Source organism: Mya arenaria, chromosome 12, assembly GCF_026914265.1.
Source record: "Mya arenaria isolate MELC-2E11 chromosome 12, ASM2691426v1".
Taxonomy (NCBI): domain Eukaryota; kingdom Metazoa; phylum Mollusca; class Bivalvia; order Myida; family Myidae; genus Mya; species Mya arenaria.
Window position 1 is genome coordinate 67502959 of NC_069133.1, and position 122996 is coordinate 67625954.

Consider the following 122996-nt stretch of genomic DNA (forward strand, 5'->3'; position numbering starts at 1 on the left):
TGAGGAGCAAGCTGGCTTCAGGAAAAATTATAGTACCATTGATCATGTTTTTTCTTTGAAAATCTTGATTGATTTTTATTTAATGAAAGGTAGAAAACTTTACTGTGCCTTTATTGATTATAAGAAAGCATTTGATAGTGTTAATAGAATAGCTTTGTGGCATAAACTCTTAGAAAATAATATAGATGGTAAATGTATTAAGATAATTAATAGTATGTATGATATTGCTAAGTCATGTGTTAAAGTTGGTAATTCATTATCAGAGTTTTTTAGTAGTCAAGCTGGTGTTAGGCAAGGTGAGAACCTTTCCCCGATACTATTTTCTCTGTTTCTTAATGATTTGACTCAGTTTATGTCAAGTAGGTTTGAAGGGCTTGAAACCTTTTCTAAAAGTACCTTTGAATGTTTAAGTGATGATGATGTAGATGTTTACCTACGTCTTTATATATTACTTTATGCTGATGACACAGTTATTCTCGCCGAATCTCACGCCGACTTGCAAGCGGCATTGAATGCCATGCTAGAATATTGTAATATGTGGGATTTAAAAGTTAATCCTAGTAAAACTAAAGTTATTGTTTTTTGCAAATCTAAAAGAACATTACTGAAAGAACAGGATTTCTACTATGATGGCGCTAAAGTAAATATTGTTGATGAGTTTGTGTATCTTGGTGTTATGTTTAGCTACAATGGTAAATTTACTAAAACTAAAAAACTTTTGGTAGATCAAGCTCGTAAAGCAATGTTTGCACTTATAAAGAAATCTCGTAAACTTAACTTAGCTTTCTCTTTACAATTGTATTTGTTTAATTCAATGATTGTACCAATATTATTATATGGTTCAGAGGTATGGGCTATGGAGGATCTTAAGATATTAGACCAATTTCAGTTAAAATATTGTAAACTCATTTTAAATTTAAAACAGTGTACCCCTAATTGTATGATTTATGGTGAACTTGGTTTAAAACCAATTTCTATACAAGCTAAAACTAGGCTTTTGACCTTTTGGAGTAAAATAGTAAATTCTGCTGATGTGAGCAGCAGCAAAATTAGTCATTTATTGTATAATACTGCATATTCTTTGCACAATGATGTTACCTCTGGCTTAAAGTTCCCATGGCTTTCCTTTGTTAAGAATTCTTTAAATGATTTAGGATTAAGTATGTACTTTGATTTGCAACAGGTTAATAGTGTTATTGTTTTTAAAAATATGGTTAAAAACAGATTATCTGACCAATTTATTCAAAATTGGTATAGTATTGTTTCAAATTCACCAAAATGTCAAATGTATAAAGTATACAAAAAGTTTTTGGGTTTGAAAGCTATATTGATATACTACCCAAGAATCTTTCATTGTATTTGCTTAAATTTAGAATTATGAATCACAAATTTCCTATTGAAGTAGGGCGTGGTCAAAATGTTGAGAGATTTTGTAGAACATGTCATTTGTGTAGTAGTAATAGTTTAGGTGATGAATTTCATTACTTGTTTGAATGTCAACATTTTTCAGACGATAGAAAGAAAAACATTAAATTGTACTTTTGTCGTAACCCTAATTGTATTAAGTTAGATCAATTAATGAACAGTAAAAACAAAAAAGAACTTATTAAACTGGCTATATTTTGTAAATCCCTTTTATCTAATGTCAAATAGTCATTCTCCTTTAAAAACAATACGACTTATTTGTCTTAGTATTTCCTATTATAGGAAACTGTATGTAATATATGTCCACTTTGTTTATATATATATGTTTAATTAATTGTTTGTTAAAGCGTTATTGTTCTGATCACATGGTTGTAATAACCCATGATCTAAAATAAATCTTGAAATCTTAGTAAGACGCCCGGAAAATCGTAATGTGGGGTTACGATGCGTTTACGAGTACGATTAACGCTACGACAGTTGATAATACGCTCAATGATGAATAAAATGTACTTTTCACCACTTGGCGGGGGATCGAACCTGCGATCCCTTGATTTGTAGTCCAGCGTGCTAACTAATATAGACTACGGTGCCGCTTAATGAAAAGGATTGCACCATAGATTAAATATAAACATGGCCCTGCTACTTTTGATATATTCGACCTCGACACCCACTTCAAAAGTGGGACGGGGACATTTCTTTTTATAAAAACAGGTCTTTACAGGAATAAAGTAAAAGTGGCTAAACATAAATACCCCGCACGCAATACCATTTTTGTCTCTTCAAGTAATCCGATCAAATCCATTCCTATTTTGGAGAATGCGTCCGACTGCACTGGTATTGGATGTAGAGGTAGCTCCTTTTTTGACACGAATCGCAGGTCAACACATAAGCCTGAACCTTTTTGTATAGGCATTTTGGGTAGTAGCGCTGTTTATTTTTGCTGTGTTTTGATGTAGCTGTAAAGATAAAATGTACTTTATTTCATTAATTGGTACGACGTGGTCTAAAATATTGTATATATTATATGTTGATTAAAAACAAAACTAGCCTGGAGAAGCAGAAGATATTGTGACGGTTATTTTATTACATGTTGTTTCCAACTCTTCAATCTCATTCAAAATGACCTCATATGCGGATTGAGACTTCATGGCCAGGGGGATCCAACCCACCCCAAAATGTGGACAACCAAAACATCGTAAAATCTAACTGAATTATGCAAGTAGGTTTCTAACCTATATGTTGCCAATAGTTCAGGGTGGGATGGACTCCGCAAATGTATGAAAAGCAAGTTCTTGGTACCGACAAAACTCATCATACAAAGCATGCTACAAAATTGAGCAGATTTTCGTGAACCGGTTGTACTTACCATACCCCTATGGCGAAGAGGAGAGCTAAAAACCTCGCACCATAGCGCTATGCTGATTTTACCGATCACCATTTCATAATGTATGGAAAATCCCTTTACCCGGTCATGACCACGTCACAGGGTTAAAATCCAAAACAAGAGCTGTCACATTAACAAATGCCCCCAAATCAGGTAAGTGTTAACAGTAAAGGTTGTATGTACATGAAATAAGGTGAGTAAAGGCAATATCGGGGTAAGGTGAGCATTTGACCAATGTTTCGCGAAATCCAAAAAGTTCAAGGCTGGAACCATTTACCTCTTCTGTGAGATTGTGACCTTTACCTTGAACGTCGTGCCTGGAAGGATGGTTCTGCACATTGTCGCGACGAGATTAAATTATGACCCAAGTTTTATGAATATCCTAAATAGAGTTTATTTAGTTTAATCATATTTTATTGCATATAAACAAGTTAACATAGCACATTTAATTGCAAATATTTCAGCACATATGTATAAATATACAAACGGGTTGGGCCACAAGTTATTACAACGTTAGAAATCGACCCTCCCCGTTTTGTCAGACTTATATCAACAAAAAGAAATGGCATAACAGTTTAAAATTGTCACTGTGATACAAACTGCTATGTTTAGAAAATTCTGGTGTATACAAATTATATTTATATGAGCTTAGTTCAACTATGATACGATGTTAATGAAAGAATGCAAGAGAAAAGGGGAAAAAAAGAGAAAAAGTTTGTCGCCATTACCCCCTTTTTAATTTGCTGGAATGACAGCTATAACGAAAATCGTTTAGTATTCTTTATGTATTTTTGAACTTGTATAAAAATAAACTCATTCTGTTCATCGGTTAGATTGTCGAGGCCAAACAATAGTTTGTCGACATTAAGTGGATGGAAGGCACGGGTTTCCCTAAACATTATTAAACGTTCTATTAAATGTTTTTTGCACTGGAACAGGAAGTGTTCGGCGTCTTCAATATCAGCTCCACATTCACATGAAGGAGTTTGCTTTAAGTGATTATAATGGAGGTCAGCGTTAAGATTGCTACATTTGTTTCGCATACGTGCATGGTGAACAGAAGCAAATCGTTCACAAAGAGTTTATTATATATCTAGTTTAAAATAAGTTAAAGGCTCCAACCGTATACCTTCAACTGTGACCTTGACCTTCAAACAGCGTGCCTGGTAAGTGCGTTGTGCATGTTTTCCCATTAAGTGTACATTTGACCAAAGTTTGATGAAAATCCTTCAAGGCATCTAGGTGATACGGAGCGGACACGAGTGCGGATGGACAGACGGTTTGTTTATCATAGCCCACCGATGTCCCTTCGGAGACATTTATAACTAGGTCGGTTTCAAATCAATTTGTAGTTGTCTTGGAAGATGAGAAATGGTCATAGTTAATAATTGCATGAGCATTGATCCAGTGTAGCAAGTGGTGTTGGTTCTAGACAGAACAGTCCTATTTGGTCAATCTCGTACGGACGGATGGATGATCGAACAGGGAGATCATTTTATGCCCTTCTGCATCAGAAAATGTATGCGGTATAAGAGCAACCTGTCTCTGCGACAAATGAAAACAAGCGACAACGCCATTACAAGATGAATATATGAAAATCATATTTACTTGCACTGATGTATTGTTTATACCCAAGGGTCTACACTGGGGTTGGCTGTGCACGCTATTCGACACATCATCCAGCTCCGTGTCTTCCAAAACCCTTTTGCCGTCTTTCATCGGAGTCCACTGTGTAGCCTACACACAGTCTTCTAAAGTTTCGTTTTTCATGAACATTCTTCTAACGGCTTGGATACACGAAGTCGGCCATTTTGTTGTTGTCGTTGTTAATCAATCGTGACCCTTTGTTATACTTTTGTAGAGGGACACCCATGGAAGCTTCCTGTGATGTTTCATTGAATTTGGCCAGGTAGTTTCAGAGGAGATGATTTTAAGCAATTGTTGACGGACCGACGGTAATGAAACTGTTTATTTTAATACTTTCCTCTGAGAGTATAAAACATAATCTTTAAAGTGTCCTGGTTTAGTGAAAAATGACAACACCTTTTGCACTTGTTATACATTCCTGGAAATCTAGTTCCTGGAAATGATTTTGTTAAAGGAAACGAAATCATTATTTAAACTTGATATTTAAATCAACGCAACATTATTTTGACTCCCATGTATGTTTTGTTTTTAATTGAAGTAAACAATAGCGCCATGAAATTCACGCTGTGGAATTCGTTGTTTACATGTAAAGGTCAGACAAACAAAATTGTTCTTGTAATATGATGATTTCCGTTTGCATAAAATGCAAAAATATCAATTGATGGTCACAATGAAACATGGCATAATACAAGGAAAACAATTTAAAGGCAAATACAAAACACAACATAGAAGAAACGTGTTTCAATAATATAGAGTCCAAGTATTATTGTGAATATCGGCAACCCAAGAGCGTTTGTTCATTAACAAGTATTATAAAACATAATTATTTAGAGAGATGCACACAAAATTCATTTTTATGAAGATTTAAACAGTACATACAACAATTATTCATGTTCTAATAAAACAGTAAACTTGAAGATATTTAACTAGGAAGCAACTGCATCAATGGAGACATTACGTCTCAGCATAGGATTATACCGGTATATGAATTTCGCCACACGTATTATTTGATGCCATAATCTTAACACGTTAATTCAATGTGTTCCATGATCCTGAAACATATCTGATATGTTTTGTATGTCTGTTATTCATGTCGGAAAATAGCTTATCTTTCAACCTCGAATTCCAGAAAGTGTAAACACAATCGTATTCTGGATAATACAACTCTTTATTTATCATTTATATTTATTTCGCGATATTTAGAGAGTTTAATATAAATATTTCTTAAATTGTGCTAAAAAATATCAAAACTTGGGTTGCGAATTAATTGTATCAGACCAGTGTTGTATAAACTGATCTTTGTGTTTGCCCTATATTGTCAGCCAATCAGGGGCGCTAGATTTTTAAAAGGCGACTTTTCAATGTTGAAGGCCTAGTTTAATGGCCTAGTTTAAGGAATGTTTGGCAAGATACTCCCCTGCTGGGTGTATCCTGTATCACTAATTACACTGGTGTCACAGAAGGGGCCAATTTCCTATATTTCCGTTTGTTGTCTCAGAGCCATTTAGCGTCTATTTCTATAATAAAACTTCACAGAAGGATACTCAGACTGGAAATCTGATAAGAGGGATCAATACAAGTACAAGAAAAACTGTGATACAAAGAATCACAGCGGGCCCACAAACATATCTACCATGTAAATATTTTGAAGTTGGTGATGGCTGATGTCGAGTCAAGGCCTTGAAGGAATTCAAAGAGACCTATTTTGGTAAAACATTAGTCTATGCACAACTACAGTTTATATTAAACACTTCTTCCAGGTTTCAGTACAACTATAAGTTTTACAGTTTTGTGACAGACAGACAACAGAGATCTTTATCCGATAATGATACCTTTAAAAGGCAATAAAAAGCGGCCATGTCATAATGAGATTAGTCATCTGATAACATCACGGTAGCACACTCGCCAGAAACGTTGCTAAAATCAGAAACCCGCGCGCTTTTGTCAAACGTACGAAAGACAACTCTGTAAAAAAATAGACTGTGTCTACATTATTAATGTCAAAAGTAACACCGTTTATTTAATGACGAGACAATCATTATGGTAAGAACGACAACCCTGTATTCAAGGGAAAATTTTACTGTGTCTACATTTTCAGCTCAGAAGAACTTGATTTTTTTAGAAAAAAAAGACGCATATTTTTAACCAAGTTTTTAAGTCTCCATAAACATTTTACTCACCACGGCCCGCAATAATGATCAATACACAGTGACTGTGTATTGTACACATTTTTTATTTATTTATTTTTTATTTTTATTTTATTTTTATTATTATTTTTATTTATTTATTTTTTATTTTATTTTTTTTTTTTTTTTTTGGGGGGGGGGTCACTTTAAGAAGGCTTAAACTAGACCTGTAATTAATGTTTGGTATGATAATTCCCTGCTGTGCATCTTCTGCTAATTCTTCTGGTGTAACAGTAGGGGCTAATTTACTGTGCATTCGTTTATTGGCTCTAGGCAATTTAGGGTCCATTTCTATACTTAAACCTCCAAAACTGGCAAGCAGATAAAGATCAATACACTCAGGTTGTGTGGTGTACACAGGTGTGGTTTTTTTTTGTGTGTGTGTGGTTTTTTTTTTTTGTTTTTTTTTTTTTGGGGGGGGGGGTCATTTAAAGAAGGCCTAAACTAGGCCTATAAGTAAACTGCTATAACTGGGCATATAGCCACGCCTACTGTTTGCAAAGGTGCAACTTTGAAGATGCCGTCACAATATCTTGATTTGATTGACAGGTCTTTTTGACAGGCACACGGATTAATTTTAAAGCTGATGCAATTTGAGGGGAGCTAGAACTAATTCGTTTAGAATTTATTAAGATTTTTCGCGATAAGATACCACGGTCGCTTCCCTATGCTCTGCTACCTTAGATTACATATTCATTACGAAATTACTCTAACCTATGTATAGAGACGTTACCTTAAAGAAGCCGTGTAGGTCCGCCCGAGTAGCTCAATCGGTAGAGCTTTGGTATGTGAATCGGACAACCTGGGTTTGATTCCCGGGCGGACCAGGTTACTTCTGTTGTAATTAGCTATGAAATCCTTTCTACGAATATTCGCACTCTATCTTGCCCCTGGCAAGTACAGAAGTTGCCATTTCCTTGCAGAGGTGAAGGCACCAAGTACAGGTTAACCTCCCAGGATAGGTGTGCGGTGGTATAACTGTTATCCTGGGAACCTTCAATGTGCTCACGCCGGGACCTAAAGTATAAACTACAAACACCAGCACAAAGAAGCCTTGTTATTGAATTTAAGTGCTTTGATTTTACATAGTACATACAAAGGAAAACTACCAGGTATAGCCAGTTCTGCTGCCTTAGTCGAATGGGTACGAAACTGAGATGTTTGTCAACCTCTTTCATATCATAACACCCCAGACCTCACATCCTTACATAAGGATTAGGGCAATCATTAAGTCAAACAATGACAACTCTGTCCCAACATCAATCTTTATCCTACCGAGTATTGTTGATACAATTGATTATATGCTATAATAAATATCCAGATCATACGGAAAATCGTACATACCTAAAATGACAGGATATTGGGGATTCAATATGCTAATATAATAACTTATAGTTCTAAATCATATTATTAACTATAGAATTTATAAAAATACTCAAAAAGCGGTACGTTTAATATTTATGCCAAAAAGTACAGAAACAAGCTCAATAGAAAAAAGCTTAAACATAAACCCGGTTTAGTGGCACTGGGCAAACGCTAAAGACATAGAACACAAAATCACAGACAAGAAACATAGAAGAACAGCACAAAACTAAGGCCACTGCGAGTAGATCGCGTAGTGATTTTATTTAGCAGTTAAACATTATGACTTAACTCTTGGTAACCTTAATTATGTTTGCGATAATTCACTTTACAGACAATCAATAATACGTTAAAAAAACAAGTGTCTTCGTAAGACAGCACGCTCGACTAAGCCGCTTTGACTTAGGAGTGAATACAATAACGATGTAACATTACAAAGTTATGTCTCTATATGTCAAATCTAACAAAAATTATTCGATACATAAGGTGACTTTGATGCTGCCCTCCGACCAGCCCGCCCGAACAATGACGCAAGTCATTCAAATAACTCGGATTTTCCTTTATGAAATCGTGGTTAAGAATATACAAATATGCCTTTCAAACGAATTTTAAAACAAATCAAAAAAATCAAGGGCCATACTTTGTATTTTTGGTTAAAATGGAGTTATGTTTCTTGCTGTAAGAAGGTCGTAAATAATTTTGAATTTTATTAAGTGCATTGAATGAACGGTATAGAAGTGTTTTCTTTATTATATTCCAACTTGCCTAAAACTTTAACCTAAGTCAATCAGGGGCCATAACTTGCATTTAGGATATGGAGTTATGTAACCTCAAAGGGTGATGGTCCTGAACAATTAATTGAAGTATTAAGCCAATAGAATGAAGGGTTAGAAGTAATTAATAAATATCCCAATCTGCCCTAAAACTTAAACCTAAGTTCCATAGTCAATCAGGGGCCATAATTTGTATTAAAGATAATATGGAGTTATCTTACCTCATTATGTGATGGCCCTGAACAACTGTGTGGAGTATTAAGTCAATTGAATGAAGGGTATTGGACTTAAAAGTGAAAATCCCAACTTGCCCTAAAACTTTAAACGGACGCCGACACCGACGCCGTGGCGAGTAGTATAGCCCACCTATTCTTCGAATAGTCGAGCTAATAAATACAACTCTAAAACACTACATTAAATTAATAATGATTAAAAAAAATACGAACTACTTCAACTGATTTACCGGCATACATCCATCATAAAAATGGTCGAGGGGTTCCGAATGTTCTATTGATCGCGTTTCGCGGTGAGTTACCGGATGATGCCATTGGTTAACGAAAGTCGCCTTATGCAAATTGTTTCACAAAAAAACAACATAAAAGGATTCAGGGATGTCCTAGACCCCGTACAACAGTCGAAGGAATTTTATAATAAACAAGACGAATGTTGATGCTACGCATCAAAGACGCGGCTGAATGGGTTAAATTGAATATTATACGTGAACAATATCGATACCAAATTGGCTCAATAAAGTCATGTGACAATATATACAATTGTTAACATTCCGAATAAACACGGACATAGCCGAACTAAGACGGTTTAATCAACTTTCTAGATCGTAGTTACTCGGTCGTCTCCGGCATGCATAAATTATTTACAACAACAACAACAACAACTTTTAATGCATTTGGGCAATAATGCCTTTAGCATACAAACAGTTTACGAGCAAACAGGTAAAATTTAGCGAGAAGCATAAAAATAAAATGTGAACATAAAGATAAATCATTGACAGTTAGTAATAGTGATTTTTTTTGCAATTTCAGGTAAAATGCTTGTATAAGACATATTATTTAAAATTGATAGAACAAAAATTTTAATAAGTAATTCACTAAAGTCCGAGTGTTTGTTTAACAGAAGTTAGATAGAGTAGTATTTATCTAGTCGTGTATATCTTGAGCTAACTCGTGTTTTGTATGAACTCAATGACTTGACACCCACGTGCTATTTGGTACTAAAACCAACTTTCTATTAATGAAAAGTATTTTACATTTGTGAATGACATTCTAACCGTGGATATATAGTAAACTATTTAGGCTGGTACCTTGCACTATCACCGATAAAATTATTGGTGGTGGGTCGATTCGGCCGAGATATCATTTCGGCTTGCTTTTTTCATTAATGTTTGTTTTAAATCGTGTGAATTACGCTTTGAACTTTCATTTTATATCAGTTAAATTTAAATTGTGTAAATTTCGTTATTGCGACTTGTTTTCACAGAAAGAAAAAATCTAAAATAACGAACTCGTATGACCGGCGACCAGTCAATACAAAAAAAAGAGAGAAAAACTTTTTTTAATTTCCTGTTTTAAACATGAGGCTTATTGTTTAATATGACGTTTTGTAAGTTTTACACGCATCAAAACGGTTATTGGCGACAAATTTAAAGTAAAGTTTAATAAATTACATATCGTACTTCGTTATCGGTTACTCGAAGACAAAAACTTATGTCAGTAAATAGTCTGTATAGGATACATGTAATATAGGACCGATTGTTACATGAAGAAAAAAATATCTATGTAAATTAAGGGTACTATTTTAATAATTTTAAAAAGGGCCGAAATGGACCAGGCCGATAAGTTTGCGGGGCCGAGCAGGCCCAGACCGAAAGGAAATTGGGCCAAGTAGACCTGGATTCAGGAACCGTGAAATAGTTTACCCCTTATCGGATGCGCTCTATGACCACTGGTATTGTTCTGCCGGACGTTGAGAGCTCTAGTCACATCGACGAACTTTATATTGATCTAGTGTTTAACTTGGTATGTATAATCCAATGATTATGAAAATTTGTTGCTCAGAAAAGGTGTTTCTTTTTCCTGAGGGGATTGCCTAAATAGTTCAAATTTTGCGCCTTTTTTACGTTTTGAACAGTATGTTAATTTGTTGACCAGATTTGTTATAATCTTTATATCATGCATACATCTGATCAAGGTGTAATATGATCGTTCAACAAGCTTAGTTTATTTTCTATACTCGTACATCTAAACTTTCGTGCATTTCACGACAAGTTGGACTATAAATATTCCAATGCATGGTAATTGGCACAGAATATACACTATGCAAACAACTAGTTATAGGACGAATAAAGTCACTTCATAAGCTCATGGAGTGGCAAAGAGTGAGCTAAGAATTCGCCTTTTATATGTTATATGTTCTCAGATGATTTGTTTACACTCACTGGCCTCGGTTTAAAGCTGTACTCTCACAGATCTACTGCTTTGACATTTTTTTGCCTTGAAATGAGCCAATTTGCATTAAAAAATGCAGACCAGTGATATAAGATTGCTGGCGAAAGATCAAATCGCAGATTTTCATTGGAAAAAAAAATGGCTTTTTAAACAATCATAAAATTATTTTTTTCACTTAAATATGAAAATCTGTGAACTGACTTTCTGTCAGCAGTCTACCCCTCCGAAAAAGGTTCATGAAGTTCATGAACTATTCCAAAAAATCAAGAAATTTCAAATAAGTTTATGAACTTTGAAAGAATTTTTGTGAAGCTCATGAACTTTTATAGTGATAATTTATTAGTTCACGAACTTTTGACCAGTTAACTGTAATACCACTAATACTAACACCACTGGTATCCATGCATTTTCACATAAATTGATTCCACAATAAAAAATATAAAGTTGTTCCACAATAAAAAATCTAAAGTTGTCTAAACATCCAATCTGTGTAAGCGCAGCTTTAAGCGAAATGCTTCTTAACATTGGTTAAAATAACTTTCTTCATAAAATCTTAAATGAATTGAACTAGGCTACAGCAACAATTAAAAGTCAAAAGGTAAAACCTTGAAACATTTTTTATAAAACCAGGCTGCACTATTTATCCTATAATTTCAAAATTTAAATAACATGGTTGACTAAATAAACTCTTGATAAACTTCAAATAATGGTTAATGTTGAGGCAATTCTTCAGTAAACAACTTCAGACCACTTTTTATCAAGAAACAGCATTGGGGGGAGGGGGGGAGGGACAGTAAAAACAAAGAAAATGGTAAACCGGGTTTGAAAAGTGCATCAGTCGCTGGGCTCGAACCTTACACTACCAAACGATTAGCATGGCACTTAAACAGAGCTAACTGGGCAGGGGGTTTATACAAGCACACACTATACATTCCTCTTCCATCTAAACCTTTATGGTTGAAGCAGCATCTTCTGATTTAAGGGGGGGGGGGGGGAAGTGAGCCTGGCCCAAATTTTATGAAAGCTTCTACCTAATTAACAGGCTTAAGTTGCTTGTTTCAATCCACCAAATACATACTTTAATTGAAATTTGATAACTGAAAAATATTTTATTGTGATTATCATAATAGATAATGCTTACCTAAAGTATAAAATATCTTCTAGAAGTTGATATTACACAATTTATTGAAAACCGAAAAAAAGCAGCTTAAAAAGGGACTTAAGAAGTTTCGACAAAACTGGGGCCAGGTGTTGGGCGCGGACCTGAATAACCATCAGAACAAGACCACAGGGATCTAACCAATGGTAAGAGTCACATTAGGGTCAGAGTGAAAAATTACTGGTAGTGCAATTAAAGAAACAATTTCTCTTAAAATTGTTTACTTCAGACCAAACTGAAGAAATTTATATCCAATAATGCAAACAGTCCTATATAATTTTTTAACACAAAAGTGTTATCAAATCTAAGCAAAACATCACAAAATTTGAACAAAAATTAGGCATTAAAATGTAAATCATCTACTTTTTTATCTTTTCTTATGTATAAGAAAGCAAGCACAATTTCGGTTCAAAACTGTGCTTTTTTCATGGATTTGGATGCATATCAGATTATTATAGCTTAACAATGTATGAACTTACCATGGTATTATAATAATCCCCAATAGCTTCAATTAAATGATCTGTATCAGAAAGTATTACATCAAAAATCATTTTTTGGTGCTAAATCCCCATCAATACAATCAAAATTTTATTTCCATGACACAAACAATTAATTATGATATTTCTTATGCCTAAGTCAACACTATAAACGTGACTCTCTCATGTTTTTGGACCGGTAGTGCATCAGAAAACACTTTTATTATCAATTTCAATGATATGGAAATGGCAAAATATATATCAGTTATAGCATAAAAAAGTATTTTGGTTTAAGCAGGGTTCTAAACGTAGCTGGTTTCAGTAAAACACAATAAGAAAACAGCCTGCTAGTCCACAAGACCACCACAACCTTAACAAGTGTTGGGTATGATGACCTATTAAGGATACATTTGAAAAAGGCATGTGATTCAATGTCAACAACACAGCTGTTATTATTTTCAATCATGTTGTAAACGCTTATGAAATTTGTGGACAATATTTAAGCAAATATCAACATTTGCTAATGGGTTCCAATTTTTCAATTTTTTGTTATATTACTCATTGCAACGCTTTAATTTGTTAATAAGTACACTTTACAAAGCATGAGCATGTTGCTTTAAATACTGAGGTATGATTTCAAAATCAATAAAAATTTATTCATAATGCCTGATTTTACAGAATGATGTTATAGTAAGTCCTTATGCTAGAGTAGGACAATCAACTCAGCTAATGCCTTCCCACCAACACTGGCCACATATGATACACCAATCCCATTGATAACTCATTATGCACCAGTTTTTTGTATGAGCTGAGGCCGCCTTTTGAAGACAAACTGCTGGAAAACTCCTGCCATATGCCCCGGCAGCCCAGGGTAAGGCCGATTACCAACATCAGATACACTAAGTGCTCCCCCCTGATATCCCTTGTTTACCCCTGGACCTGGGAGGCCATGCTTACATATGTCTTAGTTCAATGACAGCTCCATTTATGTTTGGGTAATTATAACTATTTGATTCATTTTCAGTCATAGTGTTTGCCCTACATTGTCAGCCAATCAGGGGTGGGTGATATTTAAAATCTTTTGGGTTATTGATTTGTGAAGAATTGTTTTAACTCTTTATGATTAATTAAATTGCTTTAACTGCACATGCCCATATTATAAGTATCTTCCATGGCCGAGAGTGTAAGATAGGTTCATTCCGACCCGAGCGTAGGGTGTTTTGCGGAAACAAGGTTTCTAGCATGGTTAATTTATTGGATCTACTTTTCAGAGGTGGGAGAAAAGTTTGTCCACTATTTGCTTCGCAAACACTGATTAAAAGACGTCACAATATACTGAACTGATGGACAAGTCTTTTTCACAGAGACACATTGCTTAATTTTTAAGCTGATGAAATTTGGAACGATAAATCACTTAATAAACTTATACAATAACCTATACTCACTATCACAAATAGCAGTCATTGATGTAGTGCCAATGATTTCAAAATTTAATGGAACTATAAGAAGATCTGAATGAAATTCAAGCAAAAATACCCCACTGATTGGAAGGTTATGATTGCAAATGGTATTTCATTATAATGTGTAATCACCTCACCAAAGTAGATATTCTTAGCTTTATTGACAAATTGGGGGTATTTATCACTTTTTTGTGAGCTCTAACGATATTTTATCTTTCAGCTGGGTTCACACTACAGTACTTGGAAAAATATATCTGAAAAAAGGGAATTGCAAAGTTTATAAAAGTTGTTTAATGTTTATATGAGTAAATTTGCAATGGAAAACACTGGTGAACATAATGTGCAAGTTGAAAAATGCATCAAATGTAAAATTATGTCAAGGTTTGGAAATAAATAACTCTGTAAGTTGTGCTCAATACCAAAAATTTATAGCAGCATTAATTCATTGTAATACTTCAAAAATACTATATTTTTCTGTAAAATAAAAAACAAAGAAACAATATTCTGCAAACTCTTCATTTCTAAAAAAAGTTCAAATGGGCAGTCTCATGTATGTTAAGATTAAGCGAAAAAAAGAAAATTGTTGAAATCTGACATAAACTTGGCACAATGTACAATGCATTGAAACTTAATAACTGAAGTACCACATAGTTAACAATTTATTTAAGTTTAGCAGTAAAAGTATTTTGTATTTTCCATTAAAAAAGATTACTGGGTATGTCTTACCAGGTAGAATTCATGTGATTAGCTAGTCGGTGTTATCACCGAGGTAGGTGTATAGCTTAATTATGTCACGTGATTAGAGTAAGCCTTCGTAGTTAGTATGTACTACAATTTTGGCAACACACTCTGGTCTCCAACACAATTTTTTTTTACATTTTGGTACTTTTTTTACAATTATGATATCAAAGCTTAACACGTTCTATTAGATAATAATATTGTCCTGAGATTCATTACAGAAAAAGACTTTTTTTTGGTGCCAATACGTGAGACAGCCCCTTTAAATATTCTTATCAATATTGAACATGAAAAAGTTACGGTACTATGATCAATAAACTAAATGTCCATTTGCTGGGCTTTTCAACTATCAGATGTAGAACACATTTTGGGGAGCCAGTTTGTCTCTAAAAACATCTTTTGATATGAAGTTCTTTTCCGATTTTTGAAAAAAAAGATGAGATGTTGTCGTCACTTGATTGTCGTCATTGTTGTTGTTGTCCAGGGCATTGGTTAAGTTTTGTGTTTGATCACTAAAATGGTTACTATCAACCAACTTTGAAACTAATAGGGAACTTAATCATATATCACCCTTTTTCACCTTGTACCCTCTATATGCTCACCTGTTTTGGGATGTAGAAAATTAATTTTGATGGATTTTGAGAATTGGACATAGCTTTAATTTTTGTTGGAATAATTTCAAATTTTTCTGCAGACAATAAATGAATAATGCCTTCAACATAACAAAAAAGGTTTTTGAGTCTCACATTTAGAATGGTAGGAGAGGGTGGTATATTTAAGTATTTTTGGACTTTGTAATTTGTTGTGCTTTGATCACTTACATGCAAACTATCAAGGATATCACTTTTAAACTTTGGAATACCTGTTAACTATCACAGACATGCCATATTTCTGAGAGGCTTTCCAAGAGATTTCGGCCTGAATTCCAGGGGATTTTGATATTTACAAGGGGATTTGATCACAGTGAAATTTAGCTTGGACTTGAAGTCATCATTATCCTTCATGGATTTTCTCATTCATAATATTATGGATGCTTTCCACTGTCAATCTTGAGCTAGATTTTTAGCTTGACTATTCAAAGTATAAGGAGAGCTATCATAGTCACCCGAGCGTCGGGGACAGCGTAACCACTTATGTTATAGTTTGCATACCACCTCAAATATTTTCAAAGTCAATTGACATATGGCTTTGAAACTTGGCACACTTGTTCACCACCATATCCCCAACCTGAACACTGGAGGATGTAACTCTATCAAGCATTTTGACAAAATTATGCCTCTTTTTCCCCTTTTTCTACTTTTCTACCAAGTTCTGACTGTGTCCTTTTGAGAATGTAGTTGGAACCTGGCCTAGCATATTGGCTGCATTAATTATTGTTATTGTCAATAGTTGTTAAAAGATGATTTTCAAACACAGTTTTAGACATAACAATATAAGTTAGTATTTGAAAGTTAAAAAGTCACAGTAAAAACATTTATAAGCAGCAACGTATGATTTAATGAGCATAGCCAACATTTCGCTTCAATACAATACTAATGTGTTGAAATGGTTACAAAATTATATTGCAGCATCCAAAATATTAATGCCACACAAAATCAAGTATGAGATAAAAAAACAACTTATTCTTATACAACTGTTATATCAAACTGTATAAGTGGTCAATTATTCAATAGGTTCAAGTATTCCAAATAGATTAATACGAAGCACAACATTTGCAAAAGCTGAGTCAGAAACGGAAAACAAAATGGCTACCTTTAAAAATAATTTCCAGCATATTTCTCATATAAGGCGAGTTTTGACAGCCAATGAAAATGGCTCATTTCACAAATCCTATATAAGGCGAGCCAATCAAAACGGAGGAAACTCATATTATTTGAGTTTTGCTGATATTGGCTGAGTTTTGTCGTTACAGAGTGAGTTCTGGCATATATTGTCTTCAATTGTCTGGTATTGGTACCACAATTGTCTCTGTATCTCGTCAAATACATAATAGTTGATTTATAAAATTTGGTACATGGGATTATCTGGATGAATTGTGCAGTTCTTGAATATCCTTGTGCTTTTTGGGTAGACATGGATTTTCTTAGGTAGTTTTTCAGCAGTCTTTGCACAGGTGTTTTGACAAGCAATGTTGTGTCCATATGTTGACTAGAATTGTCCTTTTGCAGCTTTGGAGTGTGTTGTTTTTGAATGTCCTTTGCTAGTTTTGTAGAGCTTGTGATGGTTTTCCTTGAATAGGTTACATAGTTCTGCAGTCTCTTTTAGTTTAAAAGTGTTCTTTGGCTGTTCTGGAGTTGTGTTGTCCTTGTTTAAGGGTAGCTGAGGGGGATTTGAGATGTATTGTTGTAGTCCTGAAATGTTATTGCGAAGTTTAATGTAATGGCAAGGATTTAAAAAAAAAACAATTTGACAGGGCATATATAAACATGCAGCAAACATGTAAATAAATAAGGATTATGATCAATTGTGGTTTGAATATTATCATTTCCTGCAACAGCAACAAAACTTAATTCTGTAATTAATTGTAAGGAATCATTAAATGTGTTCTACAATTAAACTTAAAATTTGCAGTAACTAAAAACAAAACTAATTAAACATGCTGGTTGCATGATGGCCACTATTTGCATACTGAATATATAAACATTTGTAATGAGGGTTATAGATCAAAAACAAAAAATAGTTATAATCAACAATGACACAAAATTCTCCCTGAAACAGCTTCCATTATTCTTCCCTAATTTTGCCACAAATTGGACGTGGAAAATCATTTGCAATTGTAGGTGTATTAGAACGGATGGCACAATTGTAATAAAAAAATCAAAAACAGAAAAAAATGAAACTTTGATATAATTTTTCACCATTTTTCACCAAATGCCACACCAACGTGGCAGTTGGTGGAGTATTGCAACGTTTGCCACCAAATGCCATGTGGCAGTTGCTGTATATTTTTTTTACAAAATGCCACCCAAACGTGGCATTTGGTGGAGTATTGGAACATTTTTAACCAATTTTCAATCAAATGCCACGCTAAGTTTTTTTTTTTTTTTTTGCGTGGCACTTGGTGGAAATAAAATCATGGGATTATGAAGTATGCATACAACAACCTAAGAACAAAAGAAAAACATTCATTCTTTGCAGTCATTTAGTTTCATATGTACCCAAAATTACAAAGGATCACAGCTAAAGGATCACAGCTGATGGTGAAGAGCTGTCTGCATTCTGAAAACAGTTTCAGTATTATTTAATTATGGAGGTGTCATTTTAGCTTAATAATCATTATTCAAATTTATTTGTAAAATTAGATGCATAAATTAAATGACAACAGAACCATATACTCTTAAATATGTTTCTTCAGCCTTCGGCCTAGCCAGATTAATACCAAGTATTACAACAAAATGATTTATGGTAACAAAAAATAAGAATCCAGCCTCATACATTGAATCACTGCAAATATGTTTTACAAGAGCACTGACCTCTGTTGTTTTTCAGCTGTGACAATTCTGATTTTTCCCCCTAATATAAACAAGATAAAAAAGTTTTAATTCAAGTACTGGTTTTGGTATTTTGAATATGGAAATGTCAATAACCTGTTTCTTTTCTTTAAGTGATGTGTCACCATGTGACTTTGTGGCTGCATATGTGTTTTTGAATTAATTATTGTTTTCAATATCATTTTATCGAATAATTTTCATACTGAATTCATTTCTCTTGAATGAAATTTCTATAATAGTTTAATTTTTAAATATTATCTAATTGATAGGTAAGAATCATAAAAATGCTTTAGGCTGGGTAATATTTCCCCATCTTATCATCATGTGTTTCTTACATATCATATGATAAGCCTATAGGGAAGTCTCTGATTGCTTATCTGTTATCCTAATATCTTAACTGTCACTTCGGAGCGATTCTCAATCAATTTGACTCCTACATTATGTATGTAAACTGACCATTTTATATTGTCAGGGAATTAAAATTAAAATGTGAAATGAAGCAGATCTCTGCATATTTTAAGGATCTCCAATAATTATTAGGTTCTTTTGGACACTTTGGAATTGTTAAGAAAACTGGGACATTTGGATTACCATCTATTGTCAGAATATTGTTTGTCTCACCATTTTTAGCACTTAACACTTTTAAATAAGTATTAAGCTAATAAAATATTGTAAGACTTAATGAGGTCAGTCAATCATTTAAAGTTATTGTAATATAATTCAAATATTATTTTGTCTTGAGGTACATTGTCATCTTTATGGTGGTAGATAATGCACTTATTTGAAAACCGTTATTACGTCATATTATAGCCGATGAATATGAGTTAGAGTTAACATCATTATATAACAGTTGTTGTAGCTATCATAAAACAATGCTTATATACTAATTATAATATACAACCAATAAAATTTCAGATAAGCAATCATTTATTAAGTTCTAAACTTTTTTTCATGGACATTCCATTTATTCAAACATTAAGTACAAAGTACGAGGGTTGTCCGGAAAGTTTTGTGACTGTGTCTATATTTCAAAACGTTTTTAATATAAATCAACAAACAATAAACAGCTGTGTATATGTATATAGACTATTCACGAGTTTCCTTTTGAAAAATAAAATTAAATAATCTCGTAATAAGGAAGGAAATGGTTGTCAAGACAACTCATCTAGCGCTTCACGGAGCACTTTGAAATTGACGTTTTCTGAAAATTGTTCACAATTCATATATACTACTCTGTATGAACAATAGACGCCAAAACGTCACGTCAAAACATATGACGACAGTATGACGTCAGCTGCATCACTGCGCAAATTGTTGACGCAATTTAACTGTAGACATGGTTGTAACGATCAGCGGAAGTAGAGAGGTATTTCGAAGATGTCGGAAAAAAATCCAACGTTGACGTCACGCAAGGAGCAGCGCGCTATGATCAAACACTGTGTTCGCAGCGGGATAACTCCTACAAATACTTATACGTTTCTACCTCGGGATAAATCAAAGCAAACATGTTCAAGGGCTTTGGTATTTCGCTGGCATGGACGTTTCAGTGACGGGTATGGAAATGTGTACGATTTAAAGCGGAGTGGCAGACCGTCAGTAGTAAGTGAAAGTGACGTAAATTCAGTGCGGGACATGTTACAAGAAGACCGGCGGAGGACAGTGAGGGAAATTGACAAATCCGTTCGGCTAAAAAGGACAGTTGTTCATAATATCATAAAAGAGTGGTACGGACAGATACTCAAGCAATGGGTTGATTGTCACCGTAAGTGTGTACGTGCAGAAGGTGCGTATTTTGAAAAACTGATAATGACGTGATGCAATGAGAATACAAAGTGCTCTGTGGCTTGTAACCTATACTTTTTGTTATGTTTGTTGTATACATTCACTTCATAGTATATTGTTGAAACTTTCAGGATTTGTTTATATTAGATACAATTGACAGCTGATAAAATTTTAAATGCATCCTAGGAGTGGTAAGTTTTTTATGATTGCAATTTCAAAACTTTCCGGACAACCCTCGTATATACAGATCAAGCAAAAGTAACATGTATATGTAAACACTTTATTATAAATTATTAGTCCTTCTATATTTTAGCGTTTTAAACGCCGAAGAAGTATCCATGATTTCAATGAAGAGGAAAAAAGGAAAGAAAATAATAAATAAAAACAAACAAAAAACACACACAAATAAACACACACACAAAAAAAAAACATGCAAGTATATCACATAAACTGCGGAAAATGGTTGAATATACGGGAAAGAACAGTCGCATACATCTTGAATATACCGGCGTGTTCTGACCTGTACACCCAACGTATACGGGATCAGTACACGAAAATGTATAGGCCTAAAAAAAAAATACATTTGGTTCGGGTTACCCGACCCTACCTACGGAAAAGGTGCCGACCCTACTGTTTTTATAGTCAGTTTGAAAAAAAAATGAATTTTTTTTTTTTAATTGCTTTTCAATATGTAGTTTAAAACCTTAAATGCTTATACAGAAGATAACTTTAACACCATTCTCCAATGATGAAAATAACATTCTTATATAAAGCCTAATAAAAAAAAATAATAAAAAAAAAAAAAAGCCTACCTACCCTACCTATTTTTGAAAAGGATGTAACCCTAACCAAACAAATTATTTTTTTAGGCCATATGGAACACCACCAGGGCTTTCGTTAAAGGAAGTTTGGAAGTATATTACTCCCTAGGAATGGGTTAAAACTTCCAAAAATGATTCCTTGGAAGTACAAAAACTTCCATAATTTTAAAGAAAACTTCCAAAGTTGAAAGCTTGGAAGTTCAAAATATCCAAAAAAATAACAAATACATGCTGTTTTTTAGCTCCACTGGCCGAAGGCCATGGAGCTTATGTCGTCACAGATTGTCCGTCGTGAGTGAGTGCGTGCGTGCGTGCGTGTGTGCGTGCGTAAACTTTTACTTTAAACGACATCTCCTCTGAAACTGATAAGCGGATTTTTACAAAACTTCACAGGAATGTTCCTTTGGTGGTCCTTTACCAAAATTGCTCAAATGGTTCCGGTCCATTGCACAATATGGCCACCAGAGCTAAAAATAGCAAAATCTTTAAACGACATCTCCTCTGAAACGGTTTGGCAGATTTTGATGAAACTTGACAGTAATGTTCCTTGGGTGGTCCTTTATTAAAACTGCTCAAATGGTTCTGGTCCATTGCACAATATGGCCGCCACAGCTAAAAATAGCAAAATCTTTAAACGACATCTCCTCTGAAACGGATAGGCAGATTTTGATGAAACTTGACAGAATTGTTCCTTGGGTGGTCCTTAACCAAAATTGCTCAAATGGTTCCGGTCCGCTGCACAACATGGCTGCCAGGGCAAAAAAATAGAAAAACCTTTAAAGAACATCTTCTCAGAAACCGATGATCAGATTTTGATGAAACTTAACAGAAATGTTCCTTGGATGGTCCTTTATCAAATTTGCTTCAATGGTTTCGGTCCACTGCACAAGATGGCCCCCAGAGGTAAAAATAGAAAAACCTTTAAACGACTTCTCCTCAGAAACCGATGATCGTATTGCAATGAAACTTGACAGAAATGTTACTTGGGTAGTCCTTAACCAAAATAGCCCAAACAGTTCTGGTCTGCTGCACAACATGGGCACCAGAGCTAAGAATAGAAAAAAACGTTAAACTACATCTTCTCAGAAACCGATTATCAGATTTTGATGAAACTTTACATAAATGTTCATCGGGATGCCCTTTAACCAAAATTGCCCAAATGGTTCCGGTCCGCTGCACAACATGGCTGCGAGAGTTAAAAATAGAAAAACCTTTAAGGACTTCTCGTCCGCAGTCTTCACGAAAAACATTTTAACCTACTAGCCAGTTGGACTAGCATAATGGCATATTTTACTAGTCCGAATGACAATTTAGTAGTCCGACTATTATGCCACATTATAAAACTGTATGCTTGAGATAAATACCTATTTCAATTGAGCAGCTTGCAGTTTGAGTAAACATTTCTTTATTATGATGCTCATGCAGTGATAGGGAGTGACATCCTTCTGTTGGGAATAGTGCTCCTTGTTTTTCAGAACCTATGGGTACTATGTAAAAACAAAAGGCATCTTGCTTGAATAGACTGTAATAATATCAACATGGTTAGAAAAGAAATGCCATGCTTTAATAGCTTTGATTACATTTTACTACTGAATTACCTCCCTTTAATAGAAAAAAAAATAATGTCTTAATTTTTCACGTATAGCATCTTTAAATAATTTTTAAACAATAATAATTTATGAGTAAACATATAAGCATAAAGTTCTCACAAAAAGATCAATTTAAAAACCTTACATTTATACATAGGAAAGTATATATAGACTGAACATTAATTTTCGTTTAAGTGACATTCTGAAAGTTTATGAAACAGCTATTTTTAGTAACTTAAATGGCCGAAAAGTGTAAGTGAAACACCAAGTCGATTCTATCTCGTCAGTTCTTGTTCAGGTTAGATATTTGCTTCATAATCTATTCAGATTAAATGTTAACCGATGATCAGAATTTGATGAAACTTGACAGAAATGTTCCTTGGGTGGTCATTAACCAAAATTTGTTAAATGGTTCCAGTCCACTGCACACCATGGCTGCCAGAGCTAAAAAATAAAAAAAACTTTATACGACTTGTCGTCGAAACCGATGACCTTTTTTCGATAAAACTTGACAGAAATGTTTGTTTGGTGCTCCTTTACTCAAATTGCCCAAATCATTTCGGTCCACTGCACAACATGGCAGCCAGAGCTATTAAAGTAAAAAAAATAATTAAATAACTTCTCCTCAAAAATTGATGATTGTATTTCTATGAAACTTGAAGAAAATGTTTGTTCGGTGGTCTTTGCTTGAACCTTTTGGCCAGTGGAGCACAGGCACTGATGTGCCTCTTGTTTTATAAAACATTATTTATAGACATAGGAAAAACTACTATTTATATAAATACACAAGATTTAAAAATGGTATGTTTGAGTAATCTATGTCATTCAAGATCTGCCTTACCATAATCATTTCAGTTGCTCAAACAAAATGTTCTATTATTAAAATTCCACTGTCTTGTCAAACAACAATTTATACAGGCTGTTAAAACAAACATCAAGAAAAATTCCACAACTAATATGAGTTCCATTCTGCAATTTCTTGGCTTCAGGCATTAGGTCAAATTGCACAGGGCATCAGGTCACTGAAAAAGAAATTATACAGACACAACAAGCTTATGGCTTACAGACATTTGAAATGCATATATGATATATACATATAATATGGCAAATTCATCACCATGAAGTTAGAAAGCCCTGTGATAGAAAAACCATTAGAAAATGTGACACAACCTATATATGTCTAAGTCTAGACTTGTTAAAGTTGCACTCTCAATGCATCAAAACTCTTTAGCAGTTTTTTTAGCACTTTACTGTGATTTTTGTGCTTGAATTGAAGGAATTTATACAAAAGTTAGCTTAATCTGAGACAAAAATATTTTATGTCAAAACGGTCAATCTGTGAGAGTGCAGCTCTAAACAATTCAACCAGTCCATTCCCAAATGTGATGATAATACATACACATAAATCTGTGTTGTACATGACATTTCTATGAAATATTGTCAATGTATGCCAACTAATATTTAATCAAAGAGAATTCAATACATAGCTTGTGTTAATTCATAAAGGCATACATATATTTATTATTTTGCTTCCCTTCAATATTGTATCAGCGAGCCAAAAATTGTCTAATGTCAAAATGTCAAACCTTATAGATTTCCATCTTTCTTCTAATGTGCATTTAATCTACTTAAAAACTATTTTAAGCCCACAATGTTGTACCTAGATTGAAATAACAAACTCACATTTCATCAGAATAAAAGTTAACAAGTTGTTCAATTGTTCACGTTCTAATAATAAATTCCAATGCACGGTTAACAGTCATAATAACTAACTAATACTGGCCCATCAAAATCGAAAATATAATAACAATTATATCTTATAATAATAACAATTATATCTTATAATATGCTAGCTCGTAGTCTTACCTCATTATTGTTGGGTATTCTTCCTTGTTGCTATTTGGCTCATGTAATGACACAGATGATATAGATTCTCGCACTTTCTGCATCCCGCTGTTACGATTGGCTATTGATTATTCGCTCTTGATTGGTTAAATGACCAGCAGCTTAATATTGGCTGAAACTTACACATTTCTTGAAAATACTAAAATTGTTTTATTTACTATTATTTTTATTATTATTCTTATTATTATTATTATTATAGTATATTGAAATTATTATAGTCACATAATTATGCATAGCAAAACAGAAAACAAGAGGGCCCTGACGGCCCTGTATCGCTCACCTGATCCAATAAAGATATCAAGAATAACATCCTGATCAAGTTCAATAAACATATAGTCATAAATGTGGCCTCTAGAGTGTTAACATGCTTTTCCTAATATTTGACCTGGCGATCCAGTTTTTGACTGCGCATGACCCAGATTTAAACTTGACTTAGATATCATTAATATAAACATTCTGACCAAATTTCATGAAGAAACATTTATAAATGTGACCTCTAGATTGTTAACAAGCTTTTCATTAAATTTGACCCGGTGACCTAGTTTTTGACTGCACATGACCAAGATATGAACTTGGCCTAGACCTAATCAATATATACATTCTGACTAAGTTTCATGATCATACAGTTATGTGACCTCTAGAGTGCTAACAAGCTTTTCCTATGATTTGACCTGGTGACCTTGTTTTTGACTGCACATGACCCAGATTTAAACTTGACTTGAAGATTATTAATATAAACATTCTGACCAACTTTCATAAAGATACAGTCATAAATAAGACCTCTACAGTGTTACCAAGCTTTTCCTTCAATTTGACCTGGTGATCTAGTTTTTCTTTTTCTTTTTTCTTCTTTTGTATCATAAAGATGTTGCTTTAATTTCATCAAAGGCGGTTAAAACCCCAAAAAAGCTATAAGGTGTCAACCTATAGGTTTTAGTTTTCTTCTTTTCCAATATCTTATGCTATTTTTTACTTTTAACAGTTACTCATCAAGGTTTAGTTAACATATTTATTAAGATCTACATCAAAATGTACACCATTGTACAGATTGAATGATACTTTTAAACTTAGTACATTCCTAAACTGAGAATCACCACCACCACAATCATCTTAACCACCAATACCACCACAATTATCCTATTCATCAACACCACAATCAACCATCAACAACACCACAATTGTAAAAAACAACCACCACCACTATCATCATTATCACCTCCACCACAATCATCATAATTCACCACCACCACTACCACCACCATCATAATCGTCATCAATAGAACCACCAACATCATAATCATCATCAATAGAACCACCAACATTATAATCATCAGTAGAACCACCAACATCATAATCCTCATCAATAGAACCACCAACATCATAATCATCATCAATAGAACCACCAACATCATAATCATCGTCAATAGAACCACCAACATCATAATCATCATCAATAGAACCACCAATATCATAATCATCATCAATAGAACCACCAACATCATAATCATCATCAATAGAACCACCAACATCATAATCATCATCAATAGAACCACCAACATCATAATCATCATCAATAGAACCACCAACATCATAATCATCAGTAGAACCACCAACATCATAATCCTCATCAATAGAACCACCAACATCATAATCATCATCAATAGAACCACCAACATCATAATCATCGTCAATAGAACCACCAACATCATAATCATCATCAATAAAACCACCAATATCATAATCATCATCAATAGAACCACCAACATCATAATCATCATCAATAGAACCACCAACATCATAATCATCATCAATAGAACCACCAACATCATAATCATCATCAATAGAACCACCATCATAAAAATCATCATCAATAGAACCACCAACAACATAATCATCATCGATAGAACCACCAACATCATAATCATCATCAATAGAACCAGCAACATGATGAAGATTAGTAGGACATGTACAGTTGAACACTGTTAATCCGAAGTTGTAGGGACCCAACGAATTACTTCGAAATAGCGGTGTTTTAGATTAACAATTTTCCACAAATGACAGCGTTGGCGAATTATAGATGACGTGAAATACTAAGTCGTGAAAATTGCAATGTCGGTTACCCATTACCAATACGATACACTCGGTTTGAGTTATCTTTCTTATATAAAACTATTTGTTAATTGATTGTTTAATAATTGACAAATAATTCTTAATTATACTTTTAAAACAAATGACAGCACATGCATGAATCTGATGACATTTTCGAATGGTATTCAGGTTGCGTTAACCAGCAGTTATATACTACATCACCAAAATGAATCGCTCATTTTCTGACATCAATGTTTGTAACATACGCGTGCTCAAAGTTATTCTTTAACAAGCGCTAATTGTGCTCCATTGTCACCTCAGGCCAATGCCCGAGTGCATTCGCAGTAAGGTGTGAAAAACTATGACACGATCAGGTTCGAATTAAGAATTGATAAATAGGTGTGAAATACCAAATCGGGACCATTATTTTTACTTCGGAATAGCAATTTTTTCGGAATAGCGATTTCGGATGAAAGACCAAAAATTCAGTTAAACAAAGAAGGAGTATAATCGGGACAGAAAAATAAATTTGAAATAGCGATAATTTCGGATAAACGGTGTTTTCGGAATAGCGGTGTTCAACTGTAGTTATAGTAGTAGTGGGAGAAATCCACAAACTATTAATACCAGTAAGTTTTAAATAGTAGCATAATTATGTAATGATGCTAAAACAGCAGCATGAACAGCAACTGAATGCTATTCTTATTCCATGATGATAATGGTGAATTCTGCTCCATCATACAGAACTCTTGAGATTTTAAAAGTCTTTTTCACCAAATACCACCCCAAAAATTAACTTAGTTTAGTTTTCCACCAACTGCCATATGAACAAGAGCTGTCACAGACAGGATTGAAGTTTTGGTGAAACATGGATCACTGTAAAATTTGATTAGAATTCAATGCAATACATGATGTATTTGCCGAGATATAAACATAAATATTTTCACATGCAATTCTAACCAGAATTTCTAAGTCCAATAATAAAGGGCCGTTATACAGTTATCTAACTTGGTTATTCAAGTAAGCTAGGTGGTTAAGTACAATTGTATAAAGTCTTAATGCATTATATGAAAAAGTTGCTTATATATTAACCTATGTGTGCTTACATGCAAAACCTTAACTAGAATTTCCAAGTCAAATATGAATAAATGCAAATCCTTAACCAGAATTTCTAAGTCACATAATAAAGGGGCAAAAATTATATAATATGCAAGACAAAATTATCTTTCCTGATTTATTAAGAATTTAAGGTTGAATGGTTGGGAGCCTGTGTATAAAGTTTCAATGCATTACATGATGTATTCTTATTTCTATGTCAAATAAAAAGGGCCTTCAATTTCAATTTAATGCAAACTAGAGCTATAGTACTTAGTTATTAAAGTAGATTGGTTGGTTGAGTACCATTGTATAAAGTCTCAATGCAATACATCATGTAGTTGCTGAGATATTATCCTATGTGTGCTTAAATGCAAAAAGTGAAGCTAACCAGAATATCTAAGTTGAATGCAAACTAGAGTTATATAACTTGGTTGATTAAGTAGGTTTGATGGTTGAGTACCATTGTTTAAATTCCCCATGCAATTAGACCTCAAGTTGTTGCTGAGATATCAACCTATGTGTGCTTGCATGCAAAACCTTAACTAGAATTTCCAAGTCAAATAACAAAGGTCCATCATTTGCATATTGAAAAAAGCTTTATCTTCCATCCTCAATTTAGTAGGTTAGATAGTTGGGAATACATATCTCAAGTTTCAATGCAGTACATAATGTATTTGCTGAGATATTGATTAAAATGTGGTAACATGCAAAACCTTAACCAGAATTTTTAATTCCAATAATAAAGGGCATTTATTTTGCATTAAATGTAAACTAGAGTTATCTAACATGGTTAATTAAGTGTGTTGGATAGTTGTGTACCGTTGTATAAAGTCTCAATGTAATACATGAAGTAGTTCCTGAGATATTGACCATTGATTGCTTACATGCAAAACCTTAACCAGTATTTCAAAGTCGAATAATAAAGGGCAATTATTTGCATTAAATGCAAACTAGAGTTATCTTACTCCGTTAATTTAGTTGTTTGAATGGTTGAATACCGTTGTATAAAGTCTTAATGCAATACAACACGTAGTTGCTGAGATATTGACCTATATGTGCTTTAACATGCAAAACCTTAACCAGAATTTCAAAGGCAAATAATAAAGGACCATTATTTTCATTAAATTCAAATAAGTGTTATCTTACTTCATTAATTTAGTAGGTAAGATAGTTGGGAAAACATATCTAAAGTTTCAATGCAATAAATGATGTATTAACTGAGATATTGACTTAAAGGTGCTTACATGCAAAACCTTAACCAAGGTGGGACGCTGTTGCTGATAAAGACGCTTGGGTGAGTAGCATAGCTCTCCATATGCTTCAAACAGTCGAGCTAAAAATTAACTTAGTCCAAAATTTTTACCACTTGAATTTTATTTTTTTTGCCAAATTTGGTAGAAATTTCATGGCAGTTGCTGAAATTCTTGATATGCCACCAAATGTCACCCAAATACATGGCATTTGGTGGAAGTTAACTTGGAAATTTAGGGAAGGGTAATTGGAAGGGTTATGTGGAGAATTGCCAGGATATAGATATACCAAAGTAAAGAAATGTTAAACGATAAATAGCCATCTAAAAATTGTTTGTTAAAATATGCAGAATTTCTCAAAACCCAACATGATTATCCATTAACTTATGTGTCAGCTGCAAATATACATGTACAATGTACACTGGCAGCTGTACTACGTAAAAAGAAGCTACTCAACTTTAACATCACTAACAACACGACAGATCCCCACAGAAAAACAAACGTATAAGGATTTGTGTGACCCTAAAGTTATAAGTTCCATTAATAAAACTCATATGCATGAGCTATTCCAGAAATCAATATGTTCCTTTAACAGAGTGACTCAGAATAAGTCACCAAGTCACCCCTATATTTAGGCCCATCCAGACACAAGAATATTCATTTTAAAATAACTATACAATATAATTGGCAAACTAATACCTTTAAATAGCAGGCTCAGGATTAGCAGTGACTTTAAACATCATTACTTGGCCATAATTTCAGGTTGAAATTTGATCCAAAAATTATGTCCAGTTGAAACTTTGGCCAAGAATTGTCTCAATAAAATGCAAGCATATCTCATATTTTACACATGTAGAACCATATAGCATGTTATAGGCAGAGCCATATCGTAAAAAAAATCTGTCATTTTTTTCAGATACTGTTAAATCATTTATATTTGTTGGCATGAAAGTCGTGGTTTCCGATAAATTACATTTTCTTGGGTACTTGAATTATTGGTTTTTCAATTTTCAACTGCGAAAACACCGAGAAGGTGCATATATTTGAGTAAACATTCAATGTAATCGAGTAAATATTAAAGAAAAAAATCAAATATCCGACACTCAACACGAAAATCTTGAAAACCTGGAGATTTTTATGAACAGCACACATTACAGTACGTATTTCTGTTATTTGGTTCATAAAAATAATGAATTGATTTGGTAAAAATTTGATTCTTTGTTAAAGGCAGATAAAATATATTAACAAAACAATAATAGTTAGTAATATATACAAGTTGTGTTTGGTATTCAAGCTGTATACAGCTATATAGTGCAACCTCTGTTACACCCCTGCGAAAAAGGTTCATGAAGTTCATCAACTATTCCAAAAGTTCATGAACTTTGAAAGAATTTTTGTGAAGTTCATGAACCAAGTATTAAAGTTCATAAACTGTTATTGTGATAATTTATTAGTTCATGAACTTTTGACTAGTTAACTGAAAGTTCATGAACCACATTTTAAGTTGATGAACTTTTGAATAAGTTCCTGAACTTTGATAGAATCAAAGTTCTTGAACATTTCATTAAAGTTTAGCAGAAGTGCAACGTAAGATTCAAGTTTGTGTATGTGTATGTGTATGTGTATTTCTTTAGACCTTGCGATCAAGGATAACCCGTGAAAGTGCAAGCACTTATTTCCAACGGGGTCCTTTGTTTTTGCTGAAGGGACAGCACGCTGAAGAGACAGTGGTGGGATACAAGGAAGTCCGGGTGCGAGACCCTAGCTCTTTTTCGAAGAGACCCCTTGGTTCTTTTACGTGCTCGGTGTAAAGCACCGATACACGGGGTACAACTTTCCTGGGTTAAACCAGTACTGAGTACACCACTTTTCCAAGCACTACCCTTTAAATGCCAAGCGCCAGGCAAGGGAGCTACTTGTACCAACTTTTAACGTCTTTTGGTATGACGCGGCCAGGGATCGAACCCACGACCTCCCGCTCCGTAGGCGGACGCTTATCCACTAGGCCACGGAGACGGTCTCATGTCTTAAAGTTTGCATTTAAACAAATCTTTTCATGCACAAGTGAGACAATTGTAACAACGCCCCCCCCCCCCCCCCCCCCCCCCCCTCCTCCCCATAAACAGAAAATATTTTTTGATTGGTTAAGATAATGTTTTCTCATACAACTTCTGTTTTAGTGACCATGCTGTACATATATAATTGATAGGCATTCATTGTTGTTTATATGAGTTTTAAACTTCAAAATTGACATATGTTTTGTTTAAGCAATTGCTTGAGTCTTTGGTTTGCTATGATGTCAATATGCCAAACAGTAGTTTTTAATCTCCACTATTAGACAGCATGAAAATGTAACACATTGGCTGATAGCTGGTAAGATAATTAATAGCTATGATTTCTACCCTCTAGAGCAATTCAATTAAGTCCATTAGTTGTCTTCATCACTGACAAAAATTGCAAACACAGCTGAATGACAACAAAAAGCCGCCATTTAGAATTTAACTGGGAGTACAGTTCTGCAGACGATATTGGATGAAGCTTTCACTTTTTGTGTAGGTCATTAAAATGACCACGGTGGCAAACTACAAAGATAAACAAGGCAAACAGTATATTATCTATAATTAACAGAACTTTTGATTTCATGGATAAGTACACTATGGTCCGACCCCATCTTGAGTTTGCGAATGTGGTTTGGCACCCATATATGAGAAAAGATATTGACAGTTTAGAAAGACTACAAAAGAGGGCTACAAAATTGATTCCATCTCTAAAAGATATGTCATATGAAGAAAGGCTCAAGCAGTTAAAATTACCCACTCTTGCTCATAGAAGAATGCGTGGAGACGCTATACAGACTTTTAAGATTGTAAAAGGTATCGATGATTGTGACTTTGAAAGATTCTTTTGCTACGCTTCATCAACAAGAGGGCATAACTTAAAGCTTGAAAAACTCAGATTTAGGACCACTTTCTGCCAGCACCAGTTTTCTCGTCGTGTTATACAAGTGTGGAATGACTTGCCTCAACATGTGATAGATGCTGAAGATGTAGAATCGTTTAAAGTAAGGTTGGACCGCCACTGGCAAGGAGACATGCTGTACCAGTTTTGAGACCTGTATCAACGTTGTCTATGGACAGCTGTAATTTAATCATATATACTCATAACTGTTACCAACAACCTTTACACGATAAGATTTTATGAGCTCCGAAGATAGATCGTGACGAAACAAGTTTAGACGAAGAGGGGTTTAAAAAGGGCACAAGTCCTTATACAGAACCCAAAATCATCCTACAGGTATCCTACAGGTAAACTTGTGAGTTTTTACCTATCACTTGTAAATTATTGTTGAACTAAATTGGTTTTGACTCCTTACTAAAGGTACAACGTATGACAATATCAAGTGACTGTAAATTGTAATTTCTGGAAAGAGCATGTCAATCATCAATTTAAGTTTTCTAGTTATGAATTATATGTTTTTCTAACATAAAAATCATACGAACTTATTGTCATTTCGCTTCATCACTTTGAAATGTGTTTACTTGTGTATCATTTGATCAGAAAAGAGACAATTTAAAGAAGTCGCCAAAATTTGTGACAGTTTAGAATTGTGATATGTGACTGCATTCATTTAATGTTCTTGGGTGATTGAGTGAAAAAAACATGTCTTACACATAATTGTTAATAATTTTCACTAAAGTAAATTGTCCATTTTAGACTTAATTGAGACCAGTAATACACAACCAGTTATGCAGCTACTCAGCTATGTGGGGAAAGTGAGGATGTCAACCTTTCTTGTTACCAGTACCCCTGAACCCCAATCACCTTGCCACCATACAGAGCCTCGACCCACCAACATATCCTGTACAATTTCTGCAGGTGCTCACGTGTTCATGACACTACTGACTGGAGTAACTGGTAAAGGTTTTAGTTTAAACAATTGTTTTTCCTGGGAGGACCCATTTCTCTCCAACATAGCAATTCTACTACGAGAGTAATGCCCCTTAATGGTCATATGACTCAAGAACTTGACAGTAGATTGCAATTGGTATCACTTTTTACTTTGAGGCTTATGTGAATTGTCCTGTACCTACAATTAATATAAGTGAATTTTGTTTTTACTGCATAGTAAAACTTCAATGTAGACAGCTTAAAATCTCATAAGTTCTATAATCTTCTAGAGTTGAAATAATTTAAATTGGCCTAAGTTCTTTAAAGAAAGAAGACTTTAATTATGCATTTTGAACTTTCTTCTTATCATCAAAAGCTAAATTCAATGTCATATATTTTTTTAGGGAAAACAGTCTTAAAAAAGAGGAAGACAACTGCCATTTGAGAAAGAAAAGGAGGACATGGGCGATACATATTACTGCACTGCAGTATAGAATCAAATCATCTACCAACTCCATGTTAGTTGCTGTGGTGATCACCATTGGTACAGAAGTCATTTGGAAACTGTTAAAAAATATGAGTTCCACTATCTTAACTAAAGAAGAAGTGAAAAACTGTTCTTGTATAGCGAAGGACTGCTTTACACAACCTAGATGCTAAAAAAGTTTGGCAAGTCTCAGTGATTAAATAAATTTGAAACTTACACATCTACCATAAAGAAGAAGAACCATGATCATCTACAATGATTACATCATTTGGCAAGGTGTATATACTCACAACAGTGTTATGTGTCAAAAAATCGTGGAAGTGTTATAAATGGACGACTTCTTGATAAAACCATAGAACTGTCATATTTTATAATGATTAGTCTTGTTTCATTATAACTTCTTAAACCATCTACATGTTTATTGCATAATATTCATAGTTTACAATTATTGAGTAAATTGTTGTGATCGAAGTCAAATTTTGATGATGCATATTCATAAAATTCATTCATGAAGTTTTTGAAATTTGATTCAAGAACTCTTTTAAATTGAATGACTTTTAGTTCATGAACTTCATGAATAAATTGGCCATTTTTCCTTCATTAAAAAGTTCATGAACTATTTCATGAATAATTCATGAACTTCATGAACCTTTTTCGTTGGGGTAAAGACCAAACCCATGTACAAAACAAGGCCTTTGAAAAAGTGAATAAAGGGTCTTTATTTCATGGGATTTTGAATTTGTGGATCTACCAACCAACAAAAAACACGAGCATAACGAACATTAATGATTTCACGGTATTATATTGACTCACATTATTTGTTCAAACTGGTTGTAACTTGTTGTGATCCAATTGACAACCCCTTTGTTTCCTTAGCCTAAAATTAATGCAAACAATATTGTTTCTATTCTGGTTGCTTTATAAGTGTTATTTTTAAATCTTGCCCCATTGACAGACATGTCAGTTTAAAAGCAGTTAAAAAACTTTAGCCAGATCAGTTCAGGAAAGGTTGCCATGACATAATCCTTAAATCACCTAAATAAATTCTGTTCAGTGATGATTGCCTGAATTCACAAGCCTTTTTATAAGCCTTAAGGATATGGTGTTATTTCAAAAACCATTTATCCCCTTTAACAAGTCCAGGGAATGGTGCCAATTCAAAAGCCTTCAGTCATCTTAAGCCTGCCCAAGGTATAGTGCCAATTCACAAGTCTGCAATAAACTTAAGCCTGCCCAAGGTATGGTGCCAATTCAAAAGTCTGCAATCACCTTAAGCCTGTCCAAGGTATGGTGCCAATTCAAAAGCCTTCAGTCACCTTAAGCCTGTCCAAGGTATGGTGCCATTTCAAAAGCCGGCAATCACCTTAAGCATGCCCAAGGTATGGTGCCATTTCAAAAGCCTGCAATCACCTTAAGCCTGCCCAAGGTATGGTGCCATTTCAAAAGCCTGCAATCACCTTAAGCCTGCCCAAGGTATGGTGCCATTTCAAAAGCCTGCAATCACCTTAAGCCTGCCCAAGGTATGGTGCCAATTCAAAAGCCTGCAATCACCTTAAGCCTGCCCAAGGTATGGTGCCAATTCAAAATCCTTCAGTCACCTTAAGCCTACCCAAGGTATGGTGCCAATTCAAAAGCCTTCAGTCATCTTAAGCCTACCCAAGGTATGGTGCCAATTCAAAAGCCTTCAGTCATCTTAAGCCTGCCCAAGGTATGGTGCCAATTCAAAAGCCTTCAGTCATCTTAAGCCTGCCCAAGGTATGGTGCCAATTCAAAAGCCTTCAGTCATCTTAAGCCTGCCCAAGGTATGGTGCCAATTCAAAAGCCTTCAGTCATCTTAAGCCTGCCCAAGGTATGGTGCCAATTCAAAAGCCTTCAGTCATCTTAAGCCTACCCAAGGTATGGTGCCAATTCAAAAGTCTGCAATAAACTTAAGCCTGTCCAAGGTATGGTGCCAATTCAAAAGTCTGCAATAACCTTAAGCCTGTCCAAGGTATGGTGCCAATTCAAAAGCCTTCAGTCATCTTAAGCCTGCCCAAGGTATGGTGCCATTTCAAAAGCCTGCAGTCACCTTAAGCCTGCCCAAGGTATGGTGCCAATTCAAAAGCCTTCAGTCATCTTAAGCCTACCCAAGGTATGGTGCCATTTCAAAAGCCTTCAATCACCTTAAGCCTGCCCAAGGTATGGTGCCATTTCAAAAGCCTGCAATCACCTTAAGCCTGCCCAAGGTATGGTGCCATTTCAAAATCCTTCAGTCACCTTAAGCCTGCCCAAGGTATGGTGCCAATTAAAAAGCCTTCAGTCATCTTAAGCCTACCCAAGGTATGGTGCCAATTCAAAATCCTTCAGTCATCTTAAGCCTACCCAAGGTATGGTGCCAATTCAAAAGCCTTCAGTCATCTTAAGCCTGCCCAAGGTATGGTGCCAATTCAAAAGCCTTCAGTCATCTTAAGCCTGCCCAAGGTATGGTGCCAATTCAAAAGCCTTCAGTCATCTTAAGCCTGCCCAAGGTATGGTGCCAATTCAAAAGCCTTCAGTCATCTTAAGCCTGCCCAAGGTATGGTGCCAATTCAAAAGCCTTCAGTCATCTTAAGCCTAACCAAGGTATGGTGCCAATTCAAAAGCCTTCAATCACCTTAAGCCTAACCAAGGTATGGTGCCAATTCAAAAGTCTTCAATCACCTGAAAGAAGTTCAGGAAAAGGTGCCAAATCAAAGCCCATGATTACCCTAAACCATTTCAAGGAAGGTTAAATTGGTTGTTGTATCAACAGAAAATGGTTGTTGTATTAATTGAATTTAACAATTAAGCTGTTGTTTTTATCCATTTCAGATTGAACAACTACATACTGGATAATTTTGATAATAATTTTATAAAGATTCTAACAGAACTTAATCATGCTCTGATACTGAAATATGATTATGTTATTTGCAGATCCAGAAATCATCAGCATGGACTTGGTAAGTATGATCATAACAACGTAGATACATAGGCTGTATTGAGGATGAGGAAAGCTATAAAAGATTCAAAACGTGTATTTGTTAATGGCCAGGTTAGCTGATTTATTTACAAATTGAAATGATAGGGCTCAAGTACAAATTAAAGCAAGAAATACGTTCAAAAAAGATGAACATGCCAATTAATGGGTAAGTGAAGTATGCAATACTTCAAAAAGCTTCCTTTTATCCACAATAGAGCTATTTGAGCAAGAAAAAAACTTTTCTTTCTTTAAACTGCAGCTCTTCCTTAATCAAAGTTAAAGGCATTATTCAAGCTTTAAAGCAGATGACAGAATTGTGATAATGATAAAATTGATTCAACAAATACAAACTGTGCCCATTTCTTGCTCAGCCCATTAAACTCCAATCACAATAAGGCTGCATTCCCAAGGTGTTAAAAAATCAATCTGGGTGCAGTGGAATTAAAAGCATCTCCATAGCAATGTAGTGACATTGCCAGTGAATGCAGTGTGTTGCAAAGAAAGCCAAGCCATGGCGCGCACTAACTAGAACTCTGTTGGATAGCAGTAGAACACCATGAAACTCCGTAGAATATCAGAGTTGTCTTTAAAGCTTACTGACTTGGCCATGCATCTTCATGAAAAAAAATCTGAAGGCGCTTTGCAAAATGTAGAAACCCGGTGCAGTTGCAGTGGCAATGCCGCTAGGTGTGACAGGGGTTTAAACAGCTTTTTTTGTTAAAATTACGTGATAAGAGTCTTTTAACAGATCTGTATTAACAATTTGAACTTAACAAAGTTAAAGAGTGAATTTCTTCAGTATGTTTTGTCTAGTAAAGTACTGATTATAAGTGATTATTAACTTAAATGAATAACTTAAACTAAAATAACTTCAAAGGAACATACCTGATGACCGGAAAAATGCCTGTCACTTTGCACAAAACGTCGAATAATGGAATTGTCACGTTACAATTCATAATCCATATTGACCTGATCTAATGATGGTAATGAAACATTCAGTGCTCTATATAAATGGCATTTTTCAGAATTGGGAAGAAATCCATAACCTTCATAATAATATGGAGAAACATCTCAATGGCGAGGTGCGAACAAGTTGGTCCGACCTGGAAGACTGTACTCAAAGTATGGCAACTATTATGGTAAAGCTCCTCTTATTTATATTCCGCTATCTCCATTTTCTCCATTCTGGTAATAGACTGATTCAGATGACTTAACTATCAATTCCCATATGAACCATTTTATTATTCTTTTACTTACATTATTGAAGAGATCAGGTTTATCACCAATGACTCCCTTATTTAAGGATAATTTTGTTAATAATACATTTTTAATTTAAACATACATGTGATAATGTCCCTGATTATCCCGGAAATCGTATCTCTGTCACGGAGTCACGGAATATGCATGTTTGTCCCGGAAAGTCATAAAAAAAAAACGAAAAAAATATCTCGGAATCGATTATCTTATTTTACCAATGTAAGTCAGCTATTTTGCCTGTCCAGGACACTGGTCGTAAAACACAGGACATGTTCACACTAATCCGTTAATTGGTACATGTGTCGTCGAGGTCACCCGATAATTGATCTATTGGCCTATTGTTGTGCTTAACGAGTCGAGGAGGGTTCTTGTATACAAATTCATTGTTTTCATATGGATTTGTTTGGTCTTATGAATGATAGCTTTTAATTGATGAATTGATATTTTTCACACATTTTACCGATAAACGAGCATGAAGGTAAGTTCAAAGAAAGTGACAAAATGAGTAAAAAAACAAAATTAAAACATCCCATATTCCATTCTTATTTCAAAGTCTATACGTCGTTATACTTTAAACTACTTTAAACAACTTACGCGTCCATAAGGGATTTTAGTGTTTTGAACTTTTTTCGAACTATTTTTGTGTATATTATTCATAAGACATGAGACAGACTCACTCTATCAAAATTATATGCATCTCCAAACAGAAAAAAGCTCATCGACTGGAAAATCTTCTTGATCATCTAGAAAATATTGTGTGTCATAAATTGCAAACATTTTAAATGTGATGAAAAAATAAATATTTTGTAACGCATGTTCTCAAAAGCGCGGAAAACAGGTGCTCGTATAGTTGTTTATTTCCTGTTTTGATGAAACCAAAAGTCAGACTGCATAACCTCCTGGTTAGCACTTCATTTAAAGCCTGGGAAAATATCTGGTGGTTTTTTTTTTTCAAGAAAATGCAGAAAAAAACACACCATGTCAAGTAAAAAATACGTCTTGGCAGTCAAAATAGGTACATTTTCCCGACGTTAAAAACGACTAAAATAGCCCCAGATATGCTGTAGAATGCACCACAGACCTTCACTATTTAAAAAAAAATCCGGGGAGGCATGCCCCCGGCCCCCCCTAGTGTGCATTGACATTACAACGAGTGTCCCGGAATCAACCCAAGAAATTATCACATGTATGTTTTAAACAAGAATTTTTATAAAGAATATTTCATACAAAACGCTGTTGGACTTAATGCACCAGTCAATTGTAACCACGGCCACCCCAGGTCCGAGGGTATACCAGCGATAGCCGGGGAAAAGGGCCTTGATTTTACTTTCCAGGTGGCCCCGAAGGGCCAGGTGACCGCGGTGGTTTTGTCATTGCGCCAAATTGAGCGGAGATTGGGCCTTATATAGAGTCTCTGGGGTGTGTGGGCATTTGGCCAGTGTTTAACCATCAGATTGATTCCGCAGGGCGGGGATTTTACCCGGCGTTGGCTGGACCGAAAGTCAACGTCCCGGCTATTCCCCAGACCTGGGGGGGGGGCCATGGTTACAATTGACTTGTGCATAACACCCCACCAAAAACTTTTTCAATTTTGATTGTGCTTAAAGGTATGGAATCCTGCGTTTGGTTGGCTTTGCCCTTATGGCTATGATACCTAAATGACTGTATGGATTAGTGTTGTGTCGATGATTGATTATAATAAACAATTGAACAGAAAAGCCTACGCCGGCTACAATCGATAGTGAAATTTGAACAATCCATTATAGAAACAAGGGACGTAACCGCTTTCACCTAATTTTCTTTTTTCTGGTTGAAATGTAAGTTACTTTGTTTAGTTATCTAAGTCATATTCGTATCAAGTCAGTAAGTGACTACAGTACCTTATTCCAAATTTTCTCTGTCATTTAAATGATAAAGGATTGATTCTCATGGTTGTGTTTTAAAAGTGTTTTTATAAAAAATGTTACCGATTACTTCTTACTATGTAATGGGTTAGTTTTCTTACTTATCTGACAGAAAATGTTCTTGATATAGAATATCCAACAGCTTGCTGTACTTTTAAAAAGAAATTGATTTTGTTCTTCGTGTTATTTTTAACACATGTATAATACTAAATGTAAGACAAAAAAAGCCTGTGGTCTCAGGTTCTGTCATAGAATCTTACAAACCTGACCTGTACGAAATTTTCAGCAGGAATCTAGCCAGAATTTGGCAGGCAAGTGGCAGCAATATCATATTTATGCTCTTAATCTGGCAGTAATTTATTTGTGGGCAGGAAAGTTATGTACCTGGACTGGAACTTCATTCATTTACATAAGGAAAATATACAAAATATTACAAAATTACGGTTGGAAACTGATTCTGACCGTAATTTCAAACATAGAAAACTTCTGAAATACTTTTCACTGCTAAAACAGACTTAAACTTAATTTTTCTGGCCGTAAATAGGGACTTCCACTTTTTTCTAAATGACTTATGTTTATTGGTGCATCATCAGAATTTGTCTTTATTTTTATTATTATTAATATTATTATCATTATTTATTATTTTATTTTTTTGTTATTATTATAGTATTTTTTATTATTTATTATTTATTATTATTATTATTATTATTATTATTATTATTATTATTATTTCATAAGTTAAGAAAGCACAATAAGATAAACAAACATTCTAATGTTATTGGTTTATAACCTTAGGTCACACCAAATTGATATTTCGTTCCAAGGATTTACCGCTCCTATTTATTTGAAAATGTAAAAAAAATATTTTAATTTTTTTGTACTCCCGCACCTCCATTTTGATCACCTGTCCAAGTAGATTTTTTTCAGGTAATAATTTATTAAAAGGCTAAAAATAATCAAGTATTATCTTTTTACGCTAGTTTTCGTGGTTTTGTAAAGGAAAGTTTCCGATGCGTAGTGTTTTTATACTGTATATCGATTATATTGCGTAATTAGTGACTTGTTTTGAATGGAAATCGGAATAATCAACTTAGTACGATTTTGTTCCGAAGTCATAATACAAGGGATCAAAATTTTACCTCCTTACGACGATGCTGAAGATGACAGGTCAACTTAACTGGAACATGAGTCAATTGATGTTTCAAGCTCATTTGATAAAATTCTGACAAAACAACAGTTTTGAACAAATATCTTTTCACAAATAGCGATATAAACAATGGTCTGGATATACCTCAACATTAGTGAGCCTAAGTTTATCACCATATATTTTGTTTTTATTTGCAGCATAATCCGGGATTGTAATGCACTTGTCAATTGTAATCACTGCCCCGCCCACCCCTCGCCCTCGTTCCAGGGGTATACCGGGGACAGCAGAGGCAACGGGCTGTGTTTTTACCTTTTAGGTGGCCCCGAAGTGCCTTAGAGTGAATGTGGTTTTTTGTCTTCATATTGAAAATAGTCGGGAATGGGCCTCACATGGGTATTCAGGGTTGGGGGGCCATTTGGCAGGGATTTTACCAGCAGTGTGTCCCTGCAGGTCGGGTATTTTACCCGGGTTTTGAGAGACTGGAAGTCAAAGTCGCCGCTATTCCGGACTTAGGGGGGGGGGGTATATACAATTGGCTGGTGCATATAAACATCTAACTAACTAAAAAAAAGAACTCTAAAAAATACCCTTGTTCTTTTTGTTTTAATAAGCACATGTCATTGCATTTCCTGTGATAATAAAAAACAAAATTTAGTCTATGTTATAAGGAGTCTAATGTTTGATGATGCCTGTGTAAGTGATCATTTTTTACATATCCAAAATCAATCCTTAGTATGTCTAAAAACAGTTGCATATGATGTTAAACTGATAAGGGTAAATTTATATAAGTAGTTTTAAACTTTTTACTGAAAGCAGGGTTATTTCTTATTTTGAATGATCGTCATATTAAAGTACGTTTTAATTATATAAGAAATTAGATTTATCCATATAATGTTTGTACTAAACAGGGATGAAAAATTATATAGAATGTATTCCGACATTTTCCCAATGTCTATTAGAGGTTCAGTTCAAGATGGCATTAAAATGGGTTTAAGGGCAATTATATTGAACAATCTTTCTTATTTATATTGAATATATGGAAAAATGTATTTTTCGCTTCGGTTTTTATTAAAACTGACAAAATTGTATTTTAATCTTTTTTTCGCTCGCTCGCTCCAATTTTTTTTGGCAAAAATCCGAGGAACGAAACATTAATTTGGTGTGGCCTTATTGTTAATTGTTCCTCCTTACACTTTTCTAATGCAAAACATGAACATAAATGATTCAGTTTTGTATTTTTTAGAAGTTAGGAGCCTTTAATTAGTGTGCTCTGTTAGTTTTCTGACCAAGCTATTTCTCACAGAACACATTACCTGGGCTTATTGGCGCCGCACTGAAGTGCGCGCCTATTATGGAATGGGAATTTATTTTAGTTAGTGGTAGGAGCGGTTTTTAAGTTGGTTGACAGTTAAGTTTAACTGTTATTTTATAATGATTAAAAAATGCAAATGGGTGGCGATTGCATGGGTGTTAAAAATGCTTTTTATGGTTGAATAAATACTCTTCAATTTATCTTCAAAACATTATTTCGGAAGAACGACAAATAAGTTTAATAACTGTTCCCAATTCGCTTACGTTTTCCGATTGGTTACCTGAAATATCATGTGCCGGAAATGTAAAATGTGTGGACCGGTAATTATGTGAATGGGAATAATTATGTTTTATGTTGTTTTGTTATGTTTACTGTATTGATAAACCATGAGGTAATATTTTTTCTTTAATCTAATCGATATTGAAATTAAATGTTCACCTAACTTTATTTGTTAATGTGTTGAAGGTGACATTAGTAAAATTTTATTACGATTGTCCCCGAGTTGTAACACATACCGGATGTTGCTATTTTTAGAAAAAGAAGGTATTTCCCCACTATTCATAGGTCAATAATGGAATTCCTACATCGTAGTAGTTGGAAACTTGGGTGATGATTTTATCATGAATATACGTTTAAAATAAGTAAACACTAAAAGTGCACACTGGCAGTTGATTACGATACACCTAACAATTTGAGTCATTACAGTAAAACATGGATTATAAGTGAATTATACGCGTAAGAGAAGATTTTCTGTCGAAAAAACGAATGTCAACAATCGGCATGGAACTGGGATATTCGTATCAAAGGGCTATGTATGTAAGTATCTTTGAGTAGTTTTGTACCTTGATGTGTTCAAAAATGTTTGTTTTTTAATTTAACTTTGGAATTCTTAAATCATTTTTATTTGCTAAATGTTAAGACAGCGTGTTCATATTTTTACATACATGTACTATAATTATATATTATTATAAATATACATGTTACATCTACATAGACGCACCAGTCAATTGTAACCCCCCCACCCCTCCCCAGGTCGGGGGTATACCAGAGATAGTGGGTGAAAAGGACCGTGTTTTTACCTTCGAGGTGTCCCTGCAGTGCCGGGTGAATGCGGTGGTGGGGTGTGGTAACAATTGACTGGTGCAGGTCAGGGGAATAGCCGGGACTCGCCCTGCAAGGACGAACTGATGGTCAAATCCCTGCCATATGCCCCCGCACCCCAGGGAGCCTAGGTAAGGCATATTCCCCGCTATATTTTTCTCGAAGACAAAACCACCGCATTCACCCGGCACTGCAGGGCCACCTGAAAGGTAAAAACACAGCCTGTTTTCCCGGCTATCCCCGGCATAACCCCGGACCTGGGTGGCCATGGTTACAATTGACTGGTGCATTATTATGTACATGTTTCATATTTTTAAATGTACTTATGCACATTATTTATGTATATGATATGAGTACTGTATGTTATCTTTTATTTGATTGTTTTATCTTAGAAAAATGTTAAACTTAAAATTTTGTTTAAAAATGATGTGTTTTGGTATGTGACCTATTTTTAACATACCATAATACATGAACATACACCCATTATTTGTTTACAAACTGCATATTATCAAAATAAACCTGTAAGAAAAGACGTACATGGTTTCGGGCTGGAAGCCACGACAGCTTTGACACTAGCGACATTAATTTGCTTGGTGTAGGTCTCGTTAAAACCCCGTACTGTTGTTAATCATTATCAACCATATGCACAACAACTACACATTTGTGCTTGCCAACTTACTCTTGGCTAAAACGGATATTAGTGCAGAAATTGTATAATTGATACATGTGCATTTGTCTTTCACAGTTGTAGTTTCTGCCGGTTGATAATCAGAAGACTAATTTCTTTCAGGTAGGAAAATGACTGAATATTACTAAGTCAACAAATTGGGGTTATGAAGAATTCCAGCCTGCATTAAATACTATGTTGGATCTTTGAGACAGATTTGACATCCATGTCATCCACAAGGCAGTCACATCTGATAGAGATGATGTGAGTATTTCATATAAAACATATTTGAGTTGGTGTTTGTTGTTTTATAAACTCACTGTATTCAATAATCAAGTGCTGGTGGTGGTGGTGGTGGTGGTGGTGGTGGTGGTGATGATGATGATGATGATGATGATGATGATGATGATGATGATGATGATGATGAATTTTATTGATAAATTTAGTAATTTTCTTTATATATTATCTACATGTATGTATCAGCTTGTTGTTATGTTTTTTAAATAATGCCGAGAAATATTAAACTGTTTATATTTTATTTCGTATACGTATGGCAGTATTATTATCTATACAAATAAGTTAGAAAGGCTTTTAAAGTACATTTTTTTTTCCTTTACAGCACTAAACATTCTAGATGGGTAAAGAACCTGAAAGGGCATAAAAACCAAATCAGCATTGACTCAGCATTGAGTAATTATCATCTGTGCACACACACACTACAAGTACAAACGCATGGGAACAGACCAAACTTCAAATGTTGAAGAGTAAAGACTTATTGTGAAAAATTCTAAATGTAAGAATACCATTGACAAAATAAAACAAATAGACATTGATTACCTACAGAGACTGTTTACATGTTATAATATTAAAAAGACAAATTAGTTGAGAACTTTCACTCTGACATTTTTGGAGGGGCATTACCGCCTACATGTACATAAGTGTTCTTGTTTCTTTACATATTTTAATTTGAAAGTACATTCATTGTTTTTAAATCTGAATTCTGAGTTAGTATCATAGGTAAAATTCATTTAATTGAATGATTACAGTTTATGAATAAGTCCAATAAAGCTTTATCAATTTTTACAAGAAAAGGATTGATTTTTAAGCATTTTATTAGCTATTAAAATGTATGGTTACATGACATTATGTATATTTTCTTCAAAATTGAACGGTAAATTAAATTGTTCATTAGACATCATAGAAAATATTTAAAATGATTTCAGCAGGTTGTCTTATTATTAATTATTTTTTATGAATTTATAAAACTGCTTTATATTTTCAAACATCGAAATACTGCTCTGTTCAGAAGACTCACAAGATCAATCAAAATGATTTTTTCCATGTGTATCAATAATGCTGTTCGGTTGAACTTATGTTTTCTGTTAACTGAAGTTTATTTCTCCAGAAACTGTTGTGTTTATTTCATAAGCTCTGATAATGTGAAACAAAAATCAGAAAAGGACAAAATATTTACTTGTCGCTCTTTGTAGCCCTTGGAGTTTGGGGTTGGGTGTAATGAAACTTAAATTATTTAACTTTTTTAATTCACAGTAAAATATCTTCAAAATTTGGATAAAAGTCCCATAGTGTACCTTGATAATAACTATGTTGTCGGTGAAAGCTTTTATTAAAGTGTGTATTACTTAAATACCTTAATTCAGTTTAAATAATTATGGCCTTTAATGATTTTTCTTTAATGATTTTTGTTTTCATATAGATTTCCTGTTATATTGAGCTTTGTCAATTTTTTTGTTGTTTTGCATAACTGTACAATTACTACTTCTATTTCCTAACTTATTTTTTTTGTCTCATCTGTCAAATTGAATTGGTACATATTTCATATAAAGTGAAAAAAACACACATTATTTTTAAAGATGCTCTCTTACTCCCAAACAAGACTTATCACAATTAATTAATAAATATTATTGTTTTGATTTTTCAAAATGGGTTGATAGATGTCAACAACAATGTTTCTAATGAAGGATTTTGAGTTCAATTTGCTAATAAGAATGAACATAAGACATGGTATTTCTGCCTTGTGATACTATAGTAGGCCACAGTAAATCTTTTAGCAATCACCAATCATTTAATATTTGTCATGCTTTCTGCTATCATAAACAGGGTCACAAGCTTGTTATAAATCAGTATATGCATTATTTAGTAAGTAGTTATTGTTTTATCAGTCAATTTGATGTGTGTTATAAATACAGTTATATGCAGGGCTTCCATTAAAGGAAGTTTGGAAGTATATTACTCCTTAGAAATGGGTTAAAACTTTCAAAATTGATTTCTAGGAAGTACAAAAACTTCCATAATTTTAAAGAAAACCACCTGTCCAGTAGAAAGCTTGGAAGTTCAAAATATTCAAACCTTGTGTCAATATTTCTGCCTTGTGATACTATAGTAGGCCACAGTAAATCTTTTAGCAATCACCAATCATTTAATATTTGTCATGCTTTCTGCTATCATAAACAGGGTCACAAGCTTGTTATAAATCAGTATATGCATTATTTAGTAAGTAGTTATTGTTTTATCAGTCAATTTGATGTGTGTTATAAATACAGTTATATGCAGGGCTTCCATTAAAGGAAGTTTGGAAGTATATTACTCCTTAGAAATGGGTTAAAACTTTCAAAATTGATTTCTAGGAAGTACAAAAACTTCCATAATTTTAAAGAAAACCACCTGTCCAGTAGAAAGCTTGGAAGTTCAAAATATTCAAACCTTGTGTCAATATTACTTTTATGGTCACAATTTCAATCAGTCTTATGATAAAATAAAATAAAATGATTTATTATAATATAAGTCTTTGAATTTGGCAAGTTAAAGTTACAAATTACTTGATTTTTAACATTCTAATTGAAAAATAGTGGAAAAAGATATTGTATTCGGGAGATTTTAACTTCCACATTTCAGTGTAAAACTTCCAAAATTGATGGACAGGAAGTTGATACTTCCAGTTTCAAATTCTTAATGGAAGCCCTGTTATATGTATTGATTTCAAATAAGAGTTTCACTTTAAAGATGCTCATTTAAAGATAATGAACAGACACACAAAAACTAGACACATTTGATACTAATTGTATGAATGATTATTGTTTAGGTGACCTCTGATTTGTTTTGGAGATATTCATAAATGTGTGTTATTCTTTGTTGTCTTCAGTTTCTTATACATTTAAGGATTTTTATATTTGCTTTTCTGGTATATATTAATTTAATGCAAATGAAAACACACTTTAAAGTAGACACATTTGATACTAATTATATAAATGATTATTGTTTACATGTACTCTGATTTGTTATGCAGATATTCATAAATGGGTGTTCTTCATGTTATTATACATTTTGGACTTGATTTAGTATTGCTTTTCTGGTATATATTCATTTAATGCACAAAGAAATTATTTTAAGTGTTCAGTATCACTTTCACACATTGTTTACTATTATTGTGTGCATATTTGGCCTATTTATGCTTATATGTGCATTGTTGTATTTCAAAACCTTTTTGAAAAATAGAAGCAGTATTATTTCTTTCATGCATTGTCTGATACATATTCAGTTTGTATGCATTATTTTTATCATATTTGAAAAATTTGCCATTGTCCTATAAGACACATGCTATTTTTGTGTTAATATCACTATCAACTAAAAACATCCATTTTCAACTCTTCTTTACCATGTAAATGGAGAAGTTAACATTATAACTCCATTGACCAGTTTTTTATGCAATTTGTCCAATTTCATACATTTTAGTATTATTAAACAGCTAAAAACAAGGCATGTTATGTTATATGCATTTCATCTAGTAAACAATGTTCACTGTTTATATAACAGTTCAATAATTATGTTCTATTTATGTTTGTAACTTTCATACGAAATGATAATGTTTATTAAAGTACTACAAAAATTGTTATTTCATGTCACTTCTTCATGATGAATTCCCCATATAATCAGGAAACTTATTCTTCCCTTCAAGTTGTCATTCCAGCATGGTGACTTTGCCCCCTACCCCTAAATGATTAGAACTGCAGTGTACAAGAACAATAACTCTATTTCAGCAAATTGCAAGAGTTATTCCCTTTGTTCCTTTTCCTGTCCGTAGCATAACAAGAAAACTACTTTTTGGAATTTCATTAAACATCATTCAATGGTAAAGCACAACAAGAGGAAGTGCAGTGCACAATGACTATAGCTGTATTTCAGCTAATTACAGAATTATTGCCCTTTGCCTCTTTTTCTTGACCAGAGCATTACTTTCAAAATACTCATGGTATTGAAATAAAACTTGGTATATGGATAGGTGGCAATGACAAAAAGTACAGTGCACAAGCACCCTAATTCTGTCGTGTTCATTAATGTACCACCCCTAATGAAATGTTCAACTTGAAATTCTTCAATTTCAATGCTTCAGCCTATGTTGTTAAGCAGAATACTACAAGTATTTTGAGAATTTCATGGATGCGGTTCGATGCATTGTAATATGCTTATTGGCCTTGACATTCCTTGTTTTTCAACATATAACAAATGCATAAACTATTAAACGGCGCCCTTTGATGCTTTGCATCAATGGTCTTTCTTGTCAGATTATCTAAGGTCAGGCAGAAAATTTCAGTGAGAATGCAAAGAATCAGGGCTCAGTAGCCAATTAGATCAGTGGATTTCAAATGTTGATGTAAACACGGCAGCCATGGTGATTTAACCTTCTGAAGATTCCTATTGTTTTGCTGGATATAATCAGGATCTCTCATGGTTTGAAGGTAAACACTTATTTCAAAATGTATCTTAAATTATGTCATTCATTTTATCCTATTTGTTACATAAATATGAGCCTTTTAAAAAGTTATTCTATAGATAAGTAAAATAATGTTATTACCCTCACTGTGAGTTCATAACACATAGTATTTCATATTGTATTTGTATAGAAAACATGGTCATAATTAACATTTGTATGTGGAAAAGTGAAATGTTTAAATTGAGTGTGTCATAAAGCCATATACTGGGCAGTTGCCTAATTCCGGATTTGCCTAAATATTCGGAAATTGTTTAAAAAGCGTTTCTGCGACCGTGATCAATATAGAATGATCACTGTAAGTCTACGCAACTGACCTCCATAGCAACAGAAACAACACAAAAGTGCAGCTATAACCCCAAAATAATGACGTCACACAGCGGGAGCTTTTATATTGAGGTTCGACAGGGTTATCTTTAAACACTAGACCTACTATACGATGTTTATGACTTATCGTCAATCACGAAATACAATGACAATTACATAAAAAGTAAATAAATTGACGATGTCATTGCTTTGTGTTGTGCAGCATTTGATATGAAATTGAAGCAAAAATGAAGCAGATTCGTACTTTCAAAATTATGCAAATTCGGACAAATAAGTAGTTCGGATACGCCGAAAATACACATACAAATACTTCAGAGAAGTATAAAATTTATAAACACTGGTTAAACATTTAATACATGATGTTCATTTAAGTAGCATTTAAATATTTGTATTGACTTAATAAGGTTTACTTTGTTCTTTGAAAAAATCCGAATATTTAGGCATTGAATGCAGGTTTTTGGACGTCGTTTATGCCCTTATTTCGTACTGAATATTATATTATAATTAATTGTTTTTTCTTTTATTCTTTTTCCATTTTGGTTGATATAGTACCCAACATTTCTCTATTAAAATTTCATGCACTTATGTTCAGTAATTGTGACAATATTTTAAGAAAACTTCAAAATTGATCCGGAATTAGGCAACTGCCCAGTAATTATGTACATGCATGATACATTGAATAATAAAAATTAAAGTATAGAAATAACTTAAATAACTATCAACGTAAGAAACTGTAAGTGACAAGTCTGACAGTAAAATTGTGTGTTTTAATTATGTTTTCCTTTACATGTATGTTATTCTTTGTTAGAACGCTTGTAGATGGCGTTAATATTCAATGGCGAGGGAGAAAACAAGATCTGAAAGTACAGTTGGAGCATATTTAAAGCAGACCTTACCCTCAACATGGAAGACCGACCCACATAGAAGGTTTGTAAAGGATTGTATTTTAATTCGGAAATAAACATATCTATATGGAAATCATACTGTGTTTTTTAAAGCCTTACTGGTTAGCGACCCCTTTTCGGCCGGAAATGGAGATTTTTCTTTCGTTACTTTTGACACAAGATAGATATTACAATAAAACTTTACACTCAGACAGGTTGGCTCTTCAGACAAAAAATGTGTATTTTTTTTTTTTAAATAGCTAGGGATTCCGAATATTCTCACGTGCAAAGTACCTCTATAATTTCGCTAAAATAAGCACAATACTGTACCAATTATTCGCCCACCCCATAAATTCGCTGTTCTTACGATGTTTTTCGTATATTTCTCTCTAAACTATATCTTCAAACATTTTTATTTTATTTTACCAGTCTAGCGACCGTTTAAAATGACAATTTATCAATAAATATAATATGTTTTCTATTACATACTGTTTATGTATGTTTAAAATGATAAACACCTACTCGGTAAGCCATCTCTGCAGAAAATTTGAAAAGCTACCGGGATTCCTTCTTAAAACATGACCAACATGTACATTATGTATGCTTATTTATAGACTTCCGAAGAGGGACAACGCATATCCGTACAAGAATGAAATGATTAACTCAAATTTAAGTTGCTTCCCTTAGACGAAAAATTTGGCGATTACTTCACCGCTTTCAGATTTTGTCCATTTGCATTTTCGAAATTTGAACGTAAAATACAGCAATTTATGGTATTTGTATAATTCAACACCTGTTTCATACTTTATAATGACAAATCAATAATGTCGTCTGATAGTGCAAGGTATAATGAAAATTAAAAAATCCTTACAGGGCCTCATGCAAATGAGCGCGCGCGTGATGATGTCATCCCGGCGTGCAACTTACAAGGTCAGAAGTGTAAACAATGTTTATTTGGGTCGAATTCCACACACTACTAACATTTGAACGCAAAAAACAGCTGATATCTGTCAAAAATGATGCCGCAATGAAACGCCAGACTGATTTGTGTAACATATTTCGTTTTGACTGGTTTTTAAACTGGGTGGGCGAAAAAGTGGTACGGGCGAATAATAGGTCGCTAACCAGTATAGTTTTAAAGCAATATTGTTACTCATGTAAAAAAACATTTGTTATAAGTAACATTTTTATGAAGCGGGAACCGGTAATTAAAATACAGGCTATGTTGATTGAATGTTTGCATTTGTGTGTTTTGTTGCATGTTTCTAGCCATTGCCCAGAGCCATAAAACAGGGTTTGACAGCTGGGCATGTCCTTGTCAACATATCAACCACCAATCTGTATAAGTCCTGGTGGCCGTGTGGACAAGCCTGCTGTTTTCTAATATTTTCTTGACTTTACCGGCGTTCGTTCGAACCCCACTATAACCAAAATCCTTTTTTGCTTTTTTCTGCAATTTTAATATGATAGAGTAAAATAATGATAAATAAGTGTTTTACAGATGCATTACAGAGAAAACTTATTTTTGGTCCAAATTCATTAGTGACTCACTTTAAGCTGTGAGGATAATAAAGTGTGCTTGAGAATGTATAAATGGATTAAAAATGATGCATTTTGATACTAGTGATAAAATAATTTTACATGATATTAAATTTTACTGCAGATTGTGTGACGTCATAGTTGCTTGACAGAATACATTTGGATCTGACAGACTGGAAAAAAAGCATCATCAATCCAGCAAGTTCAGTCTGTGTTAGAAAAGTGAAATTAACCATGGACAAAACTCACAGACGATTCCAAAAACACTATTACTTTTATTTTCAAATAAGTCTTTGTAGACTTAGTGTCTCTTCATTTCATGATAAATTTATATTGCAGATTATATCACTATAATCAGTTTAATGATTTTCAAATCACAAAAATAAACTCATGCAAATGTAAATAAATAATATGAAGGAAAATTATATTATTTTATTTAAAAGCAAGAGTTGGAAAAGTTTAAGCAGGCATGTAGTGAAAAGCAATGAATCGAGTTCTAGAAATGTTGTAAATTCTAGTTACATTAAATATTACCTGCCATTTTATGGTCAGATTCTTTAAAAATTCCTGTTCCGAAATTCCGGTTAATTCAAATATTACGTCCACTTTTACGGTCAGATTCCGTCCGTTTGGCACACACAGATTCTATCTTAATTTTACGTACTGAAATTTTTCCCACAGAATTTTATAAAAATTCCTGTTCTGAAATTCCGGTTATTTAAATATTACGTCCACTTTTGCGGTCAGATTCCGTCTGTTTAGCACATGTAAATCGTTCTTTATTTTCCTTTATTATGGGCATAATTTCTATGATTCTGTGCGTAAAATTTAAAGTTTTACGTTTGTTTTACCATTGAAAAATTTTGTACGTGACGTTTCATTACTATTAATCAATACTAGCTTAATAAGTTATTTAGCTTTCACAAGAAAGAATTGTGTTAATTGAAACCATTACTTGAACTTGAGTTGTAAAAGTTCAACAAGATTTCAGAACTAATTTCTGAGTAACCAAAGCTGATCATGTTTCATATCCTTTCAGAGTCAGATAGTGCTTTAGTGAAACTGCATTTGTTAAGTGCTATAAGAAAGGTTCATGGCGTTTTCATTATTTTTTTCATATAAAACAGCTTGAAACTGAATCACAAAGATAACACAAGTACCACAATCACAATAATTGAACTGCTTTTTATTGACTTCACACAAATACCTCCCTTGTTAAAGACCTTCATCAAATGTAGCATCATGAAAACCTTGTCTAGTGGCAATATTTATAAAACAAACTTATTATTTCTTGCTTCAAATGGCACCTAAAAGATTCACTCTCACAGATATGCCCCGTTTACAAATTATGTATTTTATTTGGAAAGAGCAAATCTTTGCGTAAATCTGCTGCAATCCAATGCTAATAGATTGATGACAAAAGATCAGTTTGCAGATTTTTATATTTCGAAAATTAATGTTTTATGGCTTAAACTGTCAATAACCGTTTAAGAAATATGCAGAAAACATCAATTTTTGACTTAAATATAACAAGAGGGCCCTGAATTCTGACCAGGTTTCATCTAGATAAAGCAGAAAATATGGCCTAAACAGTGTTTAAAAATATTTTCTTTTATTTGACTCTGTGACCTAGTTTTTGAACTCTGGTTTCCCAGTTTCAAACTTGACATAGACTTCATAAACACACACATTCTGACATAGTTTTACTGTGATCAAAGATAAAATGTAACATCTCCAGTGTTAACAAAGTTTTTCTATGATCTGACCTAGTGGCCTGGTTTTTTTACCTCCGATTACCCAGTTTCAAACTCTACCTCAAGATCATCAAGAATAACATTCCTCTAACATGTACACTGAAGGAGGTCACTGTATCAAGCATTTTGACAGATTTATGCCCCTTTATCGACTTAGAATTTATGTTAAAGTTTGCGTACCACCTTAGATAATATCAAAGTCCATCAATATATGGCTTTGAAACTTTGCACACTTGTTCACCATCATGATCTCAACTTGTGTACAGGAGGAGGTCACTGTATCAAGCTTTTTAACAAAATTATGCCCCTTTTTTTAACTTAGAACTTGCGTTAAAGTTTGCGTACTACCTCAGGTATTTTCAAAGTCCATTGACACATGCCTTTCAAACTTTGCATACTTGTTCACCATCATGATCCGAACCTGTGAGACTTTATACAATGGTATTCAACCACCCATCCTTAATAACCAAGTTAGTTAACTGTATTTTGCAAATAATGGCCCTTTATTATTAGACTTAAAAATTCTGGTTAAAATTTTGCATGTCACCAAATTTATGTTTATACCTCAGCACATAATGTATTGCATTGAAATCTAATCTAACAGTGATACATGCATGTTTCGCCAAAACTCCTTCAATCCTTACACTGAAAAGCAGCGGAATAGTCTCTGTGACAGCTCTTGTTGTATTTTCTTCTCGGACGAAACTCACTCTGGATTCAGTGCCTTAATGAATAAAGCCAAATAAGAAAATTTCGCAATAAAACAGAACTCAATTGATTAGTAAACTTAGCGAAGTAAGCAAGCTACAATTAATTTACCCTATTGAAATCCAGCTATGCATTTACCTCCAGTTATCAAAAGAGGTAGCCAAATGTTTAATGGGCAATGACCTCAAAACTGATACATGTGTTCAAGAGATATTAGGTCCCTAGCATTTTGTATAGATATATTGGTCATTCAGCACGGCAAATATGAAAGGGCTCCCTGCCCCACGCCAAATTTACCTGACGTGTCCAGCAGACTGGCACATTTCGAATTTAAAAGTCTGTTCCATAAAAAAAGTTTTCAAAACTATCAATCAGTGAGACTGCAGCTTTAACATTCACCTTTGCAAAAGTGAAATACCTTTTCATTTCATTGATCCTGCTGACAACTGGCCATCCTTTTAATCCAACAACACCACACTTTTCAAAGGTGTTACTTGAATGTTTTTCTAATAGAGCAGCCATTGCTTCATGTTATTAAGGGACATTCACTCTCTGCTCCAGAACTAACAATTTTCCTTTTGAAGACAAGTTATTATTTTGCTAGAATCCATTATAATAACAGAAAATGGCTCAAGAATCAGTCTGTGATTCGTTTATTTTTAGATAAGGTCCAGTATTTCTAAGAAAGCCTGTACAAAATACAAAATTTTCAAAACAAAAAACATAGGTAATTTTTTTCTATTTTACTGAAGGAATCTTTTAATACATTAAAATACACCCAGATTTACCTTTCCCTTAATTTGCCATAAACTGGACATTGGATACAAAAGAAGGGTCCATTGAAATTGATGGTTAAAAGTTGATAATACAAATTATCATCTTCACAGCTTAAAATGCATCGATATGGAGTAAAAATATGGTTTGTGTGTAAGAATACAAGTATCTCCCATGGCTGAGAGTGTAAGATAGGTTCATCCAGACGCAAGCGTAAGGTGTTTTGCGGAAACGAGGTTTACCTAGTTTACATTTTTTGCGATGCAGTACCTAATTTGTATAGTTATTACACTAGTTAAAAATATATTGCATGGAGTTATATCACACCTGCACAATAATTAAAAAAAAAAATGTTATCCAGGCACATTAAGGCCTACGCTCTAATGGTATGGACCTTGTGGTCATTTTAAATCTAGATCATGTATGTATGGGTAATAGAAAACACACATATAGTTCACATTTTGTGTTTGGGTAAGCTGAAAACGTTGCACATTCAACATCTGAGGACAGGAAGTGTTTTAAGCAGACAAGTTGCATGAACTATTTTAATATGTAAAGGTCACCTGTTGAAAAATAGAATAAATCAAAGTTTGTCTACAGACTGACAAACTGACTGAGGGACAGGGCAACAACAATGTCTCTATATGAATGGGACTGACATAATTAAGTACAGCCCAGTTACCTAACTTTCCTGCCAAAGAAATAACTGCCAGATTCTACTCCTAAAATCAGTTTGATAGTTCTGCCAATAATGTCAGATTCCTGCTGGAAATTGTGTACAGGCTGATTGTAAAATATATTTTTTAATACACAAACAGTGTTTGACATACCACATGCTTAAATACCAGGGGACATATTCTTGAGGGCGATTATCTGTGTTAAATTGACTTCTATGATTTAATTAAATCTAAGTGATGTCAGACTTGCTGTATTTTAACTATTTTAAATTTTACCATCAAGCTCCATTACCACTATATCATAGAAACAATTGTTTTTCATAAACCATAGTGCATGTATTCCAGGCTGACATGCAGGCCCATACTAAACTTGAGGAAAACTGTTTATCACAGATGAGAGCACTGGATAATAAAAAAGCACAACTAGAAACAGCCGTAAGTAATATGCATTAACAGACAAAAGTAATATGCATTAACAGACAATGTGTATGCTCTGTTTTGTAAGAAATATGATTTAAGAGACATTGTTTTGATCCGTTTTGAAAGTTATATGATTTAACAGACATTGTGTTGATCTGTTTTGTAAGTAATATGGTTTAACAGACATTGTGTTGATCTGTTTTGAAAGAAATATGGTTTAACAGACATTGTGTTGATCCGTTTTGAAAGTTATATGATTTAACAGACATTGTGTTGATCTGTTTTGTAAGAAATATGGTTTAACAGACATTGTGTTGATCCGTTTTGAAAGTTATATGATTTAACAGACATTGTGTTGATCTGTTTTGTAAGTAATATGGTTTAACAGACATTGTGTTGATCTGTTTTGTAAGTAATATGGTTTAACAGACATTGTGTTGATCCGTTTTGAAAGTTATATGATTTAACAGACATTGTGTTGATCTGTTTTGTAAGTAATATGGTTTAACAGACATTGTGTTGATCTGTTTTGTAAGTAATATGGTTTAACAGACATTGTGTTGATCTGTTTTGTAAGTAATATGGTTTAACAGACATTGTGTTGATCTGTTTTGTAAGTAATATGGTTTAACAGACATTGTGTTGATCTGTTTTGTACGTAATATGGTTTAACAGACATTGTGTATGATCTCCGTTTTAATCATTTTACTTTGTTGTAAATTCCCATTCAATATAGCAACAATTCAGAATATACAGATACAGGTTTTTAAACTCGTTAAACAAAAATAACCAAAGCAAATGTTTAGGAGCAGCTGCTCATATTGAAGGCATCAATGATGCCAAAAACTTTATGCACCAATACTATCAACAATTTGATTTTGAAAAAAAAGAAAACAAGGGGGCCCTGAAGGCCCTGTATAGCTCACCTGATCCAAATCAATTACCTTGCTGTTATAAGTACAGTCTGACCAGGTTTCATATAGACAAAGTAGAAAATATGGCCTCAACAGTGTTTTAATAGTGTTTTCTATGATTTGACTTCGTGACCTTGTTTTTGAACTCTAGTTTTCCAGTTTAAAACTTGACATAGACTTCATAAACACAAACATTCTGACATAGTTTCATGGTGATCAAAGAGAGAATGTAACCTCTACAGTGTTTACATAGGTGTTCTATGATTTGACCTATTGGCCTGGTTTTTGACCTCTGATTACCAGTTTCAAACTCTACCTATGGATCATCAAGAATAACATTCTGATCAAGTTCCATGAACATCTGGTTATAAATGTGGCCTCTAGAGTATTAACATGTTTTTCCTTAAACTTGACATGGTGACCTAGTTTTGACCACACATTACCTAGATTCGATCTTGGCATAGAGCTAATCAATATAAAAATTGTGACTAAGTTTCAAGAACATACAGTCATAAATGTGACCTCTAGCGTGATAACAAGCTTTTCCTATGGTTTGATCTAATGACCTACCTTTTGACCACACATGACCCGAACTCAAACTTGACTTAGAGATTATTAATATAAACATTCTGACCAACTTTCCTGAAGATAGATTTATAAATGTGACCTCTAGATTGTTAACAAGCTTTTCCTTTAATTTGACCTGGTGACCTAGTTTTTGACCACACATGACCAAGATTCGAACTTGGCCTAGAGCTAATCAATATCTAGACTCTGACTAAGTTTCATGAACATACAGTCATAAATGTGACCTCTAGAGTGCTAACAAGCTTTTCCCATGATTTGACCTAGTGACCTAGTTTTTTACCACACATCCCAGATTCAAACTTGACTTAAAGATTAATAATATAAACATTCTGACCAACTTTCATGAAGATACAGTTATAAATGTGACCTCTAGAGTGTTTACAAGCTTTTCCTTAAATTTGACCTGGTGACCTAGTTTTTGACCACACATGACCCAGATTCGAACTTGACCTAGAGATTATTATTACTAACATTATGACTAAGTTTCCTGAAGATACAGTCATAAATGTGACCTCTAGATTGTAAACAAGCTTGTCCTTAAATTTGACCTGGTGACCTAGTTTTTGACTGCAAATAACCCAGATTCGAACTTGGCCTAGACCTAATCAATATATATACCTTGTGACCTAGTTTTTAACCCCAGATGACCCAACATCGAACTCATCCAAGAATTTATAAAGGGTAAAATTCTGACCAAGTTTCATTAAGATTGTGCCAAAATTGTGATCTCCAGAGTGTTAACAGTCAAATTGTTGACAACAGATGACAGACAAGCTAAAAATACACAACATGTGTTTCTTATATCAATTCTCTTTAGGTCATTTCCATTTGTTGTTAAGTGATGTTCTTCTCTCCTGTCCAATGGTAAATGAAGGTCAGATTAAATGGCTAAAAGGACGCTCAAAAAAGCCTCATACATATCATTCTAACGAAATTGCTAGAATGCACAACATATTGACAAACACTCTGCTAGAAAACAACCAATACCAACACACTGCATGCTAGAAACACACTCAATATCCACACACTGCATGCTAGAAACACACCCAATATCTCTACACTGCATGCTAGAAACACACTCAATATCCATACACTGCATGCTAGAAACACACCCAATATCCACACACCTCATGTTATAAACACACCCAATATCCATTCACTGCATGCTAGAAACACACCCAATATCCACACACCTCATGTTATAAACACCCAATATCCGCACAATTTATGTTATAAACACCCAATATCCGCACACTGCATGCTAGAAAACACACAATATTCATATACTGCATGGTAGAAAGCACCCAATATACATACAATGCATGCTAGAAACACACCCAATATCCACACACTGTGTGTTAGAAAACAATCAATATCCATACACTGCATGCTAGAAACACACTCAAAATCCATGCACTGCATGCTAGAAACACACCCAATATCCACACACCTCATGTTATAAACACACCCAATATCCATACACTGCATGCTAGAAACACACCCAATATCCACACACCTCATGTTATAAACACCCAATATCCGCATACTTTATGTTATAAACACCCAATATCTCTACACTGCATGCTAGAGAACACACAATATTCATACACTGCATGGTAGAAAGCACCCAATATACATACAATGCATGCTAGAAAACACCCAATATCCATACACCCCATGCTAGAGAACACCCAAAATCTCTACACTGCATGCTAGAAAACACCCAATATCCACACACTGCATGCTAGAAACACACCCAATATCCACACACTTAATTTTATAAACACCCAATATCCAAAACCTGCATGCTAGAAACACACAATATCCATACACTGCATGCTAGAAAATACCCAATATCTTCACACTTCATGTTAAAAACACCCAATATCTCTAAACTGCATGCTAGAAACACACCCAATATCCGTACACTTCATGCTAGAATCACAACCAATCCATAGACTTTGTGCTAGAAAAACACCCAATATCCATACACTGCATACTAGAAAACACCAAATATCCATACATTGTATGCTAGAAACACCCAATATTCACACTGTATGCTAAAAACACCCAATATCCACAGACTTTAAGTTGGAAAACACCCACTATCCACACACTGAATGCTAGAAAACACCCAACATCGACTCACTTCATGCTAGAAAACACTCAATATCCATACATTCTATGCTAAAATCACCCAATATCAATACACTTTATGCTAGTAACTCACTCAATATCCATACACTTCATTTTAGAAAAAACACCCAATATCCATACACTGTATGCTAGAAAAACACAATATGGCCACACTTCATGTAAGAAACACCCAATATCCACACACATTATGATAAAAACACCCAATATCCACATATTTCATGTTAAAAACAACCAAAATCCACACACTGCATACTAGAAACACCCAATATCAACACACTTCATGTTAAATCCACACAATGTCCACACCTCATGTTAAAAACACCCAATATCAACACTTCATGTTAAAAACACCCTATATACACACACTGCATGATAGAAACACACAATATCCACACACTGCATGCTAGATAACACCCAATATACACATACTTCATGTTAAAAACACCTACAGTAAATGACTGTGTAATAGACACACTTTATTCCTCAGATTTTAACATACCAATACTACAAACTAATGTGATAATGGTCTTGTTTTTTCACTCTTTTCCACGTTCTTTATTCTTTTCTGTAGGCAGTGGTCGAAATTAGCACAAGCCCACAAGCCCTGCACTTGTAAAATGTCTTCCGGGCTTGCTCAAATTCTGAATTTTATATAGCAGGGCTTGTTGATGCCAAGCAATAGTATATGAATTCGGGCTTGTTCATCCAAAAGTCTAATTTTGATGACTGTGTAGGTTTTTACATTTTGAGAACAAACCTGTAGAATATAAGGTTTTTGCATAACTTCATTTTCCATTCTCGACAGGTTATCGTTTACGATATACTGCCAGAAAAAAAATCTTACAAATAGTCATAAAAGGTACTTTTCAGTGCCATCCAGAAACAAATTGTCACACTAAGTACTTTTCAGTGCCTATCCTAACATGAAACGAATAAAAATGAAATGTATTTTGCATTATCATTGTATCATTTTAAAGATAACCATCGCCATTTTCATGAAAAAAAAAAATTGTCACTGTCAAAATACATGGTGGCCAAAATTGCCTACGATTTTAACAGTTTTTCTATGCATCCTTTAACCTAAAACATAGAATAAAAGTGTGTTTTTATCAGATTTTTCACAGATTTTTTTGCTTGTGTCTTTAAATACCCCCTATCATCTTATACCCAGTCATTTACGGTAATATCCACATACTGCATGAAAGAAATTTTTACACCTTAACTTCCATTCCTTAAAAGAACTGCCTTTCGGCAATTGCATTTATCAATGGATAAACGCCCTAGTCTTTTAGACTCCGCACACATAGACCAGCCCATTTGTGTAAATTCCCAAATAATGACATCGACCCCACAATTCATTCCTTAACACACTGCATGCTAAAAAACCCGATATCCATAACTTAATGCTAGAAACACACAATATCCATGTACTGCATGCTAGAAACATCAAATATCCCCACACTGCATGCTAAAAACACCAAATATCTACACTGAATTCTAGAAAACACCCTTTATCAATACTGCACATGCTAGAAAGACACAATATGTATACACTGCATGCTAGAATCACACACAATATCTATACACTGCATGCTAGAAAACACACTATATCCACACACTGCAGCTAGAAAGCACCCTATATCCATACTCTGCATGCTAGAAACACACCAAATATACATACATTGCATGATAAACAACACACAATTTCCATACACTGCATGCTAGAAAACACTCAGTATCCACACACTGCATGCTAGAAACACACAATATGCACACACACTGCTTGCCATAAAAACAACAATATAATAAAATTATTTGTTTGTTCTAGGCAAAACTGGCAGAAGAAGCGAACGAATTTTTCAAAAAAATAGAAGAGAAGAGGAAAGATTATCAAACTTTTATAGAGGTAATAATTACTCTGATTTTGTAAAAAAATGAGTTCAGAACTTGCAAACAAGGATTGTTTCAGAGTTTGTTAATATGTAATATATAATAATTTATGACATCTGAAATTGAAATAGTGAATATCTTTTAAGTAGACAATAAAATTGACATAAAAATGCACAATTAGATCTTGGGGGAAAAGCCTGTGTTGGTTCTCATCTTTTTCCAAAACATGTAAAAGTGATACATTGAAATAAAGGCTAGAGTTCATTTTATTTTAGATTCAGAGGAGGTTGATCAGATACATTGGAAAGGATTTGAATCCTATAACTGTGAAATCATTTATATTCATTGGCATGAAATTTTGTCATTTGCTGAAATTTTTTATTTCATGGGTTCTTCAATTTGTGGCTTCATTTTTGTAAAAAACAAAACAAAATGCCATCGTCCTAGATCGTCTGCATTATCTCTACGCACTAGCCTTTGATTTCTGTCTTCTACTGTTTCTGACCCTCGCTTAAGTGGTACAACATGCCAATAAGTGCATATACCCATGTCAATTATCAATTTAATTGGAAATCTAGGTCATAAAAGAATATGTACCCTGATCATAAATACAGATAGGCGAAGCCATTGAATGCCAATTAAGAAATTTGCAAACTGTAAAAACATTGAGAAGGTCTGTATATTTGAGAAAACAATCCTAAAAGAAAGCTAAAGTTTACAAATTCAATCACTTTAATTATCATCTCATATCATAATTTCAAAATTTATTCACACGATTTTGTTTAATAAGTGTATTGAACGGGTTATTTGTACTGTGTCATGTTGGGTGCTCAGAAACTCCAATGCAATCGATTAATTTAATTCCATCAAAGAAAAAAATCGAGAACTGACACACACATCTTTTTAGCCTTGAGATTTTCATGAACTGCACAGTTAAGGCAAGTGCTTAATATGTCATTAGGTTTATAAAGCACATCAAAATGATTTGGTTTATTATTAGACGTGGCCTGAAGGCCGCTTCAGGCCACGTATACAGATAAATTTTACTGTAGTGTTTTTGTATTGACTGGTCACCGGTCATACAAGATTGGTATTTTAGAAATTTACTTTCTGTGAAAACGATTTATTTACACGCTGTGGAAGTAAATGAGCATGTGAGAATTTATGGGCATATTGTGAATAATAGTTTAAATTATGCATTTGATAACAAATATAAGTGCCTTAACACGACATTAATTGACTATTTTAAATTTCAGCGATATAAAATGAAAGTACAAAGCTTAATTCACACGATTTTACTAACAAATATAAGTTAATGCAATAACGAAGTTAACACAATTTAAATTTAACTGATATAAAATGAAAGTTCAGAGCGTTATTCACACGATTTAAAACAAACATTAATGAATAAAAGTAGGCCGAAAAGGATCAGGCCGAAATGATATCTCGGCCGAATCGACCCGACACCAATAATTTTGTCGGTGATAATGCAAGGTACTAGTCTAAATAATTTACGCATGCCGGAGACGACCAAGTAACTACGATCTAGAAAGTTGATTAAACTGTCATAGTTCGGCTATGTCCGAGTTTATTAGGAATGTTAACAATTGTATATATTGTCACATGACTTTATTGAGCCAATTGGGTATCGATATTTTTCACATTTTATATTCAATAAAACCAATTCAGCCGTCTTTGATGCCTAGCATCAACATTCGTCTTATTTATTACAGGCAGATACCATATTAACAAAACGATGACAGTACGATATACAATGATATGGTTATTAACGCTGTATTACGGCGGCCTTTGTAACCAATAAACAAGAGTATCAGTATGAACATAACATGGCAATTGAAAAAGTGAATAAAGGGTCTATATTTCATGTCATTTTGAATCCAGTGCACCACCCAACCCACGAAAACCACGAACATGAATGATTTCACAGCATATCTTGAAGACAAAACAGGCCTGACTGTCAATCAATTCGAAGGCTGTACTATAAGGCAGTGTACAAAATTCAGATTTGAATCCACTTGCCCATTCAGGCAATTTCACTACCCCAAACATAAACCCCTTAAAGTATCTCTCATTTGGAATAATATATGTAAGAATATATGCGATCTAGTCTAAAATAATAGACGTGTAATAAGGGATTCTTCCAATCCCTAACGTCTAAACGGGAATGTGCAAAAAACGGGGGTGTTTTAAAAATATTGTTTTAATTGAAGTATTTTATGGTTGAAATTGATCATAAAGAGTTATATTCATATTTTACCATGTAAGTGATTAATGTTATTTTGCACTAAACAAGCATTTAATGCATTAAAACAAGTTGTTTACCTTTACAATAAAACGAAAGTTGACTGACACAGAAAGCAATTATGCGAAGGGAAACAACTCGATACAATCGTAATAACTCGGCCTCCTCCGACAAAGCTTCGAGATAGACCTCGTTATACAATCGTAACAACTCGGCCATGGCCAAAATGTTCCGAGCGATTTAAAACTGTGCCCTGAAGCATTGCAGGTGCCCTTCATGTATATATCGTTATGTTTTGACAGAATGAAATGTAGAAAAGCCATCAAACTCATAATTATAAGTTGGATATTTATTTTTTGTGTACGGAACTAATATATAATAACATTATCTGGTAATATTTCTTGTTTTTATGATGTTTTATAGAAGCTATAATGCTTTAACCCGGAATCCTGATTGGAACAACTACCCACTTTTGATACTAAACAATTTGTACATGAAGGATTTGCCATATCAAAAATCTAAAAAAAAATCCGTCAACGTACAATTATTTGGACTAATATGCGATCCTGACCACTAATTGACCATGCTTGGGCAATCTCATTCAGATTCAATAATTAAAATAAAATGTTCCTCAATCTGGACAAATTCATCAAAAATTCATTGAGCAAAGTCTTATTATTTCTAATATTATTTCCTAATAATATTTTTATGTCTGTCTTATTGTGACACTTTTCCATAATTGTAATATTGATAAAGAAATAAATGAATTACACACAAATCACATTAACAACCACTTCTTAAATGAAAATTAAACTCAATTTTGTGATGATTCTTTTGATAATTACTGAAATGTAAGCTTATTATCTCTGGTCTTCCAACATAGGCAGGAGGAAAAACAAACGCAATTAACTGGTACAAACTGAAATGTGAAAACACAGCACATTCTCCCGGTTCCACTCTGACCTGAATATCTGTTTTACAATTCAACAATATTAAATATTTCATGACCAGCTCGACAGACAAAATTCAATATCAAATTCAAATCAGCCACTAACCTCTAAGAATAAATAGTGAAGGGATCAAAACTTTTGCTAACATTGACCATGTTGTAATTGTCTGTGTTGCTGCTTTGAATTTTAAATCATAATAAAACTGTCTGGAAATTAAAGGGATACCATTGTTCAATTCAAAATTCAGAGCAGGAAACCATTTTCAGTTTTGATCTGCTGTATTTCTAACAAAACTGAGAGGTCAATTACAATCATTTCTATTTTATTTACATATTAATCAACCTATCCATGTTTAAAAGTTAATGATGATCTCATTCATCAGGATGTGAAACTTGTGGACAGTTATGACACTAAGTAAAACCTTAAAACAACTTAAAAATTTAAACTTTCATCTAAATGGATTAAGCTCAGAACATTAAGTGATTTTATTTTTGCAATCTTATTGGCTTATAGTGGGAGTTGTTTTTAAACTTGATTTATTCTTTTGTAGAGTTCAAAAGACTTGATAGAACGTGTTGTATCAAGGAGGGCCAGGGAAGGCCTACAGAGAATTACAACGGTAAGCATTTACATTATACATCTTTCATTGTCTCTTAAGATCCCATTATTTTTATCTTTTTCAATAAAGATGTGTCTTAAAGTGTCAGTGATTGTGGGCAATAACTTTTAGGTAATTTTTAGGCTTGAGCGCTAGCTCAAGATTTAAGTAATAGACCACAAAAATTCAACTGAGTTCATGCGGAGACATTTCAAATTATAACAGAATATACCAGACTTCAATGAAAATCAGTTTGTTAAACATACCTGGAATAATGTTTGATTTACATAAACTGTTCATGTATAGTTATAGTATAACCACTACAGAAAGGGACCTCAGATATACAATGTGGTAATTCAATGCGATTTTCTCCCTTCTGTTTTGCTCTAGCAGTGCAATAAGCCATCATCTGTGTACAGAATAATATGGAGTTATCTAACCTCATCATGTGATGGCCCTGAACAACTGTGTGAAGTATTAAGTCAATTGAATGTAGGGTATTGGACTTATAAGTGAAAATCCCAACTTGCCCTAAAACTTTAACTCGATGCCGACGCCGGGGCGAGTAGTATAGATGATGACTTTCATGAACAAAATAAAAAAATACCTTAGGTGGGAGGTCTTAAAGGTTAGATTTGAGAAGCATAACAATACATCCAGCATGATGTACATGATATTGTGAAAAAAGAATGGTTATTCATTAAGACTTATTTATTAAATTTCTTAGATGTGTATCATAAAAAACAATGCATATGTGAACTTTTTATGTTTTTATTCTTATAGTTTTCACTAACACAATTTACTCTTTATGTTGACTACAGCAACCAGAGGCCAGACAAGAAAAGTTGGAAAAGAAGAGGTAAGAATTAGAATAGTAAACCTGTGGCAAATCCTCCAGGCATCAATATTTTTACCTCCATCACACTACCATGTTCAAACATCATTCACATATTGACACTGATGAAGAGAAGTGCTATGTATTTATTTTTTTGCTCTCCAATTTAAACAAGAGGGCCATAATGGCCCTAAACACTCACGCAAGCAAATGACCACAACTCTGTGATAAAGAATTAATAACAAGAGCTGTCACAGAGACAGCGCGCTCAACTATTCTGCCGCTTTTCAGTATAAGGATTGAAAAGTTTTGGCAAAACATGTATGGATAACTGTTAGATTTGATTTCAATGCAATACAATACCAGGGCATAGCCAGACGTTCGTGGAAAAGCTTGCTAAAATGAAAACAATATGCAGAATATCTTTAAATCTTTCATACAATAATAATCAGGTAGTTCAAAATTAGAAATGCGAGTTTCATCATATAGCATGTTATTACAACAATGAAGGTGAACACTATGGAAACAGGTGGTCGCGCATTCCTCCCCAGTTGCTAAAATAACCCATGACAATATCTTGTTTTGTTGACCAATCACATTGAAACCAATAAAACGGCGCGAAAGTTTGCACATTCGACGTGACGTCAACAATGTGTGATGACGTGACGTTTTAAGTCAGTGCGTTTGGTTTGTTTATTTCAAAGAAAGTATTTTAGACAGAACAGTATAGTTAATTTTGCTTAAAATGACGCCAGAAGACAGATTGAAAAAACGGGCAGTGATACAGTTCTGTGTGAACCTAGGAAAAACTCGATCGCAAACACTTAAACTGATGAATGAAGCACATAGTGAAACTCCATTGAAGTGAATGCTCGTGTACAAGTGGCACAAGTGGTTCAGTGAGGGGCGGGACAGCATTTGTGACGACGTGAGGTCTGGGCGAGTGGTTTCACAAACTATGGAGAGTGACGTCCAGGCCGTGAAAAACATCATTGACGCTGATCATCGAGTCACTTTTCATAAAATAGGCAAGATGTTGGACATGAGTTATGGGTCGGTACGGAGGATAATGAAAGACAGTTTGAAAATGAGTCGAGTGAGTGCGCGTTTGGTTCCATGGCTGCTGACAGAAGATGAGATGAGCAGACGAGTACAGGAATCACGCCGATTCTTAGTTCGGTACGAAAAGGAAGGAACCGTTTTCTTGATCACTTGCGACGAAACCTGGCTGTTTTATTACGACCCTGAGACAAAACAGCAAAGCAGTCAATGGAAGACTACCGGTTCCCTGCCTCCGAAGAAGACACGATCATCCCGCTCGATAGGAAAGCATATGTTCATTGTCTTCTTTGATGTGCACGGTGATATTCTACTCCATGCAATTTTACAGGGTCAATCTGTGACGGGTGCTTATTATTCTAAGGTAAAGTGATGTATAACAAAATTCATTTTTATTATTATTTAGTTCTTGATTAAATCTGCATAAAACAATGTTTAAAAAAAGTTTATGTTCTAAGGTAAAGTGATGTATAACAAAATTCATTTTTATTATTATTTAGTTCTTGATTAAATCTGCATAAAACAATGTTTAAAAAAAGTTTATGATTAAAAATATTGGATTGAATAAGTGTTAGTTTTAATTTTGATATTTGATGAGATACGCAAAACGTGACAAATGCATTATGTTATTAGCCTCACTTATTTTCTTATGTACCATTTAAGGTATTGAGGCGTGACTTGTACAGGGCGATGGACCACAGGCGTTGCATGATGGGTGGATTCTTCACCAGGATAATGCACCAGTGCATAGATCGGAGGAGGCCCAGACTACCGCCACAATCCAGCTTAAGGCGGAGATCCTTCCCCAACCCCCTTATTATCCAGACCTAGCACCATGCGATTTTGCCCTATTTCCGAAACTTATATGTGAACTGAAAGGTAAATGCTTCAATGACTTTCAGGAACTACAGAGTGAAGCTCAGACACGCCTGTATTCTTACAAGTCTTACAAGTGGTTCAGTGACATTTACCGTTAGTGGGTAGGGAGACATTGACGTTGTATTGCGGCCACTGCTCTTACTTTGAGAAGTTATGACGTTGACGTCAGATTCTGACGTTTGAACTGCGTGGGCTATGCTGACCTTATGTTAATGAAAAAGCTGTAGTTTTCTTTATATTGTATGTATCAGTTTGAAATTTAATATGTTATTTACACCTGAAATAGATTTTATAGTGAGCTGACGTTCGTTGAAAAATGTTAAAATGTGTTGATTATATTAAGCAATTCCACGAACTTCTGGCTATACCCTCGTATGTGCTGAGATATTAACATAAATGAGGTAACATGCAAACTTTTAACCAGAATTTTTAAGTCTAATAATAAAGGGTCATTATTTGCAAATTACAGTTAACTAACTTGGTAATTCAATCAGGTTGGGTGGTTAAATACCATTGTATAAAGTCTCAATGCAATACATCAAGTAGTTGCTGAGATATTATCCTATGTGTACTAGCATGCAAGATCTTAACAAGAATTTCTAAGTAACCTAATAAAGGGGCAAAAATTATATAATATGAAAGATAGAGTTATCTTACTAGATGAAATAAGTACTGTGAAATCATTAATGTTCGTGGGGCATTATTGTTCGTGGTTTTCGTGGGTAGGGTGATCCATGAATTTAAGATCCCACAAAATATAGTCCCTTTATTCACTTTGTCAACTGCCATGTTATGTACATACTAGTTTATTCGTTACAAAAGTCTCAATATACAGCGTTTATACCTGTCTCACTCTATATTTTACTATTTTTTTTTGTTGATACATTATATCTGCCTTTAACAAATAATAAACCAAATCAATTAAATGTGCCTTTATGAACCAAATGACAGAAGCCACGTGATTAAACGTGTGCTGTTAATGAAAATCTCCAGGATGTGGGTGAATGTTGGTACTCGATTTTTTTTATTTAATGAAATAATTAATCGATTACATTGGAGGTTACTGAGCACCCAACGTGAAAAAGTACAAAACAACGCATTCAATATATTTATTATATATATATTTATATAAACGCATGAATAATATTGAAATAATCTTGTTTACGCAAATATATGCACCTTTTCGATGTTTTCACAGTTTGCAAAATTCTAAATTGGTATTCAATGGCTTCCCCTATCTGTATTTATGATCAGGGTACATCTTTTATGACTTAATTCCCAATTAAATCGATAATTGACATGGAAATATGCACTTATTAGCATGTCGTACCACTTCAGCGAGTATCATAAACCGTGTGACGTAGAAGACAGAAATCATGGGCCAGCGCATGGAGATTATGCAGACGATCTAGGACGATCACATATTCAATTTTTTTTTCTAAAATGAAAAACCACAAATTCAAGTACCCACGAAATTGTATTGTTTTGGCAAACCACGAAATTTCATCCCACAAATATAAATGATTTCACAGTATGTTAAATATATGGGAGCCTGTGTGTGTAAGTTCCAATGCAATACATGATGTATTTGCTGAGGTATTGACTTAAAAGTGGTTACATGCAAACCCTTAACCAGAATTTCTATGTCAAATAAAAAAGGGGACATTATTTGAATTTCATGCAAACTAGAGTTATCTAAGTCTCAATGCAATAAATAATGCAAAACCTTAACCAGAATTACTAAGTCAAATAATAAAGGCCCATTATTTGCATTATATTCAAAAACACTGTTATATTATTTCATTAATGTAGAAAATTAGATAGTTGGGAATATGGAGGCTATTTGTTGCCAAAAGTCCAGACGTGTAATTCCCACAATGTGCTTCTTAATTGTACTAAATATCTCTTACATTTGTCAATGTAGACGTGCTATTTGTTGTTTCTATTTGTCAGTTTTTCCGTATTGCTTTGTCATTTGTCATTATAGTAGTCAAAATGTATATTTGTCAGATGTACCTTGTATAAACTCACTAAAACATAGATCGTATAACTTGCCTTTAACAATATGATGAGGTAATTAAGAAAGCCGAATCATGCATATGTAAAACTGCAATCCTACAGTCAACACTTGCATTCGTAAAATGAACATTTGCAGTCCAACAAGTCCAGGTTTACAAAAGTGAATTGACAAGTTCAGAATTACAAGGATAGACGATTTCGCCTAAACTTTATATGGTAAATGTCACCGAATGAAACAAAGATGAATGGGCGGAGCAAACGAATCGGATTTTCTTTCGTTAATTTCCGTCGAATCAAGCAAGGGAGATAACATCTTCGCCTACTTCCTGTAAATTCCCGGTTGTAAGTCCAGGTACTCTCTCTTTATTTCACAATAAAATATAAAATTAACTTTATCTTTTATTTTATTTTGACGATCAATGTTCCTAAATGGGTTATAAATCACTATATTATTTAGTCAATTGCAGTTGGGTGTATCTGAGCTGGGCTCACGGACCCAGATTTATACTGCCACTGTCAGTTGTTTTTTTTACTTATATACCCAAGCGAGCAAAAAAAAATTCATTTATTTTATTTACAAGTGGACCATGGGCGGGTTGTTCAGTGGGGGGGGAGCTGCAGCGACTGTGTCCCCCCCAGTTGGCCCGCAAGTAAATTTAAAGGTTATTTTATTTGTCAATATTTATCAGAAAAAAGGACTTAATTACGCCATAATGCACCAATTCAGACTAAAAATATTTAAAATATTCTAGGGGGGAGTACCCCTAAACCCCACTTCCCACATTTTAAACATATTAATGTCATGCCCACTCGAGGGATCAATTTTTGTCCAAAAAGTTGTGCTCTTAAGTAACGCCCCTCTAACGCACGTCCCTGTTCAAAACCTGCTCCAGCAAAACCCACAAAACTTTTGATGAACATCATAATGATATCCACCTAGTTTTGTCTGATGTTATACATTTACTATCTTAATATGCATACATCATTGAAACAAAATATCCATGTGGATGGAAGAACAACCCTCCAACCCACTTGTGTCCCCCAGTTTAATGAATTACGGGATCTGCCACTGTGAACCATAACAATCAAGTGGGGGATTTCAAGAACATGAAAAAATAGATATCGTGAGTCTTAGATTAGATCAAAGCACTGAAAGTGCTGAGGCACGGTACTGCTTAAAGCTGGCAGCAGGAGAGTTACAACTGGTTGTATGAATGTCACATGTGTGGAAAGAGGAGATTAAATCAGACAGTACATCACTCCTAGTCTGGTATTGTTTTGTAGAAGAAAGTTTCTTAAGTGGGAATTCAGGAAAAAAAGGGCAGGGTGCAAGGTCAGACTGTGATCTTCTGATGTGCATTGAAAGAGCGCTAATGGGGCATTTGCATGGGTCAATGTTCAAAAGATATTGTGCATGTGTTGTAACTACTCTCAATACCAATACAAATGGTAAGGGTTGCTTTTATCTCAAATAAGTATCACAATTATGTGTCTGTATTATTTTTAAACTTTTTTTGAATTGACATTTTGAATATCAAATTTAATTCATAATTATTGATGGAAGCTCTGTCTAACGAAAGGGCACAGTGGGGAATAGTAATACAGCAACAAGTCGGGAAAGGGAAGCAGGTCACTGCCTTCTGCTTTTTAGGTCTAGCTTAAGCACGGCAATGTTAAAAAATTGGGTAACAACTAATAGGCTATGACAACAACTATTTTGGCTTTGGTAAGAAGGAAACCACAAAACATAAACACTGAAGTGCATACAGATATAAATTTTATTGATAGGTTGTAAATGTTTTTAATGAATTTCAAAGGAAAAATGTAATCCAAAATAGATTAAAACAATAAAATGTTGAATATTATTTATAAATGGCAGCTAATATAAGAGTATAGCTATTGGAGGTTCTTCATTAGCTGTAGCAGTTAAAATGCTGACAGTGGTGTGTGCAAATGATGTTGTTATCGTAGCTGGTTAAATTTACATATCAACAGTCAACAACACCTGTCTTAGACCAATGCCTTAACACCAGCAGTTCAATTTCAGAAAAAAAGAACAAGGTATGTGAAAAGGAAACATTCTCTTTTGTGCGTTTTTATAGTTGGTCTATGATTTAATAAAAGTTATCATGCAGTATTTTATTTCATAATCTGAATAGGTCTGTAGTGGAGTCCAATTAATATTACTTATAAAGTATGTCTTTATTTCTCCATAATTATCAATATTATACCAGGGTTTATTAGATCAATTGGGGGTGAACCAAAAGTACCAAAATCAGCAAGTTCAATTTTTCCTTAAAACAGACTGAACTTATGAATTAGGGCTAGTATGAGGCAAAAAAATGCAATATTGTAAATGAAAAAATAAATATTTCTATCCCTGTCTCAGCTATGTGTATACACTAAAGAATAGCATGTAGGGGTCCTGTGATTTTTACAAGACACACTCAGAAGCTTTTTTTTAAATAAATGGAATTTACTTGGTCCAAAAACTCAATTAAAATGTACACTAAGATACGAATTACATAAGTTTTGGACAGTTATTTTTCATCTTGCAATGGTATCAACTGGTGTCTAGTCTCTTGAAATGTATTTCAACCATGCCTGAATGACAAAAATGCAAGGTAAAGCTCTAGAAAACATTGGTGTAATATGAAGGCTATATAAAAGGATGGATTTCTTTTAAAAGAATTGAAAAATTGTTTACCATTACAATTAACCAGTCTGTAGTGTTATATGAATCTATAATGAACTACTTTGGCGAAATGATAATGTACAGGATATTTGGCTTATCAAAATAACCCCTGTTCTAATAGCAACAACATAAAACCACCACACATACTATATATTAAATCTGAGGCAAAGTGAAAGTAATGCAATTCATGGAAGATGACGCAGCTGACAATTATCAAATAACATGAATGACAGGAAGAGTATATCTATTATCACACTCTTTTGAGCAGCATTTGTCATTATTTACAATTGAACAAAAAGAAATTTACATAAAATGAGATAAGCACTGAATCATGAGTGAAGTAATAATGTGAAAACAATGAATCTAAATGATACACATGAAAACGCTATAACATTGTAGCAGAAAAAATATGCAATGAGTGAAAATGATTACAATATGTCAACAAGAGCCGTCGTAAGACAGCGCGCTCGACTACGCCGCTTTGACTTAGAATACAATAACAATGTAATAATACCAAGTTTGGTCTCTTTATGTCAAACCTAACTGAAATTATTTGATACATAAGTTGACTTTGATGCTGCCCTCCCACCAGCCCGCCCAAACAATGACACAAGTCATTTAAATAACTTGATTTCCCATTATGAAAATGTGGTTAAGAAGGAAATTAAACAAAAATCAAAAATAAATAAATCAAGGGCCATAATTTGTATTAAGGCGGTATAGAAGTTTTTTTATTAAAATCCCAACTTGCCCTTAACTTTTACTTGCCTAAAACTTTAACCTAAGTCAATCAGGGGCCATAACTTGCATTTAGGATATGGAGTTATGTAACCTCATTGGGTGATGGTCCTGAACAATTGTGTGAAGTATTAAGTCAATTGAATGAAGGGTATAGAAGTTATTAAACAATATCCCAACCTGCCCTTAGACTTTAACCTTAGTTCCATAGTCAATCAGGGGCCTTAGTCTGTGTAAAGAATAATATGGAGTTATCTAACCTCATTATGTGATGGCTCTGAACAACTGTGTGAAGTATTAAGTCCATTGAATGAATGATATTGGAGTTTTCAGTGAAAATCCCAACTTGCCCTGAAACTTAACCTGCCCTAAAACTTTTACCTAAGTCAATCAGGGGCCATAACTTGTATTTAGGATAATATGGAGTTATGTAACCTCATTGTGTGATGGTCCTGAACAACTGTGTGAAGTATAAAGTCATTTGAACAAAGGATATAGAAGTTATTAATAAATATTCCAACTTGCCCTAAAACTTTAACCTAAGTTCCATGGTCAATCAGGGGCCATAATCTGTTTAAAGAATAATATGGAGTTAACTAACCTCATCATGTGATGGCCCTGAACAACTTCATGAAGTATTAAGTCAATTGAATGTAGGGTATTGGACTTATAAGTGAAAATCCCAACTTGCCCTAAAACTTTAACCGGACGCCGACACTGGAGCGAGTAGTATAGCCCACCTATTCTTTGAATAGTCGAGCTAAAAATCATTTATTTATAGGTTAAGCAGTGCATTTGGTTGGGGGGAAATCTTGATTTGTTTAAGGCTGTAAACTGCAAAAAGATTTGTCCAAAAATAATTTCATAGCTGTTAAGGAATGTTTGGAATATGTTTCCATAAGGGCATTAGGTTATTGTTATTTTAATTAATTATCAATTTGGAAGACATTTCTAGGCAGCCATAAGTAGAGCCTGTTTTTTAACAGTGATTAGACTTCAGACTTAGAAAGAAATGAAAAATATATAGACAATTCAAAGCAGAAATGTCAAGAGGCTTATTGCTGAGTTGTTATCGGAAATAAGACATTGACTGCCCTGTATATAATGAAGTGTACTAACTATAAAATATGAAAATGTTCATAGACAACAGTGGTAGAAATAAATAAAAACAAATTCATCTAGATTATCTGTTAGTGACACTGGTATGGCAACAGAAATTGAAGAATGTGAACATCAATACAGAGTGAAAAATCGCATCTTAATAAAATCATAGTTAACTTCAAGTACAATATCTATGCATAGAGCACTGTCAGATAAGACACAAGTAATAAATGCAATAAATTTGGCACTGTCTGTACATACTGGTCATCTCAAGTTGCAGCAGAATTTATAACACAGGAGTTTATCATTCTTCATTTAGTATGATTGCCTTTCAGACCTTTCTAGTAATGTTTGAACACAAGGAAATGGTAGTTGAAGTAGTATACTGTTTAAGCTGATGGTCCAGGTACACAGATAGTTTGTGTTAATGAAGGAAGTTGGTGTAATTTCAATATGTTCAGTTACATGTTATCTTGACAAATTGGTGGCATTAAAACTGAATTGTTTAAAATAAAAGTGAAGACTTCCTTCTGTTGCCTGTAGGAAGCAAAATCAGCTGGGTGGAAACAGTCAGCATTGTGTCATCTGAAACTCCACCATCCAATCCTCTCTTGGCCTCTTTTACAAAGGTAGCTCAGATTTTCTGCAAATGTTCACATATGCTAATTATAAATTCAAACCTTGAATACTTCAAAATACCTATCAACTAACATATTTTAAACAATCAATAAGAAATACAGCTGAAATTAGAGACAAAATAAAGAATGTATTGTATTTGGCAACGAGTGTTGTTTTTTTCTTTAAAATGTATGATGTATCATCTAGACAAACACAAATCTTAAGCTGAATGAAACAAAAATGAAAAAAAGTTTTCAAACAGCATTGATGCTTGTTGTTTTAAGTATGATTATTGATCTGACAAAAGATCATAGGCTTTTATGTATGTCTGACCCGCCCAGACATCTTTCTCCACAGCTTTGAGCCTGATGGTCACAACCTCATTGCGTCTTGAACAGTAAGACCTGGGGTTCTTCCTGCATTAGAAGACAAGAAGAAAATGCTTAATAAACTCAGTGATTTACTTTAACAGAGAAACACAAAAAATATGTACTAGCACTATACAAAAGCAAAGTTATATACATGTAAGTTGTGGCTGTGTGAAAGAGTTTAGGGCAAACTTAGAAACTGATATATCAGCAAGTTGATAGTTAGATATTTTTCAGTAGTTAAATTTATATTTGACGGTAAAATAGATTGAAAAAATGTATGATATATGAAAGATTCCATACCTGGATTATTTTGCTGGAAACTGACATCCTTGTTATCCTAAAGGAAGACAGTGGCAGCCCCTGCATGTTAACAAACCAGCACCAGGATGCATTAGCTGTTCATGCACAACCAAACCGCTATTACATGTAGTGGAATTTCTTGTTCCTAGTCTGCCAAATACTGTCTGTGGATGGTAAAGAGCACTTTTGACCTGCTGAATTTGGTAAGAAATGTTATTCCATCATGGAATTCCATCTGACCTCCTGTGGTACCACATTCCCACAGGCAAAGACTGGGGTATGGCCCTCTTTTTTCAAAGGCTTCATTGACGGAATTCATCTGCAAATACATATGTTTCATTTTAAAATGGCAATGTCTATTTTATCAATTGATCAGCTTAATGATTTTTTTATATGGAAATTGAAGAATAAGGTTCATTTGTAGTGCATCAATACTGTGCTACAGATGCTGGAAAAAATTAAAACAACTCCAATCAATAATTCAAAATGATAATTAAAAATGATAAAATAAAGGTTGAATTAATAGTGTTGCTATACAGTGATAAATGTTGAGACCAGGGCCAGTATTCAGTATTGATCTTAGCCTTATCCTTGTCATCGAAATTAGACTTTTGGATGAACAAGCCCGAATTCTTATGCTATTGCATGGAATCATATTTTTGAACAACCCGTGCTATATAAAATTTTGTTAATTTGCATATTACCAACCAAGTTTACATACGTATACCGAACGTACTTCCGTTTTATACGAAATATTATTATGAACGCACATCCGCCCCCTACTGCGGACCGTTACACTATGAACGCACATCAGTTTTCATTTTTTTAACAAACTGACTATAAAAACGGTAGGGTCGGCACCTCTACTGTACGTAGGGTCGGGTAACCCGAGCCAAATGTATTTTTTTCAGGCCTAAACAAAACAAATGAATAAATTGTTTCTGAGCTGTGTAATTGCACACTCGATACTTGCAACACCATGAATTTTTAGCATTTGCAATAAAAACAGTTAATACACAAATCAAACCTAAATTAACTGTAACAGTTACGCAGTCTATTGAGTAACCCTTAACTTTAACCTACATTCTACGTCTATTTTTAGACTTGGATGTAAACAACGACTATATTGCACAGTTTTGTTTAAATGCAGTTAAATACAGACCGACAGGCTATACAAAGCTGATGCACAATAATTTCACGTTTTAGATGGCAAAAATAATACTCACTATACACATAGACGTTAGAGTCAGTCGCATTCATAGTCCTTGTTTTGTTCTGTGACAGTGTGTGTAGGACTCCTGTCAATAGGAAGAATTTTAACTGAACCGTGAACGAAAATAATAACAGCAACAAAACTTCTAATTTCCTACAAAGTAAGATATCTACAGTATAGCTTAATAACTGACCGAACTAATTTTTCAACTGTATGTGCTCCTACATATCATTTTCAAAATATCAGAACAAGATACCAAAATAAAGAACAAACTAAATTCGTTCGAAAACTCTATTGTAAGTAGTCACTCACCGAAACTTGCCGGCCGATGATTGGAAGATGCTTGGAACGATGTGTATTCATACTCATTTGAAACATATCAATCAAATTCCTTGAATACTAAAAGGCAGACCTAAGGGCTGAACAATGGATATGGAGGAAAAGGCTGACCAAAAAATGAATGAAAATATTTTGATATTTTTTTTAAGTTTTATGGGTCGCCGAGTTTTGAAATTTATTTAATGTACGTGATGTGGCCTAGATCTAGATTGATACTTCTATATCTACAAATGATTGAAAAGTCATCCATCTTTAACTAAACGCTCTTATAAATTATACAAATATTTATAATAAATCAGGTATAATACATTCAATATTACAAGGAAATCAAAATAACCCATAAAAATTAATTCAACAGAAATAATTCAATTTTCTGGCCAGCGTTTTCCCTCTTCATTTATATGGTCAGCTCTCGGTCAGCCTTTTAGCACAAGACAAGGCGCACCTGCTAAGATAGTTCCGATACAAACAATTCATGTGTAACCATTGTGTTTTTATTTAACAGTGCACTGTTAATATTGTGGAGTTACAGTCGAAGAATATATTTTACAATATGAATCAGCCGCCTTTGGGCGCTACTTGACTCGCGTACTTATGAATAGCGGACAAAAGGTTTATTTTATTTGGCCGTGCACTTCCGTTTCAAACTGGTTCCTGGACGCTTCTGTTTGAGGTATGAAGCCGGGGACCAAATGATGCATGCCTGTCGAAAAGTAGCATGATACCTATGAACGGCACTGCTTCGCAGTACCGTCCAAAAAACAAACGCGCGTGAATAATTTCAACTTAATGAAAATTTAGATTTTTTTCTTCGTAAATTTTAAATTATATAATATTACTTGCAATCTTGAACATTGCAAAAAGGCAAGAAAGTGTCCTCTAATGGTAGAATTTAAAATAGTGTTTATAGTAATTTAAAGCTGCACTCTCACAGATTGACAGTTTTGACAACCTTTTTTTTGTCCCAGACTCGGCTGGTTTTGGCAGCAATGCTTTCTATACAAATAATAAGATTACTGACACAATAAAACAGATCTAAATTGTTTAGAAAACTGTCGACATTTTTCATTTTTCTTAAAACGTTACTGTAGTATCACTTTTAGCCATAAAACATCAATTTGCCAACGTAAAACTGAAAAACTGTATCTGATCTTTTGTCAGCAGTCATATACCACTGGTATCCAGACATTTAAGCAAAAATTGGCTAATTCCAAAACAAAAAATAGAATTAGTTGTCAACACTGTCTGTGAGAGTGCAGCTTTAAAAGAAAAATAAGACAATGGGACTTTTCATTCTTGAAGTATAATTTAATGCTAATGACTTACATTTTGTTGTGTTTGAGTCAAGTATCATTTTGCATACATCTCATTGCATGTCATGTGTGTATTAATTACTATCATATAGACAAAAACATATCATATATTATTTTATTCAACATTTTATAATCCATCCTGTTTCCAAATCATAGTCCATAGTGTCATAATATAGATGATTCGTAAAGTCCATAATAAGGTTCGCAATGTCCATGGTCCAAAGTATCCATAATTGGTTTAAATAGAGCCGAGTGATAGCAGAAATTTCCGAAAGACGTAAGGAGGAGTTAAGATATGGTTAAGGCGGAGCTATCTATAAATTAAATTAAATTAATCTCGTAAACATGTTCAACTGTGAATGAAAAGTCACCACCATACAATGTACTTTGTAGAACTACGAACTGAAATCTGTCTTTTACACCCCGCAATGTAAAACTGGGCATGTCACTTTCACAGAATGACGTGTGTTTACCATACACAACTTTATAAACACGACTGAATCGTCTGTTGAATAGATGCAAGGAGAATAAAACTCCAATCAGTACAATGAAAAATGAAAATGTGCAGTGTAAAATGTAAACATACAACTGATGAGTTGGCGGCTGTAAAATGTAAATTGGTAAATCATCAATGTTACAAACCTAAAATACACACATACACGTCTAGACTTTTGGCAACGAATGGCCTCCATATGGGAATACATACATCTAAAGTTTCAATGCAATACATGATATATTTGCTGAGATATTGACTTAAATGTGGTTACATGCAAAACCTTACCCAGAATAACTAAGTCGAATACTGAAAGACATTTATTTTGCATTAAATGTAAACAAGAATTATCTCAGTGTACGAAATTCGGCTTTGAATCCACTAGCCCATTCGGGCTACCAGATAGGAAATTTTACAAGCCCGAAACCAATTTCACTAGCCCAAACTTAAACACTTAAAAGTATCACTCGTTCGGAATATTTTTTGGAAGTTTAAATACGATTCCGCAACGATTCTGAATATCTAATCAAGCACGCTGATACAGTTTCAATAAATGCTCCACAATCTGAACAATGCGTCAATAATAAATTATAGTCATACATATATTAGTGTAGTCATCAAAAATTCAGTAACTAATAAAGTTTTCAAAAAGGTAATACGAGAAAAATATTTCCTGAACATATCTTTTATTTAATGGAAAGAGTTATGCATGTACTGTTATCCAATGCATCCTTGTCAAATCAGATATGCACCAGCGATTGTGCAATGACATTTTTCTCTTTTCAACTTTCAGTTTCACTTTCAAGTTTCAGAAGTAACAACAAAAATATATCGATGTTTATATTGCCAATATTCCTATAATTGTTCTTTAAAAATTAATGGCAAAGCTATTTAAAGGTATAAAATAGAACCTTACTGTACTGTACGCAGACAACGAGTGAACTGTATATCCGACAGTTCTCCTTTCACTTTGATTAAATTTGTCAGGAAGTAAGCGAGCACCTGTTTCTTCCGCATTTAAGACAACTTTTGTAGAATGATTATGTTCTGTTCGCATGAAAAACTTAAATATCTTTCTTTTTATATTAGCTAATAAATAAAATATATATAAATGAAATAAATAAAATATCAATGTTGATATTGCTATTTTAGCATTGTCAATTTTCATAGCCATCGTTGTTGTCGAAAACTGCCGACTTTATCGGTTAATTTACATAATGGGCGGAGTTAATGACGTCATAGAGTTTGACTGCTGCTAATAGACACAGTTATTGGTTAGAAACTGATCGATAATTACTTGTCACTTCGGGCGTTAATGAATTTTGGCATGTGTTTATATTTATTGATTAAATAAACAAACATTGAGCACATGGCTTGAGCCCTGAATGTAAATTTCGGCGAATCCGACTTCGCCGTTGTCAAGGCGACTTAATCGCTCCAGTCGCCTTGAAGGATGCATTCTTGAATAATAAGGCTTTGCGTATAAAAAACATGATGCGTAACCCGTTTAATTGGCAGTTTTTTTTTAAATAACCTAAGGAAAAAACGGTAGCCCGGTCGGGCTAGTTTCTGTGGAAAATCGGTAGCCCCAGCTGAAATTTGGTAGCCTCGGGCTATCGGGCTACAGTGAATTTCGAACACTGTTATCTTACTTTGTTAATTGAGTAGGTTGGATGGTTGAGATCCATTGTATACAGTCTAAATGCAATACCTCAAGTAGTTGCTGAGATATTTACCTATGTGTGCTTGCACCAAAACCTTAACCAAGGTGTGATGCCAATGCTTGGGTTGTAAGTATAGCTCTCCTTATTCTTCAAATAGTCGAGCTAAAAATGCTTCGATTTAAACATTTCTTTGCTTATGATGATGCCTTGTTTTATATTTGTAAAGGGTCATGCAATGGTGCTACATGTAAGTTTAGATATTTTTTAAAGCAAAACACAAAGTAAGGCCATTTTGTTGCTGTTGTTGTTAATCAATCTCAATGCCTTGTATTTTTCTAGTCTCAGGGTCATGCAATAAAGCTTTCTGTAAAGTTTCAGTTAATTCGGCCTGATAGTTTTAGAGGAGATGATTTTTTTAAAGCAAAACAGAATGTTGGGGTGATTGTTGTTGTTGATTAATCACGACTCATTGTTGTTTTATTTCTGTAAGGCTACCCAAGGTATTTCTGTATAGTTTCATTGAATTTGGAGATGAGGAGATGTTTTTTGAAGCAAAACAGAACATTGGCCATTTTGTTATTGTTATTGCTGATCAATCAATATTCCTTGTTGTTTGTAGAGGGTCACCCAAGGAAGCTTCCTGTAAAGTTTCATTGAATTTGGAGTGGTTGTTGTTGTTGCTGTTGTTGTTGTTGTAAATCAATCATGACCCCTTATTGTATTTTTGTAGAGGACCATCCAAGGAAGCTTTGTGTTAAGTTCCATTAAATTTGGAATAGTAGTTTTTGAGGAGATTGTTTAAAAGCAAAACAGGAAGTTGGCCATTTTGTTGTTGTTGATCAATCTGAATGCCTTGTTGTATTTTTGTAGAGGGTCCAGTGATTTTTTTTTTGGAATTATTTTTACCGCCTGTGCCTTGCAAATTGGGAAAAAAGTCAACTTTGGGAAAAATACAAAATCATGCCAAAACAGCTAATATAATGGTAACTATACATGTTCTAAGTTTTTAATGCATATATTATGTTGAGAAAGTGTAAGTCTTGTCAAGATTTTGTTTATATTTCAAGAAATTCATTACATTTACCAAATTGGGAAAAAAATATATAATTTTGGGAAAAATTGACAGTTTTTCACAAGGGGAAACAGCCTTTAGAAGGCAGTAATTGCACCAAAAAATCACTGGGCTTACACTAGGAAGCTTCCTGTAAAATTTTAAGTGAATTTGGACCGGTAGTTTAGAGGAGATATTTTTTAAAGCAAATCAGGAAGTTGGCCTTTTTGTTGATGATGTTGTTGATCAATCGTGTCCCCTTGTTGTATTTTTGTACAGGGTCACACAAAAAAAGCTTCCTGTAAAGTTCCATTGAATTTGGAGTGGTAGTTTCAGAGGAGATGTTTTTTTTAAAGCAAAACAGGAAGTCAGCCAATTTGTTGTTGATCAATCATGTCCCCTTGTTTTATTTTTGTAAATGGTCTCCCAGGGAAGCTTCCTGTGAAGTTTCATTGAATTTGGAGTGGTAGTTTCAGAGGAGATGTTTTTTAAAGTAAAACAGGAAGTCAGCCTGTTGATCCAATTGTTGATCAATCGTGACCCCTTATTGTATTTTTGTAGAGGGACACCCAAGGAAGCTTCCTTTGAAGTACCATTAAATTTGGCCAGGTAGTTTCAGGAGATGAGCAATTGATGAAGGACGGATAAATGGACAGATGGACATAGACTGATCGCAATAGCTCACCTTGAGCACTTCTTGCTCTGATGAGCTTAAAATAAGGAGGTCTTTACTACTCACCCCCTCTGTCGGGTCCAGGGCACATTATGCGGTTAAAGTTTTAGGGCAAGTTTGTATTTTAATTTCAACTTGTATTTACTTTATTCAATTGAATTCATACTAAAACAGTTGTCTAAGACCATCACACAATACGGTTGCATAACGCCATCTTATCAAAAATACAAACTTGAGCTCTGATTTAATTGAAGTTTTAAGGCAATTTGGTGTTTTCACTCACGTCTCCAATAACATGCATTCAATCAACTTCATACGTAACACTAGTGATGGGCCGTTATCACAGATAATCGATTATAAATGGCAGCCATTCATAACTATGCAATCAGCGACCTCATAATTCCATAAATGAATAATCAAAAAAATGTTTACTTGAATCTAGTAAATTACAAACTTTATATAGCACGGTAACTTAGAGCTAAAGGAAGTAACCGCTACTTTGAGTTTTGACAGTACTTTCCTTAAATTTCTACTTGCGTTCTAATCGCTTTAGGATGGCAGACAGCGACTCCCACTCTCAAAATATTTGAACACCCTGGTGATCGGTTGTCCAAGTGCTGGAAAAGTGCAAATTATTCCAGCGGAATGGTTAGGGTCATTTAAGCCCAGATTCTTAAGAAACTAGGCTTGATTGACCCAGTAAGCTGTGCTCACATATTAAAATGAACATCAAAACCAGTGCATGTAAAGAACAGAAATATTTGAGCAATGGAAATATTTGCCGTCTAATTCCAATATGTATCAAAAGGATTGCTATTTTAATATCCAATAACTGGTTATTTTTAATAGCTAATTCCATTCAAAACCAACTTGTTCTGTCTCATTCAATTAAATTTTCAAAACCGGTTCAAGTCATTGACAAATGACAAAACATACAAATTATACAGGATAAGACATGGTTGACCATCGCTTTCAGTTGATAATTGTCTCAGTGCATTTACCCTCAGGCCATGGTCATTAGTTACCAACTTCATAAACCGTGGAATATTTATAATTTTTATTATTTTTAGAATTATTCAATGTGCAAGAAATAATACCAGTGCTCCGACTGAAGCATTAGAAATGAAATATTCATGAAAACAAAGGTCCTTATTAATAAACACATAAGAAAATGATGTTTTTGTGATACTGTCTGATTACAGCCAATCCATCAGATAAGGCACTTAGATTCATGACAAAGTCACAGAACAGTGCTGGTCTTGATACTTGTGTTCATAAAGTTGCACTATATAAGACTAAGTGTGATTAGTGCTGGTCTTGATACTTGTGTTCATAAAGTTGCACTATATAAGACTAAGTGTGATTAGTGCTGGTCTTGATACTTGTGTTCATAAAGTTGCACTATATAAGACTAAGTGTGATTAGTGCTGGTCTTGATACTTGTGTTCATAAAGTTGCACTATATAAGACTAAGTGTGATTAGTGCTGGTCTTGATACTTGTGTTCATAAAGTTGCACTATATAAGACTAAGTGTGATTAGTGCTGGTCTTGATACTTGTGTTCATAAAGTTGCACTATATAAGACTAAGTGCGATTAGTGCTGGTCTTGATACTTGTGTTCATAAAGTTGCACTATATAAGACTAAGTGCGATTAGTGCTGGTCTTGATACTTGTGTTCATAAAGTTGCACTATATAAGACTAAGTGCGATTAGTGCTGGTCTTGATACTTGTGTTCATAAAGTTGCACTATATAAGACTAAGTGTGATTAGTGCTGGTCTTGATACTTGTGTTCATAAAGTTGCACTATATAAGACTAAGTGCGATTAGTGCTGGTCTTGATACTTGTGTTCATAAAGTTGCAGTATATAAGACTAAGTGCGATTAGTGCAGGTCTTGATGTTTGTGTTCATAAAGTGGCACTATATAAGACTAAGTGCGATTAGTGCTGGTCTTGATGTTTGTGTTCATAAAGTTGCACTATACAAAACTAAGTGTGATTAGTGCTGGTCTTGATACTTGTGTTCATAAAGTTGCACTATATAAGACTAAGTGCAATTAGTGCTGGTCTTGATACTTGTGTTCATAAAGTGGCAGTATACAAAACTAAGTGTGATTAGTGCTGGTCTTGATGTTTGTGTTCATAAAGTGGCAGTATACAAAACTAAGTGTGATTAGTGCTGGTCTTGATGTTTGTGTTCATAAAGTGGCAGTATACAAAACTAAGTGTGATTAGTGCTGGTCTTGATGTTTGTGTTCATAAAGTGGCAGTATACAAAACTAAGTGCGATTAGTGCTGGTCTTGATGTTTGTGTTCATAAAGTGGCAGTATATAAGACTAAGTGTGATTAGTGCTGGTCTTGATGTTTGTGTTCATAAAGTGGCAGTATATAAGACTAAGTGTGATTAGTGCTGGTCTTGATGTTTGTGTTCATAAAGTGGCAGTATACAAGACTAAGTGTGATTAGTGCTGGTCTTGATGTTTGTGTTCATAAAGTGGCAGTATACAAAACTAAGTGTGATTAGTGCTGGTCTTGATGTTTGTGTTCATAAAGTGGCAGTATATAAGACTAAGTGTGATTAGTGCTGGTCTTGATGTTTGTGTTCATAAAGTGGCAGTATACAAAACTAAGTGTGATTAGTGCTGGTCTTGATGTTTGTGTTCATAAAGTGGCAGTATACAAAACTAAGTGTGATTAGTGCTGGTCTTGATGTTTGTGTTCATAAAGTGGCAGTATATAAGACTAAGTGTGATTAGTGCTGGTCTTGATGTTTGTGTTCATAAAGTGGCAGTATATAAGACTAAGTGTGATTAGTGCTGGTCTTGATGTTTGTGTTCATAAAGTTGCAGTATATAAGACTAAGTGTGATTAGTGCTGGTCTTGATGTTTGTGTTCATAAAGTGGCAGTATACAAAACTAAGTGTGATTAGTGCTGGTCTTGATGTTTGTGTTCATAAAGTGGCAGTATATGAGACTAAGTGTGATTAGTGCTGGTCTTGATACTTGTGTTCATAAAGTTGCACTATATAAGACTAAGTGTGATTAGTGCTGGTCTTGATGTTTGTGTTCATAAAGTGGCAGTATACAAAACTAAGTGTGATTAGTGCTGGTCTTGATGTTTGTGTTTACAACGTGGCATTATACACCACAAATATGAGGTATCTGTTTTGATGTACGTGTTCATAACATGGAAAAATGAAATAAAAGTCCAACCAAAGCATCATTTCGTTTCAGAGCTCAGGTCAAAGTTTTGAGACGAAAGGTCAGGCGAGCCAACAGTCGCATAAAGTAAGCATTATTCCTTTTTGCCTTATCAAAACATATATATTCATTATTCAAAACCTCATCAAGATAAATCTTTTTTATTTAATAGATTTTGTTGGAAGCTGTAAATAATTATTCATACAAAGTCAATATCAGCTGGGAGTAAAATTACAGGGAGAGGAAACCAAGCTATATACAGCATGAGTCAGTCTGAATGTGCTGTCCTTGGTATTATTGGTCAAAGATATAAGGATTTAACATCCATCAAATAAACTTAATAATTAATATATTGAAATGTTTTTTATCAACAAAATGAAACTTGTACTTCTGTCCATTTTTTTAAATATTGAAATGTTTTTGTTTTTAATAAAAGGCATATGTAAGACATAAGGATAATGATAGAAAAATTCCAATTGTGAAAATATGCTTATATGGAGGTCACCAGGAACTGGTCATTCTATTTTCCAGATCCTTTGCACAGACCGTAAGTGCGCTGAGTAGTGCGGATGATTATAGGGAAATCATGCAAAGACAGATGGTAATAAAATTGATATGGAAAGTAGCATTGAGATATCTGTTGATGCATACACTTCAAAAATATTTTGTTCACAGAAATGTGACCACTAATTTAAAGAATTTCCTTGGGACAAGTAATAGATGTTGCCTGGTACACTACCAAACATGTTTTTTGCAGATTTTGCACATTGTCACCATAACCTTATTGCGATTGTTATCTTTAAAATCTAATTTCACTCATAATAACCTGCAAACTGAATGCATTCATTTCTTTAATATTCCCCATGTTCCATCGTGTAGAGTCAATGCTATTCACCAGTCAATTGTAACCAATTATAATCCCCTGGAACTTTGGTACCTTGGTTTAACACTTGACTCAGGTAAACTATTATAATCCAGCATTGTGAGCAGTAGTAAATGTTAATTAAGGTATAGAAGCTGTGAATTTTCAGAAGGCTAATATAATCCTATAAATATAACTCTAATCAGTTCTATTTAACCCACATAAAATTGACTCATTATCATAATTTAACTTGGTTTGTACCTAAAAGGTAGTCTGATCCCTGACATAAGGATTATTGCAACTTTGACAGTTTCCAGACAGTCTTGTCAACTTACTATGTAGCAATAAATCTTAACGCCTTCTTAACACGTGTGTGAATGTGAATGAACCAGAGATGTTTCTCAAACTTTATGCCCCCCTTAGTGTTTGTGCATAATGTCAGCCAATCAGGGGTGCTAGATTTTTAAATGTTTAGTTTCTTTTTTGTGAAGAATCGTTACTTTTTGCTCAAAGCGAGTCTTCATGAATAAGTTAATTGCTATATAACACAGGGGCTAACATGTAGTCTGTTCGAGTTTCTTTGTGAATAAGAAATGTAACAGTTGCTTCACTGCGTTCCACTTCCTTTAATTTCATGAAGTATTAATACTTAATAATTTCTTACCTATACTGAGCATCATGTTGTGGGGGTGTTTCTGGACAATTGAATGAAATATGCATGTACCGAAATGACCACTGATTTGTCATTGACATTGGATGTTCTTGAGGCAGTTTTAAGATTATGACCACACAAATTGTGAGAATAGAAGAAACAGTTTTTAATCACATTCAGATGATGACTGATATTTTGCAGATAAAAATGTATCGCCTAAATAGCAGTAAGTAAGAATAAGTAAAAATGATGTAAATTTTCTTCGAAAATCTTTGACAACCTTTTACCATTAAAGGTCTCTGTGACCTTGACCTGTGACCTGATGACCATTAAAAAACAAAAGTGGTCATCTTCTGGTCAGGCCCAACCTTCATGTCAAGTTTGATAACCAAATGTCTAAAAATTGTCAAGATATCTCATAGACAAGCAATGGTCTACTGACAGACTGACTGACCAACTGACTGACTGAATGACCAACTGACTGACCAAACATCCAACTGAATGACATGTGCAAAGCAATAGAAGTGACATTATAATATATTGAATAACACTGAGCAATTTTCTCCATAGTTTTACTAGCTATGTATATAAACAGGCCTGAAGAATTGGATCACAATTATGAAGAAGTTAATGAATTTAACAAATACCAAATCCCATTTAATTCTGCAATAAGAATTGTTTCAATGATAACTTAAATATTGTTTAGTAAAAAACAACATACAGAACCGTATCCCTTTCAACAAAATCCAATGAAAAATGAATGAACTATAAAGGTTTAAACTGGCGTACTAAAAATGAGAAGGCTTTTTCCAGGAAAATTTTAGTATCAATTTACTTGCTAAAGATCGTTAAATGAACATTAAATTTTCCAGCTTCCTACTTTTCAAGTTTAGGGGATGAGGTTGTTGACCATTACAATTTGGTGTGAGCCTTTCCAGAAGCAAATACAATTAAGAATCTTTGTAACACAATGACCCTCACCAAAATTTAATCATCTCTGTTTAGGTCATCATTCCTATCTTAAGCTACTAAGTGGTCAAAATGCCATTGCGCTTATTTTCATTGGAGCTTTATTGCCATTACCGGCAGGACTGTCAAATTGATATTCTGAGAATAGATGGAACAGTCAATCTCTTAAGCATATGCTAAGTATGACCTTAAGACATGAATAACAAGAGATGTTTGTTACACATTATGCCCCCCCCGCCCCCCTGAGCGCCATGTTGTCAGGATTATATGGACAATTGAATGAAATATGCAGACCATGACCTTTGACTCTATGACCTCAAAATCCATAGGAGTCACAAAAAATCTATTTGTTAAGTTTGAGGGCCATGGGTGCAGGCATTGACAAGTTATCACACTGACAAGCTTTTTTTGTTAAAGGTCACTGTAACCTTGACCTTTGACCCGATGACCCCTAAAATCAAAAGGGGTCATCTACAGGTCAGACACAACTCCAAGTCAAGTTTGAGGGTCATGGGTGCAGGCATTGTCCAATTATCACTTGAAACATTTTCGCATTCAAGGTCACTGTGAACTTGACCTTTGACCCAATGACTCCTAATATCAATAAGGGTCATCTCCTTGTCAGGCTCAACTTACATGTCAAGTTTGATGATCATAGGTTCAGGCATTGTTGAGATATCACTGGGAGAAGATTTGTTAACTTTTTTTGCATTAAAGGTTACTGTGACCATGACCTTGGCCCGATGACCCCCAAAGTCAAGAGGGGTCATCTACTGGTCAGGCCCAACCTTTATGTCTTCAAGTTTGAAGACCATAGGTCCAGGAATTGTCGAGTTTGCTTACAAGGTCACTGTGACCTTCACCTTTGACTCCTAAAATCAATAGGGGTCATCTACTGGTCAGGCCCAACCTCCAAGGCAAGTTTGAGGGCCATGGGTGCAGGCATTGTCGAGTTATCACTTGGACAACCTTTTATCGTTCAAAGACACTGTTACCTTGACCTTTGGCCCAATGACCCCTAACATCAATAGTGGTCATCTACTGGTCAGGCCCAACCTCAAAGTCAAATTTGAGGGCCATAGGTGCCGGCATTGTTGAGTCCCATGATCCCTAAACTCAATATGGGTCATCTACTGGCCACACCAAACCTCCAAGTAAAGTTTGAGGGCCATGGGTGCAGGCATTGTCGAGTTATCACTAAGATAACCTTTTACCATTCAAGGTCACTGTTACCTTGACCTTTGGCCCAATGACCCCTAAGCTCAATAGGGGTCATCTACTGGTCAGGCCCAACCTCTATGTCAAGTTCGAGGGCCATGGGTGCAGGCATTGTAGAGTTATCACTCAGACAACCTTTTACCATTCAAGGTCACTGTGACCTTGACCTTTGGCCCAATGACCCCTAATATCAATAATGGTCATCTACTGGTCATGCCCAACCTCCATGTCAAGATTGAGGGCAATAGGTGCAGGCATTGTTGAGTTATCACTCAGACAACCTTTTACCATTCAAGGTCACTGTGACCTTGACCTTTGGCCCAATGACCCCCAAAAATAATAGGGTTCATCTACTGGTCAGGTCCAACCTCAAAGTCAAGTTTGAGGGCCATGGGTGCAGGCATTGTCGAGTTATCACATGGACAACCTTTTACCATTCAAGGTCACCTTGACCTTTGGCCTGATGACCCTCAAAAACAATAGGGGTCAGCTACTGGTCAGGCCCAACCTCAAAGTCAATTATGAGGGCCATGGGTGCAGGCATTGTTGTGTTATCACTCAGACAACCTTTTACCATTCAAGGTCACTGTAACCTTGAACTTTGACCTGATGAGCATCAAAAACAGTAGGGGTCAGCTACTGATCAGGCCCAACCTCTAAGTCAAGTATGAGGGCCATGGGTGCAGGCATTGTCAAGTTATCACTCGGACAACCTTTAACCATTCAAGGTCACTGTGACCTTGACCTTTGGCCCGAAGACCCCCCAAAAAATAGGGGTCATCTACTGGTCAGGCATTACTTCCATATCAAGTTTGATGACCATAGGCCTAGGCATAGTTGAGTTATCACTCTGACAAGCTTTAAAATTATTGTACCATTAAAGGTCACTGTTGGTTAGAGACTAAAATAGTAACAGTTTTATTAGATTGTCTTTAAATCATATTGCAGGCAGGGGCGTAGCCAACCTTTACTGAACGTTGTGCACAAATGTGGGAGGGTATGGACAGGGGATATCACTGTAGTTGTGTGGGGGGGGGTCAAGGGATGCTTTCCAGGGGAAAATGGAACTAACATGTGGGCGCTGATATGTATTTTGATGGATTTACAGGTACGAGGACCCCCACTGTAGTTACCAAGTGATATTTAGGCTCAGTTAGCCATCTTGCACAGAGAAACAATGCTTACTATGGCTGATTTTCCCTTTTTTCTGATGTCATAACAAAGCTTACCCCACGACTATGATGCCATGCTTAGTCATTTTTTTATTTTTCAAATTGATCTATGTGCGTAACGCTGGATACGCCCCTGGCAGGCCAATTCATTTTAAATGGCAGTTAATATAAGAGTAGCCCTTTTCATTTTCAGTCATTCTGTAACCATAACTCAAATGGCAAGACAGGTTAAAACTGATCGGGGTTAATCAAAAGTATACCTATCCTTTTACACTATTAAATGGTTTTAGATCTGCATATTTTAAGCTTACTAAATGTTTGTTTTTTAACAAAAAGAAACATAATTGTAATTATTTCAGGAGATCATAATTAAATATAAATGGCATCTACTCAAAAACTAAGATATTCTTTTATGGACACATCAGTATCAATTATCACTTCTCACATCAACCGTTGAGACAGGATCTAAATTATTCCTAATACTCTGTTGTTTGTTACTGGAATATAAAGTGAAACAGTCACATAAAATATATACCATTCATTGGAGAAACCAATTTTAAGTTGAAGCATAACCATTTTAAAATTACACACATTAATAGTTGTTCCATTATCTTTTTTTGTAAATCATGTGTATCCAAAAGATGACTTACTCAGATTCATTCCAGTGTTACTAAATATCATAGGGATTTTTTAATTTGCTGATGATGTTAATGACTCCTTATTTTTTTTTAATTAATGCTATCTTCTAGTACCTTATATGATTGCTCCGCAAACAAATGTAATAAAAATGTTATTTCTACTAGTAGTTTGGCCAATTAAATGTCCTATGATTGTAAATACTTAACTCTCTTTATGTTTTTCAGTTACTAGCAGAATCATCAGAACCACCATCTGAGGATGATTCCATGACAGGGTCAACAGAGGGTAACACTTCTATTAATTTGCCTAATTCAGGACTCTAACTAATTACATCCTACATTGATAGTTTTTTCAAGAAAACAATTTCTATAACCATAGATAATGCAGTTGAAAATTTATTATGGCTTTGCTATTGCATGATTGGTTAACTGATATTATAACGTGATGTTATCAATGCATCCTTAGCTGGTCAACTTATCCACCAATGTTGTTCAATTCAAAGTAGCCGGTGGACTTGTCGGCTATTCACTTTTTTTTCTGGTATATATCACACACAATAATCAAAGTATTTTTCTAAAAATGTCCTTCAGCATCAGAATCAGTTCGCTGACTACAATTTTTTTTATCAGATTTGTCATACGCCTTGTAGTACATCGGATGAGGCCATTTCATTAAACAAGCCAGCCAGACAGAATTAATGAACAGGTTTAGAATGTCATCCTTGGGTACTGTCAGCTTAAGTATTTCCAATCAGTCTCAGTATCACAGTGCAGGGCCATTATATTCTGATGTTGAAGACTAGTTAATTGTTTAATAATTTACAACTGCTGATCTTGATGTACATGTACTGTGACAAGGTTAAGGCATGAACAATGACAATCAGAAGAATCAGTTGTTTTCATTTTATGTTTTCCAATATTATAATTTCTTTACAGATTCTGAAGACTCCATGTCAGAGTGACCTTGGATGCAGGGCGGCGTCAAACCCACCTATGAAACTTTAGTAATGGTTGACATATCTTAACCAAACTTGGTCTATAAAAAGAGTTTATGGCTACATTTCATGGGATTTTTGGGGTCCCTAGGGTCAAAGTCAAAGTCACTGTTACTAAAAATAGAAAAACAGTTGAAACTGAATAAATTTAGTAAGGGTTAACATATCTTGACGAAACTTGGTCTATAGGAAGAGTTTATGGATACCTTTCGTGGGATTGCATTTGGGGTCCCTAGGGTCAAGGTCACTTTTACTAAAAATAGAAAAACGGTTGAAACTGAATAGCTTTAGTTAGGGTTGACATATCTTGACCAAACTTGGTCTATAGGAAGAGTTTATGGATACTTTCATGGGATTATATTTGGGGTCCCTAGGGTCTAGGTCAAGGTCACTGTTACTAAAAATAGAAAAATAGTTAAAACTGAAAAACTTTAGTCAAGGTCCAAACCAGGCGTAAAGGAATAGTTTATGGGTACCTTTCATGGGATTGTGTTTGGGGTCCCTAGGGTCAAAGTCAAAGTCACTGTTACTAAAAATAGAAAAACAGTTGAAACTGAATAAATTTAGTAAGGGTTAACATATCTTGACGAAACTTGGTCTATAGGAAGAGTTTATGGAGACCTTTCGTGGGATTGCATTTGGGGTCCCTAGGGTCAAGGTCACTTTTACTAAAATAGAAAAACGGTTGAAACTGAATAGCTTTAGTTAGGGTTGACATATCTTGACCAAACTTGGTCTATAGGAAGAGTTTATGGATACTTTCATGGGATTATATTTGGGGTCCCTAGGGTCTAGGTCAAGGTCACTGTTACTAAAAATAGAAAAATAGTTAAAACTGAAAAACTTTAGTCAAGGTCCAAACCAGGCGTAAAGGAAGAGTTTATGGGTACCTTTCATGGGATTGTGTTTGGGGTCCCTAGATTCAAGGTCAAGGTCACTGTTACTTAAAATAGTAAAATGGTTAAAACTGAATAACTTAAGTTAGGGTTGGCATATCCTGACCCAACTTGGTATAAAGGAAGAGTTTATGGATACCTTTCAATCCATTGCATTTGGGGTCCTTAGAGTCAAGGTCACTGTTACTAGAAATAGGAAAACAGACACAAGTTCTTCGTTCAATCATTAAAAACCTGGTTTTGTCGCATTGCGGCATTACATATGACAGACATATTTTGTTGTTAATTGTTATTTCTGAACAAATCTCAATGCCTTTGATTAACCTGCATTCTTGGCATATTTATGTGTTAACTTTACTATATATGTTTAAAAAAAGTGTAACTATTATGTTTCATAACCAGTTTTATGTACGAAAAAAATATTTGAAATGGTCGAACAGCAATGACGTTTTTGTTTCCAAATGATATGTGAATACATATATATGTTTGTATAATACTTCAATACACTAAAGACAATACACAATTGAAACCAGTCGGTGTCTTATTCATTTTAATTCCAATTATACGTTACACAAAGTTAAAGTTCTAAACACAGGTCAAGATATCCATGAACTTTGAACTCATGTTACAAGAAAACAAGCTCATATCTTAAATTTGAGTATAATTCTAGCTGATTATTTTCTCATTTGAGACCTTTTCTAATTTGAAATGTGTATACATATACAATTAACACTCCACAGGGCCTAACTTGAAAAGTCTAAAGTCAAGTCAAGTCAAGTCAACAGTTTATTGAGTAATAAATAAAGGCCACTGGCCCAAAGTACATAACATACATGAAAGGCATGAGTGGTGTCAGGGTAATTAATCGATACAAGCAGTGTAAATAAAAATCATCATTACTTCCCCTTAACCATTAATGTTTAGAAGGAAATTGTATACATAATAAGCTAGTTTTCGTAAATCATCAGATTGATTTGTGTTTAATAACCTATAAAAATCTTCTAATTCACTACCATTAAAATACCAATTAAAAAAATATTGCATTTGTATATTATTATATTTACAACATATAAAGAATGCATGGTATTCACAGTCTAAAACAAAAATGGTAATATCATCTAGACAAAACCAACAAACGCGTTCTTCTCTTGGGATATTATTATGCCTACCAGTTTCAATTAACAATTTATGATTTGAACATCTAAATTTGCTAAAAGCTAATTTGTGTTTGTAAGGTATGTCTAAAGATAAATAACGTTCCACATTAAGCAAAGTTTTGTATTCTTTATAATGACAAGAGCGGTCACAGACAGCTATATCCCCCGCCTCATGGGGGCATTTTTTGTAACGAAAGCCAATCAATGGTAAGGGTAGTTTCTCAGGAACATAAGAAATGCGTAAAATTAAGAAAGGGCAATAACTCTTCATAAAATGGTCGAATCGTGAAAGCCCGACAATATGCGCTGCGTCACTATATAGTCATCAATCTGTTAAAGTTTGGTAGAAATTGCATGAAAAACGTTAGAGGAGTTGCAAAGAAACCAATTTTATATGTAAACAAAGGGCTATAACTCTTTCAAAAATGGTAGAATCGCAAAAGCCCGACAATATGTGTTGCTTCACTTTATGATCATCAATCTGTGAAAGTTTGGTAGAAATCGCATGAGAAATGTAAGAGGAGATGCGAAGAAACCAATTTTAAATGTAAAATATACTAAGGGCTATAACTCTTTCAAAAATGGCCGAATCGCAAAAGCCCGACAATATGCGCTGCGTCACTATATAGTTATCAACATGTAAAAGTTTGGTAGAAATCGCATGAGAAATGTAAGAGGAGATGCAAAGAAATGAATGTGGGACGAACGGACGGAAGGACAGACGGACTCATGGAATCGCGCCTACCATTACTATATCCCCTCGCCTTTTCAAGGCGGGGGGATAAAAACACCGACTGGAACTGTTAATGGAATCGTGCCAGTTTTGGTTGAAACAATCAATAATTCTCCGTTTAAAAACACTGATAAATATAGATATATCGCCAACATCTTGAGATATCAAGACATAACCGAAGCCATACATAAAAAGCATATTCATAATATAAGTTGCCCGTCAAGTGCATCCAACTTCATCCAACAACTTGAGCATTAAGTAACATTGTTTAGGGTATCTATTATTAGAAAGTTGTAATAATTTGCAATAATATCTAATACAATTAGAAAAATAATTTATACATAAAGGCAATCTTCCACATTCACCAAGAATCATACATGTATTAGTGATTTTATTAACACCAATATGCTTCCTACAGAAATCGTTTTGTACATATTCAATCTTAGGACAGAATGTATAGTCCCAAATCTGGGACCCATAACAAAGAATAGGTTTTATCATAGTGTCAAACATTTCAAACAGTTCTTTTGTTGGAAAATAACCAAAAGGTTTCTGGTAATGTTTAATAGCAAAAATAGCTTTTTGAGCTTAGCTGCTAGTTTGTCTTGTGCTGGCGTCCATGACAACTGTGAACAGTATACCCATGTATTTATAAACAGATGTTGTTTTTATATTTATGCCACGAAAGAGCCATTTCTCATTATTTTGTAAAGGACCACCATTTCTAAAAATAATAAACAATTATTTCAGTCTTGTCAAGATTGACCTCCATACCGGTATTTAAACAAAAACTATCTATTACGTTTAATTGTTGTTGCAATTTAAAAACCGTTTCTGCACAATTAGCTACATCATCTTCAAACATAAGGCAAATAATATTTGGCATGTCATTAGTAATGAAAATCCCAGAACCACAATTTTCTCGTAAAAGGGCTGATAACTCATTAATGAATAGGACAAAAATTGTCGAACTTGACTTGTCTCCTTGTCTTGTACCGACATTACATGGGAACAAGTTTGTTGCACCATCTGGTGTTTTAACACATGAATTTAAATCGTGATACATAGCTTTAAGAACTCTTAAAAAATTACCATGTATACCTATATTTTGGAGTAATTGAAACATTTTAACGTGGTTTATTTTGTCAAAAGCCTTATGAAAGTCTACATATAAACAGTAGAAGCGCCCTCCCTATTTTGATAGATATTTTTGCACCATGGCTTGTAAACAGAATAGGTTATCAACTGTCGAGTAATTACGAAGAAACCCAGCTTGACATTCATCAACTTTATGGCTGTCTTCAGCCCAATTATATAGCCTTTTATTAATGGCACCTGAAAATATTTTGTACATTGTATTTGTTATAGATATCCCCCTGTAGTTCTCTGGTACAGTGTTGGGTCCAGATTTGTACACAGGACATATGATACTTTGCCCCCAAGACTCAGGAAAAATGCCAGTCGACAAAATTCTATTAAATAAGTGTAACAAAAAAGGTCCTATATATCAGAACAAGTGTATTTATAAAACTCGGAAGGGATTCCATCTAATCCACAGCTTTTATTATTAACAAGATTAGAAGTAGCAAGTTCTATCTCATTTAAGGTAAACGGATCGTTAAGTGGGCTAGCACTATGATCAATTGAATTGTGAATATGTTCAGTCTTGGGATCAACTAACATGGCATTATTGTCATATAGTAAACTTTTGAAATAATCAAACCACTCATTTGGAGAGATACTACACACAGTCTTTGGTTTCTTAATACCAAGTTTCAGTTGTTTCCAAAAAGAGTTGGGATTAGGACTGTTTACAAGGTTTATCTGTTTCTACGTTGATAGTCGTACTGTTTTACACTGCAACAGGTCTTAAACGCATTGCGTTTATCTTTGTATATTCTTAAGTCATTCATATTATTTGAACAGGGAAAGTAAGCGTAAAGCAGAATTTTTGTGTTGGTTTAAGGTGTTACACTCGTCATCCCACCACAGAGGTTGATCAGACATGTATTTTGCTCTAAATTTCATACATTCCCATGCTTCATAATATAGTTCTGTTAACTTGTTTATATATTGGTTAACACCCTCATTCAAAGACTGTAATATTTCACGTTTGTGCAATTGTAGTAAATGCCGGACATTGTTAGCAGAAATATCCTTAAACGTTACTCCACCAACAGTATGTTTCTGTTTTCGTTCTACTAATACTACTACTTATATCATCTAGCAGTTCTCTTCTTTGTAACATATCTTTCGCCTTAAATTTCAATTTACATGAGATAGGAAAATGATCAGATTCGTCCTTATTTAAGACTGAACAAGAGCTGTCACAGTATGTGACGAATGCCCCCGATTGTGACATTGACCTATGAACAAGGTCAGTACATGAAAAGTTGATCTTGCCTTTACGTGTCAAATACATATGGCAAGTTATTTTAAATTGCCTCTAAACATAAAAAAATACCACCCATACTTGACAACCGACACTGTCATGTCCTTATAAGCAGCATTCCATTGTGAATAAACACTAAGTGTGACCTTGAACTTAGAGATAGGGACATGGGTCTGTCATTTGACACGTCATCTTGGTATGTGGAACACATGTGGCAAGTTATTTTAAAATCTGTCCATACAAGGGAAAGTTACAGCCCGGACACGACAACTTATACTCTATGTCCTTATATGCAGCACTCCATTGTGAATAAACACCCAAGTGTGACCTTGACCTTAGAGGTAGGGACACAGGTCTTGCAAGCGACACGTCGTCTTGGTATGTGAAACACATGTGGCAAGTTATTTTAAAATCTGTCCATACAAGGGAAAGTTACAGCCCGGGCATGACAACTTATACTCTATGTCCTTATATGCAGCACTCCATTGTGAATAAACACTAAGTGTGACCTTGACCTAAGAGGTAGGGACACGGGTCGTGCACGCGACACGTCGGCTTGGTATGTGGAACACATGTGGAAAGTTATTTTAAAATCTGTCATTACAAGGGAAGGTTACAGCCCGGACAAGACAACCTATACTCTATGTCCTATATGCAGCACTCCATTGTGAATAAACACTAAGTTTGACCTTGACCTTAGAGGTAGGGGCACGGGTCTTGCATGCGACACGTCGTCTTGGTATGTGGAACACATGTGGCAAATTATTTTAAAATCTGTCCATACAAGGGAAAGTTACAGCCCGGACGCGACAACCTATACTCTATGTCCTATATGCAGCACTCCATTGTGAATAAAGACTAAGTGTGACCTTGACCTTTGAGGTACGGACACGGGTTTTGCACGCGACAAGTAGTCTTGGTATGTGGAACACAAATGGCAAGTTATTTTAAAATCTGTCCATACAAGGGAAAGTTACAGCCCGGACACGACAACCTATACTATATGTCCTATATGCAGCACTCCATTGTGAATAAACACTAAGTTTGACCTTGACCTTAGAGGTACAGACAGACGGACGGTGCGATTTAAATATGTCCACGTTCGGGGGCATAAAAATCCGTAACATATGAAAAAAAAACAGAAGAGGCTATCATATAATCAACGGTACTAACTCCGTCGTTTGAAAAGCAAGTATATTCTCCCCGTATAATACTATATCACCTGGGAATCTTCCATTGAATAATAGATGCACATCAAAAATACAGCAAAAGTTCACTAATGTTTTACCATAATTGTTCCCTCGAATAATAGCTTTGTTGTTTCGTGGAATTTCAAAATTACTTCCCTCGTATTCTACGTCACCAAATATAAAGTCAAGATTATGGTTTGGAATAAAATCTAAAAAGTCTCTCGTACATGAATTAAAATCCCCGGACAAAAACAATAAAGTATCCGGATAATCAAGCTTTATGGTTTCAAAATGGTCAAACAATTGTAAAATACCATTTTTCTCAGTCATTCGATTATAGTATGTGGATCCTTCAGGCGAAATATATGTGAAGTACATAATAACATCTTTATAATCATGCAATAAAGACAAATTTATATGTAATACAACACAATCATTATAATGCGTATATATACGTTTAATAATATTCAACTTATACAGAGCACTACTTATAAAAACGCTAATTCCCCCACTGTTTCGTATAGCATTTTCGGTCATTGTTCTAATACAATCAAAGTGAAAATGTGACTCTATGAAATTATCAAATTCGCCCTTAGTTTTACTCCAAGTTTCACAAATGCAAATAATGTCAAATGAGCTTAAAAAATTCTTCAATGAAATATTTTCACAGTGTTTGTTTAGCCCAGCAATGTTCCACATTACAATGTTTATATTCGTGGATCAATATGAGTAGTCATTTGGTATGGCTCGGCCAAATCCCTACTCGGTTGACACATCGGAGAGTAAGTCCTCTCCTGGGGTTTCCGTCTCATCGCTGATTGGTACATTCTCACCAACTGGTATACCATGTGCTCCTATGTAACAACACTCGTGCTGACTTTGGACCAATCGTCTCCTCTCGCCGTCATTGTTTATGTGGCCACGTGTTGTTAGAGCATGTGGTGGCTGATCACGCACTCTGTATTGAGCTTGTTTACCTATCAGAATAATGCGATCACTACTGTCATCGTATTTGAAAATAGAGTCATTGACAAATAATTTGTCAAATCTGATCGATGCATAGTTGCCTTGTTGGCGTTCATATATCATTTTTCACCGAGTATTCGTCTATGCCTCTTCACTCGGTCACTATATATATTATAATCCTGATGTACAGAGTTTGGGGGATTTGGCATACCTTTAAAGACATTGTTTGTCCTGTTTATAATACATTGACAGTCTTTAAATCTGGTGAAGCGTGCAATTATTGTACATAAACTCGCATCCTGTGATTTTACCCTATACGCCCTGTCTATGTCTAAAATGTATTGACTTCAAATTAATACACATGTAATGGTTATTGAAGGAGAAATATATAACTATCATATGTCTGTCACTTCTTCTTTAAAACATGATGTAACGCCTGAAGAGAGGGAGATAGATTTGTTTTATTCCTCAAAATATGGTGAGATTTGTTTTATTCCTCAAAATATGGTGTGATAACAGATATTCGCAAATGGGCTTAAAGAATGTTTCATAATAAACATTCAACAAAGATGTGAAAATATATGACAAACCTGTCATTAAAAAATGCATCAAAGCGTCGTCAGTTCATTAATACAAGAAACATTTTCTACTTCAATAAATTAATTTATTTCAAATGAAATAAAATCTTTTCAGTACCTTATATCGCACTCTACCAGTAACAAGCACTGTCGTAAGATAGCCCGCTCGGCTACGCCGCTTTGACTAAGAAGTGAATACAATAATGATGTAAAAGGTGCCTGTCAAAAGCAATAAAACAATCAAATTTAAAAGTGAACAAGAATCAGATTTTTAAAGATAGGCAGAAGAGATTCAGTTTCAACTGCTTTCGTCTATTTTTGTAACAGCTGTGACCTTGATCCTAAGGGCCCCAAACACAATTACATGAAAGTCCTCCATAAACTCTTCCTATATATATCAAGTTACAACTGTCGGGGACCAAAAAACATTCTCAGGAAAAGGTCTCAACAAACTCTTCCTATATACCAAGTTTGGTCATAATGTGTAGACAGGCCCTTTAACTCAAGTTATTCAATTATGTAACCAACCCTTTTTCTATTAATAGTAACCTTCACCTCCTAGGGGTCTCAGATGCATTCCTATAAAAGTCCAACATAAACTCTTAGTAACAACCAAGTTTGGTCATTTTATGTCAAACCTAGATAGAGTTATGCTATACATAAGCACTGTGGGGGAACAGACAAAGGATAATCCCGACATATCTCAAAAAGTGATAAATCGGTAAGCGTTTGATTTTGACACATGAAAAGTTTTCTATAATTCTTTTATTTTATGGTTATATATTTATCAAAATCGAAGTGTTTCAAATAACTTGAACCTGTGCACTAATTATGACTATGAAGGAAATGTGTCACCTCCTTTGTATAATAGTCCAATTCCTGCAGAAAGTTGCATGAGCGCATGAGTTGCATGTGTAAGATATCAATATGATATGTTTTGTTGTTACGGAGATATTCATTTCTTTTGATGCCCTGGCAGTGTACTGGGGATAGATGAAGCCAATAAAAAACTGCCCAGGAGATAGCTATTAAGTGGACGGAGAATAATAACGATGCAATTAGAATAATAAGACTGTTATAATGATGACAGGCATTTACCTGTAGCGAGCTCAATTATTTGATGTTGTCCATATCGGGGGATGAGAGCAAAAAGAATGTTGCTGTTTTTTGTATCTGTATGCACTTATAACTGAATCATAAATATAGATAAGTTAACCATGACATGTTTTTCACAAGCGTCTACGTTTCGAGTTGAAAATATCTAAATATTTTAAATACACCGGTAATCTGATTTAAGTATGTTTACTCAAGATTACCTAAATGAGCATAGGAAAGTGTGCAAAGCATCCGCCCAAGCTGCCCAGCGGGTCTCGCACAGAGATTGCAGTTTAGTGCGCTTATCCATCTCGACACGGGCAACTTCATCGTTGTCAAGGTTTTCCTGGAAGCGTAGCAGGCGTTTAGAGGAGTAGTTAAAAGCAAACGCTATTTGTTGTACGGTAGCCATCATGTTCCTTGCATACGTTTCTTTTGATGCGTGGATAATAGCCAGGTTGAGGCAGTGGGCTTTGCAGTGGGTGTACACAGCCCCAGGAATACGCTGTTGGATCCTTGCCTGTACGCCTCTTCGGATACCGGACATATTGGCAGCGCCACCATATCCCTGGCCACGCATTTTATTTACGTCAACACCCGCCAGTTTTGCTAAGGCCTACGTCTCGCCTGTAGTTGATTCGCACTCAGCGAACCCCAAACAATCTTAGCATAAATCAGCTCCGTCGAAGTATCTAAGGCACATAGCCATCTGTTCCATCAGTTGCCTCGTCAGCCATAAACCCGAAGCAGGGTGCGCTGTTGCACTTTGACACGATACTGTCTGCGATTTGTTTTCCACAAATAGAAATAAGCTCATTTTGTATATCGGGGCTAAGGTACATAGATCTTGGATCTCCGTCTTCTAGATGCTCTTTTAATATGGGATCCTGCTTGGCCTTAAAACTCAATAGGGACTGAAAATTTCCCTTATCGCCTTCATGCCCCCTCAAGGCAATGTTCTGTTTCCCACAGAACACTATCGCTTCTGTTATACTAACAAGGATCTTTCTGTTCTTTTCAACGACCACATTGTATTGGGATGACATGCTACATAGTATTTCTTTTTTTTCGCCCTTCATTATTGCTAAGAAATGATCTACTGAATCACAGTTAGACAGGTGGGCCTCTGATTTCATGTGGCACAAAACTACCTTTGATATGTTGCTCCAATCTCTCAATACTGTGGTGACTTATGTTTTCACGCGATCTCCAGGGCCAGTAAACAGATGGCATTGGGCGCATTAGACACCATCAGTGACCACAGAATAGCGTAGCCATGGATATGACACGAAATACTTTGGTTGAAGCTGGGACCAATCTTACTCCCAGGTTGAAGGGTGCGAAACCGTCCTTGAGCATACCTAAAATTAAAGATAATCAGGTTTGCTTCAAAATTGGCAATACAAATCGTTTTCTACAACAACAAACGACAATAATAGTAAAAAAATAAAAAGAAGAATAAAATAATAGCAATATCAGATAACAATAAAGATGTAAAAATATTTTTTTAAACATATATGTACTCTTTCCAGGTTCGAAGTCGAATCGTTGGTTTACGAGTCCTCGACGCTAACCGTTACGCCACAGGAACTTGTGAAGTCATTTATAATTTTTTGATTATGTCAAGCGATTTATGGCCGAATTTGACTATCAAATTGTATTATATTTTTATAAATTCTTGCTCTGAAAATGTCACCAAATTAACAAAATTACATGCTATTATTATTCATTTGAATTTCCTCTTACAAAATTAATCAGTATTTCAGTTAAGTGTTACTTTTCAAGTCTACAGTAGCGTGTGTATTTTTATTAATAATAGTATACCTTGTTGGAAACTTGGAGCCTCATCCCAGTGTTTGGTCAGCAGGTTGAATTTAGATTCACTATCATACGGGACTGATGTTGCACAAGTTCCATATTCTCGAATAATATCAGGATAAGGTGGGCAAAAGGTTGTCGGAGACGCCATTTTTGTTTGTTTAAAATTCGCGCTGTTTAAAATTTGACTTGACGTAATAAAGACGGGAGGTAACTATGATTGATCATAGGTATAATACGTAAAAGTAAAGCTAAGTTGTTTACCGTGTTTAAGATTTCAGTAGTGTAAAAAGGGGACTCTCGCGGCCATCTTTGGCGATTTCCCGCGTTAGCGGCCATGTTTGGCGATTTCCCGCGTTAACGGCCATGGGGACTCTCGCGGCCATATTTGACGGTTTCCCGCGTTAGCGGCCATATTTAGCGATTTCGCGCGTTAGCGGTCATATTTGGCTATTTCCCGCTCTTAGCGGTTATGTTTAACCATTGTTTGAAATCCAAGACAAAGGGTCATTGTTTAACTGGGTCTCCATTGATTATCAGTATTAATCTTTTTGCGATTGAAGTTGGCAGCCATTGTTTTACCAGCTAATATGAGTTATAATTTGACACCATATGACTCAAAATAGGAGAATGTTTGATTCCTTTTGGGATGAGAATGGAACTATGCTACCTTGGATCACCGATTTTGAAGCAATTTCCATATACGAATGGTTGCGAGATAGTCATATACATATGACAGATTTATTAAGAAGTACCAATTTTCAAACCATAGTTGATCAGTACAATAGCAATCAAGAGATTGAAGAATATCCGGATAGATGTAAATTCATTCCCTTTTTAACCGTATATACAGGACTTAAAGACGAACCCATAGTACGAGAATAATCAACGTCCAAGACATATTTTTTTTTTTGGATTGTCAATAGTGGTTATGAGTATATAACAAACCGAACAAATTGGATATTGTAAGTCTGTGCTTTAACAGTTGTCTAAAGTGTTTAAAAAATACAAAAAATGGCTCAAGCTCAGATACGTTTTTCTAACGAGTTGCAGACATATTTGAGAGGTTTTGGTTTTGAAAATGTCTCTTGGTCACCAATAAGAAGGGAAATTACATGCACACTTGGTGATAAATTTGTCATAGTTGTGAAAGAGAGACAGCGACGCATTAAAATAATATTTAAAAAGTGTCACCAAAGTTTTCAATTACCATTTGATATTTTTGAAACTCTCTGTGATATGAAGGAAAGTGTTCAGTTGTTGGCTTCATTCTTACACGGACAGTCGAAATGACAACTTCAAAACTATTAGAGTTTGAATATAGTTCTCCAAGCATGCTATTCTTTCAAGACAGACTTAAAACGTTCAACATGTGGTCACCTCAAATAGAACCAAACAAGTTCCAATTATCTTCAGCAGGATTTTATTATACTGGCAGAAATAACACAGTAGAGTGTTTTTCTTGCGGTTTGCGATTACATCAGTGCCAGAAAGGAGACGAGTCGTTGTTAGAACATAAAACACATTCTCCAAGTTGTTTATTTTTGAACATAATTGGACATCATAAAAACGACATTTCATGGCAGCATAAGGACACCCGATCTTCGTCCTCCAATGACTCATCCCGAGCACCATGGACGTGGACCGATCCTCTGGCAGGTTTTCAATATGGTGATATCCCCGGATGATCTGAAAATTCAAATTTGAATTTTTCAGTTATAATTTTTTCGTTACCATATGTAACTATAAAAGACATACAACATAGCACAAACATTCAGTGTTTCATCGACATTTGATGTGATCATATCGCAGCAGAAAAACTTAACATGGATTGCAGTGAACTATCTCAAGATATTTATGAAAATGAGCATTGTGATTCCAAAACGAATGTTATGGACACTATAGAGATTTATACTCCAGTTTCTACAAGTGTCCCGCTAATGAATTCGTACTTTGACTTTGTATATGCGAAGGCACTGTGTGAGGTTATGGGTATGGTGACTAGACAACTTTGCTATGGTTGCCAGATGGATCTCCCATCTCAAAAAGATCACGATTGTATCATGGATACAGACCCTGATGATGATGAGTATAAAATAGAACGTTACTTTAGTGACATGCTAAACGCAGTTAATGAAAAAAATATACTACAAAGTTGGGAAGAAATTGTGCGCATTTCAAACATTTCCTCTGAAATGATTGATTTACACAAACATTTGCTAGAGAACAATGACTATCTGCAGATAATGAAAACCGAGCGGTGGTGTGAAAAAATAAAAAGAATGGTGTTGACAATCAATCGCATTGAAGATCGACTGTTTCGTCCATCACGTTGAGCAAAAGAATATTTACAACACAACAAAATGGACATATTATGCAATGTTGTATGTGTTTTACTGCATTTTTCTAAGAATTCATGAGAAATTAAGAACTCTGGCATTGTGTGGCGTAAAATGATTTGTTATATTTATTACTTCACGAATTTCCTTTTTGCATGTTTCAAATAAATATTTAATTCACTTTATGTACATGTATGTCATTGTATGTATATGCTTGTATGATCATATGCTGACTTATTTTATACATGTTTAGTTTCAAATAAATGTATTTATATCTATACATGTTTTCATTTCCTTGCTTTAGTTTAATTAACAACCCATGTGTCCCATAATATAAACTACTTACAACGATGATCATGTTTAATCATGGATAAAACGCAGAAGGAACATATCATATCACAATATTATTTCGATTCTAAAAACGCAGGCAGCTTTTTGGGTGCAAAAAAGTTACACAGGATATTAAACCAAAACTATCCAAGAGTATTTACTACTTATTTCATACAGAAATGGCTCAACAATCAAGATTCGTATGCCATTCAACGTCAGGCGAGACATACATATAAAAGACCACGTGTTGAAGTGGCGGGTATGAACTATCAGGGTGATATGGATTTAATGGCAGTTGATAACATTGCTAAATACAATGATGGAGTTAAATACCTACTCATTGTTATAGATATATTTTCACGTTTTCTATCCGTTCGACCCTTAGTTAATAAAAAATCTAACACGGTTTTGTTAGCAATCAAGGATATTCTTAGTGTTCATAAGTTTAAAAAGTTAAGAACGGACCGAGGTTCTGAATTTATCAATCGTGAATTAAAAGCGTTTATACAAAAGAAGAGAGTTTACTTGTTTAATACACAAAGCACCGCTAAAGCAAACTATGCAGAGCGAGTCATTCGTAACCTTCGTGGTATGATATTTAGAATGTTAAGATATCAGCGAAATTATAGATATATAGATCACCTTCAAGATATTGTAAATAGTTACAATAATTCCCCTCATCGGAGTTTGGATGGATTAGCACCAAGTGATGTTACAAAGAAAAACGAGACACAACTTTGGAGTAAAATGTATCTAAAACCTAAAAAATTCCCCAAAACGCCTCCTCGCTTTAAATATAAAATTGGTGATTTGGTTAGATTAAGTTACACGAAACATCCCTTTAGAAGAGCTTATCAACAACAATATACTACAGAAGTTTTTAAAATAAAGAGCAAGATTTTCAAACAAGGTTTTCCATTGTATAAGATCATAGACTTGAATAAAGAACCAATATCAGGTTATGTGAATCAAAATGAAATAATTCCTGTTGATAAAGATGCAGACAGTCTTTGGTATGTTGATAAAGTTTTAAAAAAGAGAAAAGTCAAAGGGAAATTAGAGTATTTTGTTCGATGGGAAGGATTTCCAAAATCATTTGATAGCTGGATTGATGCAGATCAAGTTCAAGAACAATAATAATGGAACGTTATGTGTTTGTGAGAGACAATGAGCAATGATATTTTTATTGATAATAAACCGTATAGCTTTAAAGTGCAGTTGAAGTTACCACTTTATTTTGATGGATATTGGAAAGTAGCTTTAAAGAAATCTGTTTACAAACAGACTATAAAGTTAAAAAGAAGGATTTAACTGACACCATATTTTTTTATTCGAATATATCTAAAGAAAGCATTGTAAATGGCAGTGAACACGCATTACTGAGAAGAGTGGAAAAAAATTACGATAAAAAATGGAGTTATGTGTTTGATACCGTATTTTCTCGACTATAAGACGGGGAAATTGGGTCCCGATTTTTACCCCCAAAGTAGGGGACCCGTCTTATAAGAGAGTCGATAAAATATTAAAAAAAGATTCAAGTCAAAATCAGTTAAATTTTACATAGGGTATTCGTCTATCCAGTCTATTGTCTGCTGATATAAGTATGGGGCAATTAAGTAAACAACACGAAATCTCTTCACCGCGCGTGCTCTGACGTCACACAGTGTACCGTTATATCTGCATTTTTTCGCATGGCGCGTGTCAGTATAATTAGTTTGACAGCTATATCAAATCAATAAATTGGAATCTTAATATGATGTAGGTACCTAACTGTCAATTTGATTAAGCAAACAAATGACAATGCGAATATGAATCCTTTATGTTCGTCGCCAATCAAGGGACAATATTGCCTAAAGCATTATTGCTAAACAAACACCTATTCATGCCTCGGCTTTTCGCAGTTATGTTATTGAAGCCATTTATTTTGCCGAAGAACTTCATTGGTGTCTTCAATAAAAAAATAAACTAAAACAAACATATGTTGTTATTGATTAATTATTACAATTTCGATAAGTAACGACCTGTCCTGCAAACTTATGTACTCATTTTTAACCTACCTCCAAATAGAGAGCTCACAGTTGACCGCCATTTTCTTTGAGTAAAACAAAAACAGTTACCGCGAAAGTCGATAATTGTCCGTTGAGCTTGAACATTTTTACACATTAGGAAGAATTTTAGCATTTTAACTTTGCTTAAAAATTGACCCCGTCTTATAAGCGAGTCGAAACAAAAAGCACCAGATTTCATGGGCAAAGTTAGGGGGCCGTCTTATAAGCGAATCGCCTTATAGTCGAGAAAATACGGTACTCCATTTTATTTACCATTAAATAAAACAGAGTTTCGGGAAATGGAATTTGATATAAAGACAGTAGACAACAATTTTGCAACATTTGTTGATTCCCCGGTCTACCTCACACTTCACTTCAAACGTTACTCATTTTACCCTAATTATGAATCGCTCTAAGTTGTATGTACCAAACCCAGAAAAATGGATTAATTACTTTAAACAAAATAAATCACAGGTTGGGAAAGGATTTGCCATACCTCATAAGGCTTCCGCTGAGAACAGTGACTTGACATTGAACGTGACTTCCCCCACACAGCAAATTGTAAATCAAGCGAAAAGCGAACTGAAACGAGAAGGTATAAAAACACCTGAAGTATCATCTTTTTCGCATACATCATCCAATCAGTCAAACGTTAAGGGTTCAATCAAAAAGGTAAAACAACACAGAAAGACAGCGAAAATAGATCAAAATACCACCAAAATAAACGTTAAAAAAGGATTGAAAAAAGCATCAAAATCCGTGAAAAAGACATCAAAAACTACAGAAAAAAACTTTAAAAACGGTGCTACAAAAGTGAACAGAAAAACTTCAAGACCAGTCCAGGACATATTCACTTATTAAAAATGTCATACTTTTTACAAGATGGATTTTCTGAGGGTGTTCCAAATGAACTATTATTATTTGATTTACCACCTACACAAGTTGCTGTCAGTGATGTGCATTACCAAGAAATTCGACCTTTATCACAAGTGTCAGATGATACTCCTATCGAGTTCCAAATAAGTGGACAAAATTCAATGGACTATCTCGATCTTCGAGGAACACAATTATGTGTGAAATTAAAAGTTACTAATCCAGATGGTAGTGATATTACGAGTGTTAAAGTGGGACCTGTAAATTTATTCTTACAAGCATTATTTTCAGCCACTGAAGTCTCATTACAGAACAAAGCTGTAATTTCTTCAAATTACAATCCATATAATGCAATGATTCAGACTTTGTTACACAGCGGTCATGATGCTAGCCATTCGCAATTATTATCTCAATTATATATTAAAGATGATAATGGCAGTACTGGAGCAGTTATTACGGATGCCAGCGCTGGTAATAATGGTCTCTTTTTAAGATCAGAATACATTAAAGGCTCCAAGATTCTGGAGCTTCAAGGACCAATTTATCACAGTTTATTTACTATTAAACGCTATTTACTAAATCAAGTTGATGTCAAATTGAAATTATACCGAAGCTCTCCAGCATTTTGTTTATCAGCAGGGGATGCATCTCCCAACTATAAAATAAAGATTATAGACATTTACTTACTAGCAAAGAAGGTAAGAGTCAATCCAGCTCTTATTGTAGCTCATGCAGAGTTGTTGAAAAACAGCACAGCTAAATATCCATTTGACAGAGTAGAGTGTCGATCGCAAAGTCTTGCTGCTGGAAGTACAATGTTTACATGGGATAATTTGTTTCAAGGACAAAAACCAAACAAAGTAGTTGTGGCATTTGTAAAATCAAAGGCTTTATCTGGTGATTATAAATCCAATCCATTTCATTTCTTAAACTGTAACATTCAAAGCATATGTTTATATGTGGATGGTGTTCCAGTGTGGGGTAGCCCATTAAAATTAAATTTTGATGCATCTGAAGGGCAATCTTTTATGAGAGCCTACACAAACATGTTTCTAACAAATGGACAGTGGGGCAAAAACTCAGGACTGGATATAAATAGAGAGGACTTTGCCAAATCATCAACACTTTTTTCGTTTCAGTTAGAACCAAACTTTTTGGATGACAACACATTTCTTTCTCTTGTTAAAACAGGCAATGTGCGTTTAGAGGTTCAGTTTAAGACATCATTGACAGATACAACAAGTTGTATTGTACATAGTAGCTCTCCTGCTTTTTTTCAAATCAATTCACAAAGAGACATAATTACAGAATGAATACATCCCAAATTCAGTGTTGTTTAGATTGTTTCCCTTTGCTAAGAAAGTCTGTACTTGGTGTTTATGCAGCAAATGAGCTTCCTACAGAAATGAATATTCCATGTGGATTTATAGCAAATACAGATGATCATACAAAGACAGGAAGGCATTGGTGTGCCTTTTACTTTCCAAACTCTACCACCATAGAATATTTTGATAGTTATGGAATGCCTGTCAACTACTTTAATGACTATTTCCCTCAATACACATCAAATTTTTCATCACTTATAACAAATTCAAAGCAATTACAAAGTTTGTATAGTGATGTGTGTGGAATGTACTGTTTATTTTTCTTGATTCATAGATTGAATGGTGTTTTGTTTTATGATATTGTAAATATGTTTTCCAATGATGTTCATAGTAATGATTTATGTGTATACAATTATGTCAGTAGCATGTTTAATGACTGTGTACAAAATCAATGTGTTTTTAACCAACCATGTAGAGCATTAATAAAAAATGTATAACTACATTAAAAGTGTTGTTGTTTTTCAATCTTAAGATCATTTATATTGCTGAAGTCTTCGTATTAACATCATGACAAACACTGTTGTGAAATTTGAAAGTCCAGCTACTTGCATTATAGCTGGAGCGAGTGGAAGCGGAAAATCTACCTTTCTTTTTGAACTTTTTAAGAGTGCAAATTCCATGTTTAATGATGCTCCAAGAAAAATTATATACTGTTATTCAACTTATCAACCATTATACGACAGCATGAAAACACATGTGCAAAACATAGAATTCTTTGAAGGTTTACCATCTAAAGAAGATATGGATCTTTGGGCATATGACTCTGGATTTAAGCTTTCAGTCATTGATGATTTAGTGCAAAAGGATTAAAAAAAGTTATTGATATTGTGAACTTATTTACAATTTATAGTCACCACAAAAAAAATTCAGTGTTTTTTGTGGTACAAAATCTGTTTTCTGGAGGAAAGTATTTCCGAACTATTAGTCTGAATAGTCATTACTTTGTATTGTTTAATAACCAGAGAGACCAACTTCAGATTCAAACACTTGCTCGTCAAATGTTTCCAGGTGATTTAAAATATTTTATGGATGCCTATAAAAGAGCAACACAAAACAAATACTCTTACTTACTCGTTGATGTAAGCCCACATTCAAACAAGTTGTATAAATTGCGCACCAACATATTTCCCTCTCAGACGTTGATTGTCTTTCGAACTGAAAAAGAAAAATATGAGTGAAAAAATGGAAAAGGAAAAGTATTTTTTAAAATTTCTCTTAAACACAAGTGAAAATCAACAAAAAATGCTGATAAAAGCATTAACAAAATCACAAATGAGTGTGATTGTGGAAGTGGTTTACAATATTCTCATTGGAAATCTAACAATTTCCGACAATATCAAAAAGTCATTGAAAAGATATAGGAATGTCATTCGTAAGTTTGTGGTAAAAGGGCTATCACAAAAAAAGAGAAGAGCTCTCCTCCTAAAATTTTTTAAGCAATTTATTTTATTAATACAACCTTGTGAGTCATGGCTCAAGAACTAGTCTTGATTTCAAAATCAAAATATGAACATATGAGGAAGGAATTTACAAAAAGTGATAACAATAACGTTTCATCATAAAAAATTGGAACAATCATCAATACAATGTATTACATAATAAATTGAACGATGATACAAGAGATATTAAGGATACTTCACATCAAAAAGGAGGACAACTTTTAAATCCAAAGAAAAAAAAGTTTGTAAAACGATCAAATATTGTTTTTGAAAAAGCATGGCCTACTACAAAAGATTTATTAGAAACAAAAGGTCGTAAAAGAACAACTACAAAGACAGAACAATCACCAAAGAAAACAATGAAAATTGAGCTTAAAAAGACAAAAGCTATTGTTAGGAAAAAACCAACCCAAGAAAAGTGGATCGTTTACAATGTATAAGCGGGAAAAGGTAGAATATTTAAAGCATTTCTGACTTGAAGTGGGATCAGTTTAACATTAACCTTCAAACATGGATGATCAAAGTTTTAGTGATTACCTTACTTCAAAATATTCGCATGAATATGAGGAATATCAGAGACAAAAAAGGATAAAATTGGATTCAAAAATATTTGAGTGTGATACTTGTGGAAAACACTTTAAGAACAAGACTTCTTTGATATCTCATGCGCTCACACACAAAAGTTTTTACAATTGTGAAGTTTGTGGAGACAAATTTAAAAGAAAAGATTATCTTAAAAAACACTTGTCTAGAAAACATCAACAAACTGGTGGAAAAATAACTCCACATAATCAAATACCTCCAAGCAGCGACACCCAAAGCTCCTCTTCAACAAGCAATGTAGATCATACAACAGGACTTCTCACAACTTCATAACGAGCTCAGCTACAGTCAGCTATCTACACCATCTTCTACTGCAAGAACACCGCTCTCTCCAAGTCCGCACCTTCAAAATGAACACAACTACAGTCAATTATCTACACCATCTTCCACTGCAAGAACACCATCATCAACACCATCATCAACACCAACTTCCACTGCAAGAACACCATCATCTACAACAATGAACCACAGTTATGAACATGCTATTAATGAAAACATTCAAGATTTCACCATACAACCAAATCAACATGAACAATATGATCTGCTGGCATTTTTTGCCAATGCCAATAAAAACATTCAAAATATTTTAGAAAAAAGACTTCAATTGTATCCTATTAAATGGTATTTATCAGTGCAGGTTGAGCTAGTGAAACACACAAAAGATGGAGACAATACATCAACTCCACATTTTAGATCTAAGAGTTATAGAAGTTTAAATTTGATAACATTTGATGAAAACAACTTAAATGAAGCATTTCAAAAAAATGTTTGAAAGTTTTGAAAAGTACATAAGAGAAAGCTCTGGGTGGGTTCTCAAACAAGTATTAAGTATAACTGTGCACACTGTGAAATATTCTCCAGTGTCCGGATCTAGTTTTGTAGAGCTACCAAAGCCTCTTATTAACTATCAAAGTTTACTAAACATAAGAAATCTTGACCAAAAGTGCTTTCTATGGTGTTGTTTAGCATCTCTTCATCCCTTGAATTCCCCTCTGGTGAGTGATTATGAACAATTTGAAAATGAATTAAACACAAAAGGTCTGCTGTTTCCAATGTCATTGAATCAAATAAATCAATTTGAGAAGCAAAACCCATTTTTGTCTGTAAATGTGTTTACTTTTGAAGACAATGATGTTCTTCCACTACGCATTACAAATTGCCAAAACAGACTCCATCATATTGACTTATTGCTTTTGCAATCAGAAAACAGTTCACATTATGTGCTTATAAAAAACATAAACAGGTGTCTTAGTCATGGTAAGAAAGGACATCATGCATATTACTATTGTCGATATTGCCTCCATGGATTTAGTAAACAAAGTTTATTAGATGATCACCTTTCATACTGTCAAGTCCATGATGCTCAAAAAATTGGACTTCCATCAGGAGCAGACTGCTTTCTTGAATTTAAAGATTATGAAAAAACACTGCGTGTCCCTTATGTTATTGTGGCTGATTTTGAAACATTAAATAAACCAATAGAGACTAACAACCAAACAGCTTCAACATCAAAAAATCAATTGTTAGAACCCTGTTCCTTTGGATATAAAGTTATTTCAACTGATTCAAAATTAACCAAAGATACTGTTATCTACAGAGGTCCAGATGCACCCAAAATATTGTTAGAATGTCTTTTACGAGAAAGTCATGAAATACAGCAACATATGCAAAATATCAAACCCCTAGTTTTAAAGGAAAGTGAAGAAAAACAGTTTGAACAAGCAAACACATGTTGTTTATGTCAAAAAGTATTTGGTAACAAGGAAAAGAAAGCAAGACATCATGATCACACAAGTGGGAAATACATAGGAGCTGCACATATGAATTGTAATTTACAATGTAAACAACCCAGTTTCATTCCACAATCTTAAAAATTTTGATGGTCACTTGCTTTGTCAAAGCATTGGTACATTTAAAAATTATAAAATCAATTGCATCCCACAGTCAGTTGAAAAGTATATCAGTTTTAGTATTGGAAATCTTAGGTTTATTGACTCTTTGGGTTTTCTCCCTTCATCTCTTGGGACCCTTGTAGATAACTTAGCTCAAAATGGCCCACAGTCTTTCCATCACTTTCATTCAGAAATCAAAAATCATGGAAACCTCCTGCTAAGAAAGGGGGTTTATCCTTACGAGTTCATGACTGACTGGGATAAATTTGAAGATGCTGATCTTCCAGCAATAGAGAATTTTTACTCTTCATTGACTGAGGAAAATATATCAAAAGAAGACTATGAACATGCAAAGCAAGTATATCAAACATTTAAACTAAAAAGTCTTGGAGAATACCATGATCTCTATCTAAAAACAGACATATTGTTATTAGCTGATGTTTTTGAAAATTTTCGTGATATGTCACTGAAGTGTTATGGTTTAGACCCTTGTCACTTTTACACCCGCCCGGGATTGAGCTGGCAGGCAATGTTGAAAATGACTGAAGTCACTCTAGAGCTCATGACAGACATTGATCAAATTTTATTTATCGAAAAAGGTATTCGAGGTGGTATTAGTCAAATATCAAATAGATACAAAAAAGCAAACAATGAGTATTTGAATGATTATGATCCTACAAAAGAAACCTCATTTCTAGCTTATTATGATGTCAATAATCTTTATGGTTACAGTATGTCACAACAACTACCAACAGGCTTCTTTAAGTTTTTACAGAAGGAAGAAATTGATACTTTTGAACCTGAAAAAATACCAGAGGATGGATCTAAGGGGTATATTTTAGAAGTAGATCTAGAATATCCAAAACATTTACATGACAGTCATAACGACTACCCATTAGCTCCGGAACGTAAATTCACACCCAATGAAAAATTATCTCCTTATGCTCAACATGTGTTGAAACATTTACACAACAGTGAGGAACTTCCACCCAGAGCAAAGATTGAAAAAGTACTCACCACTTTAGAAAACAAACAGAATTATGTACTTCAATATCGCAACCTGCAACTGTATCTCCAACTCGGTCTAAAATTGTAAAAAATACATAAAATATTAGAGTTCCAACAAGAGGCTTTCATGAAACCCTACGTTGAGTTCAACACCAAAATGCGACAACAAGCCAAGACTGCTTTCGAGAAGAACTTCTTCAAACTCATGAACAACTCGGTCTTCGGTAAGGTTGTTGTTTTTGGGGGTTCGTGTTAATTATTGCATTGTTATCATTTTTGTATGATCTGCCCGATTGTAATTTATACAATAAATTTATTGTCACTTCCATACCACTAATACTTATCTACAAAAACAACTGTTCAATAATTGTCAGGCGTAGTTTCACTTTTTGGTATTTCATTCATCTTCAATCAGACGCTTACAAGTGCTCATGTACAATTAGGAACCTAAAGTAAAACTGACCAAAACTAACTACCGGCAAGTAATAAGTGTATTTTTCGGTCCCATTTTCATATCCCTCATCCAAAACACAGGTATCTAAGATAACGACGGATACCATCATAAAAACATATATTGAGCAGTTCAGAGTAAAGATTAACATGATGAAAAGTTACTTACCAAAAATTTTGTTTACTTTCAGGAAAAACCATGGAAAATCTTCGGAAGCATCGGTCCGTAGAACTTGTTCATACAGAAAAACGACTACAGAAGGTGTCAACCAAACCCACTTATAAGATGCACCGGATTTTTTCTGAAGACCTTGTTGGTGTTGAATTAAGTCGCAAAAAAATTAAATTAAATAAACCAATTTTTGTTGGAATGAGTATCCTTGATTTGTCAAAATATACCATGTACGATTTTTATTATAATCATTTGAAAAATGTGTATGGTAGCAACGTTGAGCTAGAATTAACGGTCACAGATTCATTTTTAGTATCATGTACAACACCGGACATTTTCCAAGATATGTTGGCCAAAACGCACTTTAAATAAAATTTTAGTCATACAATAATCAAGTTTTGTTGTTTGCAGGGATATCACCAATTAAGATTTTCGGCATGATGCAATAAACATTTACAGGAAAGAATTACGCAATTTGATTATCGTGCAACTGTCCGGCGGATCAAATAAAGGGGTAGCATCGATAGAAGTGGTGTTGCTGACACATCGGCACATAAATAGGGGAAAGCCCTGTTAACTTTGGAACACACCTCGTATATTGTGTAAATATACACTATATTTCGCTTCACTGTTAAATGAAATCACTGGCCTTGAAATAAAAATACTGACAATGTATACGCTCTTTATTGATTTCAAATCATAACATGTATGTAAACGTCCTCCACACGCCCAAATGAGCAAACCGGCCTCCACCACCACCATACCACGTCAGAAAGCTAATATAATTTTCAGTATACGTTTTGGAAAATTAAAGGTGTTAGCTTCATACTGTTACATATAATTTTCCCCAAGGGTCGCATACTAGTATATACGGTGACACAGTGTTGACATGTGTTTAGTTTTATTTATGTCGTGCGCACGAGATGCTTATGTCGTGCGCACGAGATACTATATCGTGCGCACGAGTTACAAAGTCGTGCGCACGAGTTACTAAGTCGTGCGCACGAGATACTATGTCGCGCGCACGAGATAATTAAGTCGTGCAAACGAGCTACTAAGTCGTGCAAACGAGCTACTAAGTCGTGCGCACGAGATAATTAAGTCGTGCGCACGACATAATAGGTCAATCAGAATACACTTTACATACATGAATATTGTTTGAGAATGGCCTAGTAGCGCAATATAAAGGCGCAAATCAGTTCTCTACATTGTAATCATCAAATCAAAAACACAACTCTGTGATTGCTTAGGTAAGTCAACCGTGAATATTGTAACTTGACAAATACACAGAAATATTCGACATCTTCCCTATCAACCGGCTTCCGTCCATTCCTTATACACATGTATACAATTTGGTTATCTTGGCATTATGTCAACAACGACATATTACTTTTCTGTCAAGTCAAGTGAGGATGATTGACATACAATGTAGGCAGTGCTTTATTCCCTGAAGTACACACCTAAACACTGATAAATTGGTCGGATAATTTTATTTTTTAAAGGGGCTATACACCATTTGATGAAATAGCTAAAAAATAAGAAAATTGTCAAAAACTGACATAAACTTGATATCGATGTGTACAAAGTTTTGAAACTTATTTACTGAAGTACCACATAGTTTACAATTAATTTATTCTCGCATTTTTTTCGTATATATTTCCAGTAAAAAGATGACTAGGTACGTATACCTAGTTTAATTTATTCTTATGCGTGATAGGCTAGTCATGTTATCACATGATATTACCAAGTTATGTAGATTTAAGTGGATACAACACCGGATTGCAATTTTGACGACACCGGTTCGAACTTGGTCTCCGACTCGATTTTTTTTACAATTATGATATCAAAGATTGAAACATTAAAAATTGTCCTGAGATTCGTTACAAAAAAAAACTTTATTTGGTGCCAATCTGGTATACTGTACAGTCCCTTTAATAAAATGGATTGCCGTTTGAAAATAGTCGGCTGTTTCATAATAAGATGTCATTTAAGTCAAGTTTTAGGCGGAATCCTACAACATTTGCGCTACTCATGTGCCGCTTCACAGAATTAAAAGACAAAATCAAGTTTACAAAACGCTCGCAAGCGTTTTGTTTTGTATCTCTGTTGCAACGCAGCGCATACACGTTAAGCGGGAAACCAAACAGCAAACGTTCGCCGCAAACATCTCTACTGAACGCGTTGCAGAATCAATTGAGTGTGATGATGCAATGCAATCACATGACCATGATGACGTCGATGGATTCTATTTATAGCATCGGATTCACATTGTTCATTTAGTTGAATCCAATTGCAGTAAGGGTGTAAATACCTTTTGATAAGTAAAAACAATTTATTTATTCCAAATTTGTTATTAGTTATTTATTAATTCGAAATAGAAAAAAATAACAGCAAACTAAACACTAGGTCACATGGGTATTTTCTGAAAATCTTGGTGTCACGTGATTAAATTTGAACACAACTATGACCTAGATAAGGAATGCTTGTAATAGGATTTATTAAAAAGCTAAATCAACTATCTTTAAAGCGTTATTTTGGTTTAGAAAATGAGTTTGTGTACTGGTCTTAGTGGTCAGTAATTTTTTCTTGAAGTCAGTGTTTCTTAATTTGGAGAAAACTGAAAATTATATATTTTGTTCAAACTCTTGCAAGCATTATGCTTCGAGTAAAAATACCATTCCACACACCCTCAGCTAACAGTGTAACTAATGATACCTCTGAGGTAAAACTTTATACTACACAGTGGACCTCAGGTGAGTGATATGGCAATCATGTTGACTATGCTTAAATACTTGTTATTTATTATAGGGAGTTCGTTCCATACAACTTCCATGAGAGGCACGAAAAGAGCTTTGGGAAATATAAATGCTGCTAAAGCAACCTGGAGATTGGAGATGGGTTAGCTTCACCAGTCTGCTGTTGGGCAAACTCATAAACAAGTAAGTGTCCGGTATGGAGGTGGAACAAGGAATCTGAATGTGTTCAAGACATGTACAATTTAAGAAATCCTTACCACTGCATTTGAAACATTCTTTCCACATGGAAAGTCAAAACTTGGGTCCTTGTCTGACAGGGTGGCTGAAATGAGAGACTTTAAAAGGGATAATATATTAGACTAAAATAAAACAGCAGAAAATGTAAACAAGGAAGAAAAAAAATAAAAATGATGAGACTATACTTGTACACAACTTACAAGAAGAATTATGATACAACAGAGGTAAACAATAACTTACATTATTTCAGACTAGTAATGCCAGGAGATTGAACTCTTTTTTGTTAACATTTTGAACATCAACTGTCTGAAGTGGTGAATTAGAAGCTAGATATTATAATTTCATATTCAATTTATATGTTATTTGTGGTTAAATTATAAGTTTATTTGCAGGCATATTTCTTTGGGCTTAATCGTTAACTGATTTGAAACAAATCATGACAGCATTCTCATATTACATTTGTTTTAATGACATTGGACAACTTGTATAATTATGAATTTGTCTATCATTGACAGTAAAATTCATAAAATATGTCTGTCCATCCACAATTCCTTGTGTATATGACAGAGACCACATTTTGCAGTTTACACAATTTCTATTGCCATAATATCTTGTTTAATGGCCTATCAGATAATAATAATATTATTTTCAAATGAAACTGCTGACTTGTATTAGTCTTTGGTCTGTATTGTGCATCTATTTGCACATTTTGTTCCCTCTATAAGCAAACATTACATTAATTGCAAATTCTGTAAGCAATTAAACAAAACTTACTGCACATATGATGCAGAATGATGTTTTATTTAGTGTGCATATGATTTTCAGCTTATGGACAAGAAAACATCTACTTCAACAATCACAGCAACACAATGAGATCCCTATTTTAAAGAAATAATGCCACCTTTCATTAATTCATTCTATCAATCATTCATATATATTCATTAATTAATTTATTTATTCAGTTTATACATTGAAAAACTTTTTTTTTTTTTTTTCTTTTTTTTAAAATTGTTTTTAAGTATTTTTAAAAACTTGACATTTCTCAAGTCAAAAGAAATAAAAAGTGAGCCGGTTTCATAAAGATAAGAGCCTTTTCCCTTCATGCATTAAAAAAACAACCTTAATACATTATAAATGTCTTAAAAACCCTAATGTATTGTTTATTTCAATAGCCAGTCTGGTTGCTGTAGCCACAGAGGAATTTTCAAGGACAAGAACCAGTGCTTGTCAAGATGTAGTCTTGTGTGGTTTTCCATACTGGCTCTCGGCAAGGATTTCTGAGAAAGGAATACAGTCTCCAAGTAAGAAGAAATTCTAAGCATGTCTGGTTTTAATGCTTTCAAAATGCATCTGGGTACTCAATAAGATGAGATTAACCTTTGAGTTGTTAAAAACTGATTGCAAAATGTCCAAAAAACTATATATTTCATAAAATTTGTCCTGAAAATCTTTGAATCCATGAGCTTTTCTGCATATTTATCACATTTATGACTACATTAAAGGTTGTGTATGCCTCAAATGAGTGTACAGGCCTTTTTAAAACTTTAACCCTTTAGCACATAGACAAGTGGCCAGATTACACCTCCGAGTCAATAGCCAACTTACTGATAAGCAGTCCTTATCTGTATAGGTACTTTTCAGGATATTTGAAAATGAGAAAATGAATACAGCAGTATGACCTTAAAATCAATATTACTCCAAATAATTGTCCAAATCTTTTATTTATGTGAATACATTTTTTATAGATAATTAAATTATCTAATAAATGGTGTCAATGATGAAATATTAAATTATTTTATTTCATCTGTGAATGCATTTCCAAGATGGAATTGTAACATTTCTTTGAAATGTCATAATTGCATTAAATCAAAGAGTAATAAAATGCTGGGATCGATCTATATTTTATTACCCTATCATAAAAAAGACCCATCTGGATTAAAAAGCCGACAATTTATTTTTTGTGTATAATACATAGAAATATGTCAGGAATATCCGGTGTCATCCAGCTGAGAGATCCAGTCCAGAGTGTCTGTTTAACTTTATTACCCCCTCATAAAATTGTTTACAAAAAGAAAGCCGATAAATGATTTTCGGGTATGAATAAAAAGATCTAGATGAAACAAAATGCTTCCACATGACCTATTTTACTGCCGAAACTATGATGGACAAATATCAGCTTCAAAGAAAATTTACTCATCATTTTCTCATCTACTAATTGTTTCTTTTGTTTGTAAACAAAATATTACCTATTAATAAACATAATCTCAATTGATTTTAATGTCAAACTGAACTGACATAATATATTTAATGATTTACGCATCAATGAATTTGGAGGAAATTCCATACAGTACTCAGCTCGTGGTCTCATATTACGTTACAATGTGATATCACACCTGCGATTGGGAGTATAAACACCTTCTCAATTTAGCAGACGATATTTTCAAGGGAAAATCAATACACAAAAGGTTAAACTTTAATTTTATAACATCCTGGATTTTGCTTACAAAAAGAAAGATGCAAAATCGAAACATTGAAATGACCCTATTGAAATATGCGGGCCATGTGTTTACATCCAGTAATGGATATGGTCGGCCAGATACATCTGCTAATGAGCTATGTCAGCCTATCTCGTATTCATGTGCTAAAGGGTTAACAGTAGTGGCAGATAGTTTTATAAGTGTAAAACATTGCTTTTGTGTCTTGCCCCCCCCCCCCAAATTTGGCATATAGTGGTGTTTAGACTGCCTATAAACACATGATCACTAAATTTCTTTTGTTAAACTGAACAGTTCTGTGACCTTTGTGTATAAGTGGACCAGAAAAGCAAAATTTTGTAAAGTTGAATCATTTCAGTTTGGCTCTATGTCAATTTTTTATATAAAACGCTGAGCCGATAAAGTGGAAAAACCTTATTTTGCTTAGAAAAAAAGTAGGCAGGCCATTTTTGTGGTGCTGTTCGAGAGGTGGCCTTTTTGCATAAAGCTTAACATAATTGGACACTGTATTGCAAAAACTGATAGTCTTCAGTGTAAAAATTGGAAAAATCCTTGCCTGTGGAACTAGGTAAATTGGTTGTTAAGGTAGCATTATTCCGTCCTGACCTCAGGGTCATGTTTTACTACTCAATTTTGTGAGAAAACGCAATGGTCAACCCTATGTTTGCTTGTGATTGAATTTTGTCTTGGATTGTTCTACAGCAGCCAGTTACTTGTTTTTCAATTGGGACTGTTTTTAAGTGAAAAGCCAGGTTAGTGTCTATATGAAACATATAACTTATAAATAACTGTGGTCTCACGCCTGATATAGAGGAAGCTTTTGGAGGGGTGGCCTATTTTAAATTGATATAAATTCTTAATTTTTACAGGCATCTGGTTGAAATTTGGCCAGTTGACAGTGCTTAGCCATAGAATGTCATAGAATGTTGGTGTTTGAGTATGAATTCGAAAATCTAATATTACATAATATAAATTAATAATATATAATTGTCTTATATATTTTTGACATTTAAAAAAAATTTACTTTCACTTTCAATTTAATGTTTGGAAATAGTTCCAAATGATGGTTACTAATGAATGAAAGCCTCACTTTCAATTCCAAAGTATAAATGTAGGGATTTTTAAAATATAAACAACATTTACTTGCTCAATGAAAAAGCACGGCCAAACGCCAACAGGCAAGTGGCCGCGCATATGGTTAGGTACTCTCAAGCAAGGTCCAATAAGGTATGGGGTTGTACATTCCAGGTTTACTGATGGCAAGTGACATAACTGACATGTTCACAGGTGATATTGGGTTCATCTCCAAGTGTTGGCTTCATGTGTTGGCACCTGTCATGAGCCACTTTTGGTCGTGTTTGATTTTACACTTAAATGTTGAACCCATCAATTTAAACTGGTATGCCAGAGATGTGTTAATTGAGTATGTTGTATAGGCTATAAGGGCGTCAATGATTTTATGTTTGGTTAGATTTTGTGCATTTATTTATTTTTCTTTCTTATTATTTTAAACAGACCCGGGCGGAACTGATGAAGAACCAGCCACTTGACCGAGCTGTACTTGGTATATGCCAACATGCAGACATGCTGTAATTTGTCTGTACTTCAAGATCATATAATGGAAAATTGTATCCAAACTGAAGTATGAAGTGAGTAAGTTTGGTCATATATGCCCATTGATACTGTTTGTTCCATTCCTAAATGAATTTCTTTCATGTTGTTTGTCAATCATTTCTGGTGCGGCTTTCAGATTCAATGTTTTCCGGATCACTAGGTAGATCATTCCACCATTTTTGAACCAATGACAAAGATCGATCCGTCAGCTAATTTGGTTTGTCGCCTTGGAATGGTAAATTGAGAATCACTATGTGATATAAGTCTGTATCTTCCTCAAATAGGAATAAACATTTCTCTTAAATGCAATGGGGCTGTACCATTTCATGCACGAAAACCAGCACTAGAAACTTGAACATAATTCTAGCTTTAACCCAGGGAGCCAGTG

The 122996-nt window shown here is 34.3% G+C and overlaps 1 protein-coding gene, 3 long non-coding RNA genes and 1 pseudogene across 14 annotated transcripts; 2 read left to right on the top strand and 3 right to left on the bottom strand.

Annotated features, from left to right (window-relative positions):
* Positions 1 to 16548: 16548 nt before the first annotated feature.
* On the bottom strand, positions 16549 to 24762 carry LOC128212448 (uncharacterized). Its single transcript, XR_008257457.1, has 4 exons — positions 24625 to 24762; positions 23600 to 23780; positions 22534 to 23202; positions 16549 to 17426 (listed from the first exon to the last, which is right to left on the bottom strand). It is a non-coding gene; the product is annotated as an uncharacterized LOC128212448 (long non-coding RNA).
* Positions 23003 to 36431, top strand: LOC128212449 (uncharacterized). The gene is made up of 3 exons (XR_008257458.1): positions 23003 to 23056; positions 29086 to 29143; positions 36406 to 36431. It is a non-coding gene; the product is annotated as an uncharacterized LOC128212449 (long non-coding RNA).
* Positions 36432 to 48925: 12494 nt separating this feature from the next.
* LOC128212447 (uncharacterized) lies at positions 48926 to 93571 on the top strand. Of its 10 annotated transcripts, XR_008257456.1 has the most exons (11): positions 49015 to 49118; positions 49764 to 49882; positions 55637 to 55726; positions 61199 to 61276; positions 65024 to 65092; positions 65893 to 65930; positions 85670 to 85723; positions 86168 to 86237; positions 91373 to 91433; positions 92084 to 92794; positions 92938 to 93571. XR_008257456.1 is itself a non-coding variant. In XM_052917911.1 (10 exons), exons 3-10 carry the CDS (start codon positions 55643 to 55645, stop codon positions 92107 to 92109), a joined length of 480 nt encoding a protein of 159 aa, XP_052773871.1. In that variant the 5' UTR covers positions 48926 to 49027; positions 49764 to 49882; positions 55637 to 55642; the 3' UTR covers positions 92110 to 93571. The 10 variants fall into 10 exon arrangements, 9 of the variants coding, with proteins under 9 accessions (XP_052773871.1, XP_052773875.1, XP_052773868.1 ...); XM_052917911.1 differs by having other exon boundaries at positions 48926 to 49027; positions 92084 to 93571; XM_052917915.1 differs by having other exon boundaries at positions 48926 to 49027; positions 49775 to 49882; positions 92084 to 93571.
* Positions 93572 to 96290: 2719 nt separating this feature from the next.
* LOC128210911 (uncharacterized) lies at positions 96291 to 99047 on the bottom strand (annotated as a pseudogene).
* Positions 99048 to 104488: 5441 nt separating this feature from the next.
* Positions 104489 to 115315, bottom strand: LOC128212255 (uncharacterized). 2 transcript variants are annotated; one of them, XR_008257415.1, is made up of 7 exons: positions 115216 to 115302; positions 114894 to 114960; positions 112181 to 112327; positions 111014 to 111097; positions 109245 to 109361; positions 108181 to 108266; positions 104489 to 104656 (listed from the first exon to the last, which is right to left on the bottom strand). It is a non-coding gene; the product is annotated as an uncharacterized LOC128212255 (long non-coding RNA). The 2 variants fall into 2 exon arrangements; XR_008257414.1 differs by having other exon boundaries at positions 114894 to 115315.
* Positions 115316 to 122996: the final 7681 nt, after the last annotated feature.

What these genes read in the sequence shown, in the direction of transcription:
- LOC128212447 (XM_052917911.1), top strand. Translation starts at nt 55,643, where the DNA reads ATGCAGGCCCATACTAAACTTGAGGAAAACTGTTTATCACAGATGAGA. An exon ending in GCCTACAGAGAATTACAACG is followed by an intron (nt 65,093 to 65,892) that starts GTAAGCATTTAC and finishes TGTTGACTACAG; the next exon opens with CAACCAGAGGCCAGACAAGA. An exon ending in AAATCATGCAAAGACAGATG is followed by an intron (nt 86,238 to 91,372) that starts GTAATAAAATTG and finishes TATGTTTTTCAG; the next exon opens with TTACTAGCAGAATCATCAGA.